Here is a 120,898-nt window from a genome sequence, read left to right as displayed (position 1 = left end):
TTGTGAAGCTCAAATTGCGATTCTTCTTTGGGAAGAGCTTATCAAAAATGATTTTTTTAAAGGAAGAAAGACTTGTTATAAAGAGTTTAAAATAAACTGTTTATAAAAAAATATTGAACGCATAGATTCATTAACGCGAAATAGAAGATATAAAGTTGTAGAAGTTTTTTGATACTTTTAAATATAGATATTCTTACCAACCTGAAATCTCTATCTTATTTGTACCTGAAATATGTTTTACGAAAAATTGACTAGGACTGGTTGTTATTCATGCCGAATATACATACATACATACATACATACATACATACATACATACATACATACATACATACATACATACATACATACATACATACATACATACTTACTTACTTACATACATACATACATACATACATACATACATACATACATACATACATACATACATACATACACTCCCGTCCATAAGTTTGGACGCACCTATCGCAACTACAGATATTAAGAGAAAAATGTATCAGAATAATTTTGATTTGTGACTTTAATAAAGCAAATTAATAATTTTATGTTCTTTTATTAGTTTTAATGAAAAAAAAAAAAATAGTATCAAAAATTATTACTAAAATAAAATGTTTTTATTTAAATCATCTTTTCGTCAAAATGGCCACCTTTAGCTTTGACTATCGCTTGGCAGATACGTGGCATGCGATCAATCAATTTTTTTAAATATTCCTCATCAATATTTTTCCAAATGTTTTGGATTGCCTCCCAAAGATCATTTTTACCCCTTGGTGGAGTTTTTCGGACTTCTCGATCTAAATGATCCCACAATAACTCAATTGGGTTACAATCAGGACTCTGCGGTGGCCAAGTCATGACCTTCAACAATCCTTCCTCTTGTTTTTCATTTAATTATTGTTTAACCACTTTAGCAGTGTGTATAGGATCGTTATCTTGTTGAAACACGAGTCGTTCGCCAATTAATTCGGCTCCACAGACTAAAACATATTCTTTCAAAATCTTTAAATATACTTCTTTTATCATTTTCCCGTCAATTTTGGCGATTGATCCCACTTAGCCACCACTGAAATAACCCCAAACCATTACATTCCCACCTCTATGCTTAATTGTTTGCATAGTACATTGCTCCAGCATTCTTTCTCCTAACCGATGATAAACATATGACCGGCGTTTATTCCCAAAATTCTAAAACTTTGATTCGTCTGACCAAAGTGCTCTATTCCACTCTTCTACCGTCCAATTCTTGTGTTCTTTGGCCCAGACTAATCTTTTTTGTTTTTGGACGGTTGTAAGACGTGGTTTTTTAACAGCCACACGACCTATAAGCTCTACTTCAAGAAGCCGCCTTTTTACCGTCGTTGTACTTATTTTTGTGGTATGATGTTCATTAAAATCAGCTGCTAAATCTGGCGCTGTGCGTCTATGATTTCGTAAAGAATTAATTACTATGTACTTATTCTCTTTTTTCGTATTAGAACGAGGTCTCCATACTCTTTTACGATCGCAGAAAGACCCCCGTTTCTACTTTTTTTTTAATCGTTTTACGGACACAACTCTTTAAAATGATGAGGCGTCGACCAATTGCTCGATTAGAAAAGCCTAGATTAAAAAGGGTCCAAATTTCTATACGTTTTTCTAAATTTATCTGCCCTCTTTTTGCCATTTTAAATAACGGATCTTATAAGAATACGAATTTGAAAAAATGAGAAATAAAGTTAAAAAAACTTTCTAACCAAAATTGATACTTCAAAATCAATCAAATCATTAATTTGAAAAAACTATAGATTTATTAACTTTTTAAAACAGAAAAAAAAAAATCTCATAACACACTCAGCTTAAAAGTTTAACTAATAATGAGAAAAGCCAAAATAAAAAGTAATCTTATTTAAAAATTTATTTATTTTACGATACAAGTGGATATCGCTTAAAAATGTTTCCGTTTGTTTTATTTTGTAAATAATAACAAATTTAATAATGTAAGAATAAATTTCTTTTAAAAATATCTCTCTTAACTATGTTCTCACAATACTTTATGATGAGACCAATGAAGACACTCTTAATTAAATTTATTTATGAGTTAAAACGCGTTTTGTTTACTTTTGTAAGGTGCGTCCAAACTTACGGACGGTAGTGTGTGTGTGTGTATATATATATATATATATATATATATATATATATATATATATATATATATATATATATATATATATATATATTTGCAGATTTGATGGTAAATTTAGAATTATTTAAAAGGCATTTGAACTCAGTAACAATCCTGTGAAATATTTTTATTTCTCTAAAAAATTACAAAAACTACTTAGAACATAATGGCCTATAAAACTTTTGAAAAAAAGTATTTTATTTTCGATGCTATAGATGGAATTTTCTGCAAAATTCCTTGACAGTCATGAAATGCAAAAAAATGCGCCTTTTTCAAGAAATGCAAAAAATGCGTGGTCTCATTTTGCACAATATCGTCCAATTAAGGTTATGGGCGGAGGTCACAGCAAGAAAAGCGTTTGAAATGCTAGCGATCACGACATGCACCGTGGTTTTCTTGACCGTTGAGTGTTTTTTTAAAATTATCCAAGTTTTTAAGTTTTTTATGAATCGAAAAAGTCATACTTTGTAGCAATCGTCATACATTTTATGAGGATTGGTACAAGATATGACAATATATTTAATTAAATCGTTTATTGTTATTAAACTGATTCTCTTCCGAATTTTAAGTCATAACCAACTCACTAAAAATGCCATTTTGATTATGTTTCCCTGCAAATTGTTTTTTTGTTGTGCTAAGTTCTTTTAATAAATCCTAATGTTGTTTATGTAGCCTAATGTTGTTTATAATGTAATGTTGTAATGTAGTTTTTTCTGATTTATTGATTGTAAGTGAACTAGAAAATAATTTGCAGCGAAAACAAAATCACAAATAGTGGCCAGAGTCACCCCAGTTGACGCTAACAAAAGTATAACGAGAAACGATTGCAACAGTGTACGATGGTGCAAGATTTTATTTTTCAAATATTTTTTTTACTTTTTTTTAATTCAAAGATATTTAAGTTAAAAAAAAAATCGTTTTTAAGCTTTTGTTAATTTTAATAATTTTTACACATCACGAATTTTGAATTCATCAGCGGTTTCAAACACATCTTCACACGAAACGTGCGCCACAAGCGGATTTTACTAAAACTCCTCTTTTTATTCATCTTCGGCTTAAGAAACATCTGAAATTCAATCTAAGGACGTACCTTGAATTGAACGCTAAAATCGATTTTAACGTATTTAAGTTTAATTCTTGCGTGTTCGTGGAACTAATTCTACCAACAAAATTTCACTCAGCGCGTAGTAAACTTTTTTTCAAGATCAGCTTTAGTTCTTTGTTTCGAATGAATATTTCTTTTGATTCGATCTTCCACAGAAGCAGTTGTGTCAGAAGAATATGATTCTATTTGTAGCTTCCTAGTAGAAACAGAATAGTTAGTCATCACACACTCTGGCATCATAAAATTTAGAGTATATTATTTGAAAGCTGCAGCCAGTGAAGTTAAAAAGTTCTTACTGTATAAAGCGTGCTTTATCTTCTGTTACATTAGTTTTGCTGAGAACAGATTTCACTTTTTCTTCCTCTTTCAATGTTTCTTCCTAAGATTTTAATATCAAAGTTTTAATAAATGGTCTTTCATTTTTTGCAAACCAAATACTAAAATTGCAACAGTAAATAATCATTAAAATTGCAACAGAAGTGTAGAATTGTTGCAAATTCGTTTAAAAACGTGCATTTTGATAAATCTTTAAAATCACATTTTTGGATTGAAACTATAATTTCATGACCAAACAAATAAATGAACCTTTAAGAAGTAAATTGATTTCACTTTTTGAATTTTTTTTTTTTTCAAATACTTTTTAAAAAAAAACTTGAGTCATGACCTTTTGTAACCATAATAAATTTCTTTACTATTAGACATTAATAGCACTGGATGACAAGAAAAAAATCATTTTTTTAAAACTGAATCTCAAAAAGCAATTTATATTACTACAAGTCTCCACTTCTTTATGGAGTTAATTTGGCAAATGATCTGCTGCCACTTAAAATACCTCATGAGAGCGCAGGTTTTTAATCCTTTGTTCTTTTCTCCACCTGAAAAAAAAAAGTAAATTGAATATCTTTTAACATGAAAAACCTTCAAAAAAAAAAACAATCAAGAAGTAAAAATGAACTTACCGAGCGTTCTCCATCATGGCCTTTCTACGTTCTTCCATTTCTCTATCATCACTTGAACTTGAACTTAAGAAATTAAAAAAGATCATTAAAACGGCGTGCAAAATCGGTAGAAAGAAAGTTTCTGCATAACAAATTTTTTATAGGATTTAGAATTAGAAATAACTAAGTAGAAATAAAAGTCAAGAAAACATTTAACAAAATATTTTGAATATTGTTTATCATTGATTGTAATGAAAAAAAAAAGTTTTATTTTTAACAGATTTAACAAATTCAAACTGTAAATATGTGGAATGCAAATGCAAAACCAGATAACTGTTGCATTAAAAAAAAATCATCACAAAAAGTGGACACAAATTATGTCAAGTATATTAGTAATTTCAAAATAATGAAAATGATATAAAATGTGGATTTAACTTAACAAATTAATACAGGTACCTTATGGATCGCTTTCTTCTTGATTTAATCTCGGTTTTACTATTTCTATCATCTTTATTTGATGGATCTTCTTTTATGATCCTTCTTTTATGAACTTTTATATGGTCACTATCATGGTAATTGTGATTTTCATTTTTATATGTCTCTCTATAATATTCTTGATTGCTGTTTCTTTGAAAAATGTCATTTGTATGGTGTTCATTCAACTTGTAATTATGTGAATTATCTTTTTTATCATATCTGCTGCCCAATTTCGAGTCATGGATTTTATTTTTTAAGATATCTTTTTCCCTTTCATCAGCATACCTGAAAATACCTGAAAGTGATTAATATAATTTAATTAAAATGCTCTGTGTTAACTATTCTCCATATCACTTCCATTGGTAAATTGTTACCTCGGACTTTTTGAACTTTTTTTCTTTTTTTCTTTTCTATCTTTCTTTGATTTCTTTCTTTTTTCTTTTGCTTGACTTTGAAGAAGAGCCTTTCAAAGAATAAACACCGATTGAAGATTTTATTAGTGTTTATCTGCATTTTTTCAAACAAATTCAAACACAAAAAAAAAAATTACAAAAAATAAGCAAAAGTACCTTCAACTTCCTCATCTTAATTGGATTTTGAACGAGTTCTTTCCTATTTTCTTCTTCGCGTTTTTTTATGAGGAAAAGAGGATCTTCTTTTACTTTCGCTAATATATCAGATGCTTTGGGATTAAGAACAGGTTTTTTATGAATATTGCCTTCAATTATGTTTTTCTATTTAAAACAAAAATAAAGGGAACTATTTACATTGAACAAGGTGTAGCAGATTGATCTTTTTTTATTTTCTCACAACAATCAAAAGATCTTTACTATTTATTATTATTTACTTCTTCATCTTCATCTTTCATCACTTCAACATGTTTATCAATTTTTTTTCCAAGCAAATATTCTTCAGTATTAACTGCCTGTTGTCCACTATACATCCACTCCAGTTTTTCCGTTTTTTTCCTGAACAAAGAAAAATAATAAGAAACTATAAGTCACAAGAAAACTAAACTTCAAAGTTCAATTTCAAAACAAACCAAGACATAGCTAAACGATACAAGAAATAAATTTTGTTTCTGTATTCAGAAACAAGTAAAAGTATAAGACATGTTTTAAAGTTCTTAGTAATTCAAAGTTAAGTCTTAAATTACTTGATAAGCCCTGATTCTACAGCTTGTCTTTGGAGTTGTTCCCTTTGTCGTTCTTCTGCTAACTCCTGCTGAAGCTGAAGACATTGTTCTTCTTCTTTGCGCTTTTTCTCTTCTGCTTTCCAAACCCTCTCTAAGTTCTCCATAGTTAGAGGGTGGAAGTGTTTTTTCATATTCTAAAGAAAAGCAAAATTAAAAGCTTGATATGATAAACTGATTTTTATGTACTTGTATATTTTAATGTACTTGTATATTTTATATACTGAATAGATGAACAATTTACTTACTAAGTCGCCACCCATTTTTTTTTCTCTTGATTAAAGCTTACTAGATATATTACTAAAAAAAAATTAAATAGTTTAGCCAGAGGAACCAAAAAACCTTTTTAAAAATTGGGAGTCTAATTTATAAAAGAATAAATTTTTATTCTTCATGGAACTTTATTTTTTTGGTTTGTTTTCTGGGTTAAATTTATGTGGACTATCACTAATTATTTGACTTTATGACTCTTATTAGATTTAATTGAACTCAAAATTTTAATCAAGCTGGTTAGAAAATTAAATTGAAATAATTGGACATTATTCACATTTTAAATGTGAATAAATCCACTTAAAATGATTGGATATTATGCTATTCATTTTAATCTGTCAATTTGTTTTTTGATGAAATCATGCAGATCTCTAGCATATCTATGTAGGAGAAGAGGCTGATTAACCTGTATATATGATACATAAATCAACCTGTATATATATGATGCATAAATCAATTATTAATTTTGTAGTCATCAACACTACTTTTACAGCTCACAACCAAAAAAAAACTTGCATCAGTAACACATACTTCCTTTAACAAGAATCTTGCTTTCCTTATTTATATCTGGTGGATTTTTTGGGTCTTTGAAATTCATGGTACTGAAAAAACAGGTGGGGTTTCATTACTAATGGCCTGAAGTTATAGACTTTCTATTTCTCTTTACTATTACTGGACCCTTAATTTAAGATTTTGTAACAAGGTTATTATCAAATTTGATTAATACATTACCTACAAAATGTAGAAATATTAATGTAATAACATCATTGTGTATTTTTCAAAAAAATGTATAAGATTCATATTAAAGAAAAGTTATCTAATTTTATCTGTAAAAAAGGTCTCTATTTTGCAGAAATATACACACACAAACACACATACACAGATAAACCCTAATAAGAAATATATATATATATATATATATATATATATATATATATATATATATATATATATATATATATATATATATATATATATATATATATATATATATATATATACGTAAGGCACGAAACTTTAAGTACTATTAATATGTTGTTTTTCTCCATTTAAATAACATATATATATATATATATATATATATATATATATATATATATATATATATATATATATATATATATATATATATATATATATATATATATATACACACAAATGGTTAATAATTCCCTACCAAATGATGTTATACAGATATTAAATACTATTGTATTTTTAAACTTAACAGTGAGTTTCGTTAAATTTCACTCAGCTTTGTTAGGCTATTCCGTTAAAAATTTTCGTAAACCATGAAATCGAGGCAGAATTATCAATTTATTATTTTTTTAGTGATGTTATCGACTTCGATCAAAAGTCGACTAGTCGAAATTAGTCGACTTATAAAATTCGAATAGTCGATTTAATCGAATATGGGTGTTTTACTAATCGACTAAAAGTCGATTTAATCGGGTAATTATCCTGACATTCTTATTTCTATTTTTTCACTTGGTTTCATTTTATCAACCTTTAAAAGTGTCAACATGCTGACCAATTAGTAAAGATGTTTATTAGTATTTTATCTTGTAAAAATAAATTATTTATAAAGATTAAGCCATGACGTAAGAATATCATTCATGGCGGTTTTTTTAATTAAACCAAAGTATCTGAACATTGAAAATTTGCTGTAGCACGTAAACTTAACACTTAACTTACTGTATGTACCACCACTTAATTAATGTTTCCTTTTTCTCATTATAGTAACCAGTTGATGCCTTTTAAAACAAAATGTTAAGTAATGTGTTATGGTACTCAGTTAAGGATACGAAAAAGTTTTATAAATCTGCCACACCAAAAAAAGTTTAGCCCTCCCCCCCCCCCCCCCCATCTGCCCCCACCTATCTACACTACTGTTTTTTTATTAATTAAGATTTTTTTTGTTCATTTTTTGCTTTAATTGTTGTGAAAAACAATATAAAACACCCATCTGAATTTTCTTTCTTTACTTAGTGATTTTAATTTCCATTTTTGTTTGTTTATTCGATTTTAATTCATCTAAGAGATTAGATGAATTAAAATTGAACAAAAGAAAATGCTCTTGATATAAAAACAACTGGTGTTATTATAACAGTATTACATACCACCTTGTTTTTTTGTTTACTCTCTTAAAGTTCTATTTGTTTCATAGCATCTAAAAAATAAATTGTCAAGCAACATTAAAGTATATGATTATAATAAAATTTCTTATTCAAATATTTCGAATAAATTGACTTTTAGTCGACTCAGTCGATTTTTAAAATGTATTCGTCGATTTTGGTCGACTTTGAAAAATACATTAATCGATTTAGTCGATAGTCGAATCATTTCAAAATTGTAACAACACTAATTTTTTGACCAATTGTGATGGTCAGCAAAACATAAATTTTCTCCTCACGAATAAAATTAATTTCTAAAAGATCAGTTTAGCTAGTTGCTTACTAAATCTATAATAATTATTGCTTACTAAAGATTTGTTGAAACTTAGATGTTCAACACTGAACCGATTTTTAGAAACATGGAAACTCAATACTGAATGCAGTTTGACTTGGTTTTAGATATTGTTTTCGCAAACTTTTTAATCAACTTGATGTGTAAACGTGAAAGTAAAATGTCAATTTCACGCCAGGACATCCTTCTGTAGCACAAATTTCTGCTTAATACTTTCCAAATCTTCTTTTTAGATCATTGTTTGCTTCTTTAGCTTAATTTCTGCAAGTCATTGTCTCAGTCATCAACAATGTAGTGAGGATCTATTGTTATATTTTACTACAACTTTACTCTCTTCTATCTCCATTTAATCTTCTGTCTTCATTACATCTTGTTTTAGATTTGATTGAATCTTGTGGAGGAACTACGGCTGGAAATTTTTTGTCATGTATTACCAGTTTTAGAAATGATTACAGCCTACAATTCGAAGGTAAAGATAGGTGATCTTACGTATTCATATTAGTAACCAGACTAGTCTATGGATAGACTTACAACACAGACATAGACAATTCTGTATGTTGTAATGGACACAACAAATGTTTAATTTTTTGTCCTTGTTGTGTCTATCAAATTTTTGATGGTGTCCTAAGATTGCTCAGTTAAAAAATAATTTTCACTTCATAAGTCTACAAAGCATAATTTTTTGTCTATTTGGTGTCTATGATTTTGTCTAAATTTACTTGATTTCATAAAACCAGAAATATTGATTTTTGCCAATAAAATCTAAATTACCCAAAAAATCCCTTAGAAACAAAAAAGAAAATATACGATACATTATATTTGAATTTTATTTCATGGTAAAAATGACTTTTATGGTGACAAATTTAAAGTGGTGACAAATTTTAGGACGGAGTATGACAATAATGTTTCCACAAATAGTTGATTTTCCAAAATTTAGATCCAATCATAGTCAGATTCACAGTCTGAGGATAGAATGTTAAGAAAAATCCCAAACTGGAGAGGGCATTTTAAAAATAAATTTTCACGCACATTCACTGAGAACTGAAAAACAACTGAACTGAGTAATTAATGAACTTCAATTGAGCACAAAATAGTCCATTTTGAGGTTTTTAAATAGACATTAACTTTTTAATCAACAGCACACGCTGGACAAAAAATTAAAAAATGAACTTCTGTTAGAAAAATTGTATTTTTAATTTTGTGCTCGTTTTCAGTTTTTGAAACGATGCTGCAGTGAAAATTTAATTACTCGTTATAAGTCCAAATTATATATGAAATAGATCTTCTATACCTCATTAAAAAATCGAGATTGTTCATTTAGTGTCCGTTTTTAAAATGATTGTCTAGAAAGACAAACATTTTTTATAGACAATTCATTTTTGATAGTTGTAATTAAAATTGTTGCAATTAGTGCTTTGTCGAAGTCTATTTTTGTCCTTTTATAATAAGGCCATTAGAGATTGTCTGGTTGCTAATTCATATTGTACTTCGCTGATGTTAACTGAGAAGAAATAGCATCGTCTTAGTCGTTGAATGGTTCTCTTTTGAACAGTAAGAGCTAATGATGGCTTCATACATTTCAACAAGTCAATAGACCATGTGAGCACAAACTACAGATTGTCGTATTTCTTGAATACGATATAATGAAATTTGTTTTTTACATATAAGAAAGCGTGCTATGAACTGTCTTTATTATTTGTGAGAGAAAAGTAACAAAATGCTCGTTTTTATATCACAAATAAAAGGAAGCGTGAGAGGCTTGAATGACTGCGCGATTGCGCGCAACACAGACAACGTGCGCTATCCAAGCTTTGTCCTGATTGCGAAGTCGACATCCAAAATTTTAATCTTAAATTAAATTTTTTAAATCAAATTAGACAAAATTAAATTTTAATTAATTACTCTCAGTAAACTCTAATCAGAATAATATACCATGGAATGATACTGGTCGGTATGTAAAAGAAATTATCAAAAAATTAATTTTCTATTTGAAATAACTAAAAAAGTTTATCTTTTCTTCTATTTTTTAAGTTCTAAAGAGAAAAAGTAATTTTAATTTCGCTGCGTGGTAAACTTTTTAGCATGGTTGTATATATACTTACATATAGTGCACTTATATAAATACATATGTACAACATAGAATTATATTATATACAGTACATATATAACAATATATACCGTAGTACCTTAATTAACGCGATGTATCATAACCCGATCACTTAAACCTCGAGGTAATTAAAGCAACGCCAAAATCATGTTGTTTGGATTGGTTGTAACATTCAAAAATAACTTATATGTATAACGTTAGGTTACTAAATTAATGTAATAAAAAGACTAATTATTAGTTTTCTCATTTATCATTGTTAAAATTTGTTTTGAAACATTTCCAACGCGTTACAGACAACATAAATTCTGTTTTAGTTTTGATTAATCTCTAATTCAAAAAAACTCAGCGTGGAACCCTAATGTATATTGTGAGTCGACTCATCAAACTGAAAATTATTGATGTTGCTTTTGTCCTTGGAAATATTAAATGAATTTTAAAATCATGGCATTTCAATATTGTTGTTTACAATCGAATTCGAATAAAGAACCAAAAAAATTGAATGTTCAACTGCACACAAGCATTTAAAAATAGTTGGCTCGTTTACTATTTCAGAATATTTGAAAAGTTATTTGCGATATTCAATCTAAATTCTATTTTCTTGTTAACTCTCGTTGATATTCTTTTTTCATTTTCATTTTCATGTCTTGTAACTTTTCTTTCGATAATCTTATTTTTACTTTTTCATTTACAGGATCTTATTTCTATTTTTTGCTCATGGAGTTTTGTGCATGATGGGTACGCGATAGATTAATTTTACGTAACAATTTTTCTTAAAAAATATTACAGGAAATGAAAAGGATAAGACAATGGCCCTTTTTTCGTCCTAATGCACGGCTCCTGTGTGATTAAGTCATTAAATTTAAGTTCCTCACCTTCTCAAGTTCTCAACAAATGTTCCACATCTTAAAAAAGACGCTGTAAGAGAAGAAAATGAGGTTAGGCAATAATTTTTCTCTTATTTACTCGACGACGATATTTAGGCTTTCTCAGTAATTTCATGTCATCGCTTGCACACCACTTGTTCAAAAGCGGGACTTAGTTGCAATTGTTTGTTTATTCAAAGCTTACTGATATTTTCAAACTTATTGTGCTTAGTTGTCAGTTTAAAAGTTGTTCGTATTTCTATACTTTCATATCTGAACAAACTATTTTACATTTTCAAGATTCTGGATTTTACAATAGGAGAGAGAAGGGGATATGTATAAAACTTGGGTAAAGCAAATTGGCTGTTAAAAGAAACTAAAAGAGCTAAAAGGTTTTTTGTTTACGAGAATGCTTGTGATTCTGAGAGAAGATTATTTCAAGATTGGTGTAAATATAGATATTTAAGAAGAGGCGTACACCCACACCTAGATCCACAATCCTATTTTAACTTTTGACCAACTCAAAGTTAGAATATGGCTTTGATCAATTAAATAAAAAATTAAATAAGAAATTGAAAAAATCTCAATAAAAATTTCAAGACTCCTTAAAATGGATGCAAACGGCTTCTTGTTTGTCAAAGTAATTTAAAAAATATTTTAAAAAAATAAAAAACTGGAGGCAAAAATCTTTCTAAATCTGCAACGAAAAAAACATGGTATGCGTGTGCAGTTGCTCTGGGCTTTATTCTTTAGGCCAATTGAAATTGATGCATATGCAGGCATCATTTTAGGGTCCACTCAAACAAGCAGAAACATCAAAACAGGCACATTTGAACCTTGTATAAGCGTGAAGAAAAGTCTCTATTTAAAGCTTGCTTGTCAACCCACGCAAAAGCGATTAAGAAATTGGCGATTGCTTTTATCAAGTTTCGCTTATATTTTTGTATTGTTTAGTTATGTCTTGTTTTTGTTTTGGAATTGAACTTTGAAGTTTAGTTTTCTTGTGACTGACATATTCTTTAATGACGCTATCTTTCATTACATAACGATTTCCTTTAAGCTTAGTTTATGACTAAACTCTTTAAAATTTAATGAACTTAGTCACAAACATAATTAAAATTTATTTCAAACAAGGTTCATGCCAGACAATATTATCTAAGTCTACTTAAGTTAAGTGATATGATCTGGGGGAAAATCAGCAACTTCAGAGATGTATTTGATTCCTCTTATTTACAAAAAATATGGATACCTTAGAAAAAATATAAACCCGTAGTTAAGAATTAGAAAAATGAAATTACTTTTACAGGTTTTGTAAAAAAGTAAATAAAATCTATTTTCAAAACGTTAGAGTAAATTTTTTACAACTTTTTTAGAGAAGAACCTCCTGAATTAAAAATCAATTATTAAAATGGGCCCACGGAGTAAATACTTTTCTGCTAAAGTCACGTCCTCTTTCAGTAAAGTTACGAACAATTTGTAACGAAGTGTTTTTTGCTAAAGTTTAAACAAAGGAGTACTTAGTTTATACATCAACTTAATTTACTCATCGCATGTACGTATTTCCCTTAAAAACTATAAAAATGATTATAATAGTATTAGTGTGATGTTGCTATAATAATGATGATGATGATGAGGAGGAGGAGGAGGAGAAGGAGGAGGACAACTACAATAAGGATAAGGACGAGGAGAAGGACGAGGAGAAGGATGGGGACAACGGAGACAACGAGGACGACGAGGACGATGAGGACGACGAGAACGACGAAGAAGACGAGAGTGAATATTTTTATGTTAGCCACACAGATAATTTTCAAAAACAAGTTAAAAAAAGTATTATTTTACATTTTTTTGATTTTAAATCAAAGCTTTGTTTCGTTAAAATTTAAATCTAAATTTATGATTGTTTTCTTTATTAAGGATAATTTACATTTAATTTAAAAGTTTTACTGAAAAACCTTTTTTTTTTTGCAATAAAAAAGCAAACAAGAAAACTTTGTGTTCTCTCCCTTTGTGATTTTTTAAATTTAAGGTAAACACAGAAATATTTTGAAAAGTAAATGCTTATTCGTATGCATTTTGGTATAAATTTCAGTGACATTTAAAGCCTTGCTGATTATTTATGAGTGAACTTTCACAAGACATGTTGTGAGAATTATTTTTCAAAGAGGTGAGCTGATTTAGGATTTGATAAATTCTACAAAGCACAAAAAATATTCAATTATATATGATTCTACATACACAAAAAATTATTATAAAATGGATCTTTTCAAAGCTTTCTCATGTGAAATAAAAACTCAAGCGAAACCATTTACTTATTAGAATATTGAATTTTTTAATTCATCATATAAGCTTTTAACTAAAACCCAAGCTAAACAAAAGCGAATGGAGCAATACCCGCGAAGAAATAAAACACCTCTGCGCAAATAAAACGTCACACTTCCCGATGTTTCATGAGACATTTTCAAATAAACAAAAAAAAAAGGGAAAAAAAAGATTTTCGATTTGCGAGATGTTTAATCAGTTTTAAGAAAGTATAAACAATGCCGCTTGGACATTGCACATCAAATTTTGGTGAAAAAAGAAACTGCATAGGAAAGTTAGCGGGTGTGAAAGAAAAGGTACGATTTGTAGTTCAAACAAAAAAAAACTTTAATAGTTTGTAAAATTAGTTGTGCTCTAGATCATAAATAAAAAAAAGGACCACAATCATAACAGCAACAACTTCAACAACATTAGCACCTACAACACCTTCAACGACAAATGTTATAAGTAATTTGCATTTATTCATGTTTTGATGATATAGCGCAGACGTTCCATGGTCAATATAATGAATAAACCAAATATATATTCATAGAGAAGCGTGACCATTGAATCCTGAGTTAAAAAGAATAAGGAATGTAAGGCGGCCTTACCATGGGACTAAGTTTATTGCAATACACGCTTTATTAATCAAGAGAGTGATTTACAAAAAAAACTTTATAGAACAGTATTGTTGAAAAAAAATTTTCTTTCATTTTCTAACACTGCAAGGTCGTGTTTTAAAGCACTTTTCTAGGTAAAATATTTAGTTTATTAAGGTGTTAGGAATTTATTTAGTGTTACTAATGCCATAATCTAGTAAGGAAGAAATTAATTTAGGCCTTTAAAGGTTTCTTTTTTTTCCCTTGTTCTGATTTTAACTTTTATCAATCTAACTTAATGCGCTAAAATACGCATGTTATGCTTTACTTTTGAGTGCTAACGTATTAGTTTTAATAAGAAATTTGGCTTAGTCTTGTTAAAAAAAATGTAAATTGAAGTATATCGTAATTTGTTTCGTACTTATGTGTATACTTGGGCACACGTGTAAATACAGGCACGTGAGTAATCGCACAAATGTATATTTAGTTCAGTTTCCAAGAATAGTACTTGGTGTATTTCTTTTAGAACTCTGGTCACATGAATCCTAATTAAAATACCTTTTCTAAAGAAAAAAGAATTATATAATTAACATTAGAAGAAGACGTAGTTCTTACAAGGAATGATTCAAAATATTACAGATTTCAATGCAACATTTTTGCCTTCTACACTATTGTCTTTAAATGGAAAACGGTGCCAGTTATCTGTTACTTGGGAAAATGTTCTTTATTCCGTATTTATGGTTCTAATACTGATTGGAAGCATTGTTGGAAATTCAATTGTCTCGATAGTTTTTGTTCTTTCAAGACAGCTTCAGTCTCGTTTAACTTCTTACTTGATTATAAGCTTAGGTAAACATTTTAAAAAACAATTTAATTTAACTTGATACTTTTCATGCACAAAAAAGCTACCTTGTTCACACTGTTTAGTAAATGCAGAGGATACTAATTCCTGTTTGGCTTCTTTGTAATTTATCTTTTAACAATTTAATGTTGTTTTTGTCTTCAGCTTGCTCTGACATGCTGTTCGCATCGTTCAATATTCCAATCTTTATCGGCATGAAACTTTACAGCAACGAATTTTGCTTCCATCCTACCGCTTGTTACATGTTCATTATCAGCGATGCTATATTCAATGTTGCCAGTATCCTTGCTCTGTTTCTCATCGGAATGGACAGGTAATTTTCATTATTAAGCTGCAAAATTGTTATAGTCAAAAACTTTCTTAGCATCAGATCCCAAGATGGCCAATCATTCATATAAAAAAAAGTTTTGCCTTCACGGAAGCTTCAAACAGCTTCTTGTTTTACACTTTTATTTATTATTATATTAGGTTTATTGCGATTGTCATGCCGTTTCAATATACCAGTGTCTTAAATCGAAAAAGAGTCTTGATTATGCTTGCTTTTGTTTGGTTTTTCTCACTTTTTTGGGCGATTGGTGGTATCATTGATTGGGATGGGTATTCAACTATAAGTGTAAATTCAACTTCAAATTGCAGCAATAAAAATCCAAAATTCTACGTGGCATCTTATTTTGGCTTATATTTAGTCCCATTGATAACAATGACATTCACTTATCTTAGAATCTTAAAAGTTGCGATAACACATATCAAAGCAATTGAAGCAACTCAAGTTAATTTTCGGCCAAACCATTTTAATAACTCAATAAGTAGTTGTAAAAATAGCGACGGAGAAAAGAGCTCTCGAAAGAGACAACGTCGGAAGGAACTGAAAGCCACAAAATCAGTTGCAGTGGTTTACCTCGCGTTTTTGATATGTTGGTTTCCTAATCTTGTTATCAATTTGATAATTTTATCAGATCAGACTTACTTTCCAAATCTTCAAAAAACTAATCAAACCCTATTTGATTTTTTGTATTACACCTTCGCCAACATTTTACCAGTGTTAAATACAATGGTGAACCCCATAATTTACAGTTTCTTTAACAAACCGTTTAAGAAAACATTAATGCAGCTTTGTAAAAGAACAAGAAGACAAGAATATTCTAACAGGAAGCGACAGTCTCGCATCCAAAGTTTGGAGGGAGGCATTTCTTTAGACTCAACAACTCTGAGCAGTTATGTTAATAGGTCTATTTCTAATGATCAACTTAAATACTATGCGGATAACAATTAGCTTTTAAAACCTCTTTTTTTGCATGATATATAAACGAAGAAATGTTTCTAGTTTTACAAGTATGAAACATATAAAGCTCTTTAAATTTGTGCGCATAAATTAAATAATTAGCATAATTAAAATTACTTTTAGGAGGGTTTATTTATATATTCTTTTCATAAACACATTATGAATGTAAACATAATAAACGATATTAACGCTGTAAATACGAAACAAAAATTCTTGCTACAATATTTATATTTACTATAATCAAACACCTTCGATGCATATAATATATATATATATATATATATATATATATATATATATATATATATATATATATATATATATATCTGATAAGTTTTTTGCTCCTGTAAAAGCCTATCAATAGTAACTAGAAAGATTTCTGTTTTAAATTGTTATTCGGTTTATTTTTATTTAAAAGAACTGGAAATTTATTTTTATTTAAAAGAACTAGAAGATAAATCATCTTATTATATTTAATTATCATTATAAATAATTACATTTATTATTTTATTAAACAAACTACCCACCTAACATGAGACGACTTTAAGACGTATGTAACTTATCTTTAACTCATCTAGACGTCTGCAACTAGTTAAAGACGTGTTTATGACGGCTTTTCCACACCTCATTAAGACGTCTTCCAACAACCAGTTTAAGACGTCCGCAAGACATCTTAACAAGACGTCTTATAGAATAACTAGTTTAAGACGTCCGTAAGACATCTGAACAAGACGTCTGTCGGAACAACCACCCAGCGTGCACAGACGTCAAAGAGACGTCCTATGGACGTCTTAATTAGGTCGCGACGTCTCCGACCAAATTATATTCTAATTTTTTACATTTTTCGGAGTATTTTAAAACTTGATTAACCTAGTTATTATTAATTAACTTAATCAGTTAAATAAGTCTTATATAAGTTTAATGTTTATTTTAATAATGATCTATTTAGATAATAAAAATTTATATCTGAAATGTCTAACGCAAACTATTTAAGACTCTGGCGAAGAAACTATGAAACCCAGTTGGAAGTTCTTAATTATTGTCACGACTCTTGTGAAGAGACCATTTTATTGGATTCACCATCCGATAAAGAAGAAGTTGAAATAGTTGAAGAAGTTGAAATAGTTAAAGGAAGACTGGATTTAAATGGCGAGGTTTCACCCTCATCTTCCATTTTTAGCGATGTAAATAGCATTTATATCTCAGAAAACGGTGATGTACACAATAAAGATAACTTGGCCTCTGAACTTTCATCTTGGGCATGTGAACATCACCTTACAATGGCAGCAACAAATCATATCTTGCTTATATTAAGAAATCATGGTCACAAAGAATTGCCTAAAGGTTCAAGAACCTTATAAAGCACACCAAGAAAAGTTCCTCTAAAACAAAAATGTGGTGGTGATTATTTTTACATAGGTTTAAAAAGTTCAATAAAAAGTAAGTTAGAAGAGTTTTCATCTCATGATATTATTTCTTTGAAGACAATTAATCTATTGATTAACGTAGATGGTATACCATTGTTCAAATCATCAAACACTCAACTTTGGCCTATTCTTGCATCGTTTCAACTTGCAGGTCCATTTTTTGTAGCTCTTTACTGTGGTAGTTCCAAACCTGACAGTTGTGAGGAATTTTTAAAAGATTTTTTAGACGAGTATCGTAATTTGGAGGTTTTTGGTTTACACTATAATGGCAAAAAATTTCATGTAAATATTAAAGGATTTATTTGTGATGCTCCAGCACGTCAGTTTTTAAAGGGAATTAAGGGTCATACTGGTTATGATGCATGTGAAAGATGTAAAGTTCATGGAGTAAATATAGAAAATCGAATAGTTTTTCATGATCTTGACTGTGAACCAAGAATAGACCAGGATTTTAAGCAGATAGCTTATACAGGACATCAGTTACTTGTTAGTCCTTTAATCCACTCCAGTGTTCAATGCATTAAAGATTTTTGTTTGGACTATATGCATTTAGTTTGCTTAGGAGTTGTTAAAAGATTGCTTCTATACTTAAAAGAAGGCCCTCGTTGTTGTCGCATATCATCTAATCAGTTAAATGTAGTCTCTGACACTATTTTATTGCATTATGGAAAAATGCCTTCAGAATTTGCACGCCAGCCACGTGGGCTAAGCGATCTACGAAGATGGAAGGCAACTGAGTTTAGACAGTTCTTGACATATACTGGAATAATAGCCCTTAAAGGAACTGTTAGTTCACCAATTTATATTAATTTTTTATCTTTATCTGTTGCAATAAGAATTATGCTTGAGGAAAATCAAGATTACAGAAATGACTATTTGGAATATGCTCATAAATTACTGGTCTATTTTGTTGCAAGTAGTAGGGAGTTGTATAGCGATTCTTTTTGTTCATATAATGTACACTGTCTTATTCACTTGCATAACGATGTTTCAAACTTTGGATGTAATTTAGATCAAATTTCTTGCTTTCCTTTTGAAAATTATTTAAAGTCGTTAAAAAGGTTTATTCGTCAAGCAAATAATCCTATATCTCAAGTTGTGAAACGTATTCATGAGTTTGAAATAAATAATTCAATAAACTTTTCAAAGGATATCAAGACCAAAATTTCTACAAATGAAAGAGACAATTGTTTTCTTCTCCATTCCGGAAAAATTGTTTTTATTACAAGTATTTTAGATATGACTACTTTTATTTGTAAAATGTTCCACAAGAGTCTATTAAGAAATTACTTTCCTGATCCATTTGATTCAAAGATGGTCGGAATTTATTTTTTATGTAAGTCTAACATTGGCAAAAGAAAAACTGTAAATAAGGTAGATATTAAAAGAAAGGTTGCATGTCTACCAGTCAATGATGGGGTTGTTCTATGTACTTTACTTAATGATGTGATGTGGTAAGCCAACTATGTATGTGATTTTAAAGAATTTAAGTTAACTTTGCTTTCTTGTATAAAATAAAAAATGTGCACATTTATTAAATAAATTATTGCGTTAAAAATTAGTTATTTTTATGATAAATATATGTTTTTTTAATTTTTATTATTTTTATTATCATTATGTTTTATTATAACTTTTAAAATAGTTATATATAATATCTCTATAATTTTTAACAACATAGTTTAAAAAATAATTTCATTGTAATTTTTTTTTTTTGTTATATAATATTATGTTGTATAAAAAAATAATAGTTGATAGTAAGTGCATGATGATTTTCAAATTACTTTAATGCTGTTTTTATGAAAGAATGTTAATTGCTAATTATTTTAAATTCATATTTCTTCTTTAGAATTTTAAATTTTTTTAATGATTAATTGTGAGCTTTTAATGAATAATGGAGAGCTTTTCAATAAATACTAATTTGTTTAATTTAACTTTTAATTAAGTCTACAAGCATCATTTTCTGTATAAATTTTATATAATTTTTCTTTTAAGTATAACAATCATTTCCTGTTATATCTAACATCTATTTTTTAATTACAATAATAAAGTAATTGACAAATAGTTAAAATTTATCTGTCTGATTTTTTACTGGTATAAAAATGCATTTTTAAATAATCTTTTCACTCAGCTTTGAAGATATTGGTTCTTTTAGGAAAAGTAAGCTTCATTTTAATTTATTAATAAATTTAAAAAGTCATTTATCTTTTCATTTTAATCAATTGTAATTCTTAATTTATTTATGTAAATAAATTATTGCTTTTTGAGTTATTTTATTTTTATTTAATAATTTATCATATTGAAATATGATTGTCTTTATATTTTAGATTTCTAATCAAAATATCTTATTCTTTGGTTTCTCTTGTGGAGAAAAACAAAAAAGTGGTAGATGCTGTTGTACCTAGTCATTGGATAAAAGATGACAGAGTATTTTGGCCTGAAGGTGCGTATGTAGAACGAAGTGCTAAGAACTTTGATGAGTTAGATGAAACCTGGCCTTCATATAAGTTAGTCAAAGTTAAATTCACTGCAGGTAGGATAGTTTACTAGTAAATAAGACTTCCTAACTATTTTGAATAATTAAAGCCATTGCTTTGTAGTTATTTCACAGTTTAACATAAATGTAGCTAATTTCAAAAATAGTAAATCAATTGTAATTTTATCATTATCATTAGATGACTATGAATGGTGCAAAGATGTAGAAATGTCTACTACTGAACATGACAGTGATGCTGAGCCTGTAATGAGTCAAGCAACAGGTAACATAAAGCTTAAAACAGTTTAAAGCTTATGTCACAGTTTTCATTTAACAGCAAAACTATTTTTTATATATTTATTATTGAAATAAAAGATATTTATTCTTTATCCTATTTTTCACTGATTTTGTTTTATTTTATTTAGCAAATAAGATAACACAAAAAATTGACCTACCTAGACCTTTTACAAAGTCAATGGAAAACAAAACAAAGTCAAATACTAAAAGAAGCAAATCTGGTGAGAATTATTCATTTGAGATTTATTAAAGTACATTAGGATTCATAAAAATATTCTTGCACTTAAGTGCAAGAATATTTTCATGATACTTTAATTAAAGTGCAACAATATATATATATATATATATAGATATATATATATATATATATATATATATATATATATATATATATATATATATATATATATATATATATATATATATATATATATATATATTTAGTGCATGAAATAGTCGATCTACCAATTCCTTCGATAAACTCATTAAAAAGAAAACTAAGTCATACTGCTGGTTAGTACTATATGCTTTTGTGTACTATCAAGGAAAGTAAAGCTTTTGGGGACCTGATGTCCCTAGTTTTTTTTTAAGTTTACTTTTTATATTGTTTTTTTTAAAGAATTAAATATCATACCGAATGTTATGGATTCCTCTTCTTCAAGCAGACCATTGCAGCCCGAAACTACAAAAGATTTAGCAGGTAGTTGCAAAAGGATGTATCCTTTACCAGATGCAGGTAAAGTTGCTTGTTTCCATTTCATGTTTTCTTTTGTTGGTTTGTAATATCAGTAAAGTTTTATTTAAATTATTGTTTTTTTACTTTTTAGAGTTTCAGAGAAAAGTTATGTTTCAACTTGCTGAAATAAAGAACTTGTTGATAGATAGAACTGCACATTTCTCTAATGATGCAGAAGAAATTTTTAAACAGTGTAAAAGTTCAGACGAACTTATTATTTTAGAAAAAACAATTGCTGACGGGGATATTCAATACAGTACTTTTGTATGCTTGAATATAATTATTTACTCATTTATATTATTGTCTTAGTTTTTTTTTTTAATTGTCATAAATTGTTTATCATATTATTATCTATTTGTTTTAGGTAAAACATTTATCATCAGTTGGCGGTAAAAATCCAGCTAATGCAATAAAAAATATTCTACTCACGTAAGTTACCAGCATAAGTTTTTTTTGACGCTAATTCTAATCCATATTTTTCAGAAGAAAGATATTCGTTTTCTTTTGTTTTTATAAAAAAAAAATTTTATATAAGAAAAGTTCAAAATAGGATAAATATTTATCCTATTTTGAATTTTTTTAATAAATATCTAAGATATAAAATTTCTAAGCACTGCTAGTGAAATATATTTTTGCATATTTAGACTAACAACAGACGATGTTTTGTCAGAATACAGCATGAATGGTTTAAAGAAAAAGAAAATATTTAAAGAGCTTGTAAATCTATGTAATGCAATCACCGGTATCGATCTTAGCTTATTATTGTATTCAATTAACTCATGTTTAAAAATTTTTTATTTTTTTTGATGCACTGATTTTGTTGATGAGTTTTTTCTTATTCTATTTAATAGATGCTGTTTTAAAGTCTTATAAAAACGTGACAAAAGCAGAAGCAATGCACCTTATTGGGACAATAATAAAACATTCTTCCGAACGATTGAAGAGAAAATCCTCCAATATTAATTGACAATGATTAAATTCTAATATAATTAAATGTTGTATTTTTTAAATTTATAATCCTTTATAAATTTGTAATTCTTTATGTCTCTCTATGTCTCTCTATGATTAGATAGAATCATATCAAATTCGATTGCTATATGCAATTTGTTAAGTAAAGGGCTTGGAAAAATATCAAAGACTTTCTAAAGACTTTCTCTTGAGAAAGTCTTTACGTCTGTACATCTTTACATAGATACTTAGAATCTATGTAAAGGTGATAAGTAATCTTAGAGTCTGTACATCTATTAATAGATGTACATCTATTAATAGATGTACAGACTTTACTAGTAGATGTACATCTAATTAGATGTACAGACGTAAAAAGACGTTTATAGGAGGTCTTTTTCAGACGTCTTAAGGACGTCTGAAAAAGACGTTTTCAAGACGTCCTCAAGACTTTCACCTGAGACCGAATAAGGACGTCTTACAGACGAGAAATCAGACGTCTTATAGACGTCCTTAGGACGTCATTGTGCACGCTGGGCAGTTTAAGATGTCCGTAAGATATCTTAACAAGACGTCTTTTCGGAATAACCATTTTAAGACATCTTCAACACATCTGAACAAGACGTCTGTTGCAACAATCAGTTTATGACGTCTTTTGGAATAACCAGTTTAAGATGTCTTTCAGAATAACCAGTTTAAGACGTTTTTAACTTATCTTAACAAGAAATCTGTTAGAATAACCAGTTTAAGACGTCCGTAAGATATCTTAACAAGACGTCTTTCGGAATGGCCAGTTTAAGATGTCTTTAATCATGGACGTTTCCCACCCAACAACAAGTCGTCTTAAAGACAAATTTAAGACGACTTGAAATTGGTATTAAAGATGTCTTAAACTAGTCTCAAATGAAACACTGTAATTCGTCTTATTTAAAACGTCTTAAAGTTGTCATATTGTCATATTTAACATCTATTAACGACGGCTTAAAAAGACGTGTGTAATATACATACATACATATATATATATACACACACACACACACACACGTCTTTTTAAGCCGTCATTAGTACGTGTTAAATAAGATAATACTAAGACGTTTTAGTTAAGACGACTTACAGTGTTTCATTTGAGACCAGTTTAAGCCGTCTTTAATACGTGTTAAGATAACCCAGCGTGCACAATGACGTCCTAAGGACGTCTATAAGACGTCCGATTTCTCGTCTGTAAGACGTCCTTATTCGGTCTCAGGTGAAAGTCTTGAGGACGTCTTTTTCAGACGTCTTAAAGACGTCTTTTTCAGACGTCTTAATTAGATGTACATCTATTAGTATAGTCTGTACATCCATCAATAGATGTACAGACTCTAAGATTACTTATCACCTTTACATAGATTCTAAGAATCTATGTAAAGATGTACAGACGTAAAGACTTTCTCAAGAGAAAGTCTTTAGGAAGTCTTTGATATTTTTCCAAGCCCTTTATTTAACAAATTGCATATAGCAATCGAATTTGATATGATTCTATCTAGTCATAGAGAGACATAGAGAGACATAAAGAATTACAAATTTATGAAGGATTATAAATTAAAAAAGTACAACATTTAATTATATTAGAATATAATCATTGTCAATTAATATTAGGATTTTCTCTTCAATCGTTCGGTAGAGTGTTTTATTATTGTCCCAATAAGTTGCATTGCTTCTGCTTTTATAAGACTTTAAAACAGCATCTATTAAAAAGAATAAGAAAAATTCATCAACAAAATCAGTGCATCAGAAAAAAAAGAAAAATTTTTAAACATAAGTTAATTGAATACAATAATAAGCTAAGATCGATACCGGTGGTTGCATTACATAGATTTACAAGCTCTTTAAATAATTTCTTTTTATTTAAACCATTCATGCTGTATCCTGACAAAAAAAATTGTCTGTTGTCAGTCTAAATATGCAAAAATATATTTCACTAGCAGTGCTTAGAATATTTATATCTTAGATATTTGTTAGAAAAATTCAAAATAGGATAAATATTTATCCTATTTTGAATTTTTCTTATATAAAAATTTTTCTTTATATGGAAAACAAAAGAAAACGATAATCTATCTTCTGAAAAATATGTATTCGAATTAGAGTCAAAAAAAACTTATGCTGGTAACTAATGTGAGTAGAATATTTTTTATTGCATTAGCTGGATTTTTACCGCCAACTGATGATAACTGTTTTACCGAAAACAAATAGATAATATGATAGGAACAATTTAAGACAATTAAAAAAGAAAACTAAGACAATAACATAAACGAGTAAATAATTACATTCAAGCATACAAAAGTATTGTATTGAATATCCCCGTCAGCAATTGTTTTTTCTAAAACAATAAGTTCGTCTGAACTTTTGCACTGTTTAAAAATTTCTTCTGCATCATTAGAGAAATGTGCAGTTCTATCTATCAACAAGTTCTTTATTTCAGCAAGTTGAAGCATAACTTTTCTCTGAAACTCTAAAAAGTAAAAAAACAATAACTTAAATAAAATTTTACTGATATTACAAACCCACAAAAGAAAACATGAAATGGAAACAAGCAACTTTACCTGCATCTGGTAAAGGATACATCCTTTTGCAACTACCTGCTAAATCTTTTGCAGTTTCGGGCTGCAATGGTCTGCTTGAAGAAGAGGAATCCATAACATTCGGTATATTTAATTCTTTAAAAAAAAGATATAAAAAGTAAACTTAAAAAAAAATAGGGACATCAGGTCCCCAAAAGCTACACTTTCCTTGATAGTACACAAAAGCATGTAGTACTAACCAGCAGTATGACTTAGTTTTCTTTTCAATAATTTTATCGAAGGAATTGGTATATCGACTATTTCATGCACTAAATATATGTATGTATATATGTATATATATATATATATATATATATATATATATATATATATATATATGTGTGTGTGTGTGTGTGTGTGTGTGTGTGTGTGTGTGTGTGTAAATGACTTTTTAAATTTATTAATAAATTAAAATGAAGCTTACTTTTCCTAAGTGAACCAATATCTTCAAAACTGAGTGAAAAGATTATTTAAAAATGCATTTTTATACCAGTAAAAAATCAGACAGATAAATTTTAACTATTTGTCAATTACTTTATTATTGTAATTAAAAAATAGATGTTAGATATAACAGGAAAGGATTGTTATACTTAAAAGAAAAACTAAATAAAATTTATACAGAAAATGATGTTTGGAGAGTTAATTAAAAATTAAATTAAACAAATTAGTATTTATTGAAAAGCTCTCCATTATTCATTAAAAGCTCGCCATTAATCATTAAAAAAATTTAAAACTCTAAAAAATAAAAATATGAATTTAAAAAAATTAGTTATTAACATTCTTTCATAAAAATAGCATTAAAGTAATTTGAAAATCATCATGCACTTATTATCAACTATTATTTATTTATACTACATAATATTATATAACAAAAAAAAAATTAATTGCAATGAAATTATTTTTTAAACTATGTTGTTAAAAATTTAAGAAATATTATAGAAAGTTGTGTGTTTGATGATTTGAACATTGGTATACCATCTACGTTAATCAATAGATTAATTGTCTTCAAAGAAATAATATCATGAGATGAAAACTCTTCTAACTTACTTTTTATTGAACTTTTGAAACCTATGTAAAAATAATCACCACCACATTTTTGTTTTAGAGGAACTTTTCTTAGTGTGCTTCATAAGGTTCTTGAATCTTTAGGCAACTCTTTGTGACCATGGTTTCTTAATATTACAAGATATGATTTGTTCCTGCCATTGTAAGGTGATGTTCACATGCCCAAGATGAAAGTTCAGAGGCCAAGTTATCTTTATTGTGCACATGATCGTTTTCTGAGATATAAATGCTATTTACATCGCTAAAAATTGAAGATGAGGGTGAAACCTCGCCATTTATATCCAGTCTTCTTTTAACTATTTCAACTTCTTCTTCAACTATTTCAACTTCTTTATCGGATGGTGAATCCAATAAAATGGTCTCTTCACAAGAGTCGTGACAATAATTAAGAACTTCCAACTAGGTTTCATGGTTTCTTCGCCAGAGTCTTAGATAGTTTGCGTATATAAATTTTCATTATCTAAATAGATCATTATTAAGATAAACATTAAAATTATATAAAACGTATTTAACTGAATTAAGTTAATTAATAATAACTAGGTTAATCAAGTTTTAAAATACTCCGAATCATGTAAAAAATTAGAAAATTACTTAAAAGATAAATAACCCCCAAAAAAACGAAAATTAAATAACGACCAGCTCGAGCGGACACTTTCAATTGAGTTAGCGCATTAATGCGCTAACTCAATAAGATTAGCGCATTAATGCACTAACTCAGTTACGTGTAAATTTACAAGTTTTTAAAGACGTCTCAAAGACGTCACTAGGACGTCTTAACAAAGACGTCCTGTGATGACGTCTTTGAGACGTCATAATATGGTCGGAGACGTCGCGACCTAATTAAAACGTCCATAGGACGTCCCTTTGACGTCTGTGCACGCTGGGAACTTACCCACCCAACAACAAGTCGTCTTAAAGGCAAATTGAAGACGTCTTGAAATTAGTCTTAAAGATGTCTTAAACTGGTCTCAAATGAAACACAGTAAGTCGTCTTAAAGTTGTCTTATTTAAGACATCTTAAAGTTGTCTTAAACTGGTCTTAAATGAAACACAGTAAGTCATCTTATTTAAAATGTCTTAAAGTTGTCTTATTTAACACGCATTAATGACGGCTTAAACTGGTCTCAAATGAAACACAGTAAGTCGTCTTATTTAAAATGTCTTAAAGTTGCCTAACTTAAGTCGTCTTAAAGTTATCTTAAACTGCTCTCAAATGAAACACAGTAATACCCCATTCACACCAAAAAAACCGAGTTTTAATAACACTCGCTTTTAAAACGGTGTTTTATTTAGCTACCGCTTTTTTAAACTCTTTTCTTTGAAACAAGGTTTTAAAAAGCAGTGTGAACGGAAAAAATGCGTCACAAGTTTAAATAACCACGATTAAAACAAGTTTTATTTTTGGTGCGAATGGGGTATAAGTCGTCTTAACTAAAACGTCTTAATATTATCTTATTTAACACGTAAAAAAACACCTAAAAAGAGAAAATTAATGAAGCAATAATAGGTCAAGAAAATCATTGTTTTTTTGGAAAGCAGCGTTAGAAGACGCTTACCAATTATACATTTATAAAGGTGGGTTTCTTTAAAATTTCTCTATCCACCTCTTTGTCTATCCATGTTGAAATTTATCATCAGCAAACAATATAACTTCTAAATTCGAGGATACTATACTTTTGATGTTACTTATACGACTGGCAACTAAAATCGTAATCTGTTCGCTTGCAAAATTCTTGTTTTTCATTAAACTATTTTAAACATCATTACTACTCTTCCTTCCAAAGAGCCTTTGATAATGCACCCTTTCACAAGAATAATATCCAGTATGAACAACAGTCCATTTTAAAAATGATCTTGCTGGAGAATCACAGAGAAAAGTTCTAACTTTAACAGTGTGTTCAACTGATTTTATTGTCAGACCGGATAACTTTAAACCACACAATTCTTGTCATTCTTCCGTAAATGGATATAAAGACGTAATTAAAAACCCAATTAAGGAAGGAATTAAAGCACGGATGTATAAGAGTGGACGTGCAACTTATTACAGTTTAACTTTTTGTATTATTTTAAACTTTTATAGCATTTGTTTAATAAGACTGTTCATGATAAAGTAACTACTTCACGTGTTGACAAATAACTAAACAAATTACACCAAGATAAAGAAAATAATTTGTCGGCACGAACAGATTTTATCATTTTTTCAAGATGAACATTTGTAAACTTGGGAACTTTTTTCGTGTAAACAAAGTCTGTGAATGATAAAATAGACCTGTAAGGATAAATTTAAAATGACTAAAAAAAGTATAGCTTGTTATGTTTCTTAACAGATCCAAAGAAAAGTTCGATTTTTGTAAAGCTTTTATTTTTGATTCAGTAATACCAATACAATACAATAATATCACAAACTTAATATTTATAGTAAAATAGAAAGTTCCTAGAAAGATACAGAACATTCTGGAACGTTATTATATATCTAGAGGGTTCTATGGAAGATTCTCGAATGTTCTGTTGTATCTAGAAAGTTCTAGAATGGACCGTAACATCTCCTCGCCAGCTTGGTTTTACGGAGAGCAAGCGTTTTGATTATTCTTTGATAGGCATCTACTAGATCGTCTTGTTTTGACTTGTTTTTTGTTTTTTTTTTATCTTGACCAGTCGGCTCACACGACAACAAATCGGGCTGTACTATTATTGACTCCTCCACCTCCCCGGAGTTGTAGCGATGCCTGAGTTGTTCAATATGACGATGCCAGACTAGACCATCAGGCTCTGTCTCCACTATGACAGATCGAGGACCGCATACTTCAGTGACAATAGCCGTAATCCATTTTGAGTTGTAATCATTACTTGAGCTAAAATATCTGGCATAAACCAAGTCTCCCACTGAATATTTTACAACTTTGGAAGAGTCCATAGATTGCTTTGATTGTTGTAAATGAACAGGGGATGGCAAAAGCAGATCGATTTGCGCCCGAATTTGTCTGCCATTGAGTAATTCGCTAGGGGACGATCCATTTGCTAAAGGAGTTCGGCGGTAGACCATGAGAAATTCCTGAAGAGCATTCTTAGGAGGTAGGTTTGATTTCTTCATGGCTTTTTTGAAAGTTTGAACTAGTCGTTCGGCAGCACCATTTGTGGCGGGGTGATATGGAGCACCTTTGAGCAGGACAATACCTCGACTATTACACCATTCTAGAAATTCCTGAGAAGTGAATGAGGAATAGTTATCGGTAACTAGAGCATGTGGATAACCGAAGTGTGCAAAATCTTCTTCCAGTAAATCAATGGTAGATTTGGCACTAATAGAAGACGTAGGATGAATACATGGATATTTAGATAGAGCATTAATCATGATAAGCCAATTAGTACCCATGAAATTGATTGCATGATCAAGATGTAGACGACTCCAAGGGCGTTCTGGTAGCATCCATGGATGGACTGCTGGTTTTGATGGAAGGTTCTGATTTTCCGCACAGGTAGTACACTGGTGTGCTAGATTAGTGATAGCTGAATCAATGCCTGGCCAATATACGGCAGATCGTGCGAGTTGTTTCATTCGTTGAATGCCGAAATGACCTAGGTGCAGTATCTTCAAGACTTGATCTTGAAGAGTTTTGGGGACGACAACACGTGGACCATAGAACAAGCATTTGCCTGAAACTGAGAGAGCTTCGGAAAGTTTTTGGAATTCCCGTATCTCGTCATTATTGTCGGATTCGACCCAACCATCTCGAACATTGCGAATAACTGCAGCGATGACAAGATCTTTGCTCGACTCGCGGACCAAGATATTCGGATCATGCATATTGATTTGACGACTAACGGTTTTCACCGCACAAATCATTAAATTTTCTTCACTACTTTCCTCCCCATCGAAAATGCGATCATGGTCAACCGGTAATCGACTGAGCGCGTCAGCGTTGCCGTGTTCAGCTGTCTTACGAAACTCGATTTCATAATTGTATTGGCTAAGAATTAAAGCCCATCGAGCCAGTCTATTTGCTGCCATAGCTGGAGTAGCCTTTGTTGGGCCAGTAGTGGTTTATGATCAGTGACGATGGTTAAACGACGACCAAAAAGAAATTGATGAAACTTTTTTAAGCCAAAAATTATTGCCAATGCTTCTTTGTGAATTTGACTGTAGCGACGTTGACAATCAGTCAAAATCTTCGATACATTTGCAATTGGACGTTCAGAGCCATCTGCTAATCGATGAAACAATATGGCACCAATACCAACTTCTGAAGCGTCTGTTGCCATTCCTAACGGTTTCGAAGGATCGAAGTGAGTAAGAACTGAATCAGATGATAACAACTGTTTCACAGCTTCAAAAGCTGACTGTTGTTCGGATGTCCACTGCCATGGCACATCTTTCTTAATTAGACGATAGAGCGGGTCTAATGTCATAGACAAATTTGGAGGAAGAAATTTGCCGTAAAACTGTACTTGACCAAGAAAAGATCGCAGCGTATTAACGTCCTTAGGAACTGGCATAGCCAAAACAGCATCAACTTTGTTACCTTTAGCAATACCTTCCGAAGATATTATATGACCAAGATATTCGATCGAAGGACTAGCGAAAATACATTTTTCTAGACGACAGCGTAGTCCGTTTTTGCTTAGTCGTTGTAGAAGACCACGCAAGTTGGAAATGTGATCGGCTGCGTTGTTGCCACTGACGAGAATATCATCGAGATAGACAGCTACACCAGGTAGATCACTTGTTAATTTATCCATTGTCTCTTGAAAGTACCCCGGTGCTGAAGTGATTCCAAATGGAAGACGTAGCTGAAGAAGTACACCAGTATGTGTACTGAGAGCCAGTCGTCTCTGAGAAATTGGACCCAAACGAATTTGATTATAAGCGTCAGCCAGGTCAATTTTTGTGTATCCATAACCGCCACGCAGTTTACGCAACAGGTCTTCTGGCAACGGCATTGGGTAGCGATGAGGTTCTAGCTGAGTATTAATGGAGACTGAATAGTCGCCACAAATTCGAATCTTTCGTTTTGTTTGTCCCGGAAGCGCGGTCTTTTGAATAGGAACCACAGGTGTACCTTCGTCGTTGAATTGAGTACGTTTCCAAACACCATGCTTGATACCAGCTTCGTAAGCGTCAACCAGATCTTCTTGAATAGCGAAAGGTACAGGTCTTGGACGGCAGAAGATAGGCTTGTAGTCAGGCTTGAATTTTATTTCAAGTTCAAAGTCTTTCAAACAACCCAATTCTGGTTTAAACAGGTCTGGAAACTCAGAACATAGAATTCTGCACCTTTGTTGGAGATCTGTGTCAGGTTTGAGATGCTCAAAGACCTTAGCAACAGTACTCTTGGATGATTTCTTAATCTTTTCATCAACTGAAAGATCAAGTAGTCGAATACCCGATCGGCCAATAAGATTTAGTCCAGGAACAGAAGTTACGTGGAACCAGATCTTGCAACAGGTTGTTGGAGCTTTAACTGATAATTCAACTTTCCCTAGTATCGGAAGTTGATGCTTGCTTGCTGACTCGAATTGTAAATCCGACGATTGAAGATGTGGTTTACCCAAACTTTGCCATAAAGTATGGGTAATGAAATTGGCGGGAGCTCCAGTATCGAGTTCGAATCTTATCGAATGCCCATTGATTTGGAGATTTTGTGTAATTTCATCATCAACATTGATTTTGTTGACTTGGTGAAGTGCTTTAGTCTGTCCATAAATGAATATAGGCTTGACCGTCTTTCGGGATTCAGCTTTTTTCTTGAAACAAACTACTTCAATGTGACCATTTTTACCACAAAAATTACATTCGGCGTCCTTGAAACGGCAATTTTTGCGTTCATGGGTCGATTTGCCACAACTTCTACAAGCGGTTGACTCAGTCTGAGATTTGTTTTGTCGAGGAGCTGAGGATTTGGATTCCGATTTATGTTGCCCCAACTTATTGATTGGGAGAGACATCGGAGACTTTGAGGGACCAACTGCAGTTTCCTTGGCTACCTTGGCGGCCTCCTCGGTTTCGGTTGCTATTTCTACCGCCTTGGCGAAAGTTAGATCTTCATTTTTGCACTTGAAAAGAGCTTTGAGCACTGCTTCATTTTTAATAGAGCAGATAAAATGTGTTCGAAGAGCTTCATCCAGTGGATTTGTGATGTTAGCAAAGTCGCATGTTGCAGCCAATTGTCGAATTCGAGCAACCAGTTGTGGAATAGATTCACCTTGATTTCGACCAATGCTTGACCAAAATTTGAATCTTTCACGAACAAGAAATTTGGTTGGATTGTATTGTTCTTTCATGAATTGAGCAATTTGATCATACGAAAGATGGTTGACTGTCAAAGGAGTCTCTTGTTGGCTTGCAAGATTGCACAACTGTTTGTAGATGACTGGAGTTTGACAACTGAGAAAATAAGCAGCTTTGTTATTTCTTGTTATACCCCGAGCTTTAGCGAATGTTTCGAATCTTTCCTGATAGTCGACCCATAATTCAGCTGTTGAATCAAAAGCAGCAAAATCTTGAGTGACCTTTGATTCATTGGCTTCAAGCAGTTTGACAATGGCGTCTTGTTGCTCTTTGATTTGTCGCTGTTGTTCGGCTAGTTGTCGTTGACTAGCTTCATGCAGCTTCTGCATTTCTGCCAATATCGCTACCAGAGTAGCACCGTGTTTTTCTTCCATGAGTAGTTTTTAGAAAATAGAGAGATCTTCGTCGCCAAAAATCTGTTATGTTTCTTAACAGATCCAAAGAAAAGTTCGATTTTTGTAAAGCTTTTATTTTTGATTCAGTAATACCAATACAATACAATAATATCACAAACTTAATATTTATAGTAAAATAGAAAGTTCCTAGAAAGATACAGAACATTCTGGAACGTTATTATATATCTAGAGGGTTCTATGGAAGATTCTCGAATGTTCTGTTGTATCTAGAAAGTTCTAGAATGGACCGTAACATAGCTAAATATAAAAAAGCTTAAATATACTTTTTTATCAAGATCTGATTTCATTCAATTCTTTTATCCATCCTTCGCCAGCTTAGTCCTTCATTCACCAAGCTATTTTATAATTCATTTGATAATGCAAAACCTTTTCAAAAATGATTTAAATTTATAATTATCCTACTAAATGCGGCTGATATTTCATATTTTCGTTTTTCATATTTCATATATTTTTTCATTTATCATAAAAAGCACATAATAACCCATTAGTTTTTGTCAAATAAAATTAAGGTTTTATATAGCTGGTAAATCATATTATGTTAATATCAAATTCTTAGTTATTCTTGCGGTTTGCCATAAATTGGCTTTGCTAAATTCTTTAAAACTGTGACAAATTATTTTTGCTTTCTTGTATTCATTTTATGTATAAGTTATTTAACCATAACTGTATATATTTCTGTTGTTGAACATATATATATATATATATATATATATATATATATATATATATATATATATATATATATATATATATATATATATATATATATATATATATATATATATATATATATATATATATACATTACACACGTCTTTTTAAGCCGTCGTTAATAGGTGTTAAATATGACAACTTTAAGACGTTTTAAAAAAGACGACTTACGCTGTTTCATTTGAGACCAGTTTAAGACATCTTTAATACCAATTTCAAGTCGTTTTAAATTTAAACGTCCATGATTAAAGACATCTTAAACTGGTTATTCCGAAAGACGTCTTAAGCTGGTTATTCGAACAGACGTCTTAAACTGGTTGTTCCGACAACCGTCTCGTTAAGATGTCTTACGGACGTCTTAAACTGGTTTTTCTGACAGGTTTCTTGTTAAGATAAGTTAAAGACATCTTAAACTGGTTACTCTGAAAGACATCTTAAACTGGTTATTCCAAAAGATGTCATAAACTGGTTGATGCAACAGACGTCTTGTTAAGATGTGTTAAAGACGTCTTAAAATGGTTATTCCGAAAGACGTCTTGTTAAGATATCTTACGGACATCTTAAACTGGTTGTTCCGACAGACGTCTTGTTCAGATGTCTTACGGAGGTCTTAAACTGGTTGTTCCGACAGACGTCTTGTTCAGATGTCTTACGGACGTTTTAAACTGGTTATTCTGTAAGACGTCTTGTCAAGATGTCTTGCGGACGTCATAAACTGGTTGTTGGAAGACGTCTTAATGAGGTGTGGAAAAGCCGTCATAAACACGTCTTTAACTAGTTGCAGACGTCTAGATGAGTTAAAGATAAGTTACATATGTCTTTAAATCGTCTCATGTTGGGTGGGTTTAAGACGTTTTAAATAAGACAACTTACTGTGTTTCATTTGAGACCAGTTTAAGCCGTCATTAATACGTGTTAAATAAGGCAACTTTAAGACGTCTTAGATAAGACGACTTACTGTGTTTCATTTGAGACCAGTTTAAGACATCTTTAAGACCAATTTCAAGACGTCTTCAATTTGTCTTTAAGACGACTTGTTGTTGGGTGGGTAGATCATGTACCAGTCGAAACTCGGTACCTGTACTTGATACTTATTCACTAACGCCTTAACAGTAAAACAAGTTACGTCTTTTTTCGATACAATTTGAACGCGAAAACTAGTACAAGTAACTGACCTCATTTTTAAATTATATATATACTTGTATTACGATGTATGGTGCATAATATTCCCATACTACTCCTATCCAAAAACGTATGCCAACTACGTCACGAATTAAAGGAATGTCCTACTCCCTTAGCATCCATCCTGACTATCATCCTTAAGTATTAGAATAGACAAAAGAATAATGAAAGAGTTTCTTTCATCTACTTAAGCAATAACCCTAATTTTTGGGTGTAACTAATTATTGCAGTGGATTTTCAACTTTTTCATTGAACTTAGCAGTCAAATCTTTGACAAAAAAAAGTGTATGATTCTTTGTGTATGGGGCTACTTGCACAATTTACATTTTAGTTGAACAATTCTTTAAAAACGTTTAGAATGATAACCAAAAGTATTGAAGGGTTTGATAAAGAAAAAACTGATAAAGTATGCGATAGAATTCGTGTAACGAAATGATCGCGTCAACTGATTGAGAAAGATTATTAAATGTCCATGTTGTAACTTTAAAGCAAAGTCAATAGTTATTGTTGTAAAAAACAGAATCATTCTTTTTTTACTTTGGTGTAATTCTTATTCAAAAGTTGTAATGATAATCTAGAGAAAACCTTTTCCTGTTTCTGGCTGCCCATGTACAGCTAAAGTAAAACTTCATCCGCAAAAGCAATAAAAATAGTATATCGTCGGCAAAAGCAATAAAAATCGTCGATGTAATAAAAACCCTTGAAGCGCATTTTAAAGGTGATTATGAATCGAATTCATTAATAGCAAAAGTTAAATTCCTTCCTGCTTTGTGCAATGAAGCTTAACCAATCAATTATGGAGATATAGTAAAGGTTGAAATAAATATTATTAAATGTGTTGGCTAAATATATACAAATCCATTTGCCTCGTCAGTTGCTTTTTGATTGATAAGGCAATGATTTTGTATATATTTAGCCAACGTTTTTGAAAAGGGAACTCTTAAATAAATACCTCACTGGGGATAATTCAGATTTTATTTTAGCACAAGCTTTTTATTATTGCAATTATTTTTTATTATCATAATTAATTTATCGTTAAACTTCTTTTTTTGTACAAGGGTCTTGATTCTGCATCGTCATCTTGATTCTGAAGTTTCTACAAAATCTAACTGACCTAATTGATGTCAGTCTACTATCTTTTGCATCATCATTCTGGCTAACATTATGTGTTGATAGTCATCTTCATATGATTATTTTTCCACTTACTTTATTACGTGGCTGTTTTTTTTTTTTTTCTTTTCTTTTTTTCACCGTCTTTATAAAATACTAAAAACTAATAATTGTAATGAAAACAGACAGCAAATAAGAAACAACACGTGAAGAGCAAATACTTTAGGTTAGAACAAACAGTTTTAGATGTTAACAAACAACCGAACTTTGTTTTTTTATCATGGAAGGTCCGGGAACTTCTTTATATGCTTTCGGTCTAGCCATTTTTTTCTATCTTAACTTATACAAATTTTAATATCTATATTGTCATTTAGATTTAAAAATTGTGTTTCCAAATCGGCAGAAATATTTTTGAATGTTTATATTTCAATTTTTTTTAAAAATGACAACAGTCAATTTTATTAAAATAAATTTTGATAAAATAAAAATTCCTTTTAATGTCTTAACCACACATGCTTCTTGCTACCATTTTTTTCGGCAGCTTTTTTTTCCCTGCAGCTCATTATCTACTTTGGCATTAGAAAAAATTATGCAATTGAAGAAGTAATCATTAAGTCAGCAGAAAAAAATGGACTCCAGATGAAGGGTTCGAAAAAATGTTCTTTGATAAATTTTTTCTTAGTACCAGAATTAATCAAGTCACGTGTCTTGTACTGCAAAGATTTTGGAAAGAATAAAAAAGTTTCCTAACCTAGTACGTTTAAACCCCACACTTTGTCTTGCATATATACAGTTAACTGTAGGAATGCAAGATGAAGTATTAATTAATTATTACGGGTTATTCGATACTTTGTTTAAGGTAAAATTGTCTCAACCGCTGAAAAAAGCAATGCCCTACATGGCTATTGTTACTTGGTAATACTTGGGTAAACAAGAAGAATCGTTAAGTACGAATAGCCACCTCCTTTTTGCCTCTTTATTGTTCAGTTTCAGTAGTAAAGAAAAATACAACACATCCTTTTTTTGTTACCTGCGTATTATAGATCTGTACAAACAATTTCTGTAACTATTAATACATATAATTTCTGTCCGCTACGTAACCTGTTCTAAAAGATTTAAAAACATATTTTCTGGCAAGATACTGCCTTTTTTATACCAAAATAAAAATCGCAACAAATGGTAAAAGATATAAAGTTGTTTTTTATGTTTGCTATGTGTTTATGTATAAATTGGCCTGAATTTAAGGTTTAAGAACCTTTTTTAAAAAAACTGATTATGTCGCTGATTTACCGTTCGTTTTAAAAACTTTTTTTAAAAAAATATCGTAAATAGGTAAATACTATTTTTTTATAACCGATCGGTTTATTTACAGTTTAGTAGGGACGGTCTCGGCGAATTTTAAATTCGTATTAAGTTAGAATTTTAGCATCAATAACCTATATCGGTATCTTTAAAATAATGTTGCTTATAGAAGAAAACGTTTTCTGGTTCACAAAACACGGCTCTCAAAATATTTCGATAGTGGTATGCAAATGTCAAAATAACCCTTTCTTTTGGTGATTTTTTCACGTCAGTTATATGGCCCGGTTAAGCAGCCAGGCCTATGTAACTTTACACCAAAAATATCTTTCATCAGTTAAAAAATTTTAGACACCAAAAAAAATTCACTATGAATAAATTCTCAAAACTTTGTTTACTTCAAAGTCCGAGATTTTTTTAACACGTGCACAAAAAAAAAATTATAATAATAAAAAATTACATAAGTGAGTTAAAAATAAACATCAGGAAGGTAACATTTTTTTGCTTTATCTTAAAATATATGGTTTTTGTAATAAATTATATGTTCAAACATATGCTTTTTGTCGTAAATATATGTTTTAAATGTATGCAAATTAGAAAATTTATTATCTGCGCGGATTAAAGCCACCAATAATAGCTATTAATAGTGTGAATCTTTGATTTTATATTTAAACTTTTCTATATAGAGAAGATATTTTTATTAAAACTTTTCTGTATAAAGAAGCTATTTTTATTTACAAATTATTTCCGATGTGTTAGTGAATGAATGTTCTTGGTAGGAGCTTTTTAACTTTTTTTTTTTTTTTTTTATTATCTATATATATATATATATATAAAAGATGAGAGCATACTTTTCTTATTTTTTCCAAACTAAAAGTATTCGAACACAATCGAATTTTATCAAAAAAAATTCCTCGGTCCGATAAAAGTACTGGTAACAAGTTGGTTACAAGCGCTGTCATGTAAGGATTGATATAATAAAATAAGACGATTAAAAACTTTTTTTTCTATCTTTAGTTCTCAATTATAATTCTGTAAATAATTAATGTATAAATATATCAATTATATAAATTTTGCACACATGGAGTTATATTTTACAGATACCGGCCTATAAAAAAAAAAAAAATGGTCTATAACTTAGCAGTCTTAATATATAAGTTGCAGCGGTTTGACGGAAGAGATTTATTAAAGGGAAATGCCTGGGTTGGATTGTATGGATAGCTGTAAAAAAAATGATAAAAGAGAGAGACAATTTTAAACAAAAAGAAGCGGAATTCTTCATACTCATTCACGAGGTTGTTGTCTATGGATTGGTTGTTATTAAAATGGGATTTTGAAATAAACTAGTTTCGTATTTCCCATTTCCAAAGTATTATTTTTATATGTTTTTTGTTGATTCTTTTTTTAGATTGCCGATTAAAATATAAAAGATCTACGTTCATATGCAAAATTGTTTAACGATAAATCTTTATGAAGGTTATTGTGCGTGACATTTTTGAAAGTTTAAGGTAACCTTGTTTAAATAAAATGTAGTTTTAAACGTTTTTATTAGTTTTTTTCTCGGCTCTTTAAAATTAAAGGAGGGAAAAGCGTTTTTCATTCTCTTACTTTATACATTGCCAGTTGACATTTCTTCTCACAGATAACATTTTATAATCCGAAACGGACTATTTTACATATGTATAATAATAATAATAATCTCAAAAAATGGCAATAAACGCGTCAACCTTTAATTAAACGGCTTCTTAAGATGTGAAATAGTCAAAAATATATACCTATGTTCAATTTTGTAGAGCTGCTTTGAATCCTCTTTGACACGGAAAGACGAAAAAAACACGATCTTCGGTGATCATCAGAGATCTTCGTGTAACAAATGCTTAAAAACTTATCTTAACAAAAAATGACGTCAAACGCGTCCGTTTTTAACACGACGTTTTCGCCTTTCACTAATTTAAGTACCTTGAGTAGCAAACGGTGTGAACTTCTATCAACTTGGCAAAACGTTCTCTACTCTGTGGGAATGACACTAATATTATTAGGAACCGTCGTGGGAAATTCCCTTGTACTGGTAGTTTTTATTTTTTCAAAACAACTTCGTTCCCGTTTGAATTCTTATTTCATTATAAGTTTAGGTGAGTGCTTTTAATTTAGCCTCTCTTTACATTAAATAAGAATCGTGAAATTATTTTTATAAGTTTTGGGAATAATTTCTTTATAATTATTTAAATCTTTGTAACTTATTGGAAAGAGATTTTTTAGCTTGTTCCGACATGATATTTGCAATTATCTGCATTCCGTATGTCGTTGGTTTTAAATTACACAATGGCGAATTTTGCTTTCATCCAAATTCTTGCCACATATTCATTTTCACCGATGCTTTATGCAATGTTGCCAGCATCTTAGCTCTGTTTCTTATTGCAATAGATAGGTAAATGTTACTATGTAATTATGTAATTAAAATAATCAAACTTTATTCCCTGTTTTAAAGCCTTTTGCATGAAAAGTTTACACGGCTGCCGAGACGGAAAATTTAACTAAAAACCATCAATTTTTTTAAGAATTAACTTTTTGATATTGATGATGAAAATTTTTAACAAAAAACGTTGAAAAGATAAACAAAACTTCTATTTTGAAAATTTTTCAGATTCCTTTTCATTTCGATGTTTATTATTGTATAATTGCTTTTGTGTAATCCCTAGAGTGCTGGCCGAAGTTGTGATACAAGACGATTAAAATTTACTGGCTTATTATTAAAGAGATAAATGCGTAGTATAGTTAGAGTTTTATCTAAATTTTAGATTTCTTGCTATTGCCATGCCGTTTCGATATACAAGTTTACTAAACCGGAAAAGAGCTTTGGTATTACTTGCGTTTATTTGGATATTTTCATTGTTTTGGGCGACAGCTGGTATCTTTAGTTGGAATAAAGATTCATTAATAAGCGTAGATGGAAGTTCATTTTGCGTAAATAAAAATAAAGCGTTTTACGTGGCATCTTTTTTTGGAATATATTTAACTCCACTAATTATAATGACTTTCACTTATATGTTTATTTTAAAAGTAGCAATATCACACGTTAAAGCAATCGAGGCAACCCAAGTTGTTAGTCAACCAGAAATCTTAAATGTCCCAAATGGCAACGGAATAAAACGTTCTCGAAAAAATCAACGCCATCGAGAATTGAAGGCAACTAAATCGGTTGCAGTCGTATACATTGCTTTTTTAATATGTTGGTTTCCAAACCTCGTCATCAACTTAATCATTTTATTAGACGACAGCTATTTTCCTAAAATTTATAAAAGTAATAGGGTTTTATTTGATTTTTTGTTCTACGCCTTCGTTCAAGTATTACCTATGCTTAACACAATGGTGAACCCAATCATCTACAACTATTTTAATAAACCCTTTAAAAAAACATTGGCACAGCTTTGTAGAAGAGTAAAAAGAAACGAGTATCATAACAATAGGCGGCAGTCTCGAATTCAAAGCTTGCAAAGTGGGGGCATTTCGTCAATCCCAACTAGTCTTAGCAGCTATATCAACAAATCTATGTCTAGTGACCAACTAAAATAGCGACGATTTGTTTTGTGTATAACTATCTTTAGAATATTTTGGGAGAGATTTCCTCAAAATCAAAGAAGAACATTCAACATTAAAAAGGTTCTAATATATGACATCAAATTAAAAGTATTTTATTGGATAATTTAATAGGTTCAGCTATACATATACAATTTCGATCAGAAAAAAACATGTATATTGAAAAAAAAAACATGTTTATTGAAAAAAAACACATGTATATTGAAAAAAAACCTTAACAAAAATTACAAAATATCTGTTAAGCTTATATATCTCTTTATGTCTAAGTATATGAATTATTTTAAATTTATATTCTATTTTCAATGGACTGGAATGTAAATTTTATTAAAGGAAAAACCGCTAATACTTAATATCTATAATATCTCTAATATCTATCTAGTATCTATCTAATATCTATTAATATCTATCTATCTAATATCTTAATATCTAGGCGTCAGCATTTCCATTAATAAAGATTAGTAAAGAATAAAGTAAAAACTTCTATTTCAGTCTATTGAAAATAAACTGAATTTAAAATAACTTATATATTTAGAAGTACAAAGGTAAAAGAGCCCTGGGAAAAAAAAAAGCAATACCTTGCAAATTTTTGTTATTTTATTTCAATCTTTCAGACGCATGTGTAGAATTGCTATTCAATTAAAATCATTAAGCTTATTTTTATACCAAAATTTAAATTAAAAATTTTTGTATGAAAAGAAGCTTGTCTCACCAAAAGCTTCGCTGTTTAAACCCATAAAGAATTCTATTTTCAGTAAACTTCAGGAAATTAAATTTTTCTTAAAAGACTGATATAGAAGTTGGTTATTATACATTATTATTCGTTGAAATCCGAAAAAACAAATTCTGATACTTATATATATATATTTGTGGCGTCACTGGCATGGGACTGAAGTAGAAAAGAAAAAAAGCTCCTCCCTTACCTTACCCCAACCCTCCCCCCACCCCCCACCCACCCCTGAGTCAACTTATTGTTTATTGCTGTTGGTATTATCGTTATTATTTAATTGTAAAGATAACTTCTCCGCCTTCATCCCCTTGTTATTTTTATTCAGGTAGTTGTGTGCAGAATACCATGGCAGCACTTACCATTATGAAAAGAGCTAATATATTGGTATTGTTCTTTTTAAGACGTGAAAATGAGACTGTGATGAAATTTTACTCGACATTCTCATACTCTAATTATGTTTAAAAAAAGATTGTCATATTCTAATTATGCTTAAAAATCAAAGCAACGCGGAATGACAATTTTTTTAGTAAATTGAACTGTAATCTTTTATTCAATTTACAAAAATGATTTTACATCAGAACTTTTAGTTTACATTGTTCTATGTAATTTTTTGTTAACCAGTTTTAGTACCTTTTGTTTAAATCTTATTCATGTACTTTTACTAACTACACATTTCTAAGATTGATGCATAATTTTTACTTAAAATTTTAGTTTTTGAAAGCAAATTTCACCTCATTTTACTACAGAAACGCCGACAGTGTGACGTATCAGAGATGGTTTCGATGAAATTATTTTTGTTTCTCGAAAAACTATTTTCATTTGAACTAAACCCTAAAGTATTTTACCTTAAGATCTTCAATCAGTTTAAAAATTTTCAAAAAATCTCTCTGATGATATTAATTTGTTAGAATGGAAATCCCTTTTTGGGCTAGTTTTCAATTTTTGGGCTAGTTTAGTATTAGCTGACCTCCATGATTATATCATTTGTTTGTCTATTTACCTATCGATCTATCTAGTTTTAGTCCTCATTTGTGATAATTGAAATTATTCTAAATTAACTTGTCAAGTCAGTATTATTTTTATTTCACCAAAATCATACATGTTTTTTTTTATTATTATTAACGTTAGTATTAAGAAAAGGTTAACTGTTTCAAAATATTACCTCTGTTACAGAAAAGTAGTATTTGATGTTAAAATATTTTTAGTATTTCTTTGTGTAATATAGTTACCTTTTTTTAGATCTAATTATTAACATAAAACGACTTTTTTTCATGAAATGAATGAAGATTATAAATATAATTTGGTTTGATCAATAATAGCAACTTCTCAATATATATTATATATATTATTGCAAATATTGTATTGATATACATAAATGGATGGATTACTTCAACAAACAAACAGGTTTTCTTTTCTGTTTTGTTAATCTTAACTTTTTGTTAAATTTAAATCGAGGAAATATTACCTTTCATTATAAATTAATCTTATTTTATTACCTTAAAGTACTCTTTTACAATAAAACAACTGTTTTATTTTTGGCTTTTTTTTTTTGTAAATTTTACCTAAATAAATGAAGTTCTTTTTTTTTTTAATTTTTTTAAAATTACTTTTGCAAAGCCTATCATTCCTATCATTTAAATTACTTATCATTTAAACTTAAATAAGTTTCTATAAATTAGGAAAGCTTATTGTAAATTTTGTTTGCTTTTTGAAGGTCTCTCCTAGAGCTTCATCATCAAATGGACATGCTTGTCAAACAATCTGGAAAAGGGCTTCATGGTATTCAAAAAATTTTTCATAAATTTTTAAGTATATTTATATATACATACTGGGTAATCATGGTAATAATTTTTAGATAAAATTTTAGAATTCAATATTGTGAAAGCAATCAATGACTTGTATGCAAATTGTAGTCGACTGGAAGAATATTGTTTTAAAGAACCACATCATATAAAGCAAGCATCAAAATTGTAAGATTCCAGAATTCGTCTGAGTCGATACTATCAAAAACTTCACCTTAATTGAAATAAAGAATTAAGACCTTTCATTGGTGTTTGCTCAATTTTTATTTTGCAGAAAAGTTGATCAAATAAAATATGATGTTCGCCATATAGAAGCCAGCTATAATTCATACATGCGCAAATGCCAGCAGAAGGTTTGTTTTTTAAGCACACTTTTTAATTTAATTCTTGAACAAAATATGTTTAAAGGTTGCTTTGTTTTTTTTTTTTAAGCAAAAGTGAAATTATCATCTTCATAAATCATCATCATATTTTTCTCTTTTAGGAGGAGGAAGAAAAAAGAAGGCAGCAATTATTGAATACCAAATTTACCACTAACGTAATTCTTTGCAGAAGTTGTGTTATTTTGATTCTCTGATGTTTGTTGTCTTTTATTTTTTCTTGTGTTATTTTTTTTGAAGGCAGAAAGCAATGATACAAAAATTGCTTTGGACTATGCCTTGCAGCACCATGATGCCTTGCAAAGTGCTGATAAGAATATTGGCCAGATGCTTTACACAGGTACTACTGCCCTTGATCAGATGCGAAACCAGAGAATGTCATTGAAGGTTGAGTGAACTTGTTTTTTTTTTTATTAAGAGTTTACTTTTTACTGTTTATAAAATATAGTTATTTTTTCATTTTTTCTTTTGTTATTCATTTTATTTTATTATTGACTTTTTTCATTTATTGTTTTCTGTTCCTAAAAATATGAAAAGATTGCATTTCATTATTAGAAAATTACTATTAGAATTTGTTAAAAGAATTTTAAAATGTTACTTGCTTGTTAAATATATACACTTAAACACACACATATACACATATACACACACATATACATACCTTATCCAACCATAAATACTTTTTAAATCATAATAAGAACCCATTTTTTATATTGTTGCATCTATATATAAATCATACAACCATTTTTATATTGTTGCATTTATATATAAATCATGTTAAATGAAAATGTCTTCTTTGAAATAAATGTGATGTCATCAGTTGCAAGATGCATGACCTCCATCAGAAAATCAGCCACTACTTTCTGCAATAATTGTTTAAACTTTTCACACCTTATCTCCTTACAATCCATATCTTCTAGCATTGACCACAATTTGTAGTATAGTGGATTTAAATTTGAACTTCCTAAAAACAAATCATCAATTTTATTGAACTATGATATGTGAGTTTCCAGCTATTGGTATTAAACTCTGCCCTATTTTCTGTTTACAGAGAGGATTTTTCATAGTTCTGTAACTCATCGCTTTGATTATTCCTGAATCTTGTATAATTTATGAATAATCAGTAATTTTTTGGTTTTCAATACTTTGATTGTTTTTGAAATGATTAATATACCAAAATTGGTGACTGATAACTAAAGATATTAGAAATGATAAAAATGTCTTCCTGCATTTTTCCAATTTTATGTAATGCAATTAAAGTGGTACAATTCTCCCTCCCCTTCCCTTATTGCTCAATATACAGTGACTAACTGGTTGTAATATTACCACATAAAAATGGCAATAACCCAAGTGAAAGTTACATTTGTGTAGTTTCACTACTTTTTGGGTAATTATCACAATTTTTGGTTGTTCTTAAAATATTCTAGATTAATGGTAGTCATCTGAAATTCTGCCTTGTTAACAAACTAAATCAGCATTTTTGGAAGTATATCAAGCATGAGGAGGAGAAAAATATCATTTTTTTAAAAATCAAGTCATATCTGCTTTTAATTTCATCATTATTTTGTAATTCATCAATTTTTCTTTTTATAACATAATTTTGCTGGAGTTAAATGCTCAACAATTTATGGACATTGGTGACTTAGAAGTGAATTTTAGAAAATCAACCCGTTAAGAAACTAAAATGTTTAGAATTCAAGAGCAAAATTAAAGTAAAGAGTAAATCATTGGATGAAAAACATAACTTCTGATGAAATAAAGCCTTTATTTAGGCTGCTTAGTTAACTATGTTAAAGCCTTTTTTTTGTGCATTATAATGATGCAAATAGTTGATATAATATAGTTATAGTTAAAATAAATTGAAATGCAAATTGAAACACAGAAATTTGAACTGATGTAAAAAATTAACTAAATTAAAACTTTACAAGAAGTTAAAATGAATAAAAAATTAAATTGAATTAACAAAATGAAACAGATAACTGAGGTCTTAAATCCCCTTCAACTGGTTTATATGCAATTAAGTAAAGATCATGCCAAACTATTATTTTAATAGCAAGTTTATAGTTTAATATTCCTTTTTCAAAAAAAAAGTGAACCCATACATAAAATCTTCATTTATTGAAAGATTTTTTTCATGTCTAACTTAAGTAAATATGATTGAAACAATTTTTTTTGGAGCTATTTTTAGATTATTTGGATTGTAAAAGTTAAAAATTAATTTTGAATTTTTTCTCGATTTTTTTAAATAGTAAACAATAAGGGATTTTTTAAACCCAAAAGCATATGGCATCATATGTTCTAAGAAGGGACATATTTGGTTTCATGCAATATGCTTTTGAGTTCTAAAGAAACCCTTATTGCTTAAGACCTACTATGTTTTTGTAGTACCAAAAACAAAACATTTTTTTCAGTTCAGGGGGGGGTGTATGTTCATAAGACCATAACTATACACAAAATACAAAAAAAAAAATGAATTCAAAAAATTATGCAATCAATGTTTTTTTTTTTTTTTTTTTTTTTTTTTTTCGTTTTATAAATATGATATGAATGAAGTTATAAGTTTGATTTTTTTTTTTCAGGGGGTCCGTAAGAGAATCCTTGATATAGGTAATACTTTAGGATTGTCAAACACTGTCATGCGGATGATTGATAAACGGGGCACACAGGTGATATTTTTATCAGGAACTTTTCATATTATGTTATTTAACTAACAATTGTCTCGATAAGCTTTTAATGGACATTTTTATTGGGAACTTTTCTTATTTCGTTTTCTAATTAACAATTGTGTTTCGATAAGCTTTTAATAGATATTTTTATTTAGGACAAATGGGTTGTCTATGGTTGTGTTATTGTCACGTTGGTTATCATATTTTTCACTTTAAAGTACCTGACATGAAATTCTCAAGCGTTTTTAATTAATTTATAAAATGAATTTTTTCTGAACAGAAAAGAAAAAAGATTTTAACTTAACATTCATCCAGTGTTTATTATTTTTTAGTTATTAAAAGTCATTTGGAATTTGATTTTTCAAATCAATTTTTGTTTTTGCTTTTATTTTTTAACATAAAATCAATGGTAAACAATCATTTTCAAATGTTGTGCCTAAACTTGTTTATTCAGTTGTTCTAAATGCTCCAAACGAAGTACGTTGCTTGATATTGCATATGATTTTTAGTTAATTTTTAATTTAATATTAATTAGAACTAAATGGTTGAAATCAAATATTAAAAAAAACGGTACTCAATGAAGCTCTATTTTAAGTGTTTTTAAACTCACTCATCTAAACTGAACACAGCTAAAATTTTCTGAAGTTCTTTTACTTGCCACACTTTCATAACTGACCAAGTGAGACAATTTAGAAGTAACCCCAAACAAGTAAAGCCATTAGTATCAATGAAAACTTAAAATCAAATACTGCTTTAAACGTTATTACAGAAGCAGTCGAGTAACGAATTTTGAATTGGCTTGATTTCTATCAATTAATTGATTTCATCAGACTAAAGATTTCAAAAGACATTACTGTATATTTAATTTAGACTAACATCCCAATCAAATCTATGGATGTTACAGATTTTATTGAATATCCTGAATTAACAGCCTATAAGCGAGTTAGCTATTTTTGCACGATTGTGAAAGATTAGATTTCGCACACCTGTCCGGAGAGCCACAAAACATAAAAGTCATGCTCAAAAAATTAAAACCAATTGGGTTTGGTAGCCTATACATCCATGTTTCAAAAAATAAAAAAATTGAAATCATCTGCCTACGTCCAAGGAAAAAAAAATGAATTTAAATTTTCTCATGTTATTGGCTCCTTTCCTAAAGGCATAAGGAAGAAAAGATGATACTTATTTATGAATACCTATAAAATTTGATTGATAATCACTAGAAAAAATAAAATTTATTAAAAAAAAAACAAAATAAAATAAACAAAATGAAACTAGATTGTTTCTATTGTAAATCCATTTTAAATTGCATAACCCTAGAGGTATCTTTACCTACTAATTCGCTTTCTCTTAAAAGTCAAGTGTTTTAAACGTTTTTTAAGCCTATATTTTTTGAATAGCTAGGTTCATTTTATTGCTTAGTACTTAATGTTACAGTGTTACATATTTATGTCATTTAATAGTGAAATAAAGAAGCAGTAAAAACAGATGATTTCAATTTTTTTATATTTTGAAACATGGATGTATGGGCTACCTAACCCAGTTGGCTTTATTTTTTGAGCAAGACTTTTATGTTTTGAAGCTCTCCGGACAGGTGTGTTCGCTAATGCAGTTAACTATCACTGTAATCAGAGAATACTAAGGTTCTCTGTATCAAACACTGCGTCGATGAAGATGAGTAAATATTGCTAAGAAAGGAAGATCACTGAAAACATCACTTGCTGAGTTAGAGCACAAATATATAATATTGTTAGAAATATCGAAGAAAAAGATTGACAATATTAAAACTCTATAACCGTATATACCTTCAATACAACACCAATTTTACAACAATTTACAACCCATAATTGAAAAAACTGAAGAATAATCTGAAAATATTTTAGATCAAAGTGATTTTTATTGTTAAATAGATTAGATTAGTTATGTTTTGTTTTTTGCAATAGTAATACAAGCAAACAGTTTTTTTAGTAAAATTTATTATTTCGCGTTTTTATTTTTTTTTTTTTTTTTGTCCAGATTAAAAAGTTCATTAGTATTTTTATAATACATAATTTTGAGAGAAAAATAGATTTCATAGATTTAAATAAAACTTAAAAGTCATTTTTCTCAAATGTTCGTTTTTGTTGTTTGTTGTTGTTTTACAATACAAAAATTTCACAAAAAGCCCTTCGATTGATAGCAAGCAAGTTCGAGGCTTTCACCGACTCCTCTTGGATCCCTTGGCCATATTTTGTTGTATCCTGTCAGGCTGAGCACGAAAATGACAAAGACATTCAACAGAGAGGCTGCAAGTACCGGATTTGGCGACAAAACCCCGTTTTTGGCTCAATTTCCATACAAAACGTCGAAATTTGGGCCAAATGTGGCCAAATTCGAGGCTTTCACCGACTCCTCTTGGATCCCTTGGCCATATTTTGTTGTAAAGTTTTTACCGTTATCTTCGTTTTTGGACTTCTTAAAAATCTGCAGGAAGAAAGGCGTGATTTTTTAATGGTGTATAAACTGCCATGGTAAATCAGAAATAAGGATAATATAAATTATTATTATTTTCCTGATTTCTCTTCTTTCAATAGAGTGCAAGTTTTCGTTATGCCCTAAGTAAGATTTTTTATTTAATATTTTCCTTCATGTTAGCCCAGTTTCTTCCAGAAACGTGACAGGAAATTTGATAATTTTATAAAAGCAAAACTTCTTTTGTTCTCAGCGTTAGATTTTTTATTTTTTTGCCAAATTACTGGGCTTTCAACAGTTCTGTTTATGACAGCTCTCTTTGATGCTCTCTTGTGATGCTCTTTTGTGATGCTCTCTTGTGATGGTTTTGTTTCGTGAGGTTATGAGATGTATAGAGCTCCATGGGTTTTAGATGTGGTAATTATTTTCTTACTTATTTTTTTTTTAAAAGAAACTATAAAAATTCATGTCTTTTAAATTTCTTTATAAAATTCTTTAAATTTCAAAAAGACAAATATTCTCAAAAAATTGCTTAAACAAAGGCGTTGTATGAATAGTTGGATCAAGGTAATAAAAGTGAACGTAAAATTGGTAGAATTGTTCCCAAACTGCAGAAAACAATTAATTCTTTCATCAAACGCTTTGATACAACTGGTTAAGAACTAAGCAAATCATGATCAGGTCGCCCATTAAAGATCAACGACCTGTTATCACACGCTGCATGTCGAAAAGTCTAAGTATATAGCAGCAAACGTCAATAGATATTTTTAAGTTTAGTTATTAACACAAGTTGTTCGATAATTGAATACCAAGATTTCCTCCCAATTCAGTTTTTCCCTACGAATTGTGAGGAAAAAATCTTTGGAAAAAAAAATTTGGAATGATACAATTTAGTTAGATGAAAGCAAATTCGAAATACTTTCAAAAATATAACAGCATCAGTAAGTTATGAAGGGTATTCCATAATGAAATGGGGCTGCATGGCTGCTTCTTGTGTAGAAAAACTTGTTTTTATAGATGGAAAAAGACAAATATATCTACTACAACATCCTCAATTAAAATCTACTCTCGAGTGCTCAACAATTGAACATTGAATCGAATTTTGTTTTCCTAAATTAGATTAAAAAATTCGACACAAAAAAGCAACCTTTATGACCTAAAATTCCCTCATCGCAAGAGAATGGATAACTAGACTAAAGTTTTCAAAAAAATTGAATATTTTTGTACCACCTCAATGTGAAATGAAAGGAAATACCAAAAAAGAGGAATATTTATAGTTTCCATGGACATTTTTAGTTTTTTTAGTGTTACTAAACACAGGCTAAAAAAGTCACGGTTGACTAATTACATTTTTTACATTAAATTGGGACTAATTACATATTTTACATTAAAATATAAAATTAAAGAAATAAATTTTTGTGGCTTTTTCACACAAAAAAAATAATGATAGTAATAAGAACAAGTGATTGAAATATTTTTTATTTACTGTATATATATTCTATAATTTGAGTTATTACAAAAAATAAGTTTCCCTGAGTGCGGAAATATGTCACAATGATAAAACGTCAGTACAGAATAATATCAAAACCGAAAAAAATCAGAACGGAAAATTTCACAAAGGCAAAAATGCCAGAACGGAAATATAGAAATTTACTTTCATTTAAAACAAATCCTAGAAATCATTTTTATGAATAAAACAATTTTATTAAACCAAGTTCGTGTTTTTAAGAAAACAAAAAGACACATCCGGGAAATAAAATATAAATAGAACATTGTTCTGAGACTCGTAATAAAAAAAAATTGGGTCCAAGATAATGTAAGTAAAATCAACAATTTTTCAACATGCATGAAAATTAAAGATTACTTCTAGTTTTCGAACGTCCGAAGCAGCTGCATTAAGTAAACAAAGAATGGAGTATGTGCAAACCGATGTTCAAAGCCTATAAAAAAAATAAATAAAAAATAAAAAAAATTCAAAATTTAGATTTTGTGTGAACGAGTAAGCGATGGAGAACCCAAGGTTTGGAACATATTAGAACAAATTATAATGAGGGAAAATATATAGTAAGAAAATATTTTTAAAACTAAATCTTCATAATCTATTAGCTTTCTCTATGTCATATGTATTTATTGAGCCAGCTGTGTCATTGTTTTTGTTTTTAATGCAGAAAATGCATTAAAAACAAAAGCAACAATCACACAAAAAAAAACCAGGAAATATAAAACCATCTTCTTTGTACTGTTTTTGTCATGTGAACTGCAGTATATCGTATTATGCATGATCAGCACGAAATATCCTGAAAATACTCACATAAAGTATTCTTACAACCACAAAATATTCGAAACACATTTTTCTTTATCATTTGGAAAGGCCTAAAGTAGATGTTGTCAACCATTAAAATTAAAAGCTGGAATGATTTTTCAAAATGGTTGCTGCAGAACTGATCTTTTTAGAATAATAAGCTTTTTGCATACGAAAGCAAAACTAGAAAAACTCCAAATTAAATTTAACGTTTTAAAGAGAAAAACCAGGTTACATAAAAAAAAGAAAGAAAAGTTGAGCAACAGCATTCGCTCTGGCAGAACAATAAACAATATTAAACTTTTTTCTGCATTTTAAAATTAATTTCTTTAAAACTCAGAAAAAGTTTGCATTCGTTCGTTTTGACTCATTTTTGGATTTTAACACAGTTGATTTTACTTGTCAGCCCACCATATCTTTATCATAGGCCAACCATATCTTTATCATAAGCCCACCATATCTTTATCATAAGCCCACCATATCTTTATCTAAAGCAAATTGAATAACTTCATTTATGAAAGGAGTTATAATGAATAGAAACTGTGTTCGAAATTGTGAAACTAAAATGTAAAACAAGATGACATGTGCCGAAATTATCTCGCAAGATAGATTCTTTAAGATAACATAAGCAATCTATTTCAGAATTTTTGATTGATGCTTTTTTTATGAAAACTTTAATCAGGGCATTATGAGTATTTATACTCAAAATGTACTTTAACTGGGTTAAAAAGAACACCTTCAAGGCTCTAATTAAGTTTTCTTCTAAGTTCAGAACCGATATTCGGACATTGAATCTATAAAACTCCTGCTAAAATGCTGAATTTAAAAATGCAGTGTCCAAAAACAGTTTTTTTTGTAATACTGTTTATTTCGCTTAAGGTGATTATTTTGCAGAACTGTTAGGAGGTGTTAAAGATTACAAAAATATGGGGGAGGGGAGGGGGAGGAAGAAAAAGATAAGAGGAAAAGATCTATTTTGAGACGTTCTAATTGTACGATTATCGATTTCCCCAATCTACCCTGTATCGTACAGAACTGTTGCTGGCTAAAAAGATACTGACTGTTAAAGAGCTTTCTATATTTGAGTATCAGTAAATCCTCAAAAAACATGCACCTTAGACCTTTCGATTGCGAGTTCTGGATTTCTAAACATACAGATGATAACTCTTTTTTCATTAGGATGAGTATTGACCTTTGAGTCAATTTATTATATACTATACTGGCTGGAATACCCGGTGCAATGTGCCAGGTTTTCCAGCAATTAGATATAAAACTTTACTGTATTAATCAGAAAAACAATTGTAGCTATATTGTCATGTCTTTGGGAACTAAACCACACTGAGGTAATGTAGCTTTTTCACAACTAATACATCGATAAATCACAACAATCTTCCATCCAAACAAAAACCTGTCTCTACAAATTTTCTTGTTCATTTATACCGTATACTTTTCCAAAACTCTCTCAAAAATCATCATAAAAAATCGCTAACACATATTTACAATTTTTTGGTTTTTACTGGTACAAACTATTAAAATTATTAGCTCCGTCATCACCTCCTCGCTGAGGGCAAAGAGTGGTTGGGGTAGGGGGGTGGGGTGGGGGAGAGAGAGGGGAACTAGAACTTGGTTCCACCCATAAGTGCCCTGAGCAGATCCGGGGTGGTCCAAACCTGACCTAGAACCTTGCTTGGGAAAAATTAGGCCTGTGTGCAAAATTTGGTGAGGATTGGGTCAAAACTGTGAATTTGTGTAAAGAACACACCCATATACATACAAACTTTGGGCTATATATATGAGATTGTTTACAAGAGAGTAAAAAGAACAATTTGTATTCTAAAGTTACTATTCACAAAAGTAAATATGCAATACAATATTTCTTGGTATCGCGTAAGATACACACTTTATACATATTTTCAAATTAATTTAACAAAAAAGACTTTACATACAATTACAAGAGAAATTTGATATAATTTAAATACAAAAATTATATCTCATCAAAATCTTTGCATTTTCTTGCTTGTCTGTCATAAAGTTTTGGTCTCCAATAACTGGTGTCTGAAATAATTTTATAGATTATCATTATGCAATTCAACTTAATGCAGTAAAGTTCTTAGTGTTTCAAAAACAAACTTTAATTTCTTAGAAAACAAAACATATTTCAAAATATACCTTCAATAGCATGTGGTTGATAACGAGCTCTATCATATCTTTCTCGATGACCAGTTATTGCATCTCTACCATTACGGGAGTGTGCTTTTTGATACCATTCGCGTTGAAATGCAGCTTTATCTTCTAATAATTCAAAGAAAAGAAAAAAAACTGTACAAAAAACTGTAAAAATGCTTAAAGAGAACAAACTTGTAATTGTGCTTATTTAATTACATGCTGTATTTATAAACACACAAACATTTAAAATTCACACCTTCATCCATGTTAACAAAGTCTTCCTTTTCCTCTCTATCACCTGTGTGACGATTTTTACTTCGTTCAATTATATGTCCTCTGTCATCTAACAAAAAGAAAAAACCATTTGTACTTATAAACTTTTTATGTCTAAAATTATCAATATACTAATATCTTTTTCTGGCACATTATTTTTGACAAAATCAGGGATGTACTTAGAAAGCAGAACATAATGAAGATAATCTATGTTTTACTAAAGAAGCAGGATTATTTTACTTCATATAGAAAGTGAGAGTGAATCACTCACTTTAAAATCTCTTCAATCTAAGAGAAATACAAAATAACTACTGATAAGATTTGATATTTTTGAAACCCACTTACATATATGATGGCCTATAGCAATTCTGTCTAATCCAGTTTCAGAATTTCTCTCAGATTTTCTTGTTTGGCGCACCTATTAAAAAATCATTCACACTTGAATTAATAAAACCAAATACTCAATCTACAAAATCTAAGTTTATAGTTATAAAATGGTAAAACTAAAAACTAAAAAAACTTAAAAAAAAGCACACACCCCTCCTGGACCTTGAGTAGTCTCTGATTTTGCTTCATAGTATTTGGGCTTACCAACTCCATCACTAGAATAAGAGATGAACTGAGATGAGTATGAGTGTAGACCATTAGAATTCTTTTGCATGTTTTGCTAAAATGCAAAAACAGAAATGATTAGAGCTTTTGAATAATTGTTGAGATTTTTTTATGCTAATTTTAACTTGAATGTGAATTTTATATCAGTTTTAAAGAGATGAAGGCTAAGCTGAGAAGAAAAAATAGATGAACTAATGCAACTAAACATCTTTGCTACTTAACCCTTTACTTTGCAGTGTTTTTGCACAACAACAGTTGAAAATTGTTGAAATAAAGTAACCAAAGGTAGCATTTAATTTACAGGCTTCATAAAATTATTAATCACAGATAAGTCCTTAAATTTAAATTGTTTTCCTGTTCGATTGGACTATGCTTTGCATGTAATAATGTTTTGCAAGTTGAGAAAGTGTTGTAGTAAAGCCATTTGTATTATTGTTAAATTCTATGTGTGTATTTACATATATATTTTAGTCTAGAAAGTATGGAAGAAATAAAATTATAAAAATTATTTATCATTGTTTTATCTTAACACTTAATTTTTTTTAAACTATAATTTGGATGGGTAAAAATGATTAAAGTTACTTTGCTGCTGTACAGCAACATTGCGCAGATTAGGTTAAATTTTGTTACTGCTTAAGATGCGAAAACCATTGCTTAAAAAACACTATATATATACATTATATATATATAATATATATAGTTTATATATATATAATTATTATAAATATATAAATTTTGTATAAGTATATATGTATATACTCACACAAAATTTATGCTTATAAAGTATAAATATCAAATTTGTTTATTTTTAGATGACTTGTATAAGGGTTAACAAGTTTTATAATAAAAAAAGATTTAAAACTGACAATGGTGAACAAGGTATTGTTAATGGTATTTATCTTCCTGACCCAGAATTAAGTGAGTTTTCTGAAAGTGAATCTGAAAGTTATGACGAAAACACTGATATCATTAAACCAGTGCATCATAAATCAAACAATGATGTTGATTTTGTAATTGAATCAGAAAATGGATCAACAAATGAGTCAGAAAATGAAGTGAATCTAAAAGTGAAATGGGTGCTTTTGATAATGAGAGTAGTCATATTGTAAAAAATAATGCTGAAGAAAACCAAAAAATAATACAAAAGAATGTCATAATAAAAAAAATAGTAGTAAAAGGCAGAAAAAATGATTATCGATGGCATAAACGATTACCTCACAATGTTGATTCGAGTTTCAAAGGTGATGAGTTCAAGAAGATTCCAGATTTAGAATGGTCTCTAAGACAATACTTCAATAGATTTTTTGATGTAGCACTATTTAAAATCATTGCTGATCAGACAAACTTATATTCTGTACAAATTAGAGGAAAATCTGTTAACACTGATTGTGATGAAATTGAACAGTTTATCAGGATACTAATTACTATGGGAGTCCTAAAATATCCACAATATAGAATGTATTGGTCTCAACACACTAAATGTGCATCAATTGCAGATGTTATGGCTTTAAAACGGTTTGAAGTACTAAAAAAATATTTTCATACAAATGATAATACACACATGCCGAAAAAAGGCATGGCAAAATATGATCATCTGTACAAAGTTAGACCAATTGTGAATCTGTTCTTGATATGTGCAGGTTAGTTGAACAAGAAGAATGTCAGTCTATTGATGAACAAATTATTCCCACAAAATCGAGGTGTCCAATCAGACAATATCTTCCAAAGAAGCCGCACAAATGGGGCATAAAAGTCTGGGGACAATGTGGAGTTAGTGGATTGCTGTATGATTTTACTATCTATCTTGGCAAAGAAGAAAATACAGATATTTCTAAAGAATATGGTAAAGTTGGAGCAGCAGTGCTTAAACTTGTTAAACATTTGCCAAAAAACATTAGGCATAAAATCTTCATGGATAATCTTTTTACAAGCATAAAGCTGTTTAAAACTCTTAAGGATTTGGAATATGAGCTGTTGGAACCATTCGTAATAACCGCTTGCATGGTGCTGAAAAAGTAATGTCTAAAAAAAAAGAGCTAGAGAAAATGGGACATGGCTCATTAGATTACCGGGTTGACTTTAATTCTAACATTACAGTTATACGTTGGATGGATAATGGAGTGGTACAGCTAGCATCAACATTTATTGGTCCTTCATTGGGAGCTTCAATTAATCGATGGTCTAGTAAAGATAAAGTTATTGTAAAAGTGTCTTCCCCAGATATGATACATCAGTATAATAAACATATGGGTGGAGTTGACTTATGCGATATGTTGATGGCATTGTATAGAATAAAGCTAGGTACAAAAAAATGGTATATGCATGCTATTTATTATTGTATCAATGACATTGCCAACAAAATGGAGATATAGGGAAAAACATAATTCAACTATTAGAGTTCCAAACACTTATTGCAGATTCTTTGTTACGAGAAAAAAAGTTTGTCGAGGCAGACCAAGAAGTGATACATCTGTTGCAAAGAAAAAACACTGCCCAGTAAATGCTCCGGCTAGGGAAATCTGCTTAGAAAATGTTGGTCACTTGCCTAACTTTTCTGAAAAACAGCAACGCTGCAGACATTGACAGTCAGGTTATAGTCGTGTTTTTTGTGAAAAATGCAAAGTCCACTTATGCTTGGTTACCACTCGCAATTGTTTTTATAATTTACACACCTAGTGTTATATTTAATGGAATGTATATATATATATATATATATTGATGTCTTTTTGTTTCTTACATGATTTTATTCCAAAAATTACTTTGAAAATGTGTTGTTTTATGCTCATTTTTCGCAATGTTGTTGTAGAACAACATGTCCATATCTTTTCAATAAATTGTTAGTCTAATTTTTTTTTTTTTTTGACACAAAATAGAATACTATAGAGGTAAAAAAAAAAACATAACTTTTTTGTTTCTTTGTTTTTGGTTTGATTTGGTGAAGTAAAGGGTTAAAAACTATAAATAAATTGCAAATAGAGGTAAAAAAAAAAAGTTAACACATGGTACTTTACTAATAAAATTAATAAAACAACAGTATTATGTTATTTATGTTTTGATTGATTCTATATAGGTTCAAATTATCTAAATTTAGTACCTAAACCTAAGCATCAGACTTTATTTTCTTGGTAGATTAGTTTTATTTCTAAGTAAACTTCACTTCTTGTACTCCCTATTCTTATACATAAGTTTAGGATGTCATAGTATCAATACAAAGATGGACATTGCATTTACATTACAGATGATATAGGGAAACATTTAAAGTAGATGATGATGACATGAGTACTAGTAAAAATATGAATAACATGTATAATATGCAGGTATGATATACACTATATGAACAATGTTTTGGAATTTATACATTTAGGAAAGCTGTAAAGTTAGTTCTATATTAAAAAATTTTTTAAAGTTAATCACCATCATATGCTCCATATTTCCAAATATACTTCCAGACATCATACTTTTAAAAGGATCTCTACTCTGTAGACTCTGTGATCCCCCAATCATAGGCATCATTCCAAAATGGCTCCCAAAACCTGACATCATTGTGTCATGCATTCGATTCATTTCATCAAAAGGGCTAAAAGATTGGATGCAATCTTTACATACATACATACATACATACATACATACATACATACATACATACATACATACATACATACATAAGAAATAATTACTTAACTTACCTAACACTTATATAATAGTTTTTTTTTAAAATAGATAGTTTATTATTTAAGTACAAGTGCTATACGGAAATTTAGTTTTAACTTTGTTTATGAATGCAGCTAACCTAGCTATTCCATAAAGAGTTAACAAGAAAATTCATAATTACTAACCTGAAAAAAGGATCGTCACGAAACATAGCACTAGAAAACATCTTGAATAAAACTGACACGATTTATGATTTTAATAGGTTGTTTTAACTTTTTACGCAGTTGATGATAGTTGCTCGAAAATTCTAGACTGTTAGATTATTAGAAATATGTCGATTAACATCTTTTGGTGAACTGGATCGAGTGTTTTGTCTCATTTTTTGTTATACAAATAGCGAGGTAAATTTCGGTTACCGTAAAAAAAAAGAGAAAATGTTAGTTGGGAATATTAATATATATTTTATACACTATTATATACCATTATACTGTAATATATACTATTAATAGTAATATATGCTGTAATATATACTGTATTATATAATATTATACTATATATATTTACATATCATTGGTTGGGAAGAGGCTACTACAGACTTCAAAATGATAACTGGATAATATATGCGAGATACTTCTTGAAGCCAATTTAATCTAATAGGGTGACAACTGAATTATTCAAAGGTTTTTGAAAGTGTAAAAACTGAAAATATGTAGTATGCTTTAAGTTCTATATATAAGTACCAAAATAGTTGTCAATCTTTGCCGTATAATATAAATATATATATATATGATATTTTATAATTTTTAGTTTTTTTATGTAAAACTTTGAGCCTTTTAATTATCCTATGCTGTATGCTAGAGGGTTAATAACATAACTGGTAAGCAGCTATAGTGTTTGTGTACAACGAACCACTTTTGGTTTAAATGCTGTATGCTCATGCAATATGCCAACTTTTATTAGCTAGCTCTATAAGTTTATGCATGTAATACGTTCATTCTAAATTTTTTTTACCTTATGATTTGTGTTTCATTTTTTATTTTATTTTATTAGATTGTTAAGAATCATTGACTTATATACAGTTAGATATGTATCTGAACAAAAAATTTTATTGTGAAAAATAAATTCTGGGGAGTTATTTCAGAAAAAAAAAATGAGTGTTGGAAAACTTTTATGATTTCAGATAACAATAACAACAGAAAAAGTTATGTTAAAATTTCTTTTTTCAAAACTTAATTAAACTTTCGAACTTAATATATTTTTATCTTTAAATAAATATCCCAGCTAAGTGTCTGAGTATCGTTAGCGATATATCGGAAATAAATGAGATATCGGAATTATACCGATAACGTTATTGGTATAGGAATATGATTCGATGATGGAAGCGTCCTCGGTATGAAGTTCCGATGGCATTTTTTTTATAGCGATATATCGTTTAAAACGATATTCTTTTTATTATTTTACGAATATATCGTTTAACATTAAACTTTTTAAAAACTTTTGTTTGCCAAGAAATATCCAGAAAAATCAATATTTTTTTTTTTTTTAAATATTAATAAAGTTTATGCTTAAAAATAACAAAAAAATTGCAAACTTTTACTTGTTTAATTTTCAATAATTATCAATACAAAGATCTTTGTCTTCAGATCTTTGGAGCAGCAGGAACAACGACTTTTATCAAGCCATCACTCTCCACTTTATCAGTGAGGATTACCACCTCAAAATGTTCACCCTTAGTGTTGATTCTTTTACTGGAAAGTATACAGCTGAAGAATTGCTTTAAGGCTTGATGAGTAAGTAACTTTTATGTTATTTTTGTATTTTGTCCGAATTATACATGTCCGAAAACTTTTTACAATATTTTTGCAAATTGACGGAAACATACAATAAATACCGATAAATAATTGACTACAAATGAAGTAATTTCAGCCTATTTTAACTACTTCAATATTAAAAATTTTTTGTTAATATTTCAGGTACATTGTCAATATTCCAGGATTTGACCAAGTAGATGACAAAAAAATTGTTTGTGTTCATGATGCAGCTTCAAATATGCAGGCAGCAACAAGGAGATCTGAACACATTAAAGACTCATTGCTTTGTGCTGACTATCTCCTCAATTTAGCCATTCAAGACATTTTGGATGAGGTAAAGACTGTCACCCAGCTTGACTTGGGAAGCACAATTGCCAGGTGTACAACCTTAACAACTTTCTGTCACAAGAGTTCTTTGTCTGACCAATGTATAAAAAAGGAATGCAAGGGATTGATGGAAGATTCTGGAGTGGAAAACAAAGAAGAGTTGAAGGTCCTCAAGTTAATCACTCCAGTCATACCCCGCTGGAACTCGTTCTACTTCATGGTAAACAGTATCCTGAAAATAAAAAGAAAATTTTCTTCAATTCGTGACAGTCTTGGAGGCACAAATGATGCTAGTCAAAAAATGGGACCTAATATCCCAACAGAAGAAGAAATTGACCTCATGGGTGAACTAATATCTTTTCTTGAGAGAATGGCTAACATTTATGAAGGATTTTCTGCTGATAAGGTGTCATCCATTCAAAGAGTTGTATTGGCTATGTCTATGGACTTTCTGGCTCAAACAAGTTGTTAGTGGTTGCACTTTTTCTGCTTCAGCTAAACAATTATGTCAAAAAACTGCTCAAGAATCTGGAGGAGCGTTTTCCGAGGTCTGGAGCAAGCAACATTTATTATGCTGTTGGAAATTTGCTCCATCCATTGTACAAAGGTAAAGCACTGAAGAAAAAAAGCATCGATGGATTTAATCAACCATACAACGAGTTCATTCTTTGCAGTGAAAGTCAGCAAAATTGGCTTAAAGACGTTGAAGCAGCAAAGAAAACAATGCCAGAGGCAAACTTGACAATTCAACTTGCACTTGCAGAAAAGGACCCATTGTTTGAAGCTGGAATCTTGGACACAGACTCAGAACTATCAGTTTCAGGTACACTGGCACCACCACCTCCAAAGGTGTTTCAGATGTCCCAAAGTCTGACATTCAAATTGAGTGGGATATGTATGTTCAGCTTCCTGATAATGATATGGCAAAGGAACAAATGCTATTACTTTTTAGAGACAAAACAGAACAAAGTTTTTTCTTCTGACAGAAGCTGCAAAGCAATGACTATGCATTCCTGCTTCTTCTGCCTCTTCTGAACTAGCCTTTAGTGCCGGCAGATCAATTGTCACTTTCAAAAAGACTAAATTGCAGTCAATTCAAGTCTTATCAGTTGTCATCAAAAGAAGAAGAGGAGTACTTCAAGAACATTGAAACTGAAAAAGCTGACTCGTGTTTACCCTTGACTGTTGATGCTGACCAATTGGGTGGTATTGTAACACCTGATGAAGGTCCGACTCGTGCAACAACAATATCCCCTTCAAAACGATTGATGCAGATGACAATCTCTATATCTGGATCTGGAATCAGCTTTTGCAAGGATTCCAGGAACATTCAGAACAGCTACACCATTAGGTTCTACTCCTGGAGCTTCAACCAGTTTTGCTCCTGCAGGGCTTCCTTCAACTGAAAATTCATCTGCTGGAACACGACGAAGCTTAGCTCACTATTCACCTCCAAGAACTCAAGAAACTCGCCAAAGTTCAGTTCATCAACCACCGCCTTGAAGTGAAACTCCGGGAACTCTGACAAGTCCAACCGGCTCTATTCATCTGGATTAGACTTGGCTCATTTTTTTCATTGCCTTAGCAATGCGATTGTTAAAAAAGTGGAAACGAGATAAATTGTTGCTGTACTTCTCACGGTGAAGTCTTTCTCTGTGATTTGCTCTTGGTGGAATTGTGATGAGGGGAAAGTGCCAGTTGACTGTGTCGATGTTATTAATAATTTTATATTTTTGGATGAGGTCACCTATTTTACGACGTTCAACAAGAGAAGATAGGCCAAGTTGTAAACATCTGGACTTGTAGTCTAACTTTTTCAGTTTGTCTGGTATTTTTGTGGTTCTGCGCTGTATTAATTCTATAGTTTGTTCATCTTTCACCAAATGAGGGTTCCAAGCCGGAATTGCAAACTCAAGTAAAGGACGAATGTAGGTGCAATAGAGTTGTTTCCATAAAAAAGCATCACGAGATTGGAAAGTGTGTTTTAGGATGCCTAGCATTTGATTTGCTTTACATGAGGCAATTATGGATTGGGTTTCTACTTTAAGATCATTGGTAATTTGAACTCCCAAGTCACGCTCAGAAGTGGTTGCTTCCAATGTAGTTCGAGTCGTAATTGAACAAGGGCCTAATTCCTCCATTGAGTACTTGAAAGGAGTTAACTTTTTTTGACCAAAGTGCATGAACTTGCATTTCTTTGCGTTTAACTCCATGAGCCAAGAATTAGTCCCTTGAACAATTTGGTCAATATCTGATTGGAGTTGAAGTTGAGCGGCAAGTGAGTTGACATTGCTTAGGATTTTAGTGTCATCAGCATAGATCTTACAACTGTTTTCTTTGCTTATTACATCCGGCAGATCATTGATGAAAATGATAAATAAAATTGGACCTAAGACTGATCCTTGCGGAACTCCACTTGTCACAGGTAACCAATTCGATTGAGTGTCACCAAGGATGACTCTTTGAGACCTGTTGAGTAGGAAAGCTTTTATCCAATTGAGAAGATTGCCTTCGATTCCGTACATTTTTAATTTTTAAAGCATTCGTTGATGTGGGACTTTGTCAAAAGCTTTTACAAAATCCAGAAATATGACATCAACTGGTAGTTTTCTGGCTATATTTCCAGTCAAGAAGTCCATTGTTTCAAGGAGATTTGTAACGCATGCTTTTTTTTCTAAAAATCCATGTTGACTATTTGATAAAAGATTGTTTGATATTAGGTGCTGCATAATTGCCTTCTTAACTAGTTTCTCCATTATTTTACATGGAATTGAGGTGAGGGATATTGGTCTGTAGTTTGATGGGTCAATTCTAGAGCCCTTCTTAAATAAAGGTGTTACATTTGCTTTGGACCATTAGCTTGGAATTTCACCATTGTCAAATGACTTTTGAAAGATGAGAGTAAGTGGAGAAGACATTGAGATAGAACAAAAGCGTAAAACGTGAGGACTGACATTGTCTACACCAAGTGATTTAGATATATCTAGTGCTGAGAGTTTCATAAGAATGGCCAGAGTATCGAAAGATATGTTATTGAGGATTGTGTTAGTTCTACAATCAAAACGGGGAAGATTGTCATTGGATGGCTCTTTGCTGAAAACTGATTGAAATTGATTGTTAAGTGAATTGGCTATTGTAATTTTGTCAGAGCTAATGATCTCGCTGGAACTGGTGATTCGCATAGATGAGATCTGATTTATTACAGAGCGTTTACTATTTATGTATGAAAACAGTCTTTTAGGGTTACGCTTATCATTGGCAAGGGCAATTTTGAAGGATTTCAGAGAAGAACGACTTAATTTTTTAACGAGCTTTCTAGTTTCTCTATATTCCCCAACCAAGGATGTGATTTTCCATTTTGAACTGATGTTACGAGCCCAGAGCGATTTTTTAAGTCGAATAAGAGATAATAGTTCTTTTGTTATCCATGGTTGTTTTTTGGTGGATGGTTTGTTCGGCATACGAGGGATGAATTGATGACAACATTCATTGTATTTGTTGAGCCATTTATTGAATTCTTCGTTGATTTTTTCGTAGTTACCAAGCTTGTATATAAACTTAGAGCTGTTGAAATGTGATAATTTTACGCAGGAAGCCAGTTTGTAATGCCAGGTGATAGAACAATGATATTGATCAGACAAACTGAGTGGAGGACCGATGTTAATCTCACTAGCACGATCTGGAGAGTCACATATTATTTTATCAAGAGTGTTTGTCATAGGGCGATTAGCAGGTTTGAAAGTAGGGACAGTGACGATTTGGTGAAGATGAAAATCTTGAAAGAGAGAGACAAATGAAGAACTGAGACCAATTTTACTAGAGGAAAAGACTGAATTGGAAGTCCAAGTAATCTCTGGGAAATTGAAATCACCGGCAATGATGATACCATTGTATTTTTTGGTTGATACTAAAATTTTAGCATGGAAAATAACACTTGAAATCTCTGAGAAGGCTTTGATGCCTGAGGATGGAGGTCTATAAATGCAGCCTAGGAGTAGAGTTTCATTCAGAAGCTTTAGTTCGACCCATAATTGTTATGAATAGTAACGAATAAAATCTTTGTGTAGTAGGGATTCCTCTATTTGGTTTGAGATGATTTTATTGTTTGTATATATAGCTACACCTCCTCCGATTTGGTTGCAACGGTCTGAACGATAGAGGTTGTAGTTCGGAAGTGAGGGAGTTGATTGGTCATTGAACCATGTCTCGGTGATAAAAATAGTGTCAAAAGAGTTGTTTTCTGCAAGTAATGACAGTTCGATGAGTTTTATGGGATTGTGGGAGGTTGCATTGGTGTAGAAGCACGAAAGATGAGATAATTTAGTGGAAGAGCTGGCCTTGTTAAGGAACGAATTAGTGAGATGTTGAGAGCGACGTAATGGCTTCAGCAGCTGATTTCCATTTGAGAAATGGGTTCCTCTCTCTTCCATTGATGTTGACTGTTTTGGATGTGTCAATGCATTTGATTTTTTCGCTGCGGATGACAAATCGAAAGGGTTTGTCAAGTAAATCTTTTGCCAATAATTCTGCATTTTCGGTAACACGCTTTTTGTTTAAGTTGTTGAATGTTTCTTGTTCGAGAGGTGTACGGTCTGGGCGAATGTAGACAGATTTTAATTCGTCTATTGAGGCAAGTTGCTTTGCATTAGATAAGAGATCATTGCGGTGCTCTTTCGAGTCAAACTCAACGATGATCAATTCATTTGGTTCAGCTGCTATAGTAGTTAAACTGGTGGTATTGTTAATCTTTTAGCATTTACTCATTATTTGAAAATAACAAAACCTTGAATTAATGCTTACAAATTTTTTTTAAAATTATTACTCTGAAAACTTTGTTTATGCTCATATAATTAGCTTTCTTCAATATTTTAACATGCCTTAAGGAATCATTAAATTATGGGCTAAAAAATTTATTATTTTATTTTTTAAGTTAAACTTTTGATTAAATTTGCTTTAAGAAAAAAAAGTTTTAAAAAAATCATAAAAGTTTTTTATCAGCAAATATTTTGCCAAATTTATTTTTCACAATAAAATATTTCGTTTGGATAATTTTCTAACTGTATTTTTACATAAATATGTCAAATTTTATAAAGCCATAAAGTAAACTAAGCGAGTTTAGACTTTCTGTGTAAGGTGTAAATTAGAAAACTTCGAATTACTTTATGTAGTTGAACTTTTCTTTTTGTGGGAAGAATTCCTTAAGATTGTAATGAAAAATTAAATTCTATTAAACTTGAGCTGTTTGATTTCGATTGGTTCTAAGAGCTTGTGTTTTCGATCTTTGAGGTTTGAGGTTGTTTGAGGAGTATATTATTACTTTGCCAAGTTACATCATCAATGGAAGTATATATTAAACTAAATAAAAAGTAGCGTTCATAATTTAAAAGATGTTTGTTAATCTAAATATCTTTTAAAACTATTAACTTAAACTATTATGCTAACCAGCTATTACTTAGATATTCATATAACTTAATAGGGTGTAATAAACTATTCCTAAATTTTATGACTGCATTAAGAACTTATGTCTAATAATTACAAACGCTGATAAAGAACTTTTTTAAAATTGAAATTGCTGAAGAACCGTCATTGATTTACAATGACTGTCTAGGAGCCTCTAAAATCCGGCACTTTAAACTTTTAATCATTGAGTTAAAAAAATTAAGATTATTCTGAATATTATTCTCAGTAATTATTTTGGGTTTTTTCAGGAAAAAACTTTCTCAGTAGAAATCTTTAAGAAGTGTTAAAAAGAATCTCTTAACCCTTTGAACCCGCAGTGAATCCTTGGTTTAGATTGAGAGAACAGTTTAACTAAGGTTTACAAAGCAAACTTGCAAAATATAGTTCGTAAATTGAATTATTATTAAAGCTGGAAACACAGTATTCGAAAAAAAAAGGAAACTGAAAACCCCGTATTCCGTTTTTTACAATATGTGCGGTACAAACCACACGTGCACTTTTTAAGTCATCCTCATTCGGAACGCAAGTTACAGATTAGGTGCAATAATCTTTAAACATAACTAAGAAACCATAACATGACTACTGAAGAATCTGTAAAAACAGAAGAAACCGACATCTCTCCTTTGGAAAAAAAAATAATTAGACAAATTGAGGTAGACTATATATATATACACACACATACATACATATATACATTAAAGAAGACTAATTTGGTTACTGTGATAAAGAATAGGATGTAAGACTAAAATGTTTTTGGAATTGTGTACTATGTTTCTTGATAGAAAAAAAGAAGTAGACTCATTCAACTGTCAACAAGTAGGAGCACTGCTAAAAAGATGGTGGCTCTTGCTCCTTGGAGCAGTAAGATTCCACTTACATAGTGATGGATTTTAGCTGACAGGCTTATCAAACCAGTTACTAATGTTCTTTAGCCTGAACATTGTTTCAATACAAAATTTAGGAGGCTGAAGTTTCCACTATCAATTCTTATCACAACAGCACTTGATCTTTTAGATGATAATTCATGGTTCACATTTTTAAACCTGCAGTTAGAATCAAGCGTTCTCACCTAGGATGTTGTACAATAGCTACATTTAGCCTCATATTAAATCATTGAAACATGTTCAGTGCTGAGCAGAGGGTCATATTCAGTTTCAATTTCCTATTAAGGGTAAAATAATATAGAATCCTGGATATAACAAATCAAAACTGTGTAATATTGCAAAATGAAATTCTTGACAAATATAGTTTATTACAGTTTAATCAAACTTAAATTGTGATAGTAGTAATGGTATTTATGCATATATTTAAATGTACTGATTTTTTTTTTTTTTTTTTTTAAGAATCTTAAAGATTAAATTCAATAGGTGTGCATTTAAAAAATTCATCAAGTACTTTTTATAAGTTTAATTATTTTGATAAGTATATCTCATCCAAAGATCTGTCAGTATATATTGCTTGCTGAAATGTTACAGTAATTTTTATTTAGTACTACTTTGGAGATGTTAACCTTCCACGAGATAAGTTTTTAAATGAGAAAATGCAAGAAGATGACAAATGTATCTTTCATTTAACATCTAATTTTAAAAACCAATTTATTTTTTTTTTTTACATATTATGAAAAATATGCCTTTATTTTTATGTATATATAAATATATACATACATGCATGCATATGCATATGTGTGTATATGTGCATGTGTTGACATATAATTTAAGCTAGAATTAAAACATAAGTTGATCTTAGAATCCATGATGATAGTAATTGTGAGATAGAGAATTAATCTGAAACATTTGTTTGTTAAAAATTATGAGGTTTTTAAAAGAAACATTCCTTAATTTCAATTTCACTATCAGGGATCACTATAGAATGTTTGACAACCTTTAGTAGGCTGAAGCAACTTTCAACAGACCTGGATGAAATAAAAAATGCTTTAAAAAAGTCAAAAAGTGGGTTGCTCGAATTACATGAAACTGAGTATAAAGTACGTCGTTCAGGGGATCGACCATTGCCTGATCATGATGACCCTATGATTCGGAAATCTTCAAAAGAAAAAACTTTATATATGGTAAAAAAAATACTGTTATTGCTTTTTTTAGACATCTTTTATTCAAGAGGGCAAATTTTTCTCAGTAATCAGGTAGGAGAGTATAGCTGAAATGTTGTTTTAAATACAAATATAAAATATTCAAGTTGAAATATAAATATTAGTGATATTAATTTTTTACCTTTGTTTTTTTATTTTTGTTTGTTATCCCTCTTTATCCAATGTAATATTTTGTTTTACATATCCTTCTCTCTCTCTTATCACTAGATGTCAAATGTTCATTCATCATTCCAAAAATACATTTTTTTTCTTCCAACTATTTTTGATGCCTTAGTTATATCACTGTATAAAAAATAAACTATTTTGATTATGCTTCATATATATTTAATAGATGAAGTGTTAAATATAACACTGGTTCAAAGATAAAAAGTTGATTTATTATTGTTTATTTAATAAGTCTTTTTAATATAGCTTCAACAGTATTCTAAAATTTCTTTATCAAATTTGTTTTGCAGTTGCTACAAAGCAACTATTAAAATTTGAAGTATGTTATTTAGAAAGGTTTTCCTGAAAATTATGGTATTGATGATATACAAGAGTTTTTTGACAAACAAGATATTAAGGTAAGAACTGTTAAGTTTGAACACCAGAATTAGTAAGTTGATTAATTCATCATAAGTCACTTCATAGCACCAGCATGCTCACGATTGGTTATATACCATTTGCTGACTTTTAGACAGAATTCATAAAGCTACGTAGAGACAACAATAAGAAGTTTAAAGGCTCTATCTTTGTTGAAGTTAGCACACAAGATGAAGTTAAAAAGCTGACTGATAACAAGGAACTAAAATGTGAAGAATCAACTCTTCTGGTTATGTTAAGGTAAAATCAATAACTTTAGTAAAATACTTTAGAATTTAAAAAAAAAAAAAAAAAAAAAGTTATTCCTTACCTTCTAAAATTTCTGAGAATTGTTTTATAAAGGATTTCTTTGCACTAAAAGTGGTGAAATTATTTTCGTTAAAGAAAAAGAATTTTTTTGTGATTTGCAATTTACTGAGGGGTGGACTTACTCTATGCGTTTAAGATTGGGATAAATAAGGGTCAGGATTGTTTTCCTGACAACAATAATTAGATAATTTCAAAAAAAATTCTGTTTTGACCTGAAATATGAATTTCTTCATGAAAATCTTCTCTTACATTTTTGCTTTAGAGATGATTATTTTAAAAGTAAAAATATTGAGCGAAAAGAAGGTGAAAAAGTTAAAAAAGAGTAAGAAATATTGAATTCTTATTTTTAATTTTTAAAATTTCATTTTTCAAAATTAATAATCAACATTAATTGTTTTCTAGAAGTCAGGAAGAAAAGTCCAAGGTAAAAAGTGTTTTTTTTTTTTTAAGTTAGTGCATAAAGAAACTTTGATGTTTGTTAACTCATTTTTATTTCTTTTTTAGTTGGAAACTAAACCAGGTTCTGTGTTACATTTCAAAGGTGTTGGGGATGAAACAAAAAGAGAAGATTTAAAGGTCAGAAAAATAAAACATAAAAGCATTTTTAGCAATTTAAAGCTTTTTCACTTGAGAGCTCTCTTTTTTTTTTTTTTTTTGTTTTTTTTTTTTTAAAGGCATTGTTTGGTCAACATCAACAAATTGCTTGGGTTGATTTTGAAAAAGGAGACTCGGAGGTATAATCATTGTTATTTTAGTTTTATTAAATTTTTTACATTTTTATTCCTTTTTTAATTCAATTTTTATTCTCTTTTTATCCATTTTAATTTGCAGGGGTTTATCCGCTTTCAAGAAGAACATTCAGCACAAAAAGCAATTGATGCTGTAAAGGAAACAAATGATGAGAAGAAGATAATCATAAATGGCACTGAATCTACTGTAAGAGTATTGGAAGGTAAAAGAGTAATATAAATAATTTAAATACAATGTTTTTGTAGTGAAAAAGTTTGGGTTAAATTCTTTTTTTATTTATATTTATCCATTCTTTATATTATATTTTAATTGTACTTTGTAATAATTTGTAAATACTTTGTAAATGCTTTTGTAGGCGAAGAAGAGGAGAATTACTGGAAAACGTTACGCTTGGATATGCAGAAAAAAAACAAAGGTGTTTTTGAAATTTCAGTTTTTGAATTCCAGTACCTTCTGTTTTAAAAGTTTATCTAGTGCTTTAACTGGTTTTTTTTTTTTTTAACTGTTTTAGGTGGTAAAAATAATAGAGGAAAAGGAAATAATCGTCGTGGTGGTGGTCGTCGCGGTGGCGGCGGTGGCCGTGACTCGAAATTTCAGGGGAAGAGACGAAGACCTTGGGAAGACAAAAAGAACGCTGATGCTGATGAGAGCCCCCCATCTACCGAACCAAATGAGAGTTACGAAAAAAATGAGAAAAAGGTAAAGCTGGACTCTGAAGCGTAGTTTTTAATTTGCATATATTTCCACCATATTTAAGAGATTGTATATACGTAGCGGGAAAAAATTTTTTACACACGATTTTTTTGTTTTTACTTGGAATTAGCGCTTTTAGTCTGAAAGTTGTACTTGCATATCAAAGACAAAAATAGATAAGCTGTTTTTTGTCAGCACCGCCCCTCAGGTAAAATGAACATATTAAACCTCCTCGCCTTACACATTTCTTTCTCAGCTATTGCTGGGCGCCACCCAATAAATTCTAGGTGACAGATTGTTCTAGTTTCTGCCTCCAGTTGCTTCCGCTTCATAATTAATTGGTGGCCATCTCTAGAATCTTCTTTTGGAGGGCACGGTTATCACGGATCATGATAATGCCAACCTAGCTGACCCATGAACGCCACTTATATGGGGTGATAGCGCACACAACAAGGTACCCTGTGATGCAAATTTTGAAATCTTTTAATTTTATCCTCGGAAAATAATTTAATTTGAATGTTCAAATTGGGTGAAACTCTGACTTCATAGCGCGCTAATAAAAACACCTGCAGAATGAGAACCACTCTTATATAATTTGATAAAAATTGGTGTAAATGCAGCCTATAGCCACACCAAACTCTGGATAAAACATCAGTCGAATTGGTTCACGGGTTACGGAAGTATGGCAGCTTTAGTTTAAATTTTGTTAGTTTTTTTCTAATTCTACTTCAAAACGTTACCGATTACTGTGATATTCGGTCACTATTTTCAAAATTATGGTTACATGAGTGTTCTACGATGTAATACCAACAATTCTTATTATAATTATTTAATTGCTACATGTACCGTTTTTATTTTACAGACCAAAATATTGGTTTGCTATTTAAAATGTAGTTTAACTTGGCTTATGCATAAGGTGAAAATCTCGGGATTTCCTAAGGTATAAATTACTGCCAAAGTGTAAATAAACCCTAAAATAAGTGTAAAACCTGGTCGAAGGACTTCCAGTTGGTAAAACAAGAAAAAAGATAAATCTCTGTTAACAAATTTTTTTTGACTCTTAAATCTTCTTAAATACATTTACTTTCAAAATTAAGGTCAAAAAATAACTACTTAAACCCTATTTTTTACATTATATTTTTTACATTATATTTTTTACATTGTAGTACCATTAAACAGCATCTGGTTACAATTTAAGACATGTATTTTGATTTCTACATAAAAAATTTTTTTAATAAATAGCTCAATATACTTTTTTAGTACAAATACTCTACAATATTATTTTTAATATCAAAATTTATAATTTTTATCTTAACAGCATTTAAGGATTAATTTGGTTAAAATGTTGATTACAAACCGTGAGCTATGATTTTCTGCTCCTTATCTCTAATAACTCAAATTATGCTAACAGTCCTTAAAAGATGCTTATTGTTTACATCAGTTATGCAGCACAACAATCTCTCTTTGTACTCAGGATGGTTATTGTTTTGCTTCAACAGACTGTTTGATCACTATAAGGCCCCAGAAGGGATCCTTTGAGACTGATGAAATCCTTTATTATTGAGTAACACCTCTTGAAATTTTCAATTCTTTCAACGAAGTCCGGCTCTAGGATGATTCCAAAGCCTTGATAACTAAATTGAAACTTTTGAATGCTTCAATTATGTGAAAGATGTTGGGAACCAAATTTGTATCAGCAATGCCACTTATATGGGGTGATAACGTACACAACAAGGTACCCTTGTTGTGTGCGCTTTCACCCCATGTAAGTGGCGTTATTGGGTCAGCTAGGTTGGCATTATCATGATTCATGATAAACGTGAGGGCGCCGCCAATCGGGAAGCTAGAAGTAATTTTAGAGACAAGATTTAAAGGTTGCCATTATACAGAGAGCGACATCTTCGTTTTAAAAAAATGCTATTGGTTATATATATTGTTTGTTTTTTAATTAACAAATAACATGAAAAATGAATTTGCCGCAAATATTGAAAAAAATTTCAACAAAAATTGTGTTTTACATAATAATGCCAAATGACGTTGCTTAATTTTTCTTTAAACAAAAAGAATTTAGATTGATGTGCAGATTTTATTTTTTGGTTTCCACTATTGAATTCTTCACAAAAATATTGATTCAAGCCTTTAAACTTAAAGCTTTGGTTCTTGAAAATTTTTTTTAAAAAGATTGAAGCGGCTCAGATCATAATACAAGTTGAAAATTCGAATTATCAGCATACAAGTTTTATTGCTCATCAAGATAAAAAGAACACAACACCAAAAGCAACACATCAACCCTGAGACAATTTTGTTTTTAAATTTGAAATTTTATCAAAAAATATTCTTATACAAAAATAATTGTAGACCTTCTTGCTAAATACTCAAATGGCTACTTAGGAGGTCTTGTATGGATCTTTCAATTTTCAATTGGATGAATAATTTCAAATTAATGATGCACACCTAAGTTTATAATTCGCATTTTGCTTATAACCTTTCTTTATTGTGTATTTTTATGATCAAAATCACCTTTTATCGTTTGTTTTAATCTTAAAAAAAGCTGATTGTTTGGGAAAGTATTGCAGTTAATTAAATATTTCCGAGAAAATATAAAAACCAACTTTAGAAATAAGATGGATGGATTAAACAAGAATTAGAGCTAAAAATAAAAATAAAAGTTTGAATAAAAAAAAAGTGTTTTCGAGGATGTTTTAGCGGAAAATCTAATTTATCAAAAAACTTTAATTTACAATATTGCATAGTCTACCAAAAATGTCCATTTTCCATTCCTCGAAAGAGCCAAATATTTTCCAACCTTGCTATTATTATTATTATTACTATTATTATTATTATTATTATTATTATTATTATTATTATTATTATTATTATTATTATTATTATTATTATTATTATTATTATTATTATTATTATTATTATTATTATTATTATTATTATTATTATTATTATTATTATTATTATTATTACTATTATTATTATTATTATTATTATTGTTGTTGTTGTTGTTGTTGTTGTTGTTGTTGTTGTTGTAGTAGTTGTTGTTATTATTATTATTGTTGCTGTTGTTATTATTTATTATCTCTCAGAAAATGTCTATTAACCAAGATAAACAACAAAAAAGTGAAAGAGCGAGCTCCATCAGTATGAAGAGATTGGAAATATAGAACTGCGTATGCCGGCTGGAAACCTTTGCAAGCTTGATAAAAGTTTTTTAAAAAACGAAGATTTACAACAACTAATAAGTGATGATTAGTTTTCAGATAAGTTTTTCAATCACGAATGCTGACGTCACAAAGTTAGCACTTCACCTTAGCTGATGACACATAGAAGTGACATACATTTATTTGATGAGTAGAGGAGTAATTTAATTAAAAAAGTTTCGCTATTTCACAGTGAAACAATATGCAGACCCATAGCCAAAAGTGTCTGTGGTCCTCACATCATTCATGCTAATTTTTTACAATCAAGCAATTTTCTATTGCAGTTAATCTTTTTTTTTTTCTAGTTATCTAATTTTTTTCTTCAAAATATTCTCCGTGCATAAAAAATAAATTCCCAGTTAATGTGGTTCATTCACTTTATATTTCATTATAATGCATACGGTTCATTCATTATACGAAATGAAATTTCCTTAAAAAATCTTTGATCTCTTCGAAAAATTCGTTAAATAAAAAAGTTGTTTCTAAGACGACACGCGTACTTTGTAACTTGTTGAGACGTTCCATTTCAGTTGTGTAAAATTCAACTACCTAATAATTGGGGTAATACTTAAAAAAGGGTTTTTCTTGTATATGTTTCGACAAATGTTTAACTTATCTGTATTTTTCGCTTGTACTCTCTTTGTTCACTCAACCAATCATTATCAGAAAGACAAACCATTTTAAAATTCTTTCAAATAAATTACTATCGATTTGCAATCTTCTTTAGATACATCAATAAATAATATGCAATTAGTTATGAAAGAAATTACCGTGAAACAATCTACTACCAACAGCTAGACTGAGTTTCAATAAATAACCGATATTATTTTAATGAGCTCTTAAAATGGTCCACAAAAAAGATAATCAAACAAAAAGAGTTGTTACTGCTACAGAAAAAAGGTATTTAACATTCTTAACAACAATGGATTTTTTTTGGTATATACTTTTTGATTTTTTTATAGGCATGGTTTATTTTTATGTATTATATAGTTGCTCTTCTCTACCACAGTAACATGTACACAATAAAATTTAGTATATTTGGGATTTTTGATATTAATTTTTAGATATGCTTATTTTTACATTAATTTATATTATATATAATATTTAGTTTACATAAGTTTAATTACTTTTGTATCACTTTAGTAATATTTAGTTAATGATTGTCTTTAAGCTACTGATTGTTTTTAGCAATATTTAGTTAATGATTGTCTTTATTCATTTAAGAGTTATAATGCTGCAAATCTTCATAAGCTAATTAAAAGTTATATAAGCTAATTAAAAGTTTTTATGTAATTAACTAAAATTAATCTCATTTCTGGTTCACTTAAACTTGATTTGCTAAATTTTCTACAGGCTCCTAATTTAAAAGTTTTATTTTTTAAGAGTTAAAACTTAGTGTAAGATAAAATTTAATGAAAGACCTTGATGGTCTTACATTACTGTTTTATTAAAAAATTACATAAAAATACAAAAATAAAATATTTTTAAAAAGATAACTTCTTTGATTTTTAATTTAGCACATTTTACTGTCTGAAAGTTTTTGAAAAATATATCATGCTTTTTACAGTTTTTCATGTCATGTTGAATCACAATATAAAGAGGAGGAATTTTGTAAGAGCTCAAGTGAATCTGAAGATGAAGAAGAAAATTATGATCGCAGGCATGTAAGTGAGCCTTAAAATGTGATTAAATCACATTTTTCAAATAAGTAGTGAGGTTATGAAAAAAAAGGTTTTTCATTTTCTTTTTGTTAAATAATGAATCTTTCTCTTCGTTAAAATAAGTTTCTTTGATGAAAGTTTTAAAAAGATATTTAAATAAATTTTAACAAAATTCTTTTAAACTATTTTTTTTGTAGGATTTAAATACTGATTTTCCTCCTGAGTATTGGCAAATTCAAAAGTTAGTCAAATACTTAAAGGTATTTACAGTGATGAAAATGATTTTAGCTTCAAAATCTTCAGATTAGTGTCATCATCATGATTAACTAATGCATGGTTTATTTCATTCTAAAAGTGGAAGATATGAAAGTGAAAAATTTATGGATTATAAAGTTATGGCTTATTGAAATTAATTTTAAGACTACACACATAAATGTGGTGTAACAAAAAAGATCTACAACCTGCTAAAATTTCATGATTACTGGCACATTTTAAAAAGTTTGGAAAATTTTTTAATATATCTTATATTTTTATAATTAGTTTTATAAAAAAAATTATATAGTAAAAAATTTATCCAACTAATTTCATGTAATATTGGTCAAAGAAATGTTGCCAGTTAAAAGACTTTGTGGTTTGTTTTGTTTATTTAATTAAGATTTTCTTTTTCAAAAATTAAATGTTAACTATTTGTGTCAATCTTAATATGCCTTGAAATTGTCTTTGATAAATTGCTTGTCAAATTTTTTCATTAATGTATTATACAATAATATTACATATAATAAACAGCTGAAATAAATATAATTAATTAGCTTTTATATAAATCATTTACTTCATACACCTTTGTGACCTATAAAAATATTTAAATTAGTCTTTTTTTAAAGGGTGGTAATCAAACAGCAACTGTAATTTCTTTGTGTGCCTTAAGAGATTTTAATTTGCATCAAGAAGCTTGTCAATTTGCTATGAGAGATGTTGGGGGGCTGGAAATACTTATTAATCTTCTGGAAACAAATGAACTCAAGTGCAAGGTATCTAAAACCCTTAGATTTTTTTTCTGCGCTTTATGAATTGTGTATTATATTCTAATTGCTTATTATGATTGGATCTTTGAATACTCTAAAAGTTATTTAAAAAAACTTACAGATATGCATTTGTATGCTATATTCTAATGACTTATTCTAATAGGTTGGATCTTTGAAGATTTTAAAAGTTATTTCAGAAAACCTACAGATATGCAAAGCCATAGCAGATTTAGGTGGTCTACAAACCATGGTCAAAATACTTAGTTCACCAAATAAAGAGTTGAAATGCCTTGCAGCTGAAACTATTTCTCATGTGGCTAAGTTTCGCAGAGCAAGAAAAGCTGTCAGACAGTATGGAGGAATAGTAAAACTAGTACATGCAATTAATAGATATATAAATTTTCTCCATTAATTCTTTTTTATTTCATTTTTAAGCCGAAAGTAAATTATGGTTATCATAAACAAGTGCAACTTGTTTTTTAGAAATTGATTTTTAGAAAGAAATTAAAATCAAAAAGCAATGTTGTAGAAAGTTTTTTGTATTTTTGCTTTTAAATATATGATGTCAGAAATATTTGAAACTGTATGTGTTACTGTTTCGTGTTGAGTTTAGGTCCAACTTCTTGATTGTAATGATGTATCTAAAGAGCCAAATAATTCTATAGAAATAGCTCGTGCTGGAGCCTTGGCATTATGGAGCTGCAGTAAAAGTACTAATAACAAAATAGCAATAAAAAATGCAGGTGGTATAATGTTACTAGCTAAACTATTGAAATCTAATAATGAAGGTTTGCTTATTCCAGTTGTTGGAACATTACAAGAGTGTGCTTCACTGGTAAGAGGCTATAAACAATCTCGCTAGCTTGTACAAGAATAAATGTTTGGTAAAGTTTATGTTTTCTCTAATCCTGTTATTTCCCTAATATTTTAGCCCAGCTACCGTCTTGCAATTCGCACAGAAGGTATGGTAAAAGATCTTGTGAGTAATTTACGTACAAATAATACTGAGCTACAACAACACTGTGCAAGTGCAATATACAAGGTTGTCACATAAATTTTTTTTAATTTGAAAAATCTTATTTAAAAGTTTCTTATAAAATAATCTTATAAAATAAGCTTCAGATATCACCTTATATTTTGCATAAAAAATCTGGTTTGTTTTTTTATTATAAGTTATGATTTCTGAACTTATCTTAAATTACTCAGTTTTTTAAATCATCCTGTGTTTCAACTTGTATTTGTAGCACAGAAATGTAGTTTTTATATTCTATATTAATAATGAAGAAAATAAAAAATACTTTAGTTTGAAAACAACTAATATGTTCTAATAATTGACATATTAGCTAATCTATAGGTTGTTTTTTTTTCTCAAGCATTTAATGATTTCCTTTAAGGCTATCATTGATTTTTAACAGAAAATGATTTTTTTTTGTAGTGTGCTGAAGACAAAGACACAAGAGATCTTGTTCGTGTGTATGGAGGATTAGAACCATTGATAGCATTACTAGCAGTTGCAGAAACTAAAGAGTTGCTGGTTGCAGTAACTGGTGCCATATGGAAATGTGCAATTAGCAGTGAGAATGTGGTAGTGTTTCAACAACTGAAAGCAATTGAGCAGCTTATAGCATTGCTTAATAACCAACATGAAGAGGTTAGATTGTTTCTATTAGTTATTTTCTAGGTATCTCCCTGAGTTAAATTTTTTTTTCTATTACAGTTAACTAAATATGTTTAGTTGTTTAGTTGTTTCATCACATACAAGATTTCATTACATACAAGATTTTTTTGAGCATTTCTGCAAAAATAAATTTTGGTTTGCATAAAACTTAAAAGAAAATGTTTGAGTTCTTAAATGAGCTTGAAAAAATGAATTAAATGTGAACTTGAATATAATAATGTATTTATCTTGAAAGTTAATGAACATTTTAATCATGTTTTGAATTATTCTCAGAGTTATTATTATTATCATTAGTTGTTATGTCTTCTAATCTTAGGTTTTAATCAATGTTGTTGGAGCTCTGGGGGAATGTGCTAAGATATCATCTAATTGCTCTATTATTAGGAAATCTGGTGGTATAGGTCCAATGGTTTCACTTTTAACTGGAACAAATCAGCAACTACTTGTAAATGTAACCAAAGCAGTTGGTGAATGTGCAGCTGAACAAGAAAATATGGCGTAATATTTGTATAAAATAAGATTTTAGTTCTATAAATTGACAGTTATTTTTGACAGTTATTTTAAAGTTCATTTTGGTTGTTTTGGTTTTTTTTTGATGACTTAAAATTTACAGCTTTATAATTCATTGATTTTTTTAACCATAAGTTTGGAGATTAAAGAAAGGTTAAATTTTTTTTTTCTATTATTTTTACTTTGAAGATTTTTATGAAGAATATTTTTTTTTTACAGCAAACTTTATCTTAAAATATTAAACAATATTATAAAATTTTAATCAGGATTATTGATCGATTAGATGGGGTTCGTTTATTATGGTCACTGCTAAAATCACCAAATCCTGAGGTATTAAGTTTTAATTTGGCTTCAATAAAATTGGTGTTTGCAATTATTTGTTTATTACATTTTTATACATATTTTTAAAAAAATAAATTTTCTTAGAAAATATTTTACTACTGGTTAATATTTAATCTTTTTCAGAAGTCAAAAAAGTAATGATAAAACTTTTGATTTTTAGGTGCAGTCTAGTGCAGCTTGGGCAATATGTCCATGCATTGAAAATGCCAAGGTTCTGTTCTTAGATACAAATTTTTGATAAATTTGATAATTTCTGGTGTTTTATTTAAAAATAAGTTGTATTTTTTAACAAAATTAGGGTAAATTGCTTTTTGTTAAAATAGTTTATTAAATAATTATGAGTTTTTCAAATAAAAACGATTTATTTTCAATTGTTATTTTTTATTACAAACAGCAACTATTACAACAAAAAATATCAACCATATTTTGTTTTTTGCCAGATTTTAAATGAATTATACTTTCAACTCTATTACTTAAGGATTAACTAAAATACCATAAAGTCATGATCTTGAGTTAATCATGAGTTAACATTGATGATTTTTGATACTGATGATATTGATTAGAAGGAAAGGTTTCTGTTGACAATGAACCGAAATTAAGTACTTAAGAATTGATTTCATTCTTACGACAAAAGATTTATTCTGATTTCATTGAATTAAGTTCAAAGTATCATAAGAAATGTTTTTTCTTAGGACGCAGGTGAAATGGTGCGTTCATTTGTTGGAGGTCTGGAACTGATTGTCTCTTTACTAAAGTCTGAAGATTCAGAAGTACGTTTTCATATATCATTTCATACGTTATTTCATATATTATTTAAAAAAGATGTCACGCTTAAAAATGAGATACTCAAGGGGTTCGGTAAAGCAGACGAGGTTGTTTTTTTTTTTTTGTTTACTGGTATTTTCTCGCTTCTATTAAATAATTCGACTTACTCTCAAAAAGGTGTAAAAGTTACGGAAGCTCTTAGAAATAATTTTGCTTTTTTTTTCACTTTTATTTTTTATTTTTTTTTTTTTTGTTATTATCATTATTATTATTATTATTATTATTATTATTTTTATTATTATTATTATTATTATTGTTATTATTATTATTATTATTATTATTATTATTATTATTATTATTATTATTATTATTATTATTATTATTATTACTGAAAACTGAAAGTTAAAACAGGACATGGGCCTTATGCAACTTTTAAAAATCTTTTTTTATGGATTTTTATAAATTTATCGACGTGTTTCTCTGCAAAAATTTCCTTTTTTTTGTTTTAAAAGCTATTAAATAGTAATAATAACAAAATAATAATGGAAAATAAAGGTGGCATAAAAAATATGTATAAATATATTTTTATGTATTGAATTTTCTGATTTTAGGTTTTAGCAAGCGTCTGTGCAGCGATAGGAAAAATCGCTAAAGATGAGGAAAACCTTGCTGTTATAACAGACCACGGGGTGGTACCTATGTTAGCTCATCTAACTGACACGGTAAATAACGACTGTTAACTGCAAAAAATTTTATGTCATTTTAAGCTTTATGTATAAGTTTTTTGTGCCTTAATTCTATAGGCCGATGATCGTTTGCGACACTATCTATCAGAAGCAATTGCACGCTGTTGTGCTTGGGGTAATAATCGAGTATCCTTTGGTCAAGCTGGAGCAGTTGCACCTTTAGTTCGATATTTAAAGTCAACAAACATAGAAGTCCATCGCTCTACTGCCAAAGCATTATTTCAGTTATCACGCGATCCAAATAATTGTATTGTGATGCATAGCAGCGGCGTTGTGAAGGTAATTTAAATTATTTTTCTAAATGTTTATTTTGCCACAAAATTAGAAACTCAACAAGTGCTATATTTGACTATGTGTTACAATTTCTATTGTTGTTATACAAATTCATAGTCACTTCTTACGATGGTCGGATCCTCTGATGAACAGCTTCAAGAAGCAGCAGCAGGATGTCTCAATAACATTCGTAAATTGGCTCTAGCAAATGAAAAAGCCATGCATGTTTAACAACACATGTTGTTTTGTTTTTGTTTTTATGAATTCACTTTTTTCAGAATGGTTTGATACTGCATATTTTATTGAATAGAATACTACATGTTTTTGCGTTAATATTTTTTAAATAAAATTTATAATTTAAATGCTGTCTTGACGATTTTGTGTGTTGCCTTTACCCAATAAGAACTGAGAAGAATGAAATACGTTTGCATCCTCAATTCCAGGTTATTTTTTTTGTCACAGTTGTTGATGTTGTATCAATTTCTCCTCCTCAACCAACTTTAATCAACTTCGAGGTTAACTTCATGTAGTCATCAGGTTAAAGCTTTTGGGGTATTTTACATCGTTGATAGTCTATATGAATTGCAGTGTGAAAAAAAAATTGTTTCGAAAACAGAAAATGAAGTTGAATCGAGATGCGGGATTATTCACTTTGAGAATTGGGAATAAAAGCGTTTAAAATTTCCAAAGTAAAAAAGGTTTTGAAGGAAAAAATCATAATGCGCTATCTGAAAGTTTGTTACGCTTTCACAATATTTTGACTTATATTGCAGTATATTTATATAAAAAAAAATATGAAAAAATTTAAATATTTTTAGAGTTATCTTTTATTTTGTAAAATACTTTATATTTTAAAAAAGGTTTAAAAAAAAGAGTTTCGATCAGCACAAGGTTCAATTTCACCAACGATATTTTATCTAAAAAAAAAAGAAAAAAAAAAGCATAATTTAAAAACATGGATAAATAAAAATATTAAACAATGGGCAATCATTTTTTACCCGTTTGAGAAAAAGTTGTATTTATATAAACAAAACTATTAAATATATAAACTTTTCCGTAAGAGTATACTAAATGTTTTATTTAGCATACTTTAGATGCGTTGTTTTTTCGTTACATATTTAAAATACGGAACTGATATAGTTGAAATGTACAGTGGTGGCCAAAAGTCTTGGAACAAAACATTTAACGACCAAAAAAATTTATTTTTGATCTAAAGTATAAATTTTGAAGGTTTGAGGTATATTTTTAAAGAGAATGTTGTTTAAAAAAATGCTTAGAACTTATTTATTTTTTTATTTATTTTACTGTTATCGTTTATTATTTTTAGTATAAAAATTTGTCAGCTATATTATGCCAGAACTTTCACCTAAAAAAAGAGGAATTATTGCTGCATTATATGAACAAGGTTTAGTTCAAAGAGAAATATCTCAAAAGCTTGGTTGTTCATTATCAACTGTAAGTAGAACTTTAAAAAGGCATAAAGAAGAGCCCCAATTAAATTTTACTTCAAAGATGAAATCAGGCAGGCCCAGAGCAACCACCTCAAGAACTGACAAACTTATTGGCCGGATCAGCCATGCAAATCCACGGCTATCTGCACATGAGATTTCAAAAGAAATTTTTATTGAGAAAAAAGTAAGTGACCGAACAGTTAGAAGAAGGCTTTTGGTTGATTTCAAAATGAAGGCATGCAAGCCAGCAAAAAAACCTTTTTTATCATTAAAAAACCTAAAAGATCGAAAAACATTTTGTCAGCGCTACAAAAATTGGACTGGAGAAAATTGGTCTAAAGTTCTTTTTTCTGATGAAACATGTATTAAACAATTTAATGTTACAAACAACTTTGTAAGAAGACCAAAAAACTGTAGATATATGCCAAAATATACAGTTAGCAGTGTCAAGGCTCCTGTGCATTGTATGGTTTGGGGTGCTATTTCTGCCAAAGGACGTGGGCCATTATGGATAATGCCCAAGAATACCACAATAAACAGCAAAGTCTATTTGGATGTTATGAAGGAGAAGTTGCCACCTTTCATGCAGATTTTGAACTGCACTTATTTCCAACAGGATGGTGCACCATGCCACACAGCCAAAATTGTAAAGAAGTGGTTTTCTGATGAAGGAATTCAAACCCTTGGAAATTGGCCTGGGTCATCACCAGATCTTAATGTTATTGAAAATTGTTGGCATATTATGAAAGTAAAAGTTGCTGCCAAAAAGCCTAGATCCTATAATGATTTAGTTGAAGCAATCAAATCAGTGTGGAGCCATGAAATTACACCAGACTATTGTACAAAACTTGTTAACAGCATGCCAAAACGTATCCAAATGGTAATTGACAATAACTATGCTTCCATTAAATATTGAACTTTAATCATGTATGTGCATGTACCTATCATCTTTGAAATTGTTATAAACACTTATTTTATTGAAAAAAATTTAAAAATGTACTAATAAATTGTTTTTCACACAAATATATTGATTTCAGAACATAAAATATGTTGTTCCAAGACTTGGCCACCACTGTACGTTAGTGTCATAACATGTATATGACACTAATTATCATATACAAATACAACAAAATTTAAAAGAACTAGAAAGGAATATAAATTTATTATATATTTCTATTATGAAATAATATCTATTCGTAATGGGGTTATGTTAAAATCGCTCAAAATTTCTTTTTAATGAAAACAGGAAATCTGGAATCAAATTATGTCACATATGTTCGGGAAAACTGTAAGGAATATAAAAATAAAAAAAATGTTTCAAAACAAAATAATATTTCAACCTATCAGGTGCTGTGGCTGAACCTCTGATAGAAAATCGGCTTATTTACCAGTGCAGAATTGATCTTGGCTTGGAAATCGTGCACTTTAAGAAGCTCAGCTTTGGACTAAAAATAGATATTTCTAATACGTGAAATTTAAAAAAAATATATTTAAAAAAAGACGGAAACCCACTTGAAATATGGCAAATTACTAACTTGTGCCCTTTTATAAAAAAAACCGATTCAACTGAGCAATAAAGCAATCTGCGAGTTAGAAGCCAAGAAAATGATCTCACAATAGTTACGTGGTTTTTTAAAGTAAAAGAATTAGTTCTGTTGCTCTCGGTTTAAAAAAATACTATTTATTTATTTTGCTGACAATGAAATTTTTTTACATGACTTCATTCACAATGCATTGAAATGTGCAAATGTTTTTTTTTACTGATTTCTAATAGAGTCAATCTGTTCATAATGAATAATAAAAAATGTTTTACCAGAATCTCTTCAACAGATCTTTGGTGAAGGACTGTCTTGAATAGCTCAATTGAAACCTATTAAAAAAATCAATAATTTATGTTAAACTTTATTTACTGTAGATGATGCTGATATTTTTTAATGGGAAATTTTTACGTTTAGTGTAAAATAAAAGTGATACGAAGTTTATTAATGAAAAATTTAGCGTAAATGTTTTATCAGAAACAATAATGCTGATAATCCTACCTGTCCATCTGTACTGTATTTTTGAGCTTTTTCCCACAGCTCTTGAAAAACTTCTTCTGTCATTTCAACTCCAATAGATGAAAAAATTTTCTTTATTTCATATGAACTTCGTTTCCTAGATAGATCAAAAGGTTCTATACCACGTTTAGAATAATTTGATGGAGTAATTAGGCCATACAAATCGTACTGATCACCATAGTTCTATAATGACAAAATAACTCATCACAACTTTTACGTAATTTTTTTTATTGCAAACTGATTAAATTTATAGAAGAAGGTTTTGTTGGAGAAACTTCGATTGATCAAAGTCAAAATATTGTAGTTAGAAGATTTGACAAGCGATTAAAATCAAAACGTTGAAGTTCGAAGATTACATGAACGTTTCTTACTCAAAATTTTTTTTCAGTAAAAAGTCATTAAAATAAGGATTTAAAATTACCCTAACGTCTCCAATTCTTCTTAATATGGGGGGAGGTAGATCCCTTCTTATCGTTGGGATACCATAAACTTTGGTATCTAAACCAATATTTAGAACTGTTACATTTAGTAGAATTAAGCAAACCTTTCAAACAAAAAAGATATACTCGTGAAATAATTAAGCCTTTTTTTTTTCTTTTTTTTGAAATATTTGTCAACTTATGTCGTTGTAAACATATTAGATATTATTGTAAAACTTACCTTTGGTAGATTCATTTTCTATTCGTATAGGTTCTTTCTTATTTTCCAAGGGCTCTTCAACATCAGATTTATTTTCATACATCTAATCAAGATATGAAAGTATTTATCCAGTATTCATCTCCTATGAAACATTTTGGTTTCAAATAAGAAAATAACACAATAAGGAAGGCTACTTTATAGTAGGCAAGCAGCAATATGCTGACTGTCTCATTTCCTCAAAAATTTATCAAATCTTCTTTTATTGACTTGTTTTTATGTTCTAGGGCATAGGCCTTTGGAATACTAAATATGATTTTTAATGGCTTTTTTGACCTATAGTATAGATTCCTTTTTTCTCTTAAGAGAGAAAGCTTTTAAAGACATAATGAAAATCTATTCACTGAATTTATGTTAAAATGGTAATTTTAATGAAAACAAATTATGTTTTAGTGAAAAAAGTTGCCAAAAAAAATAAAACAGTTTTTGAAAAGGGCTACCACTTTTAAAATCTGCAAAATTTCTCAATAGAGATAGTAACTGATATTTAAAGTTATTAGAAATAATAGGTCATTAACAAGTCATTAGAAATAATAACTGGTATTTAAAGTTTCTCATTAGAGATAATAACTGATATTTAAAGTTTGTGAAGTGCTTTATGAAAGTTAAATTCTACATAATGACAAAAAACTTCATTGAGTTGATAAAGCTAAAATTAACATTTATTTTTATCAATTCAATTTTAAAAACTTACATCCTGTACATATAATTGATCATATACTAAAAAAAGATTTAACAAAAACCATAACTTGCATAAAGAAATTCTACCTAAATAAGTTTTTCTTTTTTTTTTAAAGGTCAAATGTATTGTAAAACCCTAAGTATTAAGATCGTTTTCAATTAAACATTTAAAATTTACTCTACACCGAAGATAAAATACCTCATGAACTTAGCTCAAATGTCATTTAAAAATTCATTTGTGCTAAATGCAATCCTAAGTATATTGGTTAAACGACTAGGCATTTAAATATAAGTGTTCATTTCTTTTCAACAGGATTGGAAAAATGTAGACCATTACCAGAAACAATACCTATTACACTAAGTAGAGGAATTTAAGGCTAAGTGAATCAGGGGGCATTTATTTAGAGGGATTAAAGTGAATCAGGGGGCATTTATTTAGAGGGATTTAAGTGAATCAAGGGGCATTTTTCAAAAAATCAGAAACCCTCCTCTCTTTTTAATGTCATTTTAAATTTGAAGAAAATTATTTTTATGTTTCAGATCACACAGTGAATCATGGTACAGTATTCACAGTGCTCCATATAACAGTTTTTAATAATTACAATTATTATTTTATCTTATAGGCAAAAATTTAAGTCACTGATATTGATTTGCTGTACCCTTGGCAGTGATTTACTGTACCCAGGTACTGGGGCACAATGAATCATAACCTTTAAAAGTCTCTGTAAACAAGTAAGGTTACTTTTTAAAATGCTCTGCAAATATTCAACTGAAGTAACAACAGCAACAAAATGTTACATAACTTTGTTTTGGAACAAACAAATATTGGAAAATTGTTAACAAAAGAATTAACAACTGACAATTAAAGTGAATGTGTAATTTATTTTTGAAAATACCCCTATTTTAACATTATTTGACAGTATTCAATTTCAGTTCAAAGGCATTTAATAGATATTTTAATTTGGCTACAACAACTAATCATCAAAATCCTGAATATTTTTTCAAAGAGCATTACTAAAATTTTCTTTAGGAGTACTCATCAAAAAAACTACAGTTATAAACAAAACATATTTCCAGGGATTAACAAAATTTAGCTATTGATTATAGAACTATGCAAGAAGAAAACTTTCACAAGGTAATCATGCATGATAAATAAATAAGCTGATTTGTAACCATGAAATTATTCATTTTACATATATTAGATTAATTTGTAACCATGAAATTATTCATTTTACATATATTAGATTAATTTGTAACCATGAAATTATTCATTTTACATATATTAGATTAATTTGTAACCATGAAATTATTCATTTTACATATATTAGATTAATTTGTAACCATTAAATTATTCATTTTACATATACTAGATTAATTTGTAACCATGAAATTATTCATTTTACATATATTAGATTAATTTAACTGTTTTACTGCCTACTCAAAAAGTTATTGTTTAAAAGAATCTTTTTAAAACAATAAACTTTTGAGGTTATAGCAAAAGTTAATAGCATATTAATGTTGTGCTAATCCAACACATTATGGAGATGTAAGTGATGCACAACCATCAAATATGAGTGATACACAACTATCAAGATAAAAAACTGATACACTTTTTCTATAAAAGGGAAACTTGTAAAAATGAGATTTATAACAAATGTGAACTTTAAAAACCTCACTTTCTCAATGTCATTAGTTAGTTCCTCTCTCCAATTAATAAAGTGTATGAACTGAACATAGTCAATCATTTTGTCTTTACTTCTGAAAGACTTTAGGAAAGTTTTTAAAAGCTTAGTATCAATTGGAAGACCACTCATCAAACAAATCTCTTCGATCTTTTTTGCATCAATCTTTCCAGTCTGATCCTAAAAATATTTTTAAAAAAAGTAAAAAAAATCTTTATTTCATTAAAAAAAAAAAAAGAAATATTAAAAAAAAAATGAAGTTCCTAAAAAATTACCTTATCTTCATAACAAAATGTTTTTTCTAATTGTTCAAAATTTTGATAGTTTACTTTTTTCATCTGATTCCTAATATAAGTTATTATTGCAAAAATGTTATTTTTTTGTATTGATGAGTTTTCTGTATTTCTCATATAAATTAGATCTCTTGCACAGATTTCATCTGGTGGTACACTAATACCAAATACATGATCCTTATCTACACTTAATGTATCTTTAAGTGGGTCATGAACAGTTCCAACTTTGGGAGTACTGCGCTCTCGAAAACTATCTAATTGTTTTGAAACTATTTTTGCAGACTTCTCACTAAAAAAAAATAAAAAAATAATTCAAAACAAATACTTTGTAGTAGTAACTTGATATGAATGGATACTTGAGTTCTGATGAAGTGTTTACTTAAAGCAAAAAGAAAAAAAAAATATTTTTAAATATCTCCAGTTAATTTATTTTACATTTATCTAAATTTATTATTAACATGCCATTGAAATCCATTAAATAAATGCCAATAATAATTTAGGAATTTATGAATTGAAAAATCTTCTTTCAACAAACTTAGTTAATGTGGTATAAATGTTTGACTGTGTAAAATAATAGTAATAATTAGGTGAAAGTGACATATCTTAAGGTTTTTTTCATCTCTCCGCTTTTTGAAGTACAAGCTTGTTTATAACTTTTTCACTTGCCTATTGATAATCTGGCACAACATTATATACATTATAAAAAAATTTTCTCAACCAGCTCTTTTAGCCATGGGAAGCACCATTTTTTCTCAAGTTCAATAAATTTATTATGCAGTAGCACAAAGGACAAGCATTATAATACATTACTGATAATGCTCTCTTATAAAAATATCTCCAAGTTATAAAATCTAAGAAACATTAAAAGAAGATGATAAAAAATTTGTATTAAAAAAAAATAATAATAATGTTTAAAACCTTAATGCTTGATTAAACCATTTTAGTGACTTTTTAACATTTAGACCACTATTATCATGAGGTGTTTCCTTCCCAAAAATATTTGGAATTTGAGACCAATTATAACCTCTATTGCATGTTTCACCTAAATATAAATACACAAGGAAATATTTATGTAAAAACTAACATATATAAAAAATTAATTCATAAATATTATAGATAATTTGCATTTAATTTTACCTATGTCATATACATTATGACTTTTCTTGTAAAGTTCTTGACCGATTTGGCTTTCATTATAAACATCTTTTAATGACTTAGGAGGGTTTATCAGAATTCCTGCATTGCCATTGTATATTGAGGGAAGTCCAAATAAAGTTTCTCTAAAATTTACTGAAGATGGAAGTCTCTCTTGCTGATTGTAGCTATGACCTTAAATATTTATACACATTCTTTCATGATGTTTTTTTTTTAATATTTATGTGTGTGTGTGTGTGTGTGTGTGTGTGTGTGTGTGTGTGTGTGTGTGTGTGTGTGTGTGTGTGTGTGTGTGTGTGTGTGTGTGTGTGTGTGTGTGTGTGTGTATACAAACACATTATATACATACATATTTTTACACACTTTTATATACACTTTACATACATATTTTTACATAATATACATATTTACATACATATATACATACTATATACACATTTTAACATATTTTTATATACACATTATATATATATATATATATATATATATATATATATATATATATATATATATATATATATATATATATATATATATATATATATATATATATATATATGTATATATATACATATATATACATATATTTTTATGTATATATGTATGTATGTATGTATGTATGTATGTATGTATGTATGTATGTATGTATGTATGTATGTATGTATGTATGTATGTATTTATTTATGTATAGCACTACACTGTACACAAATATATAACACTATAACAGCACACAAATACAATAAAGAGTTTTACCAAGTGGAGCTCTTTTTTTACTGGCATAGATTTTCTCTTCTAACTTTTCATTTAGTCTTTCCTTAAAGTAACTTGGTGGTATTGGATTAATTAAATCTTTAGCCTAAAAATTTTACTCAATAAAATTTAACTTACCACAAATTTATACATTATAATAAAAAAAAATTATTTATGTTTTTAATAAAATGTAATGCTAAGAAAATTTTACAGCATGTATAGTTACTTGTTTTTATGAGCATGTAATATTTAAAAAAAAATTAACTGACTGATGTAGAGGGTTTTTTGGCAACATTATGTAGACCACTGTATTTTTCATTGAAACATATTGTCTGATTGCGTGGTGTAGAAAATGTAACAGAACGTAGCTAAAAATGAATAACTTTATTTAAGTATGGTACCTTAGGTCTAACAGAATTTAATATTCTAAAACATGTATGCTAAAATAGTAAATTTGTATGGAATACATGTACAAACTTGTTGGATATAGTCTGATAGCTATTATTTAGTATATAAAGTAAAACAAAACTCAAACCGTATTTTCCATATCATAAAAGCTATTTCTTTAGAACATGTCTATTTATTCTTGTTTTTTTAATTATTGGGATGCGTGTATATTTCTGTTCGCCACCTTATGAAAACAGTCGCTATTAGATACAACATAAACAAGGTCATTGTTTATAGCCGCATCGTTTTTAAGTACAGACCTGTTACTAACAGGCTGTTAGTTGTACAAATGACTTAGGTAGAAAATTAAATTGTTTTTTTAAAATTTTATTGTAATAATTTAAAAAATGTTATTGTAATAATTCAAGAATCTATACCTCTTAAGGTTCTCTCCAAATTTTCTCCTCTTCCGAAACAAAAAAAAATCTTTTTGAATGCTGCACCAAATTTTTATCAATTAAAATTATACCAATAAGATACCAATGCGAAAAATATCTTGGTGATTTCAAAAATAAAAAAAAAGGATGTGCGACTAAAAGAATAATTAACATGAAAGGTCAAAATTATGCGAAGTCAAATGGTAATAAAAAAAAAGTGGATCAGCTTGCCCAAAAAATATTGTGCCAAATATTGGTGATGATAAAAGTGGAACAAAATGCACAAACAATGAGAAAGATTTTTGACCAGTGCGATTATTAAGTAAATATTCAGCTCTAGTTAACAACTACCCATAAAGATAAAAATATTTTTTCATACTTAAATAAAAATGCTTCGGGAGGAGTTATAAGGTCCATAAAAATCCTCCCCGGTTTTTTCAAATTTCTTGTTGCTATTATTAACAAAGAAAGTTTATAAACCGTGGAAGATAGGTAATTAGCTTATTAGCAAGAAGGTGTCTTTTGATATCTACTTTTTATTAAGCTCAATAAAATCAATGGTTCATGGCATAAATACGTCGTGCCCAAGTGTAGATTAATTCCATAAAAACGAGACGAAACGTCATCTTTTATTTTAAATCCTGATCAGACAACAGCCAGTTTTGAAAATTTTCAGACGTATTTTTAAAGGAGGGGGGGTGGGAACATTAAGGATTGTTGCAAGTGGGGGAGAGGGGTTAAAAGTTGTTAAAAATTGCGTAAACCTCAAAGAAATAGTGACAATTCTATAATTTATTTGCTATGACAAGTCTGCAACTCGCTGTTGTAGGCTAGCTTTACCTAACAAATCTGACACAAACTTGTACCACAACCAATCAAGAAATATTAAGTCGCATTCTTTCGAGTCTAAATAAATGTAGATTGCTTTATCAATTTAAAGAAGGGAGTTTTAAGAGAAATGGCATCGGAACGATTTTGTCGATTGAATTTTTTCTTGTTCTTACAAGCTTCAAAATAGTAGACTCAACAGTTGTTTATGGAAATTTTTCACCGAAAGAAAATTATTTACGAACTAAAGAGCCATACTATTATCTTATACAAAAAGAGAGGTAAATGGAGTTTTTTATATATGGAAAGTTTCAGATTACTTTATCATTAGATTAATAAGGTACAGTACATAAGTAAGGTACAGTACACTGCTCATTTTTAGTGGTTTTCAAATAAACTGGTATTTGCTTTCTAGTAGGTTGACTTGAGATAGAAACTGTTGAAAACGAATTATAACCGCATTCTTTGACATTTTGTAGCGCTTTTTTTTTAGTATTTTTATTAAATAAAACAAAACAGTTTTTAAAGAAAACATGATAAACTCTAACATAACTGATATATTTCCAAGAGTTTTTAAAATGAAAACTCTACAATGTTTTCTTTGTGAGTTATTATGTTTTATTGAATCAATTAATAAAAATAAAACCAGCTCTATAAAAACGGCCGAAAAATTAAAAAAGATTTTAACTTTTTCGGCTGTTTCTATCTCATTTCATCCTACTGAATTGTTAAAATAATTTAAGGTAAAAATCATTTTATTTGAAAACCTCTAGAAATGAGCTGCCAGTACAGAGATGCAACTTATTCAGAAACTAGTGCACTCCTACAACGCTCCGTTTGTTAATATTTACAAGCACGCAAATGCATTTCGTTTCTTAAAAATTTCAATTTGTTTCATAAAAGGAATTTCGTAATAAAAATCCTTTAAATTCCTAAAATTCTGTATTTAAATGTATTACAATTTTGTTTTGTTTTGTTTTGTTTTTGAAGCTGAAGATTTCTTTTAACATATAGAAGAACGATTCAACTTCCTTTAAAGCTGATAAACATAATCTAAGCTTTTCTTACGATATATTCATTTTTGAAAAGTCCTCAACTAAAATTCTAATGGATAAAGAAACCTAGCATCGAAGTATATTTTTTCTTATTGCAGTTGTTTTATGTATAAAATCAAAAAAACCAATCACGTAATTTCAAATTCTTTTTATAACTATTAGCCGATATTTTAGAGAATGGAAACGTAATGACATGAAGGAAGAGTTTCATTTAACCAAAAATCTGTTTGTTTTTTTTCTAATTTAGCAAGTTTGCTAATTTTGCAAATTAAGCAATATTCTAACCCTATCCTCTCATTCAATTAAAGATTCTTCGTGCTCTAACAAATTAATTAAAAAACCTGCTCATCAATTGATTAAAGTAGAACCAACAATTTAAATTGTATTTTTGTTTTAAAAAATCAAGTCGTAAATTATTAATATATTTTAAAAACGGATTCTTGCCGTAAAAAGCATCAGCTAAGTTAAGGAAGATCTTCTTTTTTTTTTTTTTCTTTCCTATAGCTTGTTTTTAAATCTAAGATCAAAAATCTTAAGATCACAAATACTATTAAAGTTTCCATGTTCAAATAAATTTATAGAATGTCGTACATGTTATAGTTTGGCAGAACGAAGAAGCTAAAGAATTTTATTAATGTGGATATTATTTGAATTGGTTATGTGTATTGTAATATATACAATATGTTAAATCAGATGTAAAACCTTGTTTAAAGTAATTTTTTTTATAAAGGTCGTAGACCAGGTAGTAATGCATAACTAAATACAAGCTTTTATATCTGACCAGCTAATAGCTAATTTCCTGCTTATAAGGTCATTTATTGTCCGACGGTTGGAACAATTTATTGAGACTTTTTTGAGCCATCTGTTCATTTACTTTTTTCAATATGTATGTGGGAGTAATTTTTGTTTATACACATTCATTTTAATGCTTCCAGTTTATTTATACCAGATTTACCAGACCTTCTGAATTTAACTCTTTTGGTGCCATATACAATCTTGGAGTTCATTATCACGCTTACATGCAGCTTTAAGAGTTCAACTACGAGATGCCATCTGAGAGTGAGCCATCAGCTAGTATGTCTTTGTTTGACAATTTTTTTCCATCCGTTGGAAATTTACTTTAGAAAACTCTTTTTTAGAATGTGTCTCACCCTTATTAATTTCAAAAAACTTGGAAGGTAATACTGATTTTATAAAGATGCCATGTATGCACTTAAAATCAACAGCTATTGTTTTGTCATAAAACATTTCGTCAGCATACATTTATCTTGATGTAAGCACTACTTTAACCGTCAACATGTGCGAGTTTTATCTTGTTATTTTTCCATTTTTGTAATACTGAGTTTAAGCTATTAGTTATTTTCCGGAGCGTGCTTTTCTGATAAATAAATTCAAATAGAAATCAAACCGGATTGGATTTCTATAGAATCCGGATTGATTTTTAATCCAGCCCCATTTTTAAAGCCATAGAATTTTTGATTCATAAACATGCACTTTAGTATAAAAAGTTCCATAGACAAAAAAATAAAATCTTCATTAGTTTTGATATCATTTTCGTTCAAAAATATCTTTTTTGAAGCTTGGTTCAAACGAAGAATTTGAGTGGATAATTTCAGGAACATTTTTTTATTAATTGATTTTATTTTTCTGTAAATTATTCGTTATTACTTTCCTGTCAGGTTGCCAATCAATTACTATAATTACTAAATAAGCAGGGACAGCCTGTAAATTACTTCTAATTCTTCTAAGTAGTTGTAAATATATTTTCTCAACTTTTAAAGCAAGTGTTAAGCTTCTAAAAAGATCAGCACACTTAACTAAAATAAGTTAACACAGGTAAACGAAAAAAAGGGTTAGAGTAAGATTATTATACTATTATTATATCTACTAGAGAAGGTATAATTCTTGTCAGGTGATATGGTATAGTAATACACACGCACACACACACGCACACACACACACACAGATATATGTACATATATATATATATATATATATATATATATATATATATATATATATATATATATATGCTACTAACTATTACTAGAATCTATAAATAATGCATCAAATAAAAAAAAAAACCAGTCAAATTGTTTTGAATTACAGCTAACGATATTTATATATGGAAGAAACTTTAGTTAGCAAGAAAACAGCATCAAATTATACAAAGACTTTTGCTGATCTAAACAATGATGAGATTTATGCCAGTATATATGGTTCTACAAATTATATGAACTTCAAAAATGAGGATGATGCTGTATTAACTTACAGTTCTGACAACTACTGTGTTAAAGATGGGGGAAGCAATGTTGTGGAAACAAATAAAGACCAATTATCAGAACCTGTTGATCAGTCAAGTGAGTTAGATTTTGAGAGTGAAATGGATGAACGAGAATATTCAGAATGGATATTTGATAATCAAGTTCCAGATGAAGATATTTTACTTGACTTAACTAGTGAACAGGCCTTAGCTACCTTGAGATACTTAAGTGAGTAAATTTCTAAACAATAATGAGATTTTTGCCAGTATATTTGTTTCTATGTATGCATATATGTATGTATGTATGTATGTATGTATGTATGTATGTATGTATGTATGTATGTATGTATGTATGTATGTATGTATGTATGTATGTACTTGTTTCTTTATGATCATTTGAGTTTTCATATCTGTGTAATACAATCATGCTGTTAATTATCTTAAGATTTTTTCATATTTTTTGCAAGCTACAGTATATAATAAAACCTGTGTAACAATATTAGAATCTTTTCAATTTCAAAGTATTGGTAATATCTCTATTAAAAATAATAAATATTTTTTGCAATGAGATTTCATGCAAATAACATTTTTTTTTTGGTGAGTTTTATTCTTTTAACTAGTTGATCCTTTGTTAATTTAGTGCTAAAGTAGTTTATAAAAGAATGGTATTATATTATGTAAAGATTACAATAAATTCCTACTAGAACATGTTTTTTCATAAACTTTTGTAGGAGAGAAACAGTAGATAATTTATAAAAAAGTTAGAATCTATTGAAGGTAGTAAAAAAAAAAAAAAAAGGAAAACCTTACAATTCAAGATTATCAGTATTTAAATAGCACCTTTATAAGCAATATACAAGATTTGTGTCTGCTTTTTGGATTCAATAAAGTTAAGTTAGGATTAAAATAAGGTATGGCAGTTTATAAGGAGTTTCTTTGGAATAAAGAAAAACACTTTAAATATATAAAAATGCACAAATTTAATTGGACATATGTTAAATTATGTTTGTACATGGATGAATCAAAATTTTTGGATTTAAAAGGTACCTGGATGTAAGACAAAAAAATATGAGTAGCATATCAGTGTGTGTCTAATCCAACAATTAAACATGGGGCAGGTTTAGTTTAAGTTTAAGGTTGTATTTCAGGGTCTGGAGTTGGTGACCTAACCAAAATTATTGCAAACATAATGTATAATCAGTACCATCTGGAATTCAAGTTATAGGCCATAATTTTATACTAAAAAAACTATGATCTCAAAGATTTTTCTAGAGTAACAATAAATTATTTTCACAAAGTCATTTACATGAGGAAGGAGTCTTTAAGTGTTGAACTGGCTGCCCCAAACCTAAATTTGAAAATCATTGAGGATGTTTGAGATTATTTGGATAGAAAAAGGTTAAATATGATCCCCAAAGTGCTGAAGAATGCTTGCAAGTACTAAAAAGAGAGTGGTAAAATACCATAATATTTAACTATAACTTGCCTCTTACTAAAACAAATCATGATTTGGTACATCAGCATATACAAATTTTGTTATATATCAACATATTGTTTGTTAGCATTTTTCATATTACTCTATATAATATATGTGATCAGAACAATACTTTATCCAGAAAATTACAAGCTTAATCACTAAAGAACTGTACTTAACTTTATTTGCCAAAAGATCTGCACATTAAGTTTAATTTAGCAGATTTTACTTTTGCTAACTATTGCTGTCTCAGTTAAGAATATATTGGTTCTTTGTTCTTTGTTATATTGGCATCATACTGTGGACTTTTTAATAAATGTGTCTTGGTTGTGTGTTAAATGCTGCTTGTTAGATTCTGTTTGTTATAATATTATTGATGTTGTTTTTAGAAATATTTATTTTTTATTAACTTTTATATTATTAGATAAGATAAAATTTATATTACATATACATTGGTAATATATAAAAAGATACCGTAATACTGTCACTATTATAAAAGCAAATGTAAATTTTACACCATAGATATAGAAGTTTTACTCTGCCTATATTGCATGGCTAATTAAAAGAATATTTTTACCTGCCGCATATTAATAATTTAAACTTATAAAAAATTTATCTATACATAATACTTCTCCACATTTAAAAAAAAAATTAAAAATGAACTCAAATGAATCTCAATACTAGTTTTCTTCGATTTCATAAGGATTGAATATAAAGTACCATGTGAATAATTTGAAGAAAATTGCAAAATACTCTTGTTTTCTTAAATGTTATAAGTTTTGCCATCAATTATATCTTTATAATTATATGTATGTATGTATGTATGTATGTATGTATGTATGTATGTATGTATGTATGTATGTATGTATGTATGTATGTATGTATGTATGTATGTATGTATGTATGTATGTATGTATTTCTTACAAATGAAAAAGTAAAAAATATAAGTGTGCCAACAATTAATAACATGATTGAATATTTCTTCCATATGTTGTTTCAAAGAATTTATATTTCTATTTATAGCAATATTATTTTCTTACTGTTTATAAAGAGGTTGCAAATGATAAAAAAACAAGTTTACACTTTAGAAAGCTAGAGTTAAAATTGACATTCTTTTCAACTTTAATTCAAGTTAATTTAGTATATTTGAACTTGTATCATGTTACATAATTATGTTGTTGACAATTTTTTAATGAAGTTTTAAAATGTTGATTGCATCAAAAAGTGTTTGTTGTTGATGCTTGATGTTTCCTGCATCATCCTTTAATTTCACTGAAAATTGCTGCATTTTGTTAAACAATTTGCTATCTTTTTTATAGCTGGTACAAAAATGTCCAAGTTTATGTTTTTCTGTTTTTTAGGATAAAATAACTGGTCATCTTGATAATTAGAATATAACTGAGTTTTTAAAAAATAAATCCAGCAATTACCTTTAGGATTAGACTCTATTTGCTACGTCCTGAAACTCTTTAATGGGATTAAAGATTATTCATCTTAAGAAAGGTTATTAGATTTAATGTGTTTGACTTGATACTTATGTTAAGAAAAGTTCGTACTTTTCTGTAGTTTTTTTGGTTTATGGTTCCTGATTTATGTTTATGGCTCATAGAAAGATATGTTTTAATGTTTGGTTAGTATATAAGTACATGAAAATGTCTGCATGTAGCAATATATGTAATAATATGTTATAAGCTTTTTATTAAAAAAAATTGGTTTAAATGATTTATTTTTCATTTGTGTTTAATTTACAGCTAATTTAAATTTGAATAAAAAGTAGAAAAAAGCAATTAATTGAATTTGGTTTCAATTTTTTGACATAAAACTTCTAAATGCCAACAATCAAAACACTATCAACCTTTTTTTTTTACTTATATCAAATAAAGAGTAAAAATCATCTTTTTTTTCCCCTATTTCCAGCATCCACCGCAGACCGAACTAACATGATGACAAAAACGCACTGCAACGATTTGGAAATGATATCAAGTCTACTGAATGATGTATTTTTGTTTTTTATCTTTGCTTCATTGCATACTTTTTTTGACTTGTAGTCTTTTAATGGCAATCATTATGAATTATAACTGTAATGTTGGTTATAATGATGACCCAGCATGATTTACAAATTTCTTTCATTATTATTATTATTTTTTTTTTTTAAGAGAGAGAAAGATTTGGAGTTAGCAGCAAAGATAGGTCAGGTAAATTAGCTTGTTGATTACAAGCCATTACATAAGTATGCTAAAAGTTATGAGTCAAAATTCTTAAGTACAAACTTTAAGCAAATAGTCATTTAAATATTCTCTTTTAGTCACTGTTGCAACGTAACAAAAAGTTGATGACGAAGATTGAAAAGATTGAGGATTATCTATCACAAACAAAAGAAAAGGTTTTGGTTTCTTTGTTAATTAGTTAATTAGTTTGATGCATTCAGAAGTTTTTATTCTTAACTAGTAACTTTTAGTTCTTGTAATTTGACTTTGTATTTTTTGTTTTATATTTTAATCTAGCTTAATGTTTTGTTTATGAAATTTTTACAATAGATTTTTTAAATTTGTGAAGAAATAAAAAAATAAAAAAAAGTTTTTTAAGTGTCATTACTGAGAAACTTCCATTATTTGGCTAAAAATTTATTAAGTTCAAAAATTTTTTTTATTTTAACAGGAAATGCAGCTTAAACATGATTTGGATATGAAAACCGAACTTGTAAAGTTATATTATGAAGATGATGAAAAAACTAGCTTGGATTCAAGCGGATCTAGAGAGTAATAAAAGTTCTTCTTTCCTCAACTTTCCTCGATTATCTATTTTATCGTTTTCTTATAATGTTGAAGAATTAATAAGCTAATATTGGATAATTTATTCTACCTAACTAAAACTAACAAACAAAACATGTAATAATATATTTATTTGAAGTTAATATGATAATGTAAACTTGTACATTTATCTGAAGTTGTTATAATGTATAATAATATGTTAACTTTCATTTTTAAATTTTTTTTCTCTATAAAATTTTAACAAAATTTTTTTTTCTTTTTTAAGTGACGGATGTCAAGATGAAGATATGATGATGCTAGAAAAAAGATGTAGAAACTTAGAACGAAACAATCAGCAGTTATTTACTGATGTATAGTTTAGAATTTTGTTTTATAATTTTTGTGTTAGGTTAGGGCTGTGGCGCGTGTATTTCTAAGATGAATTTGAAAAACTATCTTTACTTTGTAAATTATTTTCTTTTGTACAGTAATATATTTGTCAAAATATATTACTATACAAAAAACTAAAACACAACTTCCTTAAAATTTAACAGTTTTAAAAATGTGTTAAATCTTTTACTATGTATTTCATATTGTTTGGATTCAATAGATTATGCCTATTTAAAAAATATTCTTTAAGATTCTTCTTTATTTAGGCTATGAATTTAAGAATGCTAACAAGTGAAGCTGAGCAGCAAGAAGAAGCATTGGTTTTTGATTGCATTGAACAATTATGTAATTTTTTAACTAAGTACTAAATAATTAGTATAAACTAAATGTGTAAGCAAAGTCATAGTTGATATTATGTTTTCATGAAAGCTTTTAGTAAATATACAATTATTTTTGTAAACGATTAATTTGTTAAAATGCTGCTTGTTTTCCTAAAGCACAAGCAAAACAGCAGATTTCAAACCTGACAGATGAAATTGCAGCAAAATTTGAAGACAACATGCAACAACAGGAGGAAATCTCCAGCTTGATTCAAACCGTTGTTGAGCTTCAAAAAAGACAAAAACAAGTAAATTCTGTTTGTATTAAATTGGATCAATAGTGAATTTTGTTAAATTTTTTATCTTTTTTTTTTTTTTTTTTTTTATAGTTAAGTTTGGAGAATGAAGAGCTGCAAATACAACTTATGGAGTCCAATATGAGTAAGGAAAATCTTCAATACCAGGTGCATGTTAAAAGAATTGTTTTGCATGGCATCAACGTTTGCATTACTCTAGTAATTGTTATTTAATGTGAATATTCTTTAGCTATCAGAAATGCATAAAAAGTTTCGAGATGCTGCAGAAATTTTGAAGGAAAATCAAGAAGAACTCAAAGAACTTAAAACTAGATTTGAGTAAGACATTTATTGGATTTCTCTCTCAAACTCTGTATCCTTTTATATATATATATATATATTATCAATTCTATGATGACTTTAATTTAAAGATACTCTTCGAATGCCTCTGAGTGGCTCAACGATTCATCTAATGCAGCGATAATGCACGTAAGCTTATCTATCTGCGGTTTTTTAATTATTTCTCTGTATATTTGTATTGAGTTTATATAAATTAACATTTTTATACATTTTTTTTTTTTTTGTATTGTTTTTCAGGATTCATTAGCTAATGAAATCGAAGAGACTGTTCGAAGAGATATTTTGTCGCACAATCAGCTTTTAAAGTAATGTTACTTTTATAACGTCTGTTATTACGTACGTGCGTTTATAACCTTCATGATTGCGGCTTAAACGATATTTAAACGATATTTTAGGCAACAAACAAGTAAAACTTTAAAAAGTGTTCGCTATTTAAACACGAAGAATTCGGAGCCTATTCTTTCATCCGGTCGCTCGTCACCTTCCACATGCAGTTTCACTTCCGACGAACAACTAGATATAGCATCTAATATAAGTTCACTTCCCGATGGTTAGTTTGTTAAGTTCCAAATTCATTTTGTCGTTTTATACGAGTCAAAGAGACTAACAGCTACTACACTTTTCTTTACATTTTTTTCCTCTAGAAGTTTCCCGCAAGAAACCCGTTAAAAGGCTGCAAATTGTAAAACCAATGGAAGGTAAAAAGTATCCAGTTTTATCGATTTGAGTTCCTCTTTTAAAAAGGAGCCTTATAAAATTACAAATTATCCCAAAGTAAATCTAAACAAAAGTTTAAACAGATTTTAAAATATTTGTTGTAAAATATCATGTGTTAAAAAAATATTGATTTTAATTTTTAGGTTCGGACACTTTAAATAAATGGCACCATTTAGCATCGCAAAATGTTACAGGAGGTATTATTAACAGCATTTCTGAAGCAACAGATGAGAACCCAAAAATCGCTTTAGAAGAGAAGCTGTTATTAAATGATAATCCAAACCAGTCCTCAATAAAAAAGCTTGACAATCCTGTTCCACCAGAGCACATTATGCATAGCCAAACACTTTCTAAAAATAACACGCGTGAATCTACCATAAATTCTGTAGGTTTGTTTGGTGATCTTGATCAGTTGCGTGACAAACGAACAATCATCACGCGAACATCGAATGCTCTCACTTCGCTTCGTCAGGGAAGAACGTTGTTAAAAGATAAAGATCAAAATAAATCAAAATCAGAGGTTATTGGTATGATAGCTAACGCTATGAGCAAAGTTAATGTAGAAGCAAAAGCAGGACGTCGTATTTTGGAATCGCTTTCTGAGTCGCCTAAGTCGCATATTTCACCACGAACGGAATATAAGGATATGCCCAATGTATCACGTGCCTTGACGAAAGCTGCAGAGCGAAAGATTTCTGAATCTCATACTTCAGGTGTGCCTTTAGAAGATATGAATCCTTTTTCTTCTGCTTCTATAAATAATCACGCGAGTTTAGACAGTGTCGGTGGTCCATTAGGTCTAATTAATCGCACGGATCCTACAGATTTACCTGCCTATAGTCACCGACTGCTCCGGTTTTCTGGAAATACCTCAGCATTAGAACATAACAATGAAAATCTAGACTCTGTTAATAATATAGATTTGAATTTATCACCTGAGCTAGATGAAGCTTCTGAAATGCAAGCAAACCAAACGACAATAAATAATGGTAGCCAAGTAAACCTTGCAAACTTACTTATAAACTCAAAATTGCGCTCGAAATCGAACCCATTTGGGTTTGAAAGTGCTAAAAAATTCAGTGACACTAAAAATAATGTCAACGCTACTAGTGACTCGAAAACAAGTGATGACAGACTAAAAAATGGTGACAACAAAATCTCTCTGAATGTAAATGACGCAGCTGAAGTATCTCCTTCGCTTACAGTCAAAAATAATAATTCAGGATCGACGCTTGGATTTTTATCATGGTTTACATAGTATTCTCGCGCTCGTCCCATCAAAGATGGAAATATTTGTACCTAGTTTGCTCGGTTAGCTGCAACAGAAATATTTTAGTTTTAAGCTATTTTAAGTTTTTCAACATCATTTCGCATTTTCCGAATGTTTTTGATCAATAAACATTGTATAGTATATGACGCCTCTCGATGTATATTTATTTTTTGTATTCGACTTAAAACGATAAAACTTGTTTTGAATAGATGTTTTGAAAAAGAAAATCTTAACATTTGTTCTTGTGTTACAAATTTCCTAGATATACCACCTACTAATGATTTCTCAGCTATAGGACCTGGTTTCCATTCTAGATATACCATCTAGCGATTTGAGCTCTTCACGGAAATATTTATACTTTTGAACGCTCATAAGGTTTATATTAGTCTATTAATTGCTGTGAAATTTTATAATAAATTTAAACGCCCTCCAATTGTTTTTATTGCTATATACAAATGCGTAAATTTTCTTAGGAACTGCAGCTAACACCTAATGAGTTATAAATTACCGTGACCTTACAAAGTCCTATGGCTGTAACAAAGTCCAAATGTTAAACTTTGTACGTTGTAAAATATTTTGGAAAAATAATTTTGTTATTTTAACTAACTAGATATCTTGCTAAGTTAGTTAAGTCACACCACGGTGCGTAATGAGTACATTTCTTGCATTTGAATGAATTCTCTAGACAAATATCTAAACATGCAATGTGTGAGAAATGTGATAGACATACATATATGAGATACGCATGTTTGCCATGCTTAACCAAAAATGTTTTAAGTTACAAAAAATAAACATCAATATAAAGAAACCATATATTCGCAAATATAGATAGCCTATGAAAAATCTTTCAAATTACTTTGAAAAGAAATGTTAACGTTTCTTCGTTCAAAAAATTTTATTTTAAAAAAAAAAAACTCCAAAATCCGATGAACCAAAAATTGAAGGATCTAATTTTTTAACTTCATGTAAAACGACTCCCTGAAATGTTGTTGCTGTTTTTTTTTTAAAGAAAAAGTCAAAAACCGAAACAGGAATTTTTTTATGAAATGTTTTTTTTCAAACCATTAAACCATGTCAAATTGAGTTTTTACTCAAACAATCAATAAATGTCAGTTTAGGTGTTGACACGCCAAAAGATCTCGTTGACAATATTGAGACCATATCAATCATCATGGGACGTTACTCCACGAGCATTTTTTAATAAAGTGATAAATTTCATTTGAATTGTCATATAAAAACCTGGTAAATCATTTTAAGTTTGTGTCAAAGTTACTTTTCAGTGTCTCGTTTACATTGTGGTTTTTTTAGAAAATTTTTAAAATGAAGAAAATACAACAAAGTATAGTATTAGCGACAATCATCAGCCATAAAATACAAAACAAAAATAGAATAAACTCGCAAGCTGATAACGTAACTTAACAATACAGAGATTTTAATGAAACTTTTAAGAAAGTTTATCATGGCTTCAATATTTTTTTTTATTATTTTCTTTTTTTTTTTTTTTTTTTTTTTTTTTTTTTTTTTTTTTTTTTACTTGCAGATTTTATGTGTATTATCAAATATTAATTATATTTGAAGAAAAAAAAACGACAACTTTTGAACCAAGCTGTTAATAGAGGGGCGTAGAAACTCAGAATAGAAAAGTTTGACTTTTTATAAAATCAAAATAAGCGTGCTGTTCTAAAACTTAATAAAAAATATCTTTAATCTTTAGCAAGACAATCATTCAATATATCCTCCAGGACGGAGGACACATTGACTGGTTTAACAGCAATAGTTGCCTCCAGGCGAGTTCTGAACCTTGAGTAAACTTTCTTGATGTAAAACTCTTTCACTGTTTCTTTATAACAACCAAAGATTTTAAATTTGGATGAGAAATGAAATTTGGTGGTACTTTCTACTCAATTTCGTCCCATATATATCCTAATTTAAGGGATTAAGGTCAGAGCTGCTTGGAGGCCACTTTTCCTTTGAGAAGAACTCAGTGAGTTCATTAGTTGACAGACATTTTTGAACCTTTTCGGCAGTATGTTTAGGAGCTCTGTCCTGCTGGAACACAATATTTTTTCTCGACTGAAACAGGACCTCACCCAGGGCAGAACCTTCTCTTTCAAAACATCTTAAGTAAACATCAGTTGTAACTTTTAAGCCACTAGGAAAAAACACAATGCTTTTTGTTATATAACGATTATTTTGACTGCTAGGAAAAGAATCAAGGTTGAAAAGCTTCACATCAAAAAATAGGTTCTTTGGGTTTTTCTCATCAAAAAATAGGATCTTTGAGGATGTTGAGTAACCGTTTTGATCTTAACAGTCTTGAAGCTTTTATTGAGTCTGTGATCAGGTGAGGCCTTGTTCTTGCGTTTTACTTTGTTTTAAGGTTATCCTTGATGATTTTTCTTATGATATTCTAACTTACTCTAGCTTCCCTGACCATTTTTTCTCATAGATCTTATAGAATTGCTTTTTTTTTCAACTTGACACTTTTAATCAATGAAGGAGTTCTAACGGTTCTTTGGCCTCCTTTACGGTGCTTTCGAGACCTGCATTTGTTATCTGACTCATTTTTCAGTCTGTAAACAGACGCGCAACTACAGGTTGACACATTTGAAACATTTATAGTCTTCATGTCAGTAGAAATAAGCTCTTTGATTGATTTTTTTTCGATTATTTTTCACACATTTAGAGAAGTTTTTTTTAAAATTGAAATATAGAGAGCAGTCATTGAACTCACTGGTCCCCAATTTTTGTATGCTTAGATCTAAGATTGTTATACCTTACTTAGTTGTATTTAATTGGTATTTTTAAAATATTATCAGCATTTTAATGACTGTTTAGCAAATAGTCTATATACTATTTTAGCTAAACAACATTTAAAGATATACATATATGTACATATACATACATATATATATATATATATACATATATATATATATATATATTTATATATATATATATATATATATATATATATATATATATATTTAAATGTTGTTAAAGCCGGCCATATATATATATATATAAATATATATATATATATATATATATATATATATATATATATGTATACGTATAAATATATATGTATATATATATATATAGGGCCAGGTTTAAGACGGGTCCCCAGTTTTATAGGGGCCCCCAAATTATATACTGAACATTTTTGTTCGTTAAATATTTTTAAAATATTTAATACAGAGCAATATTTGTATTGCCCCATGTTCAGTTTCTACAAGAAAGTTAAATGTACATTACAAATAACATTTGCAATGCTTTGTTCCAGTTCTTACTTTTTTATTGAAAAACCCCAATTTTTAACAGTAAATGGGATACTCCACTAGCATGTGCTTGAATGCAGTGGTTTTGTTATTCTTCATTATTCTTCGTTATTATTCTATATATAAGTTCATCCAAAAAAACTCACTACTCATGCTCAAACATCTGCTGTAGAATTTATTTCGCATAACTCAAAAGATATTGAGTTTACATACCAAGAACGCAGAGACGGCGGTTCCAGGTTCCAGAAAAAAAATTATTTTTTACCATTAAACAAAAAAAAAATATTTACATAAAATATTTTTGCAACAATAAATCCTTTGTATTTTGAATTAATCTTAGTTACTTATTTAGTTACACCAAAAGTTAAATTCAATAGATAATAAGTGGATGCTGTGCCTACAGGGTTTATGCTACTATTATGTTTTGAAAAAAAAGGGCCAAAACCCAAGCTACTAAAACATCACTAGCATGCACAAGCTATTTAAAGATAAATACAGGGTGTTTGATAAAAAACCACAATTTCATTTGTCTGTTTCTAATTAAATTATTTCTAGAATGTTCTTTTTATAAACATATACATGTATAAGGAAGAAATATAATGTTGTAGATTGTTTTTTTTTGAAAATACAGTCATGAAAAATGCTTCCATAAAAGGCAGAATTTTCATCATCAAATGCTTCTATTGAAAAGAAGGGGGGGGGGCGGGGCGGGGGGCGGGGGAGAAAGTTCAACAGTAGCACGACGAAAGTTCAAAAAAGCACTTGGTTTAATAAAGACCCATTACAAACACACAGTGTCAAAAGATTAGTTGCCATGAGAAACAAGCAGGAAGGCGCCCCGCCCCAAAAACTTTAATGGTGTCAAGCAATCTCTTCTCAATTAGTTTAGTGAAACTTGAGTAATTCGCAGGTATTTTAATTGTTGGCCACTTCTAGTAAAAATATTTTTCAAAGTTCCACTCTTTTGTACAAGGAAGTTTTAAAAAATTTGGTAATAGCGAAAATCTTACATATATTCCTAGTTTGCACCCAATTATGAACAAAAGTTGTAAGTGCAACATTATCTTGTTTAATCCCCCATTCAGTAAAAATTTTAAAACAAATATAGGAAAACAATTTTTAAACATTTTCCGTTTCACCGCAAAATATTTAACAGAAAATTCCGTCAAAGTGAGCTACAGTTGTATGTAAAATTTTTCACAATTTCATGTCCGCACGAAATTGTGGCAATAATAAAATGAAGTCTTTTCGTAAGTTAATGTGTGTGGTTTTTTACGAACTGTAACTAAGAATTACTTAGTAAATTTTAAAGTGATCCCTCATAATTCTTTTTTTAATATTAATAGTTTAATAACTTTTGCTTTTGGTTTTGTTAACATGCGCAAAAGTTTCAAAATAAAAAAACTATTTACAAATCTCCATGTAAAAACTATTGGCAGACGGTTTTTTTACTCTCCTATTTATGCTTACTATTTTCGTAATAAAGGAAACGGAAATAGTTAGGTCAATAATAAAAATCAACAAGACTATTTAGATTTATGAGGAAAGTTCTTTTCTAATAATTACATTTTTCTTTGAAAAAAATAAACGTGAAAATTTAAGATCAGACGTTACCACGAAACAAGTCGAAACAAAAGCTTTCGTCCCAATTTTTTATTATGAGGATTAAATATATTTTATCAACTTAGGATGATAAAGTCACTTTTGAAAACTAATGTAAAAAAAATTTTTTTCTGACATTAAGATTTGTTCAATGTTGAATTAGGCAAAAAAAAAAAAAAAGTCAAAATGTGGAAGATGTAAAAAGTAACTAATTAAAAAAAAACAGCTGAACAGAATTAAAGATAATTCCGCTTTATCAATCACGTGATTGGAAGTTGGAAACCGATTAAAATCGTTACTTCCATGACGTTTATTTGCTTTACTTCTAATCCGACCGCATATTTATTCTCGATATTGTAAATAAAAACTACCTGAGCATTTGGAAACACGTGAACGCTTTTTTCCAAATTTAAAAAAAAAAAATTCTCATGTGACATCAGATAAATGGAAAAAGTAATGAATGACGAAGAAAGATTTTATGAATTTCTTTTCGGAGTTCAGCTTCATCAGTTCTATGAAAAGTTTATAAATGAGTTGCATGTATCACGAATCGATCACCTTGCTCATGTTAGCGAAGCGGAATTGTTATCTTTGAATATGACAAAACCTGAATCACGAAGGTTGCTTGAAAGTTTTAAAAGTTATCAGAAACAAAGTATTTTTAAAAAGTTAAGGGTAAGTACAAAACTTTTTCTAGGTAAAAAACTGTTTAATATCATTTTGTGTTCTTAAGTTAGTTCTTTAGTTGTTCTTAAGTTAATATTATTTTGTGTTCTTATGCTTAGTAAGGTTGAGTTGTGTAAGGACAAAACAATTTAAAAACATAGTTTGTCAGTTGAGTTGGTGATGTTTTTCTAGCTTATCATTCTGGCCTAAGTACTACTTAGTTCATTTGGGTTACTAATTTTGGTGTTTCTTGTACACCAGGTTTAATTTTTAACTAAAGAAAAGAACTTTTTTTTTTAAATAACTTTCTTTTTTTTTGAAAGGACTGTTTCTTTTTATTAATACTTTAAAAAGATATCACTTGAGAAAAGTCAAACCATCTTTTTTTTTTTTTTTTAATCATGACTAAATATTAAGACAAAAACTATTGCAACTAGGTTGTTACTCATTAATTATTTAAAGATATATTTTCTAATACATACAGTAGTAAAAGTCATTCAATGAAGTTGTAGCCTGTTTAAACATTCTTGAAAATTTATCATTAAAGATTTTTTACACAATAAACAAATATAGTTTTCTTTTAGGTAAAGTATCCTTGTAGAATTTAAAAAACATGTTGCTCTATTGAAAGTAAATCTGTTTATAAATGACTCAGTATAGCATAATGTTATTTGTATTGTATCATAAATACCATATTTTCTAATTAAATGTGTTTAAACTAAAAAAAAAATCAGCATCTAAATGCAAATGAAAATCTGTTTAAAATGATTTTTAATAAATGATCCAAATTATTTTCTCTACTTTTATCTGATTAAAAATAAAATATCAAAATAGTTTTTATATGTTTATTTTAGAGATCTTTCCGGATTTCAAAAAAAGATGAGGAAAGCAACTGCAAATATATTACCTTTCCCCAAACTTGTCCTACCAACAATAAAAAACAGAATCTAAAATGCCTGATTAAAGAAGAGGATATTGTATTCAAGGATTTGATTGGAAAAGGTGCATTTGGATATGTTCAAAGCGCTGTATGGTCTGTTGAGCCAAATAAACATGTATGTTCAGTAATTTTAAGATATTCAACATTATTCAGTATGATTCAGTATGATTGATTCAGTATTGATCATGTTATACCTCTCTGATTTGCCTTAAAGTTTGTATATTTGATATGGTATCAATAATATAAGAAACATCAAATATTATCTACTTCAATAATTGCTTCAGCTTTTACACTCTTCTGAGATTCCAGTTTTACAGCTACAGTATTAATCAATTAAAACTAGCTTTTTTAAAAAAAAATCTTTGTAACTTTTAGATGAAGTAAAGTTCTATAATAAAATGACATGTTTGTCTGTTCAAGCTTGGTTCTGATAGCTGAAATAAATGCCGTACTTTTGTTACAGTAAACAGCAGTGAGCTGATTTTATCCTTAAATAATGATATAGTGAGATATGGAAGTTTAGCCCCTTAATAATACAACCACAAATTAAATCACATTCCTTTAATCAAGTCTATTTTGTATTTAGTGTCAATAAATAAAGCAAAGCTAATGAGAAAATACATTTTGCAAGAACTTACCCTCCTATGTATGTTTCAGTAAATCAAAAAATTTAAAAAACTTTTGCTTATGTTTACTTTTGAAATGTCTACTGATAAGGAATTGAAACCTAATTAAGCCCAATTTTTTTTATCTGTATTGTAGGAAAGTTAAAATTTTTATATTAATGTGCCAAGATATCATGTTTTCATTGTTTAAAATGTGGTTTTATGATAAACAGATGCAATCCACCAGGCTATATTAGAAAATTTTTAGCTGGAAAATATTATCTCAAACTAACGTAAGATTTGTAAATAAATGAGAAAGTTAGTTATTATGGTTTGAAGTAAAATTTAAAACAAAAGCTTTTCTTCAAGCTTTAAAACTCGTTGCTGCTATAGTGTTAACAGTTAGTTACAAATTTGCATAAAATCCTGTGTGAATTTTTACATGCATATATTTTTTTACTGACTTATATAACAACTATATAAAAATAATCATATGTGACTAAAAAACTTCTAAGAATGGTTTTTAGTCTGTCAACTATCAAGGTTCATCATTATTTTGAAATTATGCATTCATCGTATCATTCAGTGGATTAAGATAATTGCAAGTGCAAGAGGCTTGAAATTTTGTGTCAATTTAAAACTGTCGAATAATCATTGTGCAAAAGTGAAAGCTTTTATTTCAATTCCAAATGATCGATTGCTTTATGGAATACATAAAGATGGGAACAAGGCATTATTAAGCAAAGAGTATTCAAACAAGATAATGCACTTTCCTGCATGGCAAAATCCATTATCCTATAACCAATCACATTGATTGGTCTTACAAATAAAAAATGAAATTTTACTTTTTGTTTTATCTTATTTTAAATGAAATATTGTTCTTTTCATGAATCAAAAACTTTCCTACTTAGTTGCATTATTATATATGTAATTTATATCTACACTATAAATTAGTTTTAAATTATTAATTTTTTTTGCCAAGATTTTAGTTGCTGTGAAGTGTTTGCAAGGATCAAAAGAAAGTGGTATTGCTGCAACGCAAGATGAGTTAATTCAGGAAGCTAATGCTATGAGCAATTTGACTCATCCTAATTTAATACGCTTGTTTGGTGTTGTTTTGGCATCTCCTATGTGTCTTGTGAGTAGTATATTCTGATAGCTTTAACAAAAAAATCTCCTTTAACTTAGTAAAAACATTTCTTCTTACCTGTCCAAAAACAAGTTCATATATTTGTCATATTATTCTTCTATCTTTTTTCTGTATTCTTCAGAGTGAAGTTATTTTTGTTTCTTTGTTTTTTATTTTGTTGAGGTAACTGAGCTGGCTCCTTTGGGAAGTTTATTGCGAAGATTGCGAAGTGAGCCTGAAAAGTTCCTCATATCTACATTAAGCAGTTTTGTTGTCCAGATTATTGCAGGGATGAAGTATTTAGAGGCTCATCATTTTGTTCATAGAGATCTTGCTGCACGCAATATATTATTGATGACTTATGAAAAAGTACCTTATAAAACTTACACTTGAGGATTATTTTCAATTGAAAGTTTAACCACAAAAGTAAGCTATTTTTTCTTTTTTATAGATAAAAATAGGGGACTTTGGTTTGGCCAGACCTCTTTCAAGTGAAGTTTCATATTATGTGATGCAGCCTGAAGGCCAGATTCCTTTTGCATGGTAATTTTTCAATTCATTTAGCAGTTATATTTGTTTCTTTTGGTTCTTAAGTTTTGTAATTATAAAATGATCTTGTTGAGGTGTGCTCCTGAGTGTTTGAACTTTCGAAGATTCTCTCATGCATCTGACTTATGGTCATTTGGAATAACTGTTTATGAGCTGTTTTCTATGGGAGCAGAACCTTGGGCAGGACTTAATGGATCTGAGGTAAACTTTAGTATAAGCTTTCAAATTAACTTTTGATTAACAAAATTTGTATCAATGAAAAGTTTAATTATTTATACAAAATTTGATTCTTGCTTTAAAAGCATAAAACTGTTTAATTAAATAACTCTTATTATAATTTACTTATAAAGAAATAATAGAAAGTAATAAAGAAATTGCTGTAACTACTATCTACTTTTATTATATATATATGTAATATAGTCATATTATATTTTTGCATATTTTTATTTTAGATTCTATCCAAGATTGATGAGCCTAATTTTGAGCGTTTAAAGAAACCATTGAACTGTCCTACAGCTATATATTCTATAATAAATAATTCTTGTTGGAAACACATTCCAGAAGAGCGTGGAACATTCACCAAGCTTGAAAAGGAAATTCTAAATGTAAGTGATGTCAAAAGAGTTTTATTATCAATATTTGTTTATTGAAATATTATTTTAATTGTTTTGTTCTATCATAAATGAAGACTACCAGGGAAGACCTACAATTGTCCACTTTTTCTGCTTTTGAGAAATATGGGATTTTGTGTTTGAAGACTTAAGTCTTTAATTTTAAACATTTCTAAACAGCTCAATAAAGCCTCATAAAGGTGGTTTTCAGCTTGCATATTGTTAGAAGTAATAGGTAAGCACCAGTACACAATAAAAGGACACAAATCCAAAAATGGTTAAATGGGACATCTGTGATTTTTCCCATGTAGTCATAGTTTTTTGAATCATGGTTATTTCTCAAGAACATTACAAAGTTTTTCCACTTTGTTTTTTCCACTAATACATTTGTTAAACAATTAAATATTTAAATTGGTAGTAAAGAATTAAGAAGGATTTTTATTTAATTTTTTTTTTGTTTTGGTTGACATTATGGTCAAGATAAAAAAAATTTATTATGTTTCTTGGAGAATTTAGTTGTAAAATGAGACCATATTGCTCATCAATAGGAGAATATTAAGTTAATTTTAAAAAGGTTTATTCTAAAAAAGTTTAAAATCTGTTGCACTATATTACATGCATATTTTTCTTACAGATATGCAACCTAAACATTTGTTTGTAGGTTCTTCCTTATGAAGTTACTGCTATATCTGCTAGAGTAACAGACATCCCGCAACAGCTTTGTTATTGTCAGGGTGATATTATTACAATTTTTGATGCAAAGTGAGCAATTTCTTTTATTATTATTTCTGTTAATATTGTGTAAATAACAAGCTGCTGTTTTTTGCAAATGTAATTTTTTTTATATTTTAGTAACAAAGATTTAATGTGGCGAGGTCAAAATCGAAGAACAGGCATGGTTGGTTTTTTTCCAAGTGAATATGCTAATTTAAAGCATAGCATAATTTCAGGTTGGTATGTGTTAAATGTAAAATGTCAAACTATGCAGTTTAAAGCTATACTAGAGTTGTATTACATTCAAATTATAGTCTAAATATCCAAGATGTAAACTATCTTGGTACTTCATAGGTGTTTCAGAGATGTTTATTGTAGCCTCTTCACAGCATTCCAAAGTGTAAGAATCATTTGAAATGTTTTAATAATTCTTTGTACTTTTTTTTACTATTACAAAAAAACTCTATAAATATTTTTTTTAGTGAGAGAAAAGTTTCCCTGCGCGAAGGGAAATTAAAAAATCAATATACTGATCGATATTTTTTTCAAAAGAGCAATTTAAAGAGCACATTTACTGGTGAGTCAATTTTTTTATAATAAGTTCTACAAGTTCATACTTTTACAAGTATGGTTCATCTAATAATGAATATAAGTATGGTTCATCCAATAATGAACATAAGTATGGTTCATCTAATAATAAACATAATAAGTACTGTAAATAGACCTTTTTACTGTTCAGAAAATTTTATGGTCATGAGAAATATTTAGTTTTAAAATGTCAGTTTTCATAAGTAAACAAATCCATGGTAATTGGAAGCAGTGAGCATACCATTTTTCCACCCAATTTTATATCTACTATTATATATAAAAGGTTTTTTCTGGAAAATTTATGGTTCTAAAGTCTAAACCAAATCTTAAGATGCAGATGTTTTTTTAAAAAAAGCGTTGTTTTTAGTGAAAAATTAACATAAATAAATTTTGAATACTCCAAAAAATTAAAAAATTTAAAAAAAAAAAAAATTTTTTTCCAGCTTGTTCAATAAAAGTATATCTTTGAAAGATCTTTTCCTAAACATATAAATCATTTTTATTTAGAATAAAACTATATTTTTGTTGTTGTATTTTTTCTAAGAAGCAGAGAGCAAAGTCACAACTGAACTGAGAAGCCTATATTTTAGATATCTCTTGCTTTTAATTTCCTTCAGCTATTAAAACAATCTTAATTCTAGTAATTTTGCTTAAGAACCAAACTTGGTTATCTATAAATAATTTTGAAGGCAAATGTTTAAATTGTGTTTTGCGATTTCAAGATTCTAGCTTGACAACAAATATTGCTTATGTCATCTAAGTATATTCCTTGGTGTGCTTTGGTGATTAAATGAGTTGTTTTAAGGTTGCTCAATTTAGTGTAAAATATAATGGCAATTAATTAAAAATTTTTATTGTAGGGTTAGTTGCCCAAACTGATGATGCTTCACCTAACTCCGCTTGTAAGTAGCTTAGTTTAAATGATAAAAGACGATGAAAGATTTAGAAAATAAAATTGTTAAACAAGCACCCTGCATTCGATACTTTGTTTAATCCCAGATAATCTGTCCTACAGTATTTTTTTATTAGGAGCAAATAAATTTTAATGATAATCAAACATAATTACTTCATATTATTCTGGCTAACTCTGGATAAAACACAGTTATTTCATATTATTCTGGCTAAATCTGGATAGTTCAAATAAAGTAGCAACCGAAAAGATAAGACCTCTTTTTTTTTTTATCACTTTCTGCTATCTAACTTAAATTGTTATTTACTGCTTGAAACAGACGAAACTTTTTTATGGAATGTTAAGTTGTTAGTATTACTTGTTGGTTTTCTTTATCTTTGTGGTATTTCACATGCGTTGCCAAGATGCCCATTAAACATGTTACAGGATTGTTTAATGGGCATCTTGGCAAGGAAGTTTAAAATACCATAATAAAGTAATGAAAGCTGCCATAAAAACTCCATCAATTTCATAAATTTATGCATAGGTTACAAGTTTCTAAAGTAAAATGTGGTTTAAAAAAATTAAACAAACAAACTGTAGATAGCATTTAAAGTTGTATGAACACTTTTATGATCTTGTAATATAAAAACTTAAAAAAGGATGCTGAATAAAACTTTTAAATGTCTAATAAACTTTACATTCAAATTAAAGTAGACGTTGAATGCGATACCTGACCTTTGACCTTTGATACACCTGACCATTAAAAGATTTTTAAAAAAAGCTCTTGGTTTTCAATAGAGCCTTTAAAAAAAATAACAGTTTAAAAAATTGCGTACACTTTTAGTTAACATGAAGTAATACAAAAATAAAAAATAATTGTAGAAATTTTTAACTTTTTGGATAAAACTCAGTGCAGGGTTCAAATAAAATTTCAGATCAGTTTTAAAAGTAGTGATCAGAAATAATAGCCGTTAACCGAAACTTATTAACCGAAGTGTTTCTATGAAAATATTCGGCTCAAATGCAGATGCTTAAGTACAGATATTCCATTTAAAATGTTTTTAAAAAAAGTACTTTTTTTTACTTTTTCAAATTTAGGTAATGTAAATTTCCATTCTATCATGGAAAATTCGATTAATGAAGGAGAAAGTCGCTGCTGTTCCGATCTCTCAACCAGTGCAGGATCTTTGAGCCTAGATTCAGGCTGCTATGAAAATGTAAATGGCTCAGATTCATCGCAGTATTGTTCAAAAAACAATGGGTATGCTCATCCAAAAAACGGAACAACTTTGCCCATCAATATTCCTCCAAATGCACAAAAATCAAAACCAGCTCTGTCTAAAAAATATCGATCAAGTTCGTATTATATTCAAGATGGTGTTAATACGATTAATACATCATCTGATCCTATAACGGAAAAAGAGATGCAGTGTTACGAAGCTTGTTCTAGTTTAAACAATGTCAGTAAAAACTTCACAGAATGTCAATCTTGCGATAGTGGTATATTTGATTCGTCGCATGTATGCTCTGAAACAATGAGCCCTCAAAGATGCTTTTCATCTGAAATTAGCGATAGTTCTTCGCCAAAATCGACTACCGATAAATTTAAAAGACAGTTCTCCTTACCGCGATGTTTTGAAAATAAACTGTTCGGGGTTGAAGTTAACGCTAAAAGTCGGAACAATAGCCTTACGACCGGTATATTTTCCGACAGAAATTCTGAATGTATCTCCTCTTTCTCTTCTTCAAGAGTACCAAACGAGAAAACAATCGTATACGATTTGTTGCCGGCCGCTAATCGAAGTCCCACCAATACTTATGATCTTGTACCTAAACGACACTCGGAAAAAAATTTTCTAGACATTCCTTGTGAACTTAATAATAACTTAAGTGATATTAATGAAAAGGAATTGGAAAAACAAAGGAGTGTCAACTTATACGGTGACTTTTTTTCTCTTAACTGTAAATTGAAATATTTTTACTAAGATGTGAAATTTAGGTGTTTTATTGTTTTACTGTCTTTTTCAGATACTCCTAGACCACGTGGGTTTGAAACGAATTTAGATGTTATAGATAATGCAATTCCTGTAAGACCTCCCAGGTCGAAAACTAAAAACAAGCACGAAAAAAAAACTCAGAGATGCGCTATTGTTGAGGGATGTGCCTTCTAAAGACCATATGTTGTTTAAATTCGTCTCTCCAATTTGTAAATACATAATAATTCATCTTTTTAAATTTTGAACTGTAAAAAAATACGTTAAGCATTGGATTTATTCTATTTTTTTATTTATTTTTTATTTTTTCAAAGGGAAATATATAACTGTAAATAATGCGATTTTAAATAATTAAAAAAAATTTTATGCAAATTTTTTTGTCTTATTGTAATTCGAACATTTTTTGTGTAATTTAAAAAAAAAAAATCCAAATGATGGATGTCTTTACGTAGGCTTGCTCTATTAGTAATTTAGGTAATCTCTTTATTACGCATGTTTTAACATTCCGGATTACGTATGTCTTTAAAAATTACACAAGGCAACAATCAAGTATGCTGAGAAAATAATTTAAATATATGCCGCTGAAATTTATGTGCTTTTGAATTCTAAAACCGTATCGGGTCTCATTATTTTTGTATTAAATACTGTTATCTTACAAAATGACCTCAATTTTATTTTAAAATGAGGCAATTGGGTCGTATAAAAAAATTAACTGATATTATTGTTTAATTACTAATTTTATTTAACGCGCCATTTTTTTTTAGTTAAAAATTTGCCACATCCAAGTAAAACGAAAACTATTAACAATGTTTTTTACAACCATGGTCAGCCATACTAAAAGCACACAGGCAAAAGGCTGAAAAGTGAGTTTTTTATGGATTGAAAAAAAAAAAAGCGTTAAGTGAAGAGGAACAACAAGGCGCGGGAAAACAAAGAGTAGTGAAGTTCATAGTACTGAAGTTCGCCACTGCCAACCTAATTTCATTTAGATTTTACTGTACGTTTTAACTTATTCAAATGGGCAATTTTAAGTTTAAAAATGAATTTTTCACTATATTCAAATGTGTTCGAAATTATGTGATATTATTTGATACGTATTAAGCATCTGCGTCTCGTTATTTTTTTTATTCGAGACGAGACGAGACAATGATATCCGGGATACAATTTTTAAAATCCAAAAGAAAATTTATTGTCCCGGTTTTTAACTTTATTCCGGGACAGTTTATTCGTCAATTTTTTCCGGCACATTACTCATCTTATAATACTTGTTCCGGTTCATTTCAGAGAAAACGATTCCGAGACGCAGACCCTTAATACGTATATTCAAATGTGAAAAAATAAGGGCTGACACAACTTTTTTATTATTTTCGAACTCAAAAACATAAGAATCAGGCAAAATTTATGTATAAGCCAGATATTTATGAGGCACGACACGTGGTGTTAAATAACTGGCTTTAATATAAATTTAACAACTTTTAACCACGTCATTAAACCAGCTGCTTACAACAATATTTTTATCCTCTACAAATCATTTATTCTAATGAGCCTTCGTAAACTTCTGTAAAATATGCAACGTGTTTTTTAATACATGACAGCATAACATGATAAATTAATACATGGTAGCACAAGATAATAGAATAAATTAATAGTGCTTAGTGGCGGCACTTATTTGTACTACAATAGGATTAATTGTATAATTAGCAGGTATATTTAACTTTTTCGACAATTAATAAGGTAGCTATAGTTTATCATAGGACTAGTCATTTATAATTAATGCAAATTTAATCAAATGTTCAAAAGTAAAGAAAATCTCATACTCAACACTAAATTCCATTATTTAAAGACCAATATATGTAATTTGATTTATCTTGCACTTCCAAACTATTCTGTCAAAAGCTTAATTGCATTCTTCTCATTGCAATGAAAATTACAATAAGGACAAACCATATTGACGGAAACCAACCTGGACTTTTGCAACTCCTAATGCAGTCTTTGAAACTTTTAAACCACTTTCCAATATTTATTAAACAAATAGTCTAACTCAGCTATTGCTAAAATTAGTTGTAATAAGTGAAAACCAACATGTTTAAGTAGTGAGGTCGTAGTAATGAGGTCGTAGTAATTTCAGCAGTGAGGTCGTAGTAATGAGGTCGTAGTAATTTCAGCAGTGAGGTCGTAGTAATGAGGTCGTAGTAATTTCAAAGGAAAATGAAGTACTCTTCTTTTACTGAATGCACAACGTTCATCTATTTTCGTTTTTCTTAAGTAAAATCGAATTTACCGGTTACAAAGGTGGAAAAAATCGGTAAAAACCCTCATTTTTGTTAAGCATCGCAAAGAAAAATCGGTGAAACTTAGGGTTAGGAGTTAGGGTTAGGGTAAGGGTCAACAGTTAGGGGTTAGGGTTAGGGCGCAATACAAATATAACTTTTAATATAGGTTTACATCGTAAGATCCCTAACCCTAACTGATAACCAAGGTTGTAATGTTGATGGAAGAAACAAAAGTAATCATTTTTAAATAACAGGTCAAAAATTAATTAGATTCGACTTAAATGAGACAGTAAAAATCCCAGTTGCATTTTAATATTTAAATGCGGCAAAAACCAAACTTTTTCATCAACCTAATGTATTGGTAAAATCTTTTGCCTTGTTCATCGCTAACTGCTACTTATGAATTATCTTATTCAACGAAAATACTCTCTTTCAACTTACCTGAACTGATCTTTGGATACACAGAGCCCAGTTACTAAAAATCTTTTAAATGGGTTTTAGACCCTTTTTTTCTTTCACAAAGTTTTAATCAAGCTTATCTTAATGTGTGAAGCTGGAAATATAACGTTGGCTGAATTCACTAACGGATTGAACTTAAACGCTGCCTTTGTGAAATGCTTCTAAAAAGACTTTCATTAATCATGTCGTAGGAAAGAGGTCCATATGTTTTGAAAAAGGTGACTAACATGTGTCAAATAAAACATCGAGCAAAAATAAAATTCTTTTTTTTTTTTGCATAGAAGTTTATTTTCCGAAAAAAAAGTATGGAAATTTATTTAATCCTATAAAAAAATTTATATTATTTTTTACTTACTTTTTTTATATAATCTCCTATAAAAATTTTAATCAAACTTTAAGATTGTTAGTTTTAGCTCATTATGATATCCAGAAGAACTCATAACGAATAATTAAAAAAACATATTCAATCAAATAAAAAGTGGAGGAAAATTCGTTTTAAAAAGTTCACACCAAACCTACGGGAAATGGTCGATTCTTTTGGTTGTGTCTTTTGTATCGATATTTCGGATACACTTAGATAAACTGTCATCTGCCTTACTTCAATCTCTGGAATAAAAAATATCATTCTGAGACAATTCGATGTAATGTACGACTCATTAATTATAAATTTGTATTTTCTTTACTTGAAATATACGTTGCGGCATTTCGGGCGAGCTACCAAACGTTGTGATCTTGTCGGTCTTTTTGATTTTTTAAAGCAGATAATCGGTTTCTTAGTCTTTTTGAGTTTGAAATCATTGATTAGATTTTTTTTAAATACTTTTCTTAAAGAACTCACTTTTTTTATTATCAAACATTCGTTTGAATTGAACGCGGTTACTAGGAATGTTTCTTTCTAGTAATTTTTTTTATCTTGTTCTGCATGCTTGATTATTCTATGAATTTTTGAACGAGCTTCCCTTTCATCTTTAAAGTGCTTCCAAATAAAGGCTTTACCATTTTCTTTGTGAAAATTGTAGATAGCGTACACACGGGATTTCAAGTTCAATTCATTAAAAAGAAAAAATAAATTAATCAGGGTGCAAAACTAAGTTACTGCATGCAAAATAAATTTGTTTCATATTTTACAGGACACATGTTAGATCCAGATTTCGTTTACAACAACTACCGTATATACTCCTGCATTAACCCTCCTTATGAATTAACCGCACCCCAAAGTTTTGGTTAAAAAAATTGATTTTTTGAGTGACCCTTACATTAAACGCAGTATAAAAATTAAAAAAATATTTGAGTATACTTTATTCATCAGAATCAAATAATAGTTTAAATCCAAAGTTTTCAATATCATCAGCATATAAATCATCAAACTTATCAGCATCATCAGTGTCATCACTTGGCTCATTGGTATCATCATCATCATCATCATCATCATCATCATCATCATCATCATCATCATCATCATCATCATCATCGTCGTCGTCGTCGTCGTCGTCGTCGTCGTCGTCGTCGTCGTCGTCGTCGTCGTCGTCGTCATTATCATCATCATCATATCCATAGATGAAATCATCCTCAGTTCCATCCATTGCATTACTGATGCCACATTTTGAATGATTTCTTGACCATCTCAGTTGGTATGTAATCCGATGTCATTCCAGATGTCTTTACAAACAGTTCTTTCACCAACTTTTGCCACAGTTCAGTTGGAAGGAAGGTCAAATGTGATTGGTGTTTCCAATATCATTTAAGGTAAAATTAAGTTTCTTTTTTCTAAGATAAATTTTTGGAATGATTCTACTTTTGCTTCAAAATCTAAAGGTAGTTTTTGAGAATACTTGTTTATAAATCTTGAGCACCATCCAGTAGAAGCAGAAAAAGTTTTAAGACCCTCACAATTATACTAATCATAGTTGGCCATTAGAAGAGCCTCCAGTCTAATAGATGCTCTTGTGACAATTCGTCCTTGAATCTGTGATGAAGCCATTTAAGTCTTTTTCGAGATAAGTTACTTTGGTTTCTTTCGCTAGCAAGCTTTTTTTATTCTTGGAATATTTTCAAGGAAGTGTTTTTGCTTCCTCCAATCCCTCACTTGTCGTTCATCTACATTAAATTCTCTTCCAGCAGATCTGTTTTTGCTTTCCTCAGCTCTTTGAATCACTTTTGATTTGAATGATGCTTTAATTTATGCGGTCTTTTACGGAATAGTAGCAAAAATTTATGCGGTCTTTTACGGAATAGTGGCAAAAACGTTAATACTTCTTACGAAGAGAAAAGGAGGGTTTAAAATGGTCTTTCTCAAGAATGTTTAAATATACTTTAAATAAACTTTAATACATCAAAGACGCTATAAAGTTCTCGTAAATAAAATACATTACATGGCTTTTTAGAAAAGCTTTTTTTAAATAATCTTAATTTTAACAATGGTAGATACGAATCTGGTCTTAAAAATACAAAATAAAAAAGAAGCATACATATATTAAACCAGAAAGTGGCAGGGACAAATAACGGAAAAACAATGTTTTCGTTTTTAAATGTGACATACCCTAGTAAATACGCAAAAATTGCTTTTTGCGTATTTACTAGGGTATGTCACAGTTATCACATTCTATTGTGTTTAAAACAGTTTTCCAACCCTTAAAAAATCTTCTAGAAAGCATTGTTTTAACATGCTTCTGTTCTGCTGTTTAGCATGGTTGATTAACACGTGAAAATACTTTAAACAAGCTTTACCTTTTAGCGCTATGGATGAACTGTCTTGGTTTAAAAAAAAGTTTGCGGAAGGATGCTCTTTCCAAAGCGGCTTTTAAAGACTGGTTTATACTATTCAAGAATGAAAATATTGTACAAAGAACGATCAGGAAAAAAAACACAAAAAAGTTGAGAATGAAAAATTGTAAATAATACATGATGAAAATCCTTCTCAAACTGTTCACAAAATTGGCAGAAGCATTAAGGTGGCTCACCCCCATTAAGTCTAACTTTTTATTTATAAAATTTCTAAACTTGTTTTTAATTTTTTATATAAGGAAATTGCATTAAAACTTTAACTTTTCAAAATAAAAATTAAATTTGCATTTATTGATGCTGAGTCAGCATAATTTGTCTAAAATCTTACCTTATCTAAAACAATGATATCTTGAGTAAAATTTGCACTTATTACACCATATTTTGCCAAATTGTAGCTAAATAGTTGCTTTAGGGCTGGAACTAAAATTTTTTTCAAATGTTAAAAAAAACTAAAATGGCA

At 29.2% G+C, this 120,898-nt stretch overlaps 14 protein-coding genes and 2 long non-coding RNA genes across 29 annotated transcripts; 12 read left to right on the top strand and 4 right to left on the bottom strand.

The window, feature by feature from the left end:
* Nucleotides 1–3,081: 3,081 nt before the first annotated feature.
* Nucleotides 3,082–11,648, bottom strand: LOC145185225 (pre-mRNA-splicing factor CWC25 homolog). 2 transcript variants are annotated; one of them, XM_090098468.1, is made up of 11 exons: nt 11,589–11,648; nt 6,125–6,176; nt 5,841–6,013; nt 5,532–5,652; nt 5,254–5,418; nt 5,059–5,147; nt 4,664–4,969; nt 4,229–4,291; nt 4,102–4,144; nt 3,566–3,648; nt 3,082–3,465 (listed from the first exon to the last, which is right to left on the bottom strand). In XM_090098468.1, the coding sequence occupies exons 2-11, from the start codon at nt 6,137–6,139 to the stop codon at nt 3,342–3,344; spliced, it is 1,182 nt and encodes a 393-aa protein (XP_089954594.1). In that variant the 5' UTR covers nt 6,140–6,176; nt 11,589–11,648; the 3' UTR covers nt 3,082–3,341. The 2 variants fall into 2 exon arrangements, with proteins under 2 accessions (XP_089954594.1, XP_089954593.1); XM_090098467.1 differs by lacking the exon at nt 11,589–11,648 and adding an exon at nt 7,324–7,437.
* Nucleotides 11,649–14,059: 2,411 nt separating this feature from the next.
* Nucleotides 14,060–16,830, top strand: LOC145185224 (histamine H2 receptor-like). 3 transcript variants are annotated; one of them, XM_090098990.1, is made up of 4 exons: nt 14,060–14,194; nt 15,003–15,325; nt 15,483–15,651; nt 15,807–16,830. In XM_090098990.1, exons 2-4 carry the CDS (start codon nt 15,097–15,099, stop codon nt 16,609–16,611), a joined length of 1,203 nt encoding a protein of 400 aa, XP_089955116.1. In that variant the 5' UTR covers nt 14,060–14,194; nt 15,003–15,096; the 3' UTR covers nt 16,612–16,830. The 3 variants fall into 3 exon arrangements, with proteins under 3 accessions (XP_089955116.1, XP_089955118.1, XP_089955117.1); XM_090098991.1 differs by lacking the exon at nt 14,060–14,194 and adding an exon at nt 14,584–14,631; XM_090098992.1 differs by lacking the exon at nt 15,003–15,325 and having other exon boundaries at nt 14,065–14,194.
* Nucleotides 16,831–17,591: 761 nt separating this feature from the next.
* Nucleotides 17,592–17,981, top strand: LOC149883559 (uncharacterized). Its single transcript, XM_090098444.1, has one exon. It carries the CDS (start codon nt 17,592–17,594, stop codon nt 17,979–17,981), a length of 390 nt encoding a protein of 129 aa, XP_089954570.1.
* Nucleotides 17,982–18,115: 134 nt separating this feature from the next.
* On the top strand, nt 18,116–19,605 carry LOC149883558 (uncharacterized). The gene has a single exon (XM_090098441.1). It carries the CDS (start codon nt 18,591–18,593, stop codon nt 19,503–19,505), a length of 915 nt encoding a protein of 304 aa, XP_089954567.1. The 5' UTR covers nt 18,116–18,590; the 3' UTR covers nt 19,506–19,605.
* Nucleotides 19,606–20,377: 772 nt separating this feature from the next.
* Nucleotides 20,378–22,547, top strand: LOC149883557 (uncharacterized). Of its 2 annotated transcripts, XM_090098442.1 has the most exons (9): nt 20,378–20,577; nt 20,720–20,803; nt 20,946–21,038; nt 21,262–21,330; nt 21,437–21,553; nt 21,645–21,817; nt 21,918–21,982; nt 22,198–22,295; nt 22,405–22,547. In XM_090098442.1, the coding sequence occupies exons 2-9, from the start codon at nt 20,749–20,751 to the stop codon at nt 22,518–22,520; spliced, it is 786 nt and encodes a 261-aa protein (XP_089954568.1). In that variant the 5' UTR covers nt 20,378–20,577; nt 20,720–20,748; the 3' UTR covers nt 22,521–22,547. The 2 variants fall into 2 exon arrangements, with proteins under 2 accessions (XP_089954568.1, XP_089954569.1); XM_090098443.1 differs by lacking the exon at nt 21,262–21,330 and having other exon boundaries at nt 20,445–20,577.
* A 1,513-nt stretch (nt 22,548–24,060) lies between these two features.
* Nucleotides 24,061–26,624, bottom strand: LOC149883556 (uncharacterized). 5 transcript variants are annotated; one of them, XM_090097948.1, is made up of 6 exons: nt 26,146–26,624; nt 25,523–25,551; nt 25,081–25,194; nt 24,805–24,989; nt 24,335–24,434; nt 24,063–24,225 (listed from the first exon to the last, which is right to left on the bottom strand). In XM_090097948.1, exons 3-6 carry the CDS (start codon nt 25,172–25,174, stop codon nt 24,101–24,103), a joined length of 504 nt encoding a protein of 167 aa, XP_089954074.1. In that variant the 5' UTR covers nt 25,175–25,194; nt 25,523–25,551; nt 26,146–26,624; the 3' UTR covers nt 24,063–24,100. The 5 variants fall into 5 exon arrangements, 3 of the variants coding, with proteins under 3 accessions (XP_089954076.1, XP_089954074.1, XP_089954075.1); XM_090097949.1 differs by lacking the exons at nt 25,523–25,551; nt 26,146–26,624 and adding an exon at nt 25,299–25,403; XM_090097950.1 differs by lacking the exons at nt 25,523–25,551; nt 26,146–26,624 and having other exon boundaries at nt 24,061–24,225; nt 24,817–24,989; nt 25,081–25,393.
* An 11,991-nt stretch (nt 26,625–38,615) lies between these two features.
* LOC149883555 (histamine H2 receptor-like) lies at nt 38,616–40,996 on the top strand. The gene is made up of 4 exons (XM_090098098.1): nt 38,616–38,675; nt 38,961–39,299; nt 39,427–39,595; nt 39,966–40,996. Exons 2-4 carry the CDS (start codon nt 39,068–39,070, stop codon nt 40,738–40,740), a joined length of 1,176 nt encoding a protein of 391 aa, XP_089954224.1. The 5' UTR covers nt 38,616–38,675; nt 38,961–39,067; the 3' UTR covers nt 40,741–40,996.
* A 1,729-nt stretch (nt 40,997–42,725) lies between these two features.
* Nucleotides 42,726–46,649, top strand: LOC145185232 (Golgi SNAP receptor complex member 2-like). Its single transcript, XM_090099188.1, has 8 exons — nt 42,726–42,895; nt 43,206–43,270; nt 43,359–43,461; nt 43,568–43,646; nt 43,778–43,831; nt 43,914–44,060; nt 46,253–46,339; nt 46,495–46,649. The coding sequence occupies exons 1-8, from the start codon at nt 42,867–42,869 to the stop codon at nt 46,567–46,569; spliced, it is 639 nt and encodes a 212-aa protein (XP_089955314.1). The 5' UTR covers nt 42,726–42,866; the 3' UTR covers nt 46,570–46,649.
* A 5,980-nt stretch (nt 46,650–52,629) lies between these two features.
* On the top strand, nt 52,630–55,402 carry LOC149883554 (uncharacterized). Its single transcript, XR_016456016.1, has 2 exons — nt 52,630–54,428; nt 54,956–55,402. It is a non-coding gene; the product is annotated as an uncharacterized LOC149883554 (long non-coding RNA).
* Nucleotides 52,918–58,148, bottom strand: LOC145185230 (myeloid leukemia factor 2-like). Its single transcript, XM_090098993.1, has 7 exons — nt 57,980–58,148; nt 57,558–57,720; nt 54,070–54,198; nt 53,877–53,949; nt 53,515–53,601; nt 53,262–53,384; nt 52,918–53,147 (listed from the first exon to the last, which is right to left on the bottom strand). The coding sequence occupies exons 1-7, from the start codon at nt 58,018–58,020 to the stop codon at nt 53,077–53,079; spliced, it is 687 nt and encodes a 228-aa protein (XP_089955119.1). The 5' UTR covers nt 58,021–58,148; the 3' UTR covers nt 52,918–53,076.
* Nucleotides 58,149–58,259: 111 nt separating this feature from the next.
* On the top strand, nt 58,260–60,348 carry LOC149883553 (uncharacterized). The gene is made up of 3 exons (XR_016456035.1): nt 58,260–58,503; nt 59,438–59,584; nt 59,768–60,348. It is a non-coding gene; the product is annotated as an uncharacterized LOC149883553 (long non-coding RNA).
* Nucleotides 60,349–65,846: 5,498 nt separating this feature from the next.
* On the top strand, nt 65,847–69,938 carry LOC145185228 (lupus La protein homolog). The gene is made up of 12 exons (XM_090098325.1): nt 65,847–66,045; nt 66,882–66,951; nt 67,249–67,460; nt 67,997–68,062; nt 68,176–68,321; nt 68,653–68,712; nt 68,793–68,814; nt 68,895–68,966; nt 69,065–69,124; nt 69,222–69,342; nt 69,496–69,555; nt 69,652–69,938. Exons 1-12 carry the CDS (start codon nt 65,968–65,970, stop codon nt 69,861–69,863), a joined length of 1,179 nt encoding a protein of 392 aa, XP_089954451.1. The 5' UTR covers nt 65,847–65,967; the 3' UTR covers nt 69,864–69,938.
* A 3,584-nt stretch (nt 69,939–73,522) lies between these two features.
* Nucleotides 73,523–80,474, top strand: LOC145185223 (outer dynein arm-docking complex subunit 2-like). Its single transcript, XM_080061069.2, has 16 exons — nt 73,523–73,603; nt 73,770–73,942; nt 74,610–74,706; nt 74,901–74,963; nt 75,585–75,731; nt 75,889–76,098; nt 76,339–76,560; nt 76,657–76,767; nt 77,161–77,376; nt 77,720–77,901; nt 78,180–78,243; nt 78,416–78,466; nt 78,948–79,025; nt 79,632–79,742; nt 79,824–80,045; nt 80,157–80,474. The coding sequence occupies exons 2-16, from the start codon at nt 73,887–73,889 to the stop codon at nt 80,268–80,270; spliced, it is 1,944 nt and encodes a 647-aa protein (XP_079917195.2). The 5' UTR covers nt 73,523–73,603; nt 73,770–73,886; the 3' UTR covers nt 80,271–80,474.
* A 376-nt stretch (nt 80,475–80,850) lies between these two features.
* Nucleotides 80,851–89,474, bottom strand: LOC145185987 (EF-hand domain-containing family member B-like). The gene is made up of 13 exons (XM_090097992.1): nt 89,340–89,474; nt 89,074–89,172; nt 88,808–88,910; nt 88,037–88,228; nt 87,818–87,941; nt 86,882–87,188; nt 86,601–86,786; nt 84,208–84,289; nt 83,969–84,045; nt 83,530–83,730; nt 83,304–83,360; nt 82,831–82,935; nt 80,851–80,956 (listed from the first exon to the last, which is right to left on the bottom strand). Exons 1-12 carry the CDS (start codon nt 89,349–89,351, stop codon nt 82,834–82,836), a joined length of 1,542 nt encoding a protein of 513 aa, XP_089954118.1. The 5' UTR covers nt 89,352–89,474; the 3' UTR covers nt 80,851–80,956; nt 82,831–82,833.
* A 4,064-nt stretch (nt 89,475–93,538) lies between these two features.
* Nucleotides 93,539–101,578, top strand: LOC149883552 (uncharacterized). 3 transcript variants are annotated; one of them, XM_090097148.1, is made up of 15 exons: nt 93,539–94,003; nt 97,166–97,245; nt 97,405–97,443; nt 97,554–97,631; nt 97,907–98,007; nt 98,285–98,369; nt 98,655–98,733; nt 98,886–99,016; nt 99,098–99,172; nt 99,255–99,343; nt 99,436–99,493; nt 99,602–99,669; nt 99,760–99,914; nt 100,009–100,062; nt 100,225–101,578. In XM_090097148.1, exons 1-15 carry the CDS (start codon nt 93,637–93,639, stop codon nt 101,337–101,339), a joined length of 2,574 nt encoding a protein of 857 aa, XP_089953274.1. In that variant the 5' UTR covers nt 93,539–93,636; the 3' UTR covers nt 101,340–101,578. The 3 variants fall into 3 exon arrangements, with proteins under 3 accessions (XP_089953274.1, XP_089953276.1, XP_089953275.1); XM_090097150.1 differs by lacking the exon at nt 93,539–94,003 and adding an exon at nt 95,914–96,751; XM_090097149.1 differs by lacking the exon at nt 93,539–94,003 and adding an exon at nt 96,608–96,878.
* Nucleotides 101,579–106,367: 4,789 nt separating this feature from the next.
* On the top strand, nt 106,368–115,294 carry LOC145185221 (activated CDC42 kinase 1-like). 4 transcript variants are annotated; one of them, XM_090097092.1, is made up of 14 exons: nt 106,368–106,909; nt 107,755–107,955; nt 109,428–109,583; nt 109,758–109,943; nt 110,026–110,117; nt 110,198–110,324; nt 110,576–110,728; nt 111,396–111,496; nt 111,587–111,684; nt 111,803–111,848; nt 111,931–112,025; nt 112,897–112,938; nt 114,027–114,869; nt 114,957–115,294. In XM_090097092.1, exons 1-14 carry the CDS (start codon nt 106,679–106,681, stop codon nt 115,097–115,099), a joined length of 2,514 nt encoding a protein of 837 aa, XP_089953218.1. In that variant the 5' UTR covers nt 106,368–106,678; the 3' UTR covers nt 115,100–115,294. The 4 variants fall into 4 exon arrangements, with proteins under 4 accessions (XP_089953218.1, XP_089953220.1, XP_089953219.1 ...); XM_090097093.1 differs by lacking the exon at nt 106,368–106,909 and adding an exon at nt 107,355–107,484; XM_090097094.1 differs by lacking the exons at nt 114,027–114,869; nt 114,957–115,294 and adding an exon at nt 113,066–113,195.
* The last annotated feature ends 5,604 nt before the right edge of the window (nt 115,295–120,898 follow it).

The sequence above is a fragment of the Hydra viridissima genome, unplaced genomic scaffold (genome assembly GCF_058129835.1).
Source record: "Hydra viridissima isolate aposymbiotic clone 2 unplaced genomic scaffold, HvirCarnegie_v1 scaffold_9, whole genome shotgun sequence".
Classification (NCBI taxonomy): domain Eukaryota; kingdom Metazoa; phylum Cnidaria; class Hydrozoa; order Anthoathecata; family Hydridae; genus Hydra; species Hydra viridissima.
This window is presented reverse-complemented; position numbering and strand designations above follow the sequence as displayed.

Excerpts from the sequence above, each read along its gene's own strand:
- LOC149883556 (XM_090097948.1), bottom strand. The coding sequence starts at position 25,174 with ATGGATTCCTCTTCTTCAAGCAGACCATTGCAGCCCGAAACTGCAAAA. Across the intron at positions 24,990-25,080 it reads GTATCCTTTACCAGATGCAG|AGTTTCAGAGAAAAGTTATG; the intron begins GTAAAGTTGCTT and ends TTTACTTTTTAG. Across the intron at positions 24,226-24,334 it reads TCTATGTAATGCAACCACCG|ATGCTGTTTTAAAGTCTTAT; the intron begins GTATCGATCTTA and ends TCTTTTTAATAG.
- LOC149883559 (XM_090098444.1), top strand. The coding sequence starts at position 17,592 with ATGTCTAACGCAAACTATTTAAGACTCTGGCGAAGAAACTATGAAACC.
- LOC145185225 (XM_090098468.1), bottom strand. Across the intron at positions 4,970-5,058 it reads AAAAGTTCAAAAAGTCCGAG|GTATGCTGATGAAAGGGAAA; the intron begins GTAACAATTTAC and ends AGGTATTTTCAG. Across the intron at positions 3,649-4,101 it reads AAAACCTGCGCTCTCATGAG|GAAGAAACATTGAAAGAGGA; the intron begins GTATTTTAAGTG and ends TTAAAATCTTAG.
- LOC145185230 (XM_090098993.1), bottom strand. The coding sequence starts at position 58,020 with ATGTTTTCTAGTGCTATGTTTCGTGACGATCCTTTTTTCAG. Across the intron at positions 53,602-53,876 it reads TGCTATAGGCCATCATATAT|ATGACAGAGGACATATAATT; the intron begins GTAAGTGGGTTT and ends TCTTTTTGTTAG. Across the intron at positions 53,148-53,261 it reads TCAACCACATGCTATTGAAG|ACACCAGTTATTGGAGACCA; the intron begins GTATATTTTGAA and ends AAATTATTTCAG.
- LOC145185223 (XM_080061069.2), top strand. The coding sequence starts at position 73,887 with ATGGTCCACAAAAAAGATAATCAAACAAAAAGAGTTGTTACTGCTACA. Across the intron at positions 78,467-78,947 it reads CATGCATTGAAAATGCCAAG|GACGCAGGTGAAATGGTGCG; the intron begins GTTCTGTTCTTA and ends GTTTTTTCTTAG. Across the intron at positions 80,046-80,156 it reads ATAGCAGCGGCGTTGTGAAG|TCACTTCTTACGATGGTCGG; the intron begins GTAATTTAAATT and ends ACAAATTCATAG.
- LOC149883557 (XM_090098442.1), top strand. The coding sequence starts at position 20,749 with ATGTCTACTACTGAACATGACAGTGATGCTGAGCCTGTAATGAGTCAA. Across the intron at positions 20,804-20,945 it reads TGTAATGAGTCAAGCAACAG|CAAATAAGATAACACAAAAA; the intron begins GTAACATAAAGC and ends TATTTTATTTAG. Across the intron at positions 21,818-21,917 it reads ATATTCAATACAGTACTTTT|GTAAAACATTTATCATCAGT; the intron begins GTATGCTTGAAT and ends TATTTGTTTTAG.
- LOC145185224 (XM_090098990.1), top strand. The coding sequence starts at position 15,097 with ATGATTCAAAATATTACAGATTTCAATGCAACATTTTTGCCTTCTACA. Across the intron at positions 15,326-15,482 it reads TTACTTGATTATAAGCTTAG|CTTGCTCTGACATGCTGTTC; the intron begins GTAAACATTTTA and ends TTTTGTCTTCAG. Across the intron at positions 15,652-15,806 it reads TTTCTCATCGGAATGGACAG|GTTTATTGCGATTGTCATGC; the intron begins GTAATTTTCATT and ends TTATTATATTAG.
- LOC145185221 (XM_090097092.1), top strand. The coding sequence starts at position 106,679 with ATGGAAAAAGTAATGAATGACGAAGAAAGATTTTATGAATTTCTTTTC. Across the intron at positions 106,910-107,754 it reads GTATTTTTAAAAAGTTAAGG|AGATCTTTCCGGATTTCAAA; the intron begins GTAAGTACAAAA and ends TGTTTATTTTAG. Across the intron at positions 112,939-114,026 it reads TGCTTCACCTAACTCCGCTT|GTAATGTAAATTTCCATTCT; the intron begins GTAAGTAGCTTA and ends TTTCAAATTTAG.
- LOC145185228 (XM_090098325.1), top strand. The coding sequence starts at position 65,968 with ATGACTACTGAAGAATCTGTAAAAACAGAAGAAACCGACATCTCTCCT. Across the intron at positions 66,046-66,881 it reads AAATAATTAGACAAATTGAG|TACTACTTTGGAGATGTTAA; the intron begins GTAGACTATATA and ends ATTTTTATTTAG. Across the intron at positions 67,461-67,996 it reads AAGAAAAAACTTTATATATG|AAAGGTTTTCCTGAAAATTA; the intron begins GTAAAAAAAATA and ends TATGTTATTTAG.
- LOC145185987 (XM_090097992.1), bottom strand. Across the intron at positions 84,046-84,207 it reads AGAAAATGAATCTACCAAAG|ATACCAAAGTTTATGGTATC; the intron begins GTAAGTTTTACA and ends ATATTGGTTTAG. Across the intron at positions 82,936-83,303 it reads GATCTGTTGAAGAGATTCTG|TCCAAAGCTGAGCTTCTTAA; the intron begins GTAAAACATTTT and ends ATCTATTTTTAG.
- LOC149883552 (XM_090097148.1), top strand. The coding sequence starts at position 93,637 with ATGGAAGAAACTTTAGTTAGCAAGAAAACAGCATCAAATTATACAAAG. Across the intron at positions 94,004-97,165 it reads AGCTACCTTGAGATACTTAA|CATCCACCGCAGACCGAACT; the intron begins GTGAGTAAATTT and ends CCCTATTTCCAG. Across the intron at positions 97,444-97,553 it reads TAGCAGCAAAGATAGGTCAG|TCACTGTTGCAACGTAACAA; the intron begins GTAAATTAGCTT and ends ATTCTCTTTTAG.
- LOC145185232 (XM_090099188.1), top strand. The coding sequence starts at position 42,867 with ATGGATGGATTACTTCAACAAACAAACAG. Across the intron at positions 42,896-43,205 it reads TTACTTCAACAAACAAACAG|GTCTCTCCTAGAGCTTCATC; the intron begins GTTTTCTTTTCT and ends TGCTTTTTGAAG. Across the intron at positions 43,832-43,913 it reads ATACCAAATTTACCACTAAC|GCAGAAAGCAATGATACAAA; the intron begins GTAATTCTTTGC and ends TTTTTTTTGAAG.
- LOC149883558 (XM_090098441.1), top strand. The coding sequence starts at position 18,591 with ATGCATTTAGTTTGCTTAGGAGTTGTTAAAAGATTGCTTCTATACTTA.
- LOC149883555 (XM_090098098.1), top strand. The coding sequence starts at position 39,068 with ATGACGTCAAACGCGTCCGTTTTTAACACGACGTTTTCGCCTTTCACT. Across the intron at positions 39,300-39,426 it reads TTATTTCATTATAAGTTTAG|CTTGTTCCGACATGATATTT; the intron begins GTGAGTGCTTTT and ends GAGATTTTTTAG. Across the intron at positions 39,596-39,965 it reads TTTCTTATTGCAATAGATAG|ATTTCTTGCTATTGCCATGC; the intron begins GTAAATGTTACT and ends TCTAAATTTTAG.